Source organism: Protomyctophum parallelum (assembly GCF_964188405.1).
Source record: "Protomyctophum parallelum genome assembly, chromosome: 8".
In the NCBI taxonomy this organism is placed as follows: Eukaryota; Metazoa; Chordata; class Actinopteri; order Myctophiformes; family Myctophidae; genus Protomyctophum; species Protomyctophum parallelum.
The window spans coordinates 49,939,550-50,056,329 of record NC_139703.1 but is presented as its reverse complement, the minus strand read 5'-3'; the positions used below and the strand labels follow the sequence as shown (position 1 = coordinate 50,056,329).

Here is a 116,780-nt window from a genome sequence, read left to right as displayed (position 1 = left end):
CCGCTCTCTCTTTCATTTGTAATTTTTTTTCACTCGATGACATCACACTTCTAACAACACACAGGAATGTGTAGTGTCTCACCAGCCTGCTACAGACAGACAGGCTGGCCTGCTGCAGAAAGACAGGTACGACTTGCTTGAGAAAGACAGACAGGTAGGCCCGCTTCAGAATAACAGATAAACAGACAGGGAGGCATGGGTCAGGTCGCTCTGCACGGCTGATTCAACTAACAGAGTTATAGGCAGTCTGTCTGTCTGTCTGTCTGTCTGTCTGTCTGTCTGTCTGTCTGTCTGGGATATACAGCTGAGGTAGGCAGTAGAGAAGCTGAGGGAGACGGCGTACAGTATAGGAGAGAGAGACAGACAGACAGTAGGAAAGCTGAGAGGGAGACGTGTAGGAGAGAGTCAGTAGGAGAGAGAGACAGACAGACAGACAGTAGGAAAGCTGAGAGGGAGACGTGTAGGAGAGAGTCAGTAGAAGAGCTGATCCAGTAGGAAAGCTTACAGAGAGACAGTGCAGGGAGAGCCTATAGGGAGGCTCTAGTGGAATCTGACCCTAGAAGACCATCTCAGGGTTCATGTTGGTCACTGTAGCAAATATCTGAACACATGTTGCATCTTCGTGATAAACGTATTGACTTATTCAGAGACATCTAGACCTGTTGCCATCCATTTCCCAGGACAGTCTGACCGATCTAAACTTAAGTGGGGACTAACAAAGACACACAGTGTGTGTGTGTGTGTGTGTGTCGCTCGCGCGCGCACACACACACACACACACACACACACACACACACACACACACACACACACACACAAAACACTGCTGGTAAATCTCAAAATACCATGTTGAAATAAAAAATCACACCCGTGTGAAGTGAGTGGTGCCCCCGTGGGGTCTCCGGTAGTTCCAGACCCACAGGACCACAGCCAGGGTGCCGGCCCGGTTCAGGCGAGCTGCCCCACGTCCGAAACGGTAGAGAAATGAGAGAGTTACCATGTGGGGGTCTGGGGGGGTCCCCGGGGAGTCCCTGGGGGGGTCCCCGGGGAGTCCCCGGAATATCCTGACCCCCAGGAACGTGCCCAGGGATCCAGGCCGATTCCGGCGAGCCGCCCCACGTCCGAAACGGTTGAGAAATTACAGAGTTACCGTGTGGGGGTCCCTCTACTGTACTGTCACTGTACTGTAGTGGCACACCCGAAATCATCATACAGTGAGTATATACAGTTAATATGTGCGTGTGTGTTTGTGTGTGTGTTAGGTTGCACAGGTGGTGAAAAACAACCATGCTATTTCCGTGTTCATAACCAGCCACCCAGCCAGGCACCCAGAAGCTCCGTAAGGGAGTGGTTGCACCGCTCAAAAAAACACACAAAACTGTTTGCCTTATGAAGGCTCACTGTCTCCACCTGGTGACAGTAGCCTGTGAGTTACAAAAATCACAGGGGGGGGGGGGGGGGGGTACTTATATTTGTATAAGTACCCCCAGGTGCAGTAGTACATTCTGCTTATTTTTTGAATGTGTAAAGCACGTTGTAATGCAATTTTTAAAAGGTTCTATATAAATAAAGTTTTATTATAATAATAATTATACTGTACTCCTGTGCCATACTGTATGTATACTGTACTACAGCACTGCATAACGATACCAGTACAGTACCAAGTGCAGTGAGTAGCCTACACTGCCCTACAAAGCAAACTTATTTGTGTATCCCAAAGGTCAACTGTCTTTGTGATTTTAGGGGATAAACAATTACCTCAAGAACATAATTACAATTAGTGTAGGCCTAATATCACTTATTTGCAGATACATCATTTGGCTGATCAGTTGAAACACTTTTAAACCCACTATCTGCCATTTATTTCCGTAGTTACTGCAGAGGGGGCGACTGTGGCTCAGGAGGTAGAGCAGGTCGTCCAATGATCCATGGGTCGGTGGTTCGAATCCCGGCTCCTCCTGTCTACATGTCGAAGTGTCCTTGAGCAAGACTCTGAACCCCAAATTGCTCCCGATGTGCTGGTTGGTACCTTGCATGGCTTCCGCCGCAATCGGTGTATGAATGGGTGAATGTAATGCACAATCTATGTAAAGCGCCTTGGATAAAGCCTTGGATATAAATGCACCATTTACCATTTACCGTGGCTTTGTAGGGCAGTACACTTCTGTACAAATCTATTTTGTGTTCTTGTGAGAGAAGAGACTGTTCTAAACAGAACATGAGACAGGATTATGTTTAATATGGTTGGGGAATAACAGTTTTGCAGTGACTAACCAAGTAACCCAGTTATTGTCTGGATTATGAAGAGGGATTGTTCGTTCCGTTTCTGTATCATTACTGAATAACTCTTTATTAATGTTGAGAGCAGAGGTGGAAAAAGTATTCGAATATCCCAGTGAATTGAAATACCAGAGTAGAATAAATCTTATATTGAAAAATACAGGGTCATGAGCTTGTAGATCTGCAATTTTGTCTAAAGTTCTCCTCAGAATGGGGATGCTAGCTAGGTTCAAGTGGTTAATGTAAAAGAAAAATGTTCCTATCAGACAAAGATTTGGCAGCCCGCCTGTAGTAATGCAGTTACTATAGGGATACATTTTGTTGGAATTCTGGTCAGTGAGTAAAGCTCTAGGCTTCTATGTATCTTTGTACATTGTACATCACTTTTTACATTTATTAGTTTGATTATTTGTGTGTTATTTGTTTGGGTTGTCTGTAGTTATCGTATGTATGGTTTTAGTTAGAATTTGTCCAGTTTAACGTTGATGTTTGGTTGTTTGATGATTGTATGTTTGTAGAACCATTAACATAAAGTATTAATTGATTAATTCACTTACACACAGCTAGAAAAGGTGCTTCAAAGGTGCATCAACACTCAGGGCAGGTAGACATGCAGCCAGACAGCTCATCCAGAGAGGTGAAGATTAACCTTTTTGTAAGAGGATGAACATAAGTAAATACGTAGCGTGCAACAGGACGAACATAAACAACACAACCTCGACTGGATTTTCTTAAATAAATGTTTTATAGTTCACATTCAAAGTTGTCCAAGATGTCATATTATACTCCTTAAAAAAATATTCATCCATGCAACAACAATAAAGGAAAACAAAAAAAATGCTATTTGGGGTAGTAATAATAATAACAATTATAATATATTTATATAATATTTCTTTATTTCTACAAGATATATTCTTCTCACATCTATGGAGTGCTGGGTAATGACATCAACACAGATCAATCACACATCATCATCCCTTTGGAAAGACGAATGGTTTCTCACTGCAAAAAGATTAAAATAAAAAACAGCTCAGCACTCACTTTTATCTTATGTTGACACACATCGGAATATAGGCTACTGTATTTCCGATATTTTGTCTTCAGAAAACCTCCGTCTACCGGAAATAATAATGAGACGATGAAAAATGTAATAAATACTTTGAAGTTGGGCGCATACAGGTGTCGTTTATCAATCAGTGCAGTGAGACAGCAACATTTAAAATATGAAAATAGACTTGATAAGTCTGACAATGTGATGGAAATGGTAAAAAGATTTTCTTAAGTCTGTCACTTAGGCGTACACTTGATTATAGTGCTGTTTTCCCTTCTCCGATTGCCTGACGGTGGAGCTGAGGTTTTCTGATATGGACATTAATATCTTATATTTTTTTCACTAATGAAGCACATATCTTTTCTCTGAGTGAAATGCTATAAAAATAAATGTCTTGACTTGCCCAGGGAAATGGGAAACCTCCAACCATCAACACTGTAGCATTACACAAAATAAACCTATAAGCCACCACACACCCAGCTTCTCACTACTCCCATTATTCAACACACAGGAGCAGAAATCAACCATTTCGTCTCAGCACGCTCAGGAAACAGATGGACACACAAAGTGCACACAGACACACACAGTGGTCATGCTTCCACCACAGTGGCAAGCTGGCCTCCTCATGGCTGCCACCAACAAGTCTACAAACACCCAGGCTACTTCTTAACCCCTCTTTCACTTTGAATGAAAACCAGGAAATCAAGTATTTTGAATAGGAGACTTTCCCTGGTACATGGAGTGCCACACCTGGACAGGAGATGGCAGTGTAAACCACAAGTCTCTCTCTCTCTCTCTCATGCCAGTCACTGCCGGAGGCCCTGAGGCCAAATGGAACAGTGTGTGACACAATTACATGATGACACCCAAACTACATCCCGCTGTATGATTCCAGCTCTCTGCTCTCTACTCTCGGCAGTAACTTAACTTAATGATCTCCTGTCCCATCAAAAGCATTACCCGAAGTCCAAACCCTAGCCATGAATGTGACCTTTTAAAAAGAGAAGAGTGCCTTCAAGCTTTATTCTCTGTCCCTCCAAGTCCTTAGTTACACAACTGGACAATATCTTTTAATACTTAATGATAGATTATTACCAATATAAAAATCTAAACCCTCATACTCATGAGTGACCTATGGCTTTGAAAAAATATAAAAAGCAGCCATTTCCCATCGTTTCAGCCTATAATCCGTTCTGCTCTGCGTCTCTACAATACGGTCAACAGAAGTATGATAAGCTAACAAACATTTTGAAATGTAGTTCCTGTTTAACTGTTTTAACAGTTTTAGGGACAAAATGGTGCCTGTGAAGGTGCTCTTTTCTAATAAACATACAATAAAAATCTACAATTTCCTTGATAAACAAGAAATATGAAAAGTCTAAATGAAATACTTGCAGTGCTGTTGGAAGTAAACATAACTGCTAATGTCAACCGTTGAGCCAATGCATGTACAGTATGTTCATCAGTGGTTCTAAGGATTTGTTTGTTGTGGTTTTGCTGTATTTGTTGAATTAATTTAGCTTCACACAGGAGGTCAACAAAGACCTGGAAATTACACCTGCCAATAGTATATTTTGTACCTCAAATGAAACCCTCTTGAAATGTATCCATTAGCCACAGAAAGCATTTTTACACCTGGGTCAACAGCAGCTCTGGTCGTTGGTTGAAGGAGTTGTTAAAGCTTCATGTATGGATAAAAGGTACAAAAAATAAAATACAATCTAGGAAAATAAATCATTTGTCTTACATTGTATGCCTCAGAAAGGCAATGGGGGGGGGGGGGTTAAGAGACCTTACCTTCAAAAGGACCAAACAGAATAGAATATCAATATAAAATAATACAAAATAAAATAATAATAATAAGCATTTTATTTTGGCTTGAAGCCAGTAGGGGGAAAATCCCAAAGCAGAGTTTAGGGGATAGAGGGTGTTGTTTCTAGATGTATCCACTAGAGGGCCTCATGAAAGATCCTTCTAGAATCTAGAATCTAGACTGGTGTAGTCCAGTCCTGGAGGTCTGGTCTGGCAGTACACAGGTTTTCTTCACCAGGGTCATTTCTATTAAAGCCTAACGTTGAAGAACAGCTAGAGGTGGTCAACACTTTAATTAAACATCGACCCACTTTAATTAAATGAGTCACATTACAAAGACAAAACACTGTGGGGTGGGGGGGGGGATTCTGCCAACAGTTATGACCAAAAGAGACATCCACTACCATATAAAACCAGCAATCTACAGACAGATTGCTAAATAATAAGTCAATGATAATACTGTGTGTAGTATAGTGGATCATATAGATCCCCAAGTCCTAATTTGACACATTGGATGAAGAAGTTAAAGTAATGATTAAGCAAAATGTCCTCATAACTGTACATAGACCTGTACAGAGATGCACATAATAGCATTCTGGAAACAAGCTCTTTTAACCCATTCTGACCTGAGATCAGATTCATACGAGGTTTCCGCCGGACACACACTGGTCTGATGAACCCATTCTGACCTGAGATCAGATTAAAAAAATGTCAGTCGCTCTTCGATTTTTCAAAAATAGCAGACCTACAAGCTCGTATCGCGCCACTCGGTGGCGCGATATGAGCTTGTAGATCTGCTATTTTTAAATAGCTAAAGCATAACATGATGCTGACACCAAAATGGGTGCCCGGTCAGAATGGGTTAATTACTTCTGGCAGAATCTCCCGTCTCATGTCACCAGTTCACCACTGGACTTCAAGTCACTGACACAGAGCCAAAGGTTTGTCAACTCTGATGGACAACGTTACGTTGCTAGAGAACCTGCATTATTGTTGCTGCTTCGATCCCCCAAAATCCTCTTGTTGTCAGTCAGGAGTCGGACACATCTGATCATCTGTTGCGGAGATGTAGCTTGGCTCAGAATCAAAGTGTTGTCCTCTCTGGGTTTTTACTGTGCATTTCCAAGGGCAAAACCTGAGAAATACTGTCCTCCCGTCTGTCTGCTGGGGGAACGGACAAGAGGTGTGTATACCAGGTGGTGTGTGGACTAGGACCGGGATGTGTAGACCATGTGTTATAAAGACCAGCAAGGGATGATGAGGTCACTTTCTCCCCGTGTGTGTGTGTGTGTGTGTGTGTGTCTGTCAGGTGTATGAAGGTTTCTCAGGATTCATTTTGCGGTCATCCAAAAAGAGAACTTTAGCTATGTATGCCAGTGCTTGTGTGTCTTTGTGTGTGTGTGTGTGTGTGTGTGCGCGCTACATCATGTTCTCGTCTCTCAGCTCCTCCAGGATATGGATCAGACTCTCCAGTCCGAACACGTAGCCTTTGTCCAGTCCATGATGCACTGCTGTGTCGCCTCGGAAACCCTTGAAGGTGGAGTGGGCGAAGTCGATCATACGCACGTCCACCAGGGAGGGCTCTGAGAAGGGAGGAGGGGGGCGTGTGGTGGTGGAGGAGAGGGGAGGGTCACTGTGGTGAGGAGGGGCTGGTGATTGGTGGATACAGTCTGTCATGGTGGCGGGGGAGGAGTTCTGAGGGAGGTGCTGGGGGGGAGGCGACTGGGAGGTCATTGGTCCAGGTCTCTGCGTGGGGAATGTCCCCCTTTCGGACCCCAGTTCTAGCTCCCCTACTAATCCTGCCACGGTTCCTAACCCTGTTCCTAATCCCGCTTCTGCTCCTAGCCCCAACCCTGATATCTGCTCTATGCCAAACTCATCCTTCTCACAGCAACTAATCTGCTTTTTCTGGCAATCAGGAGCCAGCAGTGCCTTGGGCCAAGGGCCACGGGTTGTTTCCTTCTGTTGTTGATTTTTGGGCCAGGGGCCAATGTGTTTCTCTGTAGGGTCCTGTTGTAGATTTTGGGGCCTGGGGCCACCGTGTTTTTCTGTAGGGGTCTCCTGTTGACTTTTGGGACTAGGGCCACTGTGCATTTCTTTAGGGGCCTCTTGTTGATTTTTGGGCCTAGGGCCACTCTGCATTTCTTTAGGGGCCTCTTGTTGATTTTTGGGCCGGGGGCCACTGTCTGTTTCTATAGGGGCCGGTGGTGAAGTCTTCTGCCAGGCAGCGGGCTTCTCAGTGCTGGGAACCAAAGGGGCCTCAGGTTCCTACAGAATTAAAATCAAACAAATAAATTCTGTTAACAAATAAAAGTCAATACGTAAAAAGAACATTGTTTGTATCTGCAAATGCCTGCGATGATTTGTGGTGTGAGAACACGGTTTGAGAATACATTGGCAAACAGAAAAAGGCTACCGTTTACATACGGTAGTCTTTTTATATACCTATACAGCACTGATGAAGGTCCTATGACTGACATGTTTGCTGCTTTTTTGCACCTTTCAGAGCACTTTGAGCATGAAAAACATATTTTCTTAGTCTCTGTCTAAGAAGGAGCGTGTATTTTTCTGCCAGTTTTCCTCTACGTTTTTGAGACCACCACACCGGCTGTCAAGCCCTGAACAAAAAGGACAAAGAAAGGTGAAACAGTTTACACTGGATTTGAGGATCCTTTGCAAATACAATGATGATCTACTAACTGATTGGTGGTCCCTAACTGCCCTTTGCTTAACATTGTGTTCTTCACATTGTCTGTTATTTATCAAAAAGGAGTAAACAGATAATACTTGGATAATGATACGCGACACCGGTTCCAATAACACTGTCTGGTACCTACTTGGCAAGGCAAGCTTTGTTGTTGAAATCGCCTTGTTGTTGAAATGTGCTATACAAATAGTATAGCACATTTCAACAACAAGGCGATTCAAAGTGCTTTGCATCGAGTCATTAAGACATGCCCATTTAACACATTATAAAAAGGACATTTGAATAAAAGGTAGAATTGTATATAGCCTTAAAACAGGCCAGGGATAGAGGGTATGCTCGTGACATCGTCATCATCATACCTGGACGTTATGCGGGAATGCCTTTTAAGTGGCCTTGACAGCTCATACATCCAAATAGAAAAGTCCTATCTTATTGCATTAAACACATGACACAACATTAAACTGACTTTGCCACTCACTTTATGCATGCACATACCTTTCTCGCACAAATATTGAATATATGCATAAACGCCTGTCCTGGTTATCTGTTAAAAACAAACTCCATTGCAGTGTCCTCATGTTTGTTAGAAACACAATTTCTAATCAAACACCATATTACTTTTTCAAACAGTTATTAAAATCAAGTGACAGACATAATCATAACACCAGAATTGCCAGCCTCGGTCATTTATCACTCCCTGCTCCAAAAACGAACCTCCTTAAACAAACCGTTATGTATCGATCAATATCATTTTGGAACATGTTACCACCTCACATTAACATAACACAACATAAATTATCTTTCAAATATGCTTTAAAGGAATACTTGCTACAGCTGACCACATGACCATCCATAATGTTATTCTTATTATGTTGCATTTAATTTTATAGAAAAAATTGTAATTATGTATTTTCATGTATTTAACTTTGTTGAATGTATTTGTAATTACCGTATGTATTTTTTGTATGTATTTTATATGGACCCCAGGAAGATTAGCTGTCGCCACGGCATCAGCTAATGGGAATCCATTCAATAAACAATAAACAATACCCTCTATAGCAGTGGTTTTCAACCCTTTTCATATCAAGGCCCATTATTTATTCTGCATTTGAGCCACAGACCACCAATTGATGGCCTCACAGTCTCAAAACTTAGAAAATGTTGTTGTCGTTGGATAAGACTTTGTCCACAATTCCACGCTGTATTAATACTAATGGTACCATTAGGAGAGATAACAGGCAAACGTTGCTCAAAATAACAATTATTCTACATTCTCTAATTGTGTAGACTAAGTAGATTAAGCAATGCAGATGTTTAACAATGATTTAACTCTTGAGTGTAAAATGAAACCTGGTAAATACTGTATCTAATGGTCCATTTGGTTACCAACTCTCCATCATTTAGCTGGGAACACCTGGAACAACCTTGTAGTGGCTCCCACAACCCTCAAGGACCACTGGTGGTCACCGAACCACTGGTTGAACACCACTGGTCTAGTCTACACCACTGCATTATTGAATTATACACTGAATGAACATGGTCTTGCCATTGATCGCAAACCACAGCAATCAAAAGTGATCAATTGGTGCAGGTGCCAAACAAGAACAGAAGCACACAAACCCAGAACTGAACAACAATGCCAGCCATGCTGTAGATTCACAAACCATTGCCTAACTTGATTGCAGGTTTTAGATCATGATAGTACGTCTAATGAAACTCAAACTCAAATATAGTATAAACTGGCATAAAACAACCCAAGAAGAAACTACAAATGTACATTGTTTTTAACGATAGCCATCCCTAGATAAGACACATGACATCATCCATGGAGGTGATATAATATACAGTAAATCATTGCCTCCCCTTTTAGTTGTTGCTGAGGTATTTGCCAAGTACATTTTGCACATGACTGGAATTTGATCTCTGCATTTTATTATTAACTATTAGGAGCAGTGGGCTCTATTAATACAGCTCAGGAAGTAGTTGAGCATCAGAGTCTTACTCAAGGACAATTTGACAGTAAGCCTGGTGGTGGGGGGGGGGGGGGGGGGGGTCAAACCAAGGACCTTCCGATTTCCTACTAGCTCCTAAGCCAGTTACCAGCCAATAAACAATAGAAGGCTAGACACTAACTTGCGTTACAATATTGGCCTAGCTTACAGTATATTTATATATAAGAATTTAAGGAGGGAAGCCTCGGCTGTCACTACTGATTAGTTTAGTTATTAATTAATTCATTCATTAATTAGTCTCTAATTAATCCAGAGGTCCAAACCAAGGACCTCCTAAGCCAGATACCAGCCAATAAACGATAGAAGGCTAGACACTAACTTGCATTACAATATTAGCCTAGCTTATAGTATATGTATATATAAGAATTGAAGTTATGATACCTGGTACAATAAGGGTAACTGCCCTGCCTCTGTAATAGCAGTACATTGATAACTATCGGTATGTATTTGTGGAACTTTGGGCTTTCCTTGAATAATGTACTTTGTTTTCTTTTTGAATAATGAATAATAATTTGTTTTCTTGAATAATGTACTTTGTTTTCTTTTTGCATGCTGTAACGTTTGACTGCATTTCCCAGGGTGGTTAGGAGGGAAGCCTCGGCTGTCACTAATGATTAGTTTAGTTATTAATGAATTAGTCTCTAATTAATCCAGAGGCTATTCATCCTGTATTCATGTTATGTCGAGTATAGACGATGGATGAGTTTCCATTCCTAGTACAGTACCTACATTTAGTTGGATAAACAATCTTGCAATGTACATTGTTGCCGTTTGCAACTTTGTACATAATTTACCCAATACATTTTCTGTTCACTTCATTCTCCAGTAAAAGCTGATAGCTGCTTTGCAAAAATATGTTGAACGCTAAGAACAGCTACAACTGCATGTGAAATCTAGCCTTGTCAGATTTGTTTTTTCACCAATTGCCAAAGTTAGACCGTAAGACCATGCAGCAAGTCTGTATAGACTGTTTTGAATTGTGTTGAAATGTATAGAACAGATTTATTACGATCTTTCAAGCTTGAAGCAAATGGGACTCACAAAAAGCCAAGTGTCTCTTTCAGTCGGATGAGCGTGGTTTAGCAGGGTGTACTGTAGCAGTGCACGCTTCTGAACAATAAGGCAGTCTACATTATTTAGTTGACTAGAAAAACGTTTCAATGTATTGAAATAAAGTATGTTTTTACAACAAATGCATTCTTTTTGCATCACTTAACAAAGTCAAGTAAGGCCCTGAGCTGCCCCTGAGCGAGCCGCAAGGCGAGTGCTGGGCTGTGCAGCTGATGGCCTCATGCATCAAAGTCAAAGTCAAACGTGTCACACACACGTGTCACCGCAGTGAGATTCGTTCTCCGCATTTGACCAAATCTCTTTGAGCTGCAGCCGTGCCGCACTCGGGGAATGACTAGTGCGCCATTTGAGTTGTAACTTGTAACAGTCAATAGGGTTGGAATCTTTTATAATACATTTTGAAATGCAATTTATAGAATGTATTTTGGGTTCCGAAAACACATCTAGCATAGATTAGGTTAGCTTGACAAGACGAGGCAATGCGAGCTGGTGAGAATGCTACAGAGCCCCTAAATGGACATTAGTAGATTTTTTTAGTTTTTTAGGGGTAGGTTAATACTGAAAAGCCATTGGTTTATATTTTCAATTATTTTGTGTGAATAATTGCGGATTACGTGTTACACATGTGGTTATGCGTCTGTGTGTGTGCGCGAGTGTAATTGAAAGAAAGAGAGAGACAGAGAGAGAGATAGAAAGAAAGAGAGCGCATGCGATTACCTTACCTTTCCCTCATATATGATGAGCAGAGATGAAGAGTAGAAGCGGTACGATGCCTGTCTCTCCAGCACTTCCTTCAGGCTGCGGAGCTTGCTCAGGATAGGCTCAAAGAGGTCTCGCCTGAGGCCCGGGCCATTATGCAGGTACTGGTAGAGAGCCTGACGGAAGCCCTCGATGGAGAGACCACGGCCATAGTACTTGTTCCTGCACAGGTAGTGACCCGTGTCCATCTGGTACACCTGAACACACATGAGCACAATCAGGACCCCAATGCAAATGTGAAAATAATATTCCTGGCTCCGGAACTTCAGAAGGCAAAGCTCTCTGTCTACCGAGCAATCTTCGAAATGAGTTTTCTCAGACGGGTGGCTGGCATCTCCCTTAGAGATAGGGTAAGAAGTTCAGTCACGCGAGGGAGACTCAGAGTAGAGCCGCTGCTTCTTCGCCTGAAAAGGAGCCAGCTTAGGTGGTTCGGGCATCTGGTTAAGACCGATGCCTGAGTCTCGAGCGTCTCCCTAGGGAGGTCCTCGATGCACGTCCCACTGGGAGGAGACCCCGGGGCAGACCAAGGCGCAGATGGAGGGATTACATCGACTCACTGGCCGTGGAACGCCTCGGGATCCCCCAGGAGGAAGTTACTAATAAATGTTGCTCTGGAGAGGAATGTCTTGAGCTCTCTGGTGGAGCCGTTTCCCCCGCGACCCGACTACGGATAAACGGTTGAAGATGGATGGATGGATGGATATTCCTGGCACAATTAATTCGTAGTGCTACCTCTAATACCCATCTGACGAAATATTAATAATAATTGACCAATTGATACAATTAATAAAACCACCTAAATTCACAATTAGTAACTAATTATGAATATTATTACAGTGCTAGTAGTAGTAGTACTAGTAGTATTACCTGCATCCCACACACTCTAACCCCCAGAGTAGCTGAGGTACTCTGTTCACATTTCATCATCTGACGAGCTGCTTTCTCCTCGGAGGCGTCGTCACCGTGCTGCCTGGTTCCCATCTTTAAGTCCAGAATACAAGGGTACGAGAAGTGGTGGACAACGTTCTCCAACAGCAGGAATTCTGGGATAAAAACCTGGCTAAGGAATAGCAATGGCAACAGCAAAGATGGCTTGAACCCAAGTTTGTGAGATCGTCTGGCGCTTTCCTCTGTCTCTCTCCGTCACCGTGGCTGAGTTTCTTTCTACAGTACAAAACGTCACCTCTGATTTGTCTGTGTGTTTCCCAGGCAGGTGACTAAATTAAACACACTAATATCTCAATCAATTTGACACTCTCAGAGTTAAGTTAACATTAACATTTTAATTAACGTTTTTTACAGTGTACATACAAATCATCTGAATCAGTTTTATTGTTACTTCCATAATAAAAATCACACCCGTGTGAAGTGAAGTGATCTCTTATCATCGTACATCATCCATTCATTGTCAATGTGAATTTAGTCTTTGTGTATGACAAAAATAGACGATTTGCTTGTCTACATTATGATGTAAATTCTCCATTCATTGTCAATGGGAATTTAATATTTGTGTAAGACAAAAATCTACACTAGTATAGGTGAATATAGCAGGGGCTAGCGCCCCTCAAAAACAACAGACACATTAGAAAGAGAGCTGACAGCATTTAAATAAATAAAAAGCTGATGCATTCAAAGTGCAATAGAGATACAGTACTATTCAAAAGTGCTATTCGTCTCAAGATGTTGGTTTTGGGGTCAGTACATGGCGAGCGTTCCGATGGTTTGAAACGTCTCAGTTAAGGATACTGTAGAGTTTTCTGTCCTTGGACTCAGACCTCATGCGGCTGAGTTGTTGTTTGTGGCAGCGGAGACTCCAGGGGTTGTGAGTGATTCTCTCTGAACTCAGATCAGTGTTACCGTCCAACATCTGGAATGGGACCTCACAGTGGACCAGCATCTCCAACCTGGGACTCTTCAACTCACAAAGACTGGAGCAGAGTAGAGGGAATTAGTTTAACCGTTTCAGTTCGTAGGACGCATGAGGCCGTCATAAGGATCCCGAAATATTGGTGCCTACGACGTCTGTGGACGTCCTAGCGACGTCCCAGCGACGCGGGGCGAGATGAGAATATTCAGAATGTTTCTTTTTTTTTTTTTTTAGGCATTTCGCTTTTCGCTTTCCGTATGCTAACGCTCAGTGCAATAATTAGCTTGTCATTGACTCCCATGTTAGCGCGGCGGAAAGAATGTCTCGTATCTCCTAATCCAGGGCGCTCTCCGTGGTGATGAATGGATCGATATGCTGGCGCTTCATTTCTGCTCCTCGTCCGTCTCTCCCGCAAAATATGAACGTTTTTTGGAGCGTAAAAAAAATAATTAAGATGATCGAGGATGTGAGGTCTCTTTGTAAAGTCAACTTTTTTAGGAAAGTGTTTCTGGTTCATGGCTTTCAGAGTAAAAGCGATCAGACAACTCTGGCACCTCGGAGCTTCTATTTTGATGCACTTCCGGCAACTAAATGTGTTTTAATGATCATTTAGAAGAGAAAGGAGAATGAGAAGAGAGGAGAGGAGAGGAGAAAAGTGAGGCAATGGCAGAGCAGAATTAGTGCGATACCCACTCATTATCAAAGTAAATAATAAGAGGGCACTTCAATTTTAAAACCAACTAAAAGAAAGCAACCCAGACACGCTCCATAACCTACAGGGACGCCCCCTTAGTCAGCTGGTCTAGGGACTGTACAAACGCAAGCACAACTACTAGACAGAAAACCCATTGGTTTAGATACATCATCCAATAAAAAATGAAATATACTTCTTCATGAATTAATTTGTCAACATCTTTTAACCACGATACAATGTTTAAAGAAATTGTTCAGACACATATATGACGTACATTCTCCTTTCATTGTGAAGAGTTCAGGACAAAAAAAGCTGTACATAGGAGGGACTAGCGCCCCTCAAAAAAGTAAAGAAAAGCTACCTGACATACTGATAAGAGACAACCCCAAAACCAAAGCAAAATGTAATGCTATCTGGCCCTAAATAGAGAATATACATGGGCAGAACACCTGAGCACTGTGAACGACCCAAAACTAAGGAAAGCCATGATTAGGTACAGTGAACATAGCCCTGGAACATGACTGCCATGATGATTATCATGACAGTCATGCAGAAACTTAGCCCTGTTTTTTGCGCTCGCTGCATTTACAAGATTTCCGTATATATAAACATTCAGATTTCAAATATAAAGTACTCACAATTTGTCCCACGGGTGTTAGTTAGTAGCAGCGCCAGCGATTAGAATTGCTGCATCCCGCGTTGTTTAATAAAAAGCATTTTTATCCGAGCGCCCCGGCTACTTTTCTCAAACGGGGTTCGTTTGGGAAATCCACAGTTGCACACCGGGAGCGCACTCGCCCATTAGTCTGTATTGGCAGGGCGGTCAGCGTACCTATATCGAACACACCGAGTGCCACCCTCCTCCCGACCGATAGGGGCGCGTAGTTGAAAGCCAATGGCAAAATAACACCTCGGATAAAAATGCTTTTTATTAAACAACGCGGGATGCAGAAATTCTAATCGCTGGAGCTGCTACTAACTAACACCCGTGGGACAAATTGTGAGTACTTTATATTTTAAATCTGAATGTTTATATATACGGAAATCTTGTAAATGCAGCGAGCGCAAAAAACAGGGTGAAGTTTCTTCATGACTCTCGTATGAATACGAGAGTCATGAACCATGGCTACAGTGAACAGTACTCAGAATTTCAATAGCGAAAAGCCACCACAGACAGACCCCGCTCCCAAGGGAAGACCACTATGCATGTGCAGATATTTTGGGGATGACTCTTGGTGCTTTCATAATATATTTACACTCAAAGAACTCATTATTATATAATATGATATGATGACCTAAAAAGGCACGGAAGGCATTCATTGTTCAATTGACTCTGATGGAACAGTATGCTGAGTTAATAAACTTTACACCACATTACTGTAATGCAGCATTTATTATTTAAGCTATATCATGACATGAGGATAACCAAAATCCATAACCATGATCCATCTCACATCACTAAATCAATATTGTATATCACCCAGCTCTATGTGTGTGTGTGTGTGTGTCCCGGCGTTTTTAGTACCCTCACTAAAAACGCCGGGACAACGCTCCACACGTCCCAGACTCTTCTCCCTTCTGGCTCCAAAACTGTGGAATGCACTTCCCATTGCAGTCAGAACTGCAGCATCACTCCCAATCTTCCGCCGTAGTCTGAAAACCCACCTTTTCAGACTCCATCATGGCCCATAGCACTTACCCTATACCCCCTTAGATAGCATTTCTGTAGACTTAGATAGCATTTGATACAGACTTATAGCATGTTATGTAGACAGCACTATAATTGCATTGTATGTAGTCATAGCACGCCATAGTACATATGTATAGCATAGTAGTATAGATGTATAGTTTATATGTATAGCTTCATTATATAGATATTCCACTGTTACTTTCTTAGCTTACGCATGTTTCATGATAAATGCTTTTTATGTGATGTATTCCCATGCTTTTTTGTGTTCTTGCTTAATGTAAATCGCTCTGGATTAACCCATTCTGAACGGGAACCCATTTTGGTGTTAGCATCATGTTGTGCTTTAGCTATTGAAAAATAGCAGATCTACAAGCTCATAGCGCGCCACCGAGTGGCACGCTACGAGCTTGTAGGTCTGCTATTTTTTGAAAAATCGAAGAGCGACTGACATTTTTTTAGAATCTGATCTCAGGTCAGAATGGGTTAATCAGACCAGTGTGTGTCCGGTGGAAACCTCGTATGAAATCTGATCTCAGGTCAGAATGGATTAAGAGCGTCTGCTAAATGCCTAAATTGTAATTGTACATTGTGTGTGTGTGTGTGTGTGTGTGTGTGTGTGTGGGGGGGGGGGGGGCATGATTTCCGTGTACTTACTTCTCAGCCGAGTCGCTTTCATGCACCTCCCTCCTCTCTCCGCGCTCCTCCTTCTCTGAGGAAGAGCGGCGATGAAGGCTGCGCCGGGAATGCTTCCTCCTGGGCTGCTCTCTCTCTGGGGGCCAGTGGGGGTCTCTCTCCTCAGCATCAAACACTCCCTCCTCCACGTATGGATATGCCACCAGGTTGATATAACCGTCAGAATCTCCTTCAAAACACACCATCACTACACCTACAGGAGAGGAGAGGGGAGAGAGAGTGGAGAGGAAGATGAAAGGAGAGGAAGATGAAAGGAGAGGAGAAAGGGAGGGGAGAAAAAGAGAGAAAATATGTACAGTACAGGAACAAAACAGAAATTCAACTCAATAACCGAAAGACATATACATATATTTCTGAAATCAACTAACTTGAAGTTAAAGGGATTGTGACATTAAAAAAAAGGTTTTGGAATTGTTCTTGTTTTTTTTTAGGTTTTCTAATCTCAATTGCACCCAAAAAACATGAACTTTTAACATTCAGTCGATATTCTGTGATCTGGGGTTTTCTGGCTCAAACAGGTGCTCTGATTTGCCGGCAGTAAGTGACATCACTTACTGCAAATCCCATATATGTCAATGGGATTTGACAGAAGATGTCACTGTTTCACTGTGTTGCCTGTTTTCATTGTAGCTCAAAAGGCCCAAAAAACCCCAAAGAAAACTTCAGACCACTGAATGTTCAAAGTTCAGGTTTTTTGGGTGTAATTGAGGTCATAAAACCTAAAAGAAAAAAGAAAAAGAAATGAAAATGAATGTCATAAAACCTTTAAAGTGGTCTGCATTTCTATAGTGCCGCTATCCAAAGTGCTTTACAATGATGAACATACATTCAGCAGTCGGGGGGTTCAGTATCTTTGCTCAACAATATTTCGATGCAAAGCCAGGAGGGGTCTGGATCTGAGTGTGCTCGTCGTTGCAAGCAAGCCCACAAATAATTTATAAAGAATGGAGGTCCTAGAAATGTTGCATGCATGCATGGCTGGCTGAGGGAGTACCACAGAGAATAGAGACCTACCTTTGTACTCTGGCGTGAACTCCTTCATGTCCGGAGGCAGAGACTCATAAAACCTCTGTTCTCTGCTTATCATTGGTTTACACACCGTGTGGTCGTCATAGCGCATCATACTAGTATGACCGCCCACCTACGCACACGCACAAACGATACAAAATATAGATATACATCCATAAATATATATCCAAGTGATTGATATGTTGTATAGAAAAAAATCACACACGTGTGAACTGAGTGGTTCAATTCCCCCCCCCCCCCCCCCCCTCTCTCTCTCTCTCATTAGAGACACTACCCCTCTCACTGTTTCTGGCGCCCCCTACTGCTATTATTAAGTCACATACTCGTGCTTACACAGACACACACACAAACAGGTACGAGGACATTGCAAGCTGGTTGTAGGAGTGGTTGCACCACTCAAAAAAGGAAAGAAACAACCTTTGCTTTAACATTCTGTAACTATTGGCACCAAACCACCAGTTTTAATAAGCCCACAGTACGGTAGTTCATTGAGAAATGTTCTGTGTACAGTATACATGAAACAAAAACAACAAAATAGGGCTATTAATAAAGAAAACCCACATCCACCCTTCTCCAGTACCAACATGAAAAAGCACTGCTATGGCCCACAGCACAAAGTGAGCAGTTGACCCTCAGCCTAGTCAAAATTATAAAACACTGCTATGGCCCACAGCACAAAGTGAGCAGTTGACCCTCAGCCTAGTCAAAATGAAAGAAGGATGCACGTTTGGAGTCAACACAAGGCGAATACAAGAAGACTCACCCCGTTTCTGTTTTCCTCCAGGAATTTCCCCCAGTGAGGGGTGGGAGAGGCTGGCCAGCAGACGGCTGGATTTTGATTGTTTATAGGGTCAATATAAGTAATATAATATAGCCTTTCCACAGGAGTATCTTTTTATATTTTTCCAAAAAGAATACAAACAGCCAATAGCATATTACAAAGTTATCCCCCTCACTGGGGAAAATTCCGGGAGGAAAAACGGGCAAGCACCGGGGTGAGTCTTCTTGTTACCCACAAGGCAGCACATGGTCTGAAGAGCACTGGAGAGGTGGTGCACTCATCCATTTTTCATGCCAGATACCGGTTCCTCGAGTAGGTGAGTTTATTACTGAAAGACATGCACTGTGTATCTTTGGTTTCTGTTTGAAAGCTGTGAGCTTCTCTGTTGGCATAACTACTTAATTGGGACCAAACAAAGAAAAGAGGCATATCAGCCCGAAGTAAACATACATTCATAAACTAAGAACTTAATGTTAACCCATTCTGAACGGGAACCCATTTTGGTGTTAGCATCATGTTATGCTTTAGCTATTGAAAAATAGCAGATCTACAAGCTCATAGCGCGCCTACGAGCTTGTAGGTCTGCTATTTTTGAAAAATCGAAGAACGACTGACATAGAAACATGGCTTTTTCAGAAAACTGTCATTTTCAAACAGACATTTCTGATGTGATCAATCTGATCTCAGGTCAGAATGGGTTTTGAGGGACTCCATAACAACTCAAGCCATTTTCAGTTCTCTATTTTCCAGCACACACAATAAGTTCCTAACCTGGTGTACAAATGGCTCCAGAGACACGCCCCCGGCTCTTTGAGCCCCTCCCCCATGGCCTGGCCTGGCCCCTGACATCTTGGTTTCCATGGCGTTGGTGTGATGAGGGAGGCACATGGCTCCTGCAGCACGCACAGCACCTCCTGAGGAGGGAGGACAGGAGTTACAGTCAACAGGTGTGTGTGTGTGTGTGTGTGTGTGTGTCTGAGACAGAGACACATGCGCACACGCACGCACGCACACACACACATTCTTAAAGTGGGGTCTCAAGCACAATTCGTTAATATGGCATCAGAATCAGTTTAACCACTTTAAACCCATTTAATTCTTTTTAGATTTTGAATGTTTTTTGTTTTTTTTTTAATATATTTTTTATCCCACGATTTTGTAACCCATTTTTCACCCCTGTGTCAATCATCTAATGTAATCCTGGGCTCTACACACCCTCCACCAACCTAGGGAGAGCAACGGACTTAACTCATGCTTCCTTCATGCTTGAGTGTCCAAGTTGCTCCTTTACACCTGACAGGGGGGAGTTTCCCTGGTTGGACGTAGCGCGTGGAAGGAACACGTTATTCCAACCAGTTCCTTTCCCCTCCATCAGGCGCCCCGACTGGCCAGGGGGAGGCAGTTTAGAGACCAGGATTACTGCATGTTTTTGTGAGGGTACCTACCCTAGGGGACACGAGGAGAACATGCAAACTCCACACAGAAAGGCCCTTTCGCCAACCCCGCCTTCGGGTATGGGCACTGATGACGCGGAGGAGGAAACACGCCGCCAGCACCCACAGCGCCCCGAGCGGGAATCGAACCCAGGACCTTCTAGCTGTGAGGCGACAGCACTACCAACTGTGCCACCGTGCCCCCGATTTTGAATGTTTTTGAAACACAAATCTTGCATGGGGGGGTTACAGGCACAGAAATCACTTTAGATGGGTGTCCACAGGCAAATTACATATTTATATTTGGAAGTCCTTAAAATAAAAGGCATGAGCACCACTGCTGTAGACATGACAGACAGACAGACAGACAGACAGACAGACAGACAGACAGAACGTTACGGTACCCTGGCTGTGGGGGCGTGGCGTGGGAGAGGGGGGGTGCACGCTGGCCCCAGGTGGGGGTGGAGCCAGCCCGACACACACCTCACCCAGCCTCCTCCAATGGGAGCGCTCCAATCCACCTCTCGACAGCCCAGGAAACCAATCAGAATGTTGAAGAGGGGCGGGGGGGGGGGGGGTGAGGGGAGGGGACGAAGTCTCAGTCTGACAGGGTCACTCACAGCGTCCTGAGGCACAGAAATTTAAAAATACGTTTTATTTAATAATGCAATTAAATTGTCCTTATCCGTTTTGGGGTTTTGTAAGTACTAGAAGGTTATATTGGGCAGCTCCCACTGATCAACTGTAGACGATAATCAGTGCTGGACTCAAAGTACTTTTCAGGGGCAGCGGTGGCCGAACGGTTTGCGGAGCGGTCACTATAGTTCGTATCCCCGGACCGGCACGTTAAAATTACCACCGCTGAAGTGCCCTTGAGCAAGGCATTGAACCCCTACCATGAAATGTTCTATGAGCAGGGCCTGGCTGTAAACAAGTTCTTGAGCTTAGTCCAGTTACCCTGGGTAAATATGGTAACTTTGCTTTGCTTTGCTAACTTCAAAGTATAGATACTCCTGGTCAAATATTACTCTCAACTACAAGTGAAAGTTGTACTCGAGTTCAGTGGTGCCGTCAAGTTCATTCTTTGGGGGACGGGGGATGTCATGACTCACATTGTTGTGTATTTGCCCATCTGACAGCTTGATCGAGTTGAAACTAAGAGCAACTGCAGTTACTGCACGTAACGGGTGATTATCAGCGCCGATATCACCGAAATCGGTGCAAAAAAACTATTTGAGCTGATATTTTGGCCAATATTAGAAGATTCTTCCTCTATGAAACGAGGCATAAATTAGGCGTATGTGCTCCTCTCTGCAACTGGTGCTGTTGAATGGGAGTAGTCGACTGACATGATATAATATGTAATATACTGTTGTCAGTGTCACGGTGGGACATTTGTGCAGCTAGATTAGTTTGTAATTATTTATTTCCATTATGATTTTTGGGGGAACTGTTCTGTCATGTTTTACTCATAATCCAGTTTATAAGAAATGCTGCGAAGTGGGAGCTAATTATAATAATGTTGCATTTGATAGAACCAAACATTTGAGGGTATAGTATTTTCAGTTATTCATCTTTGCATTTTCAGTTCAATTTGAATAAATATTCTTAAATGCATTTAAAGAACGCCATGTGTGTGTTACTGTAAAGTTTGACAATTAAAAATAAATAAATGTATTAATTAATATCGGTTTTTAATATCGGCTATTGGTCTCTTTGATCACCACTAAAACCCTTGAAAAACCCATAGCAGTCGATCCCTAAACATAATGGAACAAGACACCCGGAAAATAGAGACAGAGTCAGAAATAGATAAAGAGTGACACTAATTAAAACGTTTATTACAATTATCACTCTGGAAAAACAATCTAGATGCATTGCCCGGCTGCATGAGCTTAAAATGGGCTCATGAGCTCAGCCTGATACACTGGCGTTGGGTTGGATAACCTTGGGCAAGGACCAATGGCATGCCAAGACAGGTATCTATATTTATCAATTGTAGACAGGTCAGCTGTGAGCTACTACTACTATTATTACAATAAACTAACCTTGATCAAATGACAGAGGTTGTCAGTGCAACTGCATGTAGGGGTTTTCTTTTTTTATCAGTTAACCCATTCTGACCTGAGATCAGATTCATACGAGGTTTCCACTGGACACACACTGGTTCTGATGAACCCATTCTGACCTGAGATCAGATTCATAACGAGGTTTCCACTGGACACACACTGGTCTGATGAACCCATTCTGACCTGAGATCAGATTCTAAAAATGTCAGTCGCTCTTCGATTTTTCAAAAATAGCAGACCTACAAGCTTGTAGCGCGCCACTCGGTGGCGCGCTACGAGCTTGTAGATCTGCTATTTTTCAATAGCTAAAGCATAACATGATGCTAACACCAAAATGGGTGCCCGTTCAGAATGGGTTAAAGAAGTTGAAAAGGCCATCCATGCTTTTATTTAATCACATTTACACTCATCCGAGGGTTAATTGGCATAATGACAAAAGAAAGGCATAAAATGTATCAATTGATCAAATCGAAAATAAATAAATTTAAATATTAATAACCTACAATTCTTCTCAGCAGGATGAGTTGCATCGAGGGTCTAAAAGCTTTGGAAGTCAATCAAAGCCAATCGTAATGGAATCCATGTATTTGTATGACTCATGCAAAATTGAGCAGTAACAAAACGTGTGTCGCTAAATGGTGGAAAATTGAGTCTGGCATAATGGTGTCATGTTTCTAGGAATCTAGGGGAAAACCTGTTAAGACAACTTCTAAGACCTGCGGTTCAAGAGTTATAAGCCAAATGTGAAGCGGACTTTTATAGTGCCACCATGAGGACAATTTGAAATATTTGGCATAGAGCAGGGGTCCTCAACTGGCGGACCTGCGGTCCACCTCTCTGTGGACCCTGGGCAAAAAAACCCCAAAAAAACAAGAAGCCATCTCCCGTCTCCAAAATGCTAAATTCAGCTGCTAGACTGTTTCACTTCTAAGAAACACAACCAGATTACACCCATCCTTGCCTCTCTAAAATTGGTTGCCTGTGAGTTTTAATTAGATTTCAAGATTTTACTGATGACGTCTGGGTGACGCAGTGTGGTACAGTACCTGACTGCCAGCACTGTGGAGTGCTGGCACTGGCAGTCGGGTTTTGATTCCTCCATAGTGCCTTCAGCTTGAACACATTTGGCCATGTGTGTGTGCGGTTGGGAAGCCGTTAGGTATGTGCATGACTGACCCAAATCATGTATTATTCTTAAGAGTGGAATATAAACTAAAGGTTTTAATAAAGAAGGCGCTGGAGCAACTCGGGTGATTGGAGCCTTGTACAATATAGAACAGGGTGGAAAGCAAAAAAACAACGTTTCAATGTCAGATCACATCTTTGTCATTTGGCTGGCTGACGAAGATGTAATCTGACATTGAATCAGCTGCTGTCCGTGGTGCTAGCCAAGGGCTGGTCACTGTTTGCCGGATGGGAGCTGACATAATCACTAGACCCCTTTTACAGACGTATCACAGACATGATATGTGTGTGTGTGTGTGTGTGTGTGTGTGTGTGTTAGGGCTGCAACTAACAATTATTTTCATAATCGATTCATCTGCCGATTATTTAACCTGACCTTAATTTCTGACCGGGCACCCATTTTGGTGTTAGCATCATGTTATGCTTTATCTATTGAAAAATAGCAGATCTACAAGCTCATAGCGCGCCACCGAGTGGCGCGCTACGAGCTTGTAGGTCTGCTATTTTTTTTAAAATCGAAGAACTGACATTTTTAGAATCTGATCTCAGGTCAGAATGGATTAATCAGACCAGTGTGTGTCCAGTGGAAACCTCGTATGAATCTGATCTCAGGTCAGAATGGGTTAAACGATTAATCGGATTATGACACTTATTTAGCTATGATTAGGCTGCTATTCAAATAAAAGACAAACTAAATTGAAATTAATTAAAGCAACTCATGGTGTCTTTAGGCTTATTCTGACTGCATACATGATTAAAGAATAGCTACACATGTGTCAGTCTAGAAGGAACAGTACTCTTCTGAACTCAAATACATGAGGTCATTTAAAAATAAATATTGTTCTTGTTCTTGATATTCTAATCGTTATGTGTCATATTTTGCTTTGCAGTCGCTACTGTAACTATCATCAGATTGTAAGGGAAGAGAGATGGCTCACTTCTCTTTTACTTTACTTACACTTAACACTGGAAAAACTATGGTTAAGTGCATGGAAATCACCTATGATAAATTGCAAAAGAAATTGTGATTAGTTGCCGATTCGATTAATCGATTACTAAATTAGTTGACAACTAATTGAATAATCGATTCGATTACGATGAATCGATGAATCGTTGCAGCCCTAGTGTGTGTGTGTGTTTTGTGAAAGGAGCACACCGGTCTTGAGCTCCACATTTTTATTTCATGGAGAAGAGGATACAACGTTTTTTCGACCCCTTCGGGTCTTCATCAGGAATCATTCCTGATGAAGACCCGACAGGGTCGAAACGTTGTATTCGTGCTTTGCGTGATTTCCTGCTGGATCCTATTTCTGTGTGTTTTTCACAGAGGCCAAGACAAGACAATCATGTTACACTACTGCTGCTGTTACTAGTACTACCACTACTACAATTGTTATTGCTAGTTGCTGCTACTGCTACACTCTACGAATATAATACAAGTACCCCCGATACACTGCATACATACAGTGTTGTATAGTATAGATTATACCAAGCTTTCTCACTTCTTCCATCCATCCGAATTATTTTTCATCTCTCCTTTCCTCTTCCCATGGACTCTCTGTAAGCTCCTCAAAGATGACTCATGTGATGTCACAGGCTGCTTTGTAAGTGTGCGTTGCTGAAGGCGGGCCACTAATATGAGTGTAGCGATGATGACATCATTAAACATTAGCCAGACCTTCCTCTCACATCCCTCTGCCGGTGTCGGGCCCATTGGTTTGGAATCAGTAGACATTGCTGGGCTGCTGGCTGTCCAAAATAATATATTTTTGCATTTATTTCAAATCAGTAGTGAAGTAAGTAATAAATCTCTCTAGTAATAAAGTAATAAATGTCTCTACTGTACATCCTGACCGTTTTCTGAAAAAGCTATGTTTCTATGTCAGTGGTTCAAGATACAAGACCTACAAGCTATTAGCGCGCCACTCGGTGGCGCGCTATGAGCTTGTAGATCTGCTATTTTTCAATAGCTAAAGCATAACATAATGCACCAAAAGGGGTTCCTGCCCAAAATGGGTTAGAATATATAGTCTAGAATATAGGTTGACCTTAGAAGCGATTTCCGACTCGTTCTCCTGTCGATTCTAAAATATAGAAATCGGAAAATCGTTAGTTTTTGTGATTGTAATTGCGTTTAATTGTCTAGTCAAGAATTTGAAATATATTTGATTTGTGCCAAGGTGCATTGTGCGCGATTCACTCGTTCAGTTTCCTCACGCCATATTACACAGCAAATATTTAATAGATTAGAATAATCTAAAATTCCCCATAATCAGTAACACGTAGATGATACTCGTGTCAACCAAATGTGGTTTTATTGAGGCAATTAAAGGCCAATCTGGGAACCCATTGACAAAAAAAAACACCTTCTGCTGTTTATTTTCTTTGAATTTGCCTCTGGGGGCAGGCCTCAATAGAATGTGCATAAGTATAATCTGTGAAGTATAAGTACCTATACATAACGCTGAGAATATCTCCTGTGGCGCGGAAGCCGTTAAGTATTTTTAATCTTTGTTTGACCGATTTGGTCGCTTTATTTCTTCTTGTTTGTTTACTGTTTATTGTACCGCCTCCCGGTGTGCGGTTGGCTTGTGCGGCTACGTTCCTGCCTCTGATCTGCTCTGTCATAGCTATAGCGCCACTAGCTAGCCAGATAGGCGGTACAATGAGGTGTCAATAAACAAGGAAGGAAGAGAAGAATCAAAGCGACCAAATCGGTCAAACAATACTTAACGGCTTCCGCGCCACAGGAGATATTCGCAGCGGCATGTATAGGTACTTATAGTTCACAGATTCAGAAGCCCTCAAAGGAAGAAAAGTCGTCAAAGAGCGCAGACAGGCCGTAAACACAGTGTTTATGTTTTATGTATGTCCGCGTACCAGGTGGCAGGATACTGCTGCAACAGGACCCCATGGTCTGTGTCGTCACAAATGTCAGAAACTTCAGTACCATTGGGTTCTGCTTGGAGGGCTAACCGTTTCGTAGAGAGGCTATACACTTGCGATACCAAATGAAAGATCGAACTTCATAGATTACACAGTAACTTAACTAAGGCAGCAACGTGTTGCCTTTCCATGGGCCCTAGTGTAAGGGAGATATCACTGGGCATAATGCGTAATGGATCTCTTAAAGGCAATGGCATGTGGACAGCGATTGGTTTAATTGTAAACTCCCAAACCACACCTATGCATAATGTAACGGGTATCGGAGGTGTTTTAAGGATTTAGGCTGTGGCACAAGATAGCCAATTTAACGGGGGAACGCCTCTTACACAATGCATAAAGTGCCCTTGATGCAAGACACCCTAGTCTTTCTACCAACGTGTCGGTCTGCCTTTCAGCTAACCTGCTTATGTCATTTCACCTGTCTGTCCTTCTACTAACATCTCTGTCTGTATTTCTGCTAACATGTCCGTCTACCTACAGTATGTCCAACATGAAGAGACCCAGATGCAGAACAGACCCCTCTCTTGTGCACGCACGCACGCACACGAGATGTGAGGATCTCAAAATAGAACCAGACATCAAAAATCAGAACACATGTTCTTTCCTGTCCTGTCCCATTTTATACTGTTCTATTCTGTCATATTTTTCTCTGTCTGGAGGTGGAGTTGAAACCCTCCACCTCCTCTCTGATGAGATATTGTTCATCCAGATTCCATGCTCTGCGCACCACAAATCAGGCTCCACAACCAAGCTTGAACCTAAACGAGGACTTGACTTGAGGTCTTGCACTCACTGTCAGAGACAGACAGAGAGAGAGAGAGAGAGACACGCACGCGAGTAGGGATGGGGACCGATAATATGTTTAGGTACAAATAATTCAATTTCGGTTCTGCCTATCGGTTCCTAGTGGAAAACGCTCAAAAGTATTGCTTCACTATAAGAGAGAACCCAAGCAAATGGCAAAGTGCAATACTTGTGGAAAGTTAATTAGCACTTAAACAGGTTGCACGTCTGGTTTGTCGAAACATTTAATGCAGCATGCATTAACATGAAAGACTGTACAGTGTTTGATGTGTTGTGGTCTCCGACCAATACACCCATGTCTCAGACACACACACCGATACTGATACCACTCGCCAGTCAACAACAGTACACCACCAGCAGCAAAAGTGCTATACTAGTAGCAACATTTAATAGCACCTCACCGGCAGCAGCAGTTTATGTTGGCGAAAACGTATGCCTGTGTAGTGAAGTCCTGACCACAAGGCGTCTGGGGTTTCTCTCACTGTGTGTGTGTGTGTGTGTGTGTGTGTGTCTCTCTCTCTCTCTCTCAGACAGGCTTTTATATTGGTTATTGTCAGTAGTAGTAAGAGAAGTAGCCTACACAACACTAATGCCTTGGTTAATACGGAAAATAAAAGGAAAACCTAGATCACTCACTTCACTGTATTATCCAGTGTTGAATAAAGGAGGGAATGTTACTCTATTCATTACATGTCTCAAATTGACTAAGGCTTAAAGGAATAAAGTAAAGCTTTTCATTAAATAAACATTTGACCTCTTATTTCAGTTATTTTTATACCATTTTGGTACTGAAATATAGGGAACCATTAGGAACTGGAATCGATAAGCAGAATCGGAATCGGACTCGAAAAAGACAGACTCACAGTTTGACATTATTGCTTCAGACCGGACAACTTTAGTTTTTTTCAACCAAGGTTCATGTTTTAGGTTGTTATTAGAGAAAGTAAAAGATGAGTGTTATTTTTTTTCTTTTGCTGCTTTCTTTCGTTTTAGGGATTTTTGCTGTTTTTGACAGAGGGGCGGGGGCATTCGAGCATGGGGCTAATTGTTTTACAAAATATTATGGCGATTTCTTTTTTTATTATTTACTATAGTCCTACTAGACCCCAGGAAATTACATCTGGCCACAGAAGATCACAGGATCTACTGAATGTGAAGGTAGCCTACTGGGGGGAAGCCACACTGCGTGTCATAGGCTCAATATGTCAGTTTGACACATTCAGTAGATCTCGTGATGTTTTGTGGCCAGATGGAATTTCCTGGGGTCTAGTAGGACTATAGTAAATAATTAAAAAATAAATCGCTATAAAATGTTGTAAAATAATACATATTTAGCCCCATGCTCGAATACCCTGTCAAAAACAGCTAAAATTGCTAAAACGAAAGAAAAAATATAACACTCATCTTTTAGTTTAGTTTTAACAACCTAAAACATGAACCTTGGTTGAAAAAAACTAAAGTTGTCCTCTAAGGATCACTTCACCCATTTTCAACCATATCTTCGTATAATTGCTTCTCACTAATGCTCATTATGAGATGGGACTATTTCCGTCTAGTCTACTCTGTGTCTCATTTGTGGGATATGGACAGTCCAGAAACATGCCTACCAAATTAATTAAACCATCCATGAGGATTCCAGCTAGAAACTACAGCCTCTCTCTTCCTGGAAATGTAATTTAGCATGCTGAAATAGAAGCCATGGTTTAATAAAAAAGGAAATGTTTGAAATCTTGTTTGAAATCACCAAACAAGATGTTATTGTTTGCAGATTATGTGACTAATAGGCGGTTTTGTGTCCACAGCCTACCTCCGAGACATAAAGTGAGTAGACAGACATTGTGCCATCTTATAATGAGCATCATATGAAAATAACTTGAAAATGGGTGAAGTGTTTGACTCATTACAATATATGAATCGAAAAACGTGTGTGTGTGTGTGTGTGTGCATGCATGCATGCGTGAACACAGAGAAGAGAAGTGGCGACTGGCGAGCGTGGTGTACGTTGAGGACAGCTAGGAAGTGTTGGTCAATGTCACAGCCAAGGTTGACTGGCTGCTCCGTGTTGTTGTATGAGGGTCTTTTCAATGAGAATGGCAGCTGCATGCAAGAGGGAGCCTCATGTAGTGTATACTTCTGAGAGAGGCAACATCTATAATCCACAGACTACCAGTGTCTTTCCGGGTGTGGCTGACCTGAAGCAGGCAGCCAATCAGCTTGGAGCTGCGAGCAGTGCTTACATCATTAATTAGCGCGAGGACAGACAGACAGAGCTAGCATTAACTCACCCATTCACACTGGCAAACAGATTAAACTGCTATTTCTAGATGCTAGTCCCTGTGTGTGTGTGTGTCAGGAGACAGGCCAAGGACTTTCAGTAAAGTCTAGTAGCTAAACAACAACAATGTGATAACTGTGTTTATTCTCATCCCTATTGGCTTACTGGTTCCTTCCTCGGGTTGAGTACAGAGTGACGTAGAGCAGGGGTTTTCAACAGGTGGTCCGTGGACCACTGGTGGTCCCTGGAAGTATTGCATGTGGTCCCTGACCATTCATTTAGTAATGTAGGATTCGTTGATTTTTTTTAAATGTCTCTCCACTAGTTGAGAAACAGTGAACTGAATGACCTGGTGACCTATGATGACCGTCCATGTAGTCATTTACTGACAAATTGGAGGTCAAGAAATTCAACAGAAAAAGGGAGTTATCATCTCAAGAGCGGGAAGTGCAGCGGACTGTCTGGTTGAGTCATTATTATTAGGAAATTATACTTAGTCAGTGGACAATTGGTTGAAAAACAGTGGAATGTATACACATGGGAGGCATAGCAAGTGTTACAAAAGCATTAATCTTAGCCCTTACCCCATATCCCCACCCAACACAACAGTGGTCCCCAGGTTGATTCTAAGTCAGGGTGGTGGTCCCTGGTTCACAATCAGTTGAAAACCCCTGACGTAGAGGGTGCGCTGTGACTGGCCAGTCGCTGTGATTGACAGCCTACACCTAAACCTAACCTTAACCTCAATAAAACTATACCTAAACCTAATCTTAACCTCAGTAAAACTATACCTAAACCTAACCTCAGTAAACTATACCTAAACCTAACCTCAGTAAACTATACCTAAACCTAACCTCAGTAAAACTAAACGCAGTGCCCAGGCCGTAGCGTAACGGTCTGGGCACCGGACTGGTAATCCAGTCGCAGTGTGCCGCGGGTTCGACTCCCGGACCCGACACGGCCTTTACTGCATGTCATCCCCCCATCTCTCTCCCGTTTCCTGTCAGCCTACTGTCTGTCCCTTCAAAAAAATCAATAAAAGGCGTAAGCCGCAAAAAAATATCTTAAAAAAAAAAAAAAAAAACTAAACGCAGTGGGTGGGGGCGTTTCCAAGAACCCGGAAGAACGACAGAATCCGCGGAAGATCCCCTCCTCGCTAGATAGTAAATAGGAAACTTAGAGTAGATAGAATGACTGGATCACTTTCACTAGATTCAAAGACACTGTATTATATAAAGTTTTGATTGATTGATTTATTAACAGTTTGCATTTAGAGACGTACGAATATACACAACTATATAGTCAAAACAGGAAATCATCATAGGAGGTAAAAAGGGGGGAAAAACATACAGTGAAGGAAGGGGAAAAGGGGTGGGTGGGGAATTCAGATTTTACGGGGACAGTTTTGAATTGCAGCCGTCCGTGGCATAGGAGCGAAATTAATTTAGTCCCTTGTTTGTTCCGAATCTGGGTTGCACATGGTTTGTTGAACTCCCTCTGGTGTTGTGGGTGTGGACTTCGTTGACATTAAAGTGAGCTACCACTGGGCAATTGAACCATATTTACTATTGACCAAGAATTAAATTTTGAAATATCTATCACATTTTTAAGTGTAAACTAAAATATATCACCACCAGAATCATCCAAAAAATAATAATTTACAAAAAAGGAAGGAAAGCTGCCAGACAGTAGGAAATCTTAGGAGAGAGAGAGAGAGAGAGAGAGAGAGAGAGAGAGAGAGAGACACAGACAGACAGACAGAGGGAAAACAGAGAGACGGTGTAGGAGAGACAGTGGAAAAGCTGAGGAGGCAGCGGTGAAGGAGAGATACGGCAGGAAAGCTGAGAAAGAGACTGAGACTGAGAAGGAAAGAATACTGTGGTGGGATCTAATCCCAGATAAAACCATCATGTGTGCTGTAGAACGCTGTGTGCTGCTCAGTGTTATTGAAATGAAGCAGAACTACAGAAATAAAGGCTACTGCTGACGCACACGAACACGTACACAAATAGGAGTGCGACACATGCAAACGAGTGCTCGTTTGCATGACTTGTGCAGATTTGCGTGGAGATGTACAGTACATAGTACATACCCTGGCCTACATCTCTATATAAACACTTTATTAGGAAAATAATATCTCGTCTTTAACCTGTCTTATACACAAGTCTGATTCAATGGAATTAAACACTGAAAACATTGAGCTCATTGCCGAATTGTGTCATTGAGGAAATGTAGAGATATGTAGCGGTATGCACACGACACACGTATTTCATATTTGATCATTTCAAGACAATGATTACAGCCCGACCGATGCCAGATTTTTGGATCCGATACCATTTTGGTGAGTCCTAGTCTAGACTAGACCACACACTTGGTTCACATCAGCTGTATGATTGCCGACGACATTGCTACCATAACCACTAACCAATGTCCTCAAAAGAGTTGAATAATGACTGACACATCGGCCAAACAAATTTATTGACTGGGGCATAATGAATACATTAGCCTAGCCCTCCAGACAGGTATACAGTAACATCTGTCTGATGGTGAACTAACAGAGGGGAGCTTTGCCAGCCAGCCAGAGCATAAAAGAAACCAGACTCACTTCTCTTGGTTTCCTGTCTGCTAAATATTTACAGCTGATTTTGGCTCTGCTAAAGCCACTTAGCCATAACACTGACTGCATTCACTGAGTGACTAGTATTCACTGCCTTTCAGTTAAATATTACAAATACAAACAAAATATGTATGTCATTGTCAATGCATGTCAATGATGTGAAAAAAAAACAAGTCATGTCAGATCGCACTCAGATCAGCCAACGCAGGGAAGCTGGAAGTACCCTCACTAAAAACGCCGGGACAACGCTCCACATGTCCCAAACTCTTCTCCCTTCTGGCTCCAAAACTGTGGAATGCACTTCCCATTGCAGTCAGAACTGCAGCATCACTCCCAATCTTCCGCCGTAGTCTGAAAACCCACCTTTTCAAACTCCATCATGGCCCATAGCACTTACCCCACCCCCTTAGATAGCATTTCTGTAGACTTAGATAGCATTTGATACAGACTTATAGCATGTTATGTAGACAGCACTATAATTGCATTGTATGTAGTCATAGCACGTCATAGTACATATGCATAGTATAGTTCCATTATATAGATATTCCACTGTTACTTTCTTAGCTTACGCATGTTTCATGATGAATGCTTTTTATGTGATGTATTCCCATGCTTTTTTTTTCTTGCTTAATGTAAGTCGCTCTGGATTAAGAGCGTCTGATAAATGCCTGAATTGTTTTTTTTAAATATGCCTGCCAACAGAAGTTCACTTTTCCAGATTAAGGGGGTTGTTCTTCCTTTGTGAGATCGCTTACCCCCATCAACATGTGATTCAAAATTGGATAATATTACAGCAATGCAAATGCAGCTGGCCTAATGGGACAGCAAAAGGATAATATACAGTCAAAATTTGATTTGCTCTGATTTATATTTATTTTTTACAGGCCAATATTGAAAGCCCATTGCAGAATGGCTTCAACCTTGTGTGGTCTACATTATAACATTTTTAGTGGCCTATTTGATCAATCTTTATTCACACAGCGATTAGCAGTTTGAGGTCTGGGATGTTGCATGTCAAGTTTTGTCAACAGGTTAATATTATGGAACAATTAGCTCTCTGCCCTCCTCAGCTATGAAATAAGTATAATATATTCATAGAAATAGAAATATTGACATCCTTTATATGCTTAACCGAAACAAACAAAACCAGCAAGACTTTATCACACTCAATCAAGCCACGTGGACCCAGACTAGAAGACTGGCTCAATGGATCATGCACAGACAGTGGTGGCTTGGCTGATATCCATGGAGCTGACATCCTGGCTAAAGAACGCACAGTACCTACAGTATGTCACCTGATTTATGTGTGTTGTTTTCACACTGGCTGGGTCTTTCTTCTCAGCTCTGTCTAACATCTATCGCCACGCTAAATCTCCATTACCTTCATTGTCTGGGTTATCTATCTATTCTAAGCCACTCTCACCGCGCTGTCCATTCTATTTCTCTATCTACACTCCTGCTTGGGTGTCTTCAAAATACATGTGGACTCAAGCAGATGCAAGTTTGCCATTGATTTCCTGTTGCTGTTGGGACTGGGTCAACTTCACACACCATGGTCAAGGTCCCATCCACACCAACGGTCACATGCTGATGATATCAACCCACATGCCTCGGTTCCCCCTGACACTCAAAACCTGGACTATCACCTTCAGCTGTCTCGCACCCTGTTCACTAGTACTAACAAGGTCCGTCAACGCAAGCATGTGGAAACTATTCTGGAGTTTAGTTCCTTGCCTACAGGGCAGCGTGCACAAGAAATAAGATGCTGATCGGTCCACTACTTTGCGATATATTAGAGGTTAGCTGCAGAGGGTTAATAAGTACAATAATGGTACCCAGCCTGTATAATCCAACTCACCAATAAGAGATAAATGTACTACACTAAAAGTAAAATCGCAATACCTGATTCATTATAGCATACAAACCCATAATGTTGCCATTATGGGTTTGGCTGATATTTGAAAATAATAATACATTTTATTCACGCACTAAAATGTTAATCTAGATTAGAACATCCTTTGAAGCTATTGACTATTGATGGTGAGAGCCGAGGTTCCATTTGTGTTATTCAGAGCAGAGGAAAGGTACTGGAAGCAGACAGCTGGCTGGATAGAGCAATAGAATGATTTACAGATAGCAAAGCATTAGCACAACAATGGTTTTCCTCACTGGTGAAAGAATACGATTCCAAAATCCTCCAAAATCCAACAAGACTCATCTGCAATTTGTAAACGCACTAGAATACTATGATATCCTTCAAGCTGGAAAGCATGATCCGACAGGAACATCCACAGCATTACAATAAAATCATCCAACAATAGGGAGTACAAGGATCACATCCTAGATCAGTATCATTACAATCTACACCGATCAGATCCTCTTCCTAGATAAGCAAAAGCAGAATTATTATAATTAATTAATGAAAAGTTAAAAACATTGTATTCCTGTGATCATCCAAAGATCATGGTATGGGGAAGTAACATGATCAGAGAAGAGGACTAGAAGGACAAGACAAGAGGGGTAGAAAGGACAAGAAAAGACAGACAGACAGCATTTTAAGTGGATAGAATAAATGAAAGCAATTAAAAACTAAAAAAAAACCTATGTGTGTGCGGTTGTGTGTGCCGTGCTCATTTATATAAATCATATAATAATAGTAATATGTAAACCCAGCAGTAGATTATTTCCACACACACTCACACACAAATTTAATCAACTTGCGACTGGGAGCGGCTCCTCCTAACATACATAAAATAGTATATTTTTCCTATTGAGTGAAAATCTATACTATTTCTAGGATAAATAAAATATTGAATGTGTTTTTCATTTCAGATTTTAGTTATAGAGGCCAGGGCAAATATAATGTTAAGGCATACAAGTCTTATTAGCCAGGGATCCTTTTAAGATTGTAATGCACTACGTACTATATTCTCTGTGTGTACGGTGCTACTTAAATTAAGTGGTTTATTAGGCTATTATAAACATGAGTGTGTGTCACGCACACGCGCACACACACACACACACACACACACACACACACACACACACACACACACACACACACACACACACAGACACACACACACACACGCACTTTTTGTTCTAGAACAGCTTCATAATAGCTGAGGCAGAGGCAACACTGAATCAACTGTGTCTAAAGCCAAACTAACAAATTCAACAGTTAGCAGAAACAAAAATGCAAGGATCTCCTCCTCTTCATCATCCCCACATTGAACAACATCATTCAAGAGAAGTGAGTCTGAATGATGTTTCATTAAACAATGTTGATTTAATCCAACTAGTCTCAATCAAACACTCTGAGACGCATCAGAAACTTCAGCAACTACTGTATGAAACTAGAAAGTCTCAGAGTCCAACCACTCACAAGACTATACTTTCACCCAGTGCCTCCGCTCCAATACGCAGCTATGTGTGTTACGACTCCCTATGTCTGTATCTGAGGTATAAAAGGATAGAGGGAGCGACCCAATTAAGCATTACACTTGTTTACAAGAGGGTCCACCATGTTCAATTCATCAAAGTAGCTACAGTAGCTCAGTGGCGTTTTGAAGCACCCGGAAGACCCACCCGCCAGTAGGTAGTGGCAGCTTCAACCTTGGATAGCCTTGGTCTGTATGTAGGGCTAAGCACGGAAAGCTGCAACACCGGTAACTCTGTCATTTCTCTACCGTTTAAGGCACGGGGTGGCTCACCGGACCCGGGCCAGCTCGCCAGACCCAGGCCGGCCCCCTGGGCGCATTCCTAGGGGTCTGGATGTTCCGGGGACCCCCACAAGGTAACTGTAATTTCTCGACCGTTTCGGACAGGGGGTGGCTTGCAATTACCAAGGATTCAGAGCGTCTGCTAAATGCCTAAATTGTAAATTGTAATAACCAGGCCGCCCCCCCTGGCCGTGTTCTTGGGGGTCTGGATGTTACAGTAACTATAACAATAAATGTTGCAAAAATAGTTGCACCGCTCACTTGACTTGATTGCACCGCTCACCGTGATTTTGTAACGGTAGAGGCCCCCAGGCCAGCAGTATCATACCCACTATGCATTATGAGCCAGAAACAAACAGAGATGGCCATTTTAACATCCCTAAGTTCAGGGATGTTAAAATGGTTGTGATTAGGCATTATATTAGAGAAGATTAAATGTAGGTATATATACATTTTTCTCACCCAATAATTAATTGTTGTTGTGACTTGGGGTCAGATCATGTTTGATCTGGTTTCATATGAATTTTAAAACTGTGGCAGAAAATGTGTATTTGGCTAAATATTGACACTTTTTTACCAGATTCAATGGGCTTATGGGCCTCATTCACTAAGGTCGTTTACGCCCTTTCTCTCGTCTGCTCGGAAGAGGCAGACTCACATGGGACTAAAGATTGCGCATGTCATTAGAATGCTTTTTTCTTCATGCAAAATCAAGTACAATAGTGCCAAACTTTGAATAAAACAGCCAGATCCGCACATGTCAAGGCTGTGCACATCCTTTCGTGAACCGCACGTCAGATTGTGCATAGGGAAAATACACGCCCCATTACATGCTTTGTTTTTACACACAATTTGCAGACCGCTTAGTGAACGAGGCTCAATGTATGTGCAATTCTGAAACAGGCAGTAAGCAGGACAATGAGCGCTCCACAAAATTCTAAAACACTTAGAAAGTCAGAAAGAAAAGAATCATGGCTGCACAGTGCACATAGTGAGTTCATTGTACACAATCAGATAGGACTTTTCTGTTTCATGAATGGGACTGTCAATGGAAGGAATTTCAACTTAGAAATGATGGATAACCATAGTTGCTTGCAGCTAAAGTGTGATACCTACAGTATGTATGGGCTCATTGGAGGATAAGTTTCATGTAAGTGCTGCTGTGAATGTTGTCTGTGAATCTCATGGAGAAGTGGAGGGATATTCTACAAAACACCAGAACAGATGCTAGACCAGATCTGAGACTAGCCCCTCTCGGAACCCTACATAAAGCTTTTCTGAAATTTTGATGAGTTTTATGTAGGGTCGCTGTTCATGACTATATTTCCGTATGGGAATTCTGGAACGCGGACATAAACATAGACATAAACAAGAGAAGAATCAAAGCGACCAAATCGGTCATGCAGCGGCATGTATGGGTACTTATACTTCACATATTCAGAAACCCGCACACACAAAAAAATCGTCAAAGAGCGCAGACAGGCGTTATCCATGTTGTTTATGTTTTATGTAGGTCCGTGTACCAGGTGGCAGGATACTGCTGGAACAGGACCCAATGCACTGGGTCTAACAAATGTCAGAAACTTCAGTAGCATTGGGTTCTGCTTGGAGGGCTAATCTGAGACCTAAGTCAAACAATTACATATTGGGTGAGCTATATAGTAGTACACAATACACATGTTTTGAGAGCAATAGGGATGTGCGTGCGACGTGCGTGTGTTTGTTTGTGTGTGTGTGTGTGGGGGGGGTAACACAGGTTTGATTAAACTATAATGAATAGCAAACAGTTAATCGAATTATTTCAAGCTACGCTACCTATCTCCCATGGCAACCAACTATAGCCACTTATTGCGTGACCGTCCCTTTGGGTGATAGGGTCTGGGCTCTGGCACGTTAGCTGTCTGTCGCTAGCTTCTTGACCTTAGCCTGGCAGCTATAGCAGCTTAGCTCATGTTAACCAAATCTCTGACCACCAAGCTATAACTGTCTGCCTTCCCCGAAACTTGAAGTATATATATGTGACTGTCATGCGTTGGCTGTAAAAAAAAAAAGACAATTCCCACCACGTCTTCTATACTGCACATATTTTAACTTGTGAAGTAGGGTGCTGCTAGCATACGTTATCGCGGCATCTTCCCATTTAGTTAGCATAGCCGAGGTAATGTTAGCCAACATAGCTGCCGTGTTACGCAGTCGTGAATAACAACAACAATATAATACGCGGTGTTATGGCACCTGTCAGCTGTCATGGGATGTACAGTGAAAGGGCATGCCAATACTGAGAATATACATCATAACATTGACAAGGCTGACGTAAATAAGTAGAAGCAGTGGCTTTACAGCAGCGCAGCAATATTATGAATAAAAGTGAACTGTCAAAATAAACTCACCCGTTCATCAGCAGACCGTATAATCCGGTCACTTTATGATTTATATCGGTGTTTTGTTATTGTCACAGTGACGCCAATCCTCATAAAGGGCCGAATAACATCCCAGTAGAGCCGCTAACGTTACACAGCCAGCGCGGTACAGTGTGCGTAATGGAATAGAATTTGGTGAGGCTAAACTATCCTGGCTAATGTTAGCTGCTATAGTTGGCTTTTCCAATTTGTTTGTGTGTTGTGATACATTGTCGCCACCTAGAGGCTTACACGCGCGCGCGCGTGTGTGTGTGGGTGTGTGTGTGTGTGTGTGTGTGTGTGTGTGTGTGTGTGTGTGTGTGTGTGTGTGTGTGTGTGTGTGCGTGCGTGCGTTTCACCTGTATTTATTTTGTCAAATACATTGAAATAAATAAACAAACAGTAAATGTTTTTAATGTCAACATTCGCAAAATGCAATGGTTAAGTCCAAGCCATGGTAATGATGACGCAGCATTGAGCATTGTATTAAAGTGAGCCGTTTGGCCCGTTTCTGTTGTGTCTGACATCACATGCCCATTTATGGAGATCCCCAACGTCAGCGCAAGTTGCTGTTGTAACCAGGCAACGTTTTCTGTTGCGTGTATGATGACGTCAGACGAAGCTGAGAGAGAGAGAGAGAGAGAGAGAGAGAGAGATAGAGAGGCCTCTGTAAAATCTGAATCCCCCACCCCCCCCCCCCCCCCACCCCCATTTCCCCTCACTGTATAATGTATCTTTTCCCTTTTTTGCTTCCTATATAATGAATTCCTGTTCTGTTCTTTAGCTACATAGAAATGTCTATTTGTATGTCTCTAAATGTTTGTATGTCTCTAAATGTTTTGATGAATTGAACAATGTGGACCCTGTTGTAAACAAGTGTAATGCTTAATTGGGTCGTCCACTCACAGTTAACAGTCTTTGTATTGAGTTTGTGCTTAAAATGTACTGTAAATTCTACAAACTGTTAATAAATATTTCAATCAATCAATCAAAAGAGAGAGAGAGAGAGAGAGAGAGAGAGAGAGAGAGAGAGAGAGATGGAGGAGTGGGAGAGGGAGGACCGGCCGGGTACCAAACCTGACCGATATGCCCATATATGGAAATTTCTGTATAGGCTACAGTCCTTGTCCATGCATGGATAATTGCTGATGGCGCTGCATCAATGCCCATGTGGCATGTCCCCATTTTGTGGCCATATGGAACTGAATAATGTATTTGCGCTTGATGACGTGATGATGACGACAAATTGAGTTAGAAAGCACACTCCATATTTGGGCGTAGCTGCATTGGGAACTCCTTATATGGTTATGGCTGAGTCAGGCATGGGCGTACAACGTGGTCCGCTGGTCGGCCAATTTTTATATTAAGAATAAGATATAATTATATGTATCAAAGACGTATAAGGTTTTCTAGGTACCCAAAAAATAAATCAGCGATTACAATTCCCTATAAAACAGTATTTTTTAATGTTCTTTGGGGTGTCAGGTGTCAGAAATTCTGTTTTGTCATTCATATAAATGTACGCCATTAAAATGTAATTTAGTGTAATGTTAAGCGTTTATATAAAATTAAATAAGATTATATGCGTGTTTTGTTTTACAATCATGACAAGGTTGTATATCAAATGCTTTAATACTGCTTAGACTTTGTTTCTGACAGGAAAACTATTTTATTTTGATTAGGCCTATACCACAGGCACATATTTCATGTGTCATTCCGTACATTCCAGTACATCGCACACATATTTTTTACCTTTGAGATGCTTTTGTCCTAAAAAACAAAATTTAATGTATTATTATTTATGGCCTTACACTGAATGACACATACAGCCCATAAAATACTGAGTGTGTGTACACGCACACACACACACACACACACACACACACACACACACACACACAAGCGTTGTGATTGGTCATATGGAGCCGGATTTTCAACCAGTCAGTGAAGTCGTTATTGCTCGTTGTCACTGTCAGCAACCGACATACACAGTATTGTAGTTGACAGATAAAATGCCTTTCTTCTAATAGCGCTCCGTTTGCTTGCCAATTTGAGGTTTTTAAATTCACGTTTAGTCAAACACCAATGAGTATTAACTGCAAACATGAACCTTGGGTAAGTCTGTCTTTCTATTTATTTTAAAACAGCGATATAGCCCAGCTAACGTATTAGGCCATCCGCTGTGGGGAATTAGCATGTTTCGGCAGCGTTTACAGTTTGAAAACATACAGCATAGTTAATGTTATAAACAATACTCAAATAAAAAGCAGATATGCAGCCGCGTTAGAGCAGCACGATCTTCAATTTGTAGGTTAGCGCCGTACGTACGTACTGCGTGGCGTAGCCACATTTAGATCTAACCGCTATGCCCATAAAATACTGACTTTAATATTATGGTCATGTCATGTGCTCATGAGGACCGACCCACTTCAAACTCGGCGCGCGCATCGGCGAGGACGGTTATAATGTTATAATACCTTTATGTTATAGCATGGCCCTGTTTGATTGATTGATTGAAATATTTATTAACAGTTTGCAGAATTACAGTACATTTCAAGCACAAACTCAATACAAAGACTGTTAACTGTGAGTGGACGACCCAATTAAGCATTACACTTGTTTACAACAGGGTCCACATTGTTCAATTCATCAAAACATTTAGAGACATACAAATAGACATTTCTATGTAGCTAAAGAACAGAACAGGAATTCATCATATAGGAAGCAAAAAGGGAAAAGATACATATACAGTGAGGGGAAAAGGGGGGGGGGGGATTCAGATTTTACAGAGGCCAGTTTCGAATTGCAGCCATCCGTAGGTGCCCTTTGAGAGCGGTTTTGAAGGAGTCAAGGGATTCACATGTCTTAATGACTGTTGGTAGGGCGTTCCACATTTTGGTGGCATAGGAGCGAAAATAATTTAGTCCCTTGTTTGTGCCAAATCTGGGTTGTACATGGTTTGTTGCACTCCCTCTGGTGTTGTGGGTGTGGACTTCGTTTACATTAAGGAAGTATTATATATGTTTGATCGTGTCTCTCTGCAAGTCTGCAACCATGCATATATATGTTCCAGTATAGCCATAATCGTTCAGCTTAATATTTCTTAGTGGAAAAGTTCCACTATGAAATATTAAGTACAATTTGACTGATGTTTATCACAGAGGACTACTGACTACTGGACGACTGGCAGAACAGAATCCATTCAGACTGTAAACAAGACAATACATAATATGATAGACTCACTCAGTCACATTTAAAGTCTGACTTATCCCCTCTGTTTTTTAACACAGAGATGGTTTACTGTTTGAACTTGAGAATGGAAAACCCAGACTAATTCTACTCAACCATGGTAAGACAGTAAAGACACTTCCAACTTTGTTATGTTTGTGCTATACTTACCGGTAACCAAAAGGTGAATGTCTTTGTTTCATGTTACAAACAGAAAATATTGTTTTTGACTGCTGGGTAAAACAACTATGATTAGTATTTAATATTTATTTATCCTTTTTACCCTTTTATTTATTTATTTATTTATTACCACCATTGTATAGTCTAAATTAATCGCATACATTCATCGAACAACAATAGTTATAATAATAATACTAATTGAAATAATGTAAAATATCATCACTGTTGTTGAACGTGATCCCATTCATTTGAATGGGGCACTGTTAACTGTTTATGTTCTACTGCAGGAGCTGAGAAGAAGCCGGCTAAGGTAGGACTAGCTGATTTATGGCACTGCTCTGTTGCCACTAACTATTCGTATCAGTGTGTTCTCATATCAGTGTGTTGTGTTCTTATCTATTTGTTCGGATATCTGTGTGTCTGTCAGCTGTCTATCACGTCATGGAAAACTCCCGTTGGTCAGAGAAGCAGACAAGCGTCTCGTCTGGAGGAGGAGCTGGAGAGGGAGGAGGTGACTGGCAAACACAGGGAGGCCAGGAGGAGGACAAGATTCACAGCAGCAGGTACCCAAGTCCCCAGAACCTCTGGCCAACATTGAAGCCGCCAAACTCTACTGTCCAAAGCTGGAACTGCTGGCGGGTACGGGTGTTTTTGCCATCCGCACCCGGGTAAACCCTGCGCAGCGAGTAAACCCTGCGCAGCTTGAGTAGCAAGTAAACCCTGCGCAGCTTGAGTAGCGAGTAAACCCTGCGCAGCTGGAGTAGCGAGTAAACCCTGCGCAGCTTGAGTAGCGAGTAAACCCTGCGCAGCTGGAGTAGCGAGTAAACCCTGCGCAGCTTGAGTAGCGAGTAAACCCTGCGCAGCTGGAGTAGCGAGTAAACCCTGCGCAGCTTGAGTAGCGAGTAAACCCTGCGCAGCTGGAGTAGCAAGTAAACCCTGCGCAGCTTGAGTAGCGAGTAAACCCTGCGCAGCTTGAGTAGCAAGTAAACCCTGCGCAGCTGGAGTAGCGAGTAAACCCTGCGCAGCTGGAGTAGCGAGTAAACCCTGCGCAGCTTGAGTAGCGAGTAAACCCTGCGCAGCTGGAGTAGCGAGTAAACCCTGCGCAGCTGGAGTAGCGAGTAAACCCTGCGCAGCTGGAGTTTAACACGGATCGCTCGTTAGCAATTCTGCATTTTGGACACCAAATGTCGGAAAAATGCGGAGGTAGAGCGTTCTTCCGGGTCCTTCAAACGCCACTGAGCAACTTCCATTGAAATGGAACAGGGGGGAGGGGATGTCCTGTCTCTAGTCTAGCTTACTGTATATATAACTCTATGCAGGTACCTCTTCCACCTCCTCTACCCACGATGCAACAGGAAGGAGTGGAACGAAGCCACTGACATCACGCAACACTCCAAGAACCAATCACCGTGCAGTGGGAGGGGCTGACGTTGCACCCAGGGTAAGATTCTTCTGTTTATGTATTATTTCAAGAATTATTTAATACAATAATAATTGTAAACATATTTATTTAATTAAATTGCTTGCTGGTGGCCGGTATGTAGTTTAGGTTCAACACTTTAAATAAAACCTCACTATCGTGTCGGATGTGTGTAGGTCATGTCTTCGCTTGCTTTCAAGAATAGAAGATGATTTTACAATTTTAAGGTGCTAGGAAATAAAATTGCAACCATCTCGCCAAGATCCCGCCCTTAGGTGATTGGTTGATGAATGAATGAAGTCAATACCGCCCCCATCTGGCGGAGTCAGGTTAAGGTTTCATTGTGTTTAGTGCTTCCTTAAGTTCTGTCACAACAAGCAAAATACTAAGGTACTGCACTTTGAACCAGGTGGTCACCAAGCTTTCGGACGCTAATTGTGTGTTGTGTGTGTGTGTGTGTATGTGTGTGTGTGTGTGTGTGTGTGTGTGTGTGTGTGTGTGTGTGTGTGTGTGTGTGTCCGTGTGTGTGTGCGCGTGCATGTAGATTTCAGACAACGGGTCCAAAAACATGCCCTCTAGCATCACCAATTGTAAAACAGGACTACCAACCAATGAGGTCACGGCGGGCCTTAATCACATTCGGCTGAACTCCCTGGCCAATGGGGTAGCAGGATTGAAGGAAGGTGTGGTGTATCTGACCAATCAGCAGCTGCAGCAGCTTATCAGCTCCATTCACAACTCAGCCTCCGCCAATCAGAGTTCAGAAGAGGAACAACATTGGCAGGGTCAGCTGAATAGGAGGATGGGGGAAAATAACTGGTTAAAAAAATAACATCATAGAGAAGCACATTCATCAAGAATAGACATTTGTCTGTTACCACCATATGTTACCATGGAGGGGCTCACTAATGAATTCTTGTCTGAAAGTATTCATTTGTGAAATTGCATTTGAAAATCAATCTGAAAACCACAATAAAATGTATTTATTTATAATCTCCAGAACACTTGACTCAGTCATACACAGACGTGATGGTGCCATGCTAAACATCACCTCTGATTGCATTTGAAAATCAATCTGAAAACCACAATAAAATGTATTTATTTATAATCTCCAGAACACAGACGTGATGGTGCCATGCTAAACATCACCTCTGTGTTCCTTTTGGTCTGGCTAGGGTGTGACTCCACAGTGAAGGAGGCAGCTGGAGAAGTTGAAGGAGAGAGGAGCCCTGATTGTAGAACGGGCATATCAGAGGAGAAGGAGAACAAGTGAGGAGAATTAATACATGTTTCTGATAGACATGAACAAGCTACAAATATATATAATAACTGTGCGCGTGTTTCAAACAGTGTATTGATCTGGTTGGGAGACAGAGAAACTGAGAGCAGAGTTTCTCAGAATGACAAGAAAACTCTGTGGAGGAGGGAACTAGGTACAGTATACACACACACACACACACACACTCACACACACACACACACACACACACACACACACACACACACACACACACACACACACACACACACACACACACACTCACTATACATAAAATGCTAAATCAAGTTTGTGTGTGCACTGTAGATGAGCAGGTAGCTGTGAAGCAGAACAGAGTAGCAGCAGAGAGACAGGTATGATGTTACTAATCTCACCACCAACACCGATTATCATATTATCGACCTATCATCACAAACACATTAAAAATACATGAATACCTTACAATGCAATCAATGGCATTTCTCTCTTCTTTAATAATGGGTGTGTCTCAACAGGATGGCGATGGTGCATTGTCAGTCCAGTGCTCTGCCAGAGAGTTGCCTGCTGTCTTCAAATCAAACTTCAGACGGAGAGTAAGACATATAGTATACGCACGCACATACATGCAGTACAGAGAGTACATACAGAAGTACAAATGTGTGTACACACACACACACACACACACACACACACTAGGGCTGCACGATATGGACAAAAATTCATATCACGATATATATGGCAGATATCTCGATATCGATACAATATAATATATATCACGATATATAGGGCAGATATCTCGATATCGATACGATACGATATATCGTGCAGCAACATATTTTCTTAATGGCCGTGGCTAGCGATTCAGGGCTGGAGCCAGGCTACAACAGGACAGAGGGACAAACGGAGTGATGGTTTATTTTCAGAGGGGCACATGCTAAAACAGAGGGCTGGCTTTAGAAGTGGACGATATATCGATATGTCGACGATATATCTATATCGCGATACCGTTGCCTTTTTGCGATACTGATATTGTGCATGTTCATACCTCGATACCGATACGATAACGATATATTGTGCAGCCCTAACACACACACACACACACACACACACACACAGTCACACACACACACACACACAGTGCCACTGACTGACATATCAATGTGTTGTGTAGGAGGACTATGCAGAAGAGTGTGTTAAAGGAGAAGAGAAGAGAGGAGAGGAGAGGAGGAGGTGGCTGGAGCAGTTGGACAGACAGAAAATGGAGAACACTATGAGGAGGAGGCAGGAGAAAGACCTCCTCAGCCAGGTACAGTAGAAACTAGAAAGACATGTCTGTGCAGTGTTTCTTGGGCAATACACAAGAAACACTGCACAGTGCTGGAAAAGTAACTAAGGTCTCTTGCCATGCGGGACCACAATGTTAAAGTTTCACTATGTTCCGTCTCTCCAGACAGAAGACTATGAGCATTGGGCCATGCACTTTGACTCCCTGCACAACAGGAGAACTCCTGTTCCTCCACCTACCTCCACCTTACCCCCAACCACCCTGCCCACGGCCCCAGGTAGAGGTACAGAGGTGGGCAGGGTCCCCTCCACCAGTCTGTCCCTGGTTTGGGACAACCAGAGCAGCTGTGGTGGAGCAGAGAGTTTCGGCAGAGCCAGTGTTGATACTGCTGCTGGAGGATACATCAACCGGTAGGCAGAGGACAGATGGACGGATGAGTGGATAGACAGACTCCATCGTATGACAGTGTTGTGTAAAAACAGATCTACAAGTGCAATGTGTCGCAATGGGTTGTGAGCTTGTAGATCTGCTATTGTTTTTAAACGATGCCCATAATTGGGAGGCCACAAGAGCTTTTAACTAAACATTAACATGAATTGACATACAAGGTTTCCGCCTGACCGCGACAATATGCTATATATTGTATTTCACCTTTTATTTGACCAGGAATAGTCCTAGCATTAAAACCCATTCTGAACGGGAACCCGTTTTGGTGTTAGCATCATGTTATGCTTTAGCTATTGAAAAATAGCAGATCTACAAGCTCATAGCGCGCCACTGAGTGGCGCGCTACGATCTGACATTTTTAGAATCTGATCTCAGGTCAGAATGGGTTAATCAGACCAGTGTGTCTCCAGTGGAAACCTCGTATGAATCTGATCTCAGGTCAGAATGGGTTCATCAGACCAGTGTGTGTCCAGTGGGAAACCTCGTATGAATCTGATCTCAGGTCAGAATGGGTTAAGAATTACAAGGGAGTCCTGGCCAAAACAACAGCGCACAGACTTTCAATTGTATTGTTTGTTTACATTATTTTTACATTAGACTGATGTGTGTGTGTGCGTGCACATGGGTTTGTGTGTTCCAGTCACGTTCGGACCATGACTGCCCTGCTTGACCCTGCTCAGATAGAGGAGAGAGAGCGGAGGAGAATTAAACAACTGGAACTGCAGGTGAGAGGAGTGTGTCACCGTGGTCCATTTCATTATCTCCTCAGTTGAGAATTGCACCACTAGCTGGAACAGCAGAACATTCAAAAAGGATTTGTTTGTTTTCTCAGTCTTTTTCTCTTTATTCCTGTCTGTCTGTCCGTCCCTCTCTCCCCATCACCAGAGGGCGATCGAGGCTCAGGTGGAAGAGCGTCGTCAACGGAGGGAGAGAGAGGAGCAGATGAGGAGAGAGGAGGAGCAGATGGAGGAGAGGAGAGTGGAGGAGGAGAGGAGACAACTACAGAGACAATATGAGTTAAATACACTGAGAGAGAGACAGAAGGAGGTACACACACACACACACACACACACAATAGTGTGATCAATTGGTCAACCTGCTGTGGACTGACAGTTTTGAGCATTTAGGCTGCAACACAAACTAAGTCTAAACAAACGTGTGTGTGTGTGTGTGTGTGTGTGTGTACGTATGGTACAGGAGAAGCAGTTTCTCCGCCAGCAGCTGTTATATGAGAGTGTCCAGAGTGCCCAGCAGGAGGCGCTGCACTTGAAACAGAAACAGAGGCTCATAGAACTCACCAGGAGAGGTCATGATGTTGGCAGACTGCTGGAGTCTATAGCACACAATGGTATATAGTTGTATTTATTTTAACCTTTATTTGAAATTACATTCATCTCTGAATTCAATATAAGAGCTAGAACAGTGGCGAGAGAGGCAGCTAGCAGACCCACGCCATCTGCTTTGGAAACTAATCATATGACTGTCCCCTAGAGTGTATTAATGTGTGCCGGTATTTGTTATATATATTTTTATTACCGGTATTAGGTAATGAGGTGGAGGAATGTTTGGAGGTCGCAGCAGGTGCAGAGAAGACTGCCGAGGAAGAGAAGACTATTGTCTTTCCATGCAGAGACATCTCTGTCCAAACCGGTTAGTACTACTACTTTTCTAAATGTGTACCGTTACCTTGTTATCTTGTGTACGAGTACATCAGAGTAAAACCTATTTTATTGTGGTTCATCAGACATTGTAGCAGCAATAATGAATAAACTAAAACATTGTGTATATGTAGACGTGACTCCCCCAGAGTGTCTCCAGACAGCTCCTTGTCCTCTTCTCTCTCCTCCTCCTCCTCCTCCTGGAAGGAGAAATGACAAGCAGAACCCCAGGCTGCCTGGAGTGGAGAGAGGCGTAGAGAGGGAAGGAGGAGAAAAGAAAGGTGAAAGGAGAGGAGGAGAAAAGACAGCTGGAGACCTCTATGAGCGCTTTGCCAGAACAGACAATAGCAGTAAGAGAGTAAAGAGGAGACCAGATTGGAACGTCAACAGGTACGTAGTACGTGTACTGTACGTACACACACACACACACACACACACACACACTCTCCATTCCTCTCATCATCTCTATTCTCGTCTCCTCATTCCCTTATCCCTCTCCTGGCAGGCCGAGTGAGAGTTTCGTTCCTGCATCAGAGCGTTACCCACCCTCCCTCCAGAGGAGCAGACAGGAGGCACGGCTGAGGAGACAGGCAGACCTCCTGGCTCTGCAGCAGAGGAGCTGTCCGTCTAGGACTGATAATCTTAACCCTGGTCCGACTCCTAACTCTATCCTGGGTCCCAGCTCTAACCCGGGTCCGACTCCTAACTCTATCCTGGGTCCTCCCAGCTCTCCACCAGTTCCTGCTGTTAGACATGGACAGAAGATACACCCACACAGTGAGGGCTCCTGCCTACACCCGGACCTGTCCACCACCCCACCCTCCCAGCTGGACTTTGTTCCCTACGTCCGAACTGATGAGGTTTACCAACTACATACCCCACACACAGGTTAATACTAAACACAAACCCATACAGTAACACACACAACACAGAGGTTTAACCACTTGAACCTAGAAATAGCAGATCTAGACTATAGAGCGTCGCAGTCCCTCCCCCTTTCAGAACGACGAGTGGCCCAGGAAATGAATCCCAATGCATTTTTCCCATAGGCATTTCAAAACGTATTTATTTAAAGACCTTTTAAGCATTTAAGCGTCATACGACGCCAACTCTTGTTGTGACAAATCATAACACACACAATATTTTGGACCAAACAAAGAAGAAAAACAACAACAAAAAAAGTGTTGTAACCTGCCGTTTTTTTCTACTTTCTAATTCTTTGTTTGGCCCGAAAATGTTTGTGTGTTGTCATGTCATGACACGAAGGGGGAGGGACTGCGACGCTCTCTATAAGCTTGTAGATAGGTTGTTTCAGGCAAAGAAGTGGTCAAAGTATAGAGTCTGGAGGGTTTGAGTGGTTTCTATAATACAATACATACATGCTGTGTATGTGAGTGAGTATTGGGTTTACACATATAACAAAGTTCTCTTCTCTCCACAGATCCCCTCCAGATGAGTTCTCCCACGTATCTCCCCACTGCTCCTCATCCTCGCACTGAGAGAGGCAGACCTCCTCTGCTCCACAACAAATCTACAAATGCACAAACACACAGACAGCAGGAGATCCTCAGAGGACTGGCTCAGCTCAGACAGGTAACACACACACACACACACACACGACTGGCAAGCCTTTTTAATCCATTCTGTACGGAAACCCATTTTGGTGTTAGCATTATGTTATGCTTTAGCTATTGAAAAATAGCAGATCTACAAGCTCATATCGCGCCACCGAGTGGCGCGATACGAGCTTGTAGGTCTGCTATTTTTGAAAAATCGAAGAACGACTGACATTTTTTTAATCTGATCTCAGGTCAGAATGGGTTAATCAGACCAGTGTGTGTCCAGTGGAAAACCTCGTATGAATCTGATCTCAGGTCAGAATGGGTTAAGTCATTAGATGGTGGTCCAGAACATGAAGTCGAATTAAAAGATCATTGTAACAATGTCAGAACTATATAGTAGGCATTAGTGACTAGTCCCTTTGGTAGAGAATATCACTTTAAGGAGAAACAAAATGCTGAAGAACTGGGCTATAGAAACAGTCACATGTGCTTCACACGCAGTATCACAAGCATTAGCCCCATATGTTCCCTCTCCCTACGCTCGATCATTCTGTAGCTCCGAGATGAGTTGTTATGGTTGAATTAGTGTAAACCCTTCACGTCCCCTTCACGTTTGGATTAATCGTGGCGTCAGGGTAAGAAACTTACATAGCGGAAACTTGCGCCGTTTCTGAAACGCGGTGGGAGGGGCCCAGTGTGTGACCTCATCTCGGAGCTACAGAATGAGCGTAGGGAGAGGGAACATTATGGGGCTACACAAGCATCTGCTGGGAGCATCCCACTGCGGTGCATTGATGCCGCTGAAGCGTGTTCAGTCAAACGTGTCTCTTGACGCGTATGAAATGCATTTGTGACCGTTCCTGTGAGGAGGAGAGAGAGAGAGCAAACGATTAACTGACCAGCCCTCGGTTTGTGTTTGCCCGTGAACATTTTAGACAGACTGGCAGGGATGTGTGATTTTGGGAGTGCTCGGCAGACGCATGATTTTGGGAACCCTATACAGCGGACTCCAAACCGCGACGCCAACCTCATGCAGCATGTATATTTAAGTTGTAGGCTTGTGTTATTAACCCATTCTGACCTGAGATCAGATTCATACGAGGTTTCCACTGGACACACACTGGTCTGATTAAAACACTCGTCGGTTATAGGTTGATATTATAGGACCTATAATACAAGTAAGACGCGCAAACGCGGGAAGCGAACGCAGCTCGTGTGTGTGTGTGCTACAGCTGCGCCCTCTGGTGGCGGGCGGGTGGTGTCACAGCGGGACAGACAGACACACACACAGACATGATCTGCAGGGTCTCATAGTAAGTGCTCAGTGCGTTCGCAATCACTGCGTTCGCAATCAACCTAGGTTATACCACCCAAGCAGTTTATAATCTAATGGAAACTGTAGTTTCCAACTTTCCATTGCTTCTCTGCTGGTGTAATAGCATCCATTTGCCAACTGTTACTGATGCTTATTGCGAACGCAGTGAGCCACTTACTATGACAGCAAGGGCTAAATGTCTGTGTGTGTGTGTGTGTGTGTGTGTCACGCTGTTACACCACCCGCCCGCCACCAGAGGGCGCAGCTGTAGCACACACACACACACACACACAGGGCGCAGCTGTAACACACACACACACACACACACACAACCACACACACACGAGCTGCGTTCGCTTCACGCGTTTGCGCGTCTTACTTGTGCTTAGTCAGTTATACTGTAGGGTTATTTTTTTATCCCACGATTTTGTAACCCATTTTTCCACCCGGTGTCAATTATCTAATGTAATCCTGGGCTCTACACTTCCTCTGCCAACTCGGGGAGAGCAAGGGACTGACCTCACACTTGAGGCGTGGAGTCCAAGCCGCTTCTTTTCACCTGTGGAGTGGGTTAATATATAGGTCATAGCAAAAGAGTTTATAAATTGATGGAGTCTTCATTGTTTCTATGCTGACAAGATTGAATGTGACATGAACGCTCTAGGTTTTGGTCTTAAAGTATGCTACTTTCCAAAATGTACACCATGACAACCTTACTCTAATATGTTGCGTAAGGTTGTAACGAGTGTCTGAAAGGCATCTTATTTTACTACATGGGCCTAGTAATATTATTTTTTTATCACAGCTGGTCTGACAGTCGTAAACATTCAGCAAGCCCCCCTTTCAACAGCCAATGCTGTTATTCAGCCAATGGAAGTGGTCGGTTGGGACTCCAGGGAGCGTTTGCCAACCGCTCCCGTAGGTTCCCAAATCACGCAGCAGTGACATACTAACTAGATGCACCCCCCGAACCCACCTCACCCCTGCCCACTTTGACAGGCTGGGATGGCTTAGGGTCAACGACAGAGTACAGCATCTTGCAATGGGTCTGGTCCACAAGATTCGATACACCACCAAGATACCCATGTACCTGTCTAAATACTTCCTTAATGTAAACGAAGTCCACACCCACAACACCAGAGGGAGTGCAACAAACCATGTACAACCCAGATTCGGCACAAACAAGGGACTAAATTATTTTCGCTCCTATGCCACCAAAATGTGGAACGCCCTACCAACAGTCATTAAGACATGTCAATCCCTTGAATCCTTCAAAACCGCTCTCAAAGGGCACCTACGGATGGCTGCAATTCGAAACTGGCCTCTGTAAAATCTGAATCCCCCCCCCCCATTTTCCCTCACTGTATATTGTATCTTTTCCCATTTTTGCTTCCCATATGATGAATTCCTGTTCTGTTCTTTAGCTACATAGAAATGTCTGTTTGTATGTCTTTGATGAATTGAACAATGTGGACCCTGTTGTAAACAAGTGTAATGCTTAATTGGGTCGTCCACTCACAGTTGACAGTCTTTGTATTGAGTTTGTGCTTAAAATGTACTGTAAATTCTACAAACTGTTAATAAATATTTCAATCAATCAATCAATGCATGGTTAACATGGTTGCTGGCTTTTTCCTGTCCGTCTGTTAGGGTCTCCTTCAAAAGCAGCGGGAGTTGGAGTCATCTCTAAATCCCCATGACAACCATCTCAGCTTCCCCTCCGAGGATGACAATGGACATGGCACCCATAACCTGTAGATGCTGCATCACTGAGCACACCTTGTGTTGGTTCAAATGAGCTGACAGCACTTTAACTGTGGCTTGTGTGAATTCAGTATGTTAAAACCACTTTGTATTTAAATGACTACAGGCTTATAAACTGAGACGACAAAGTAAAAACTGCTGATTTAAGCTGTCATTTTGGTGTGAGTGTGAATAATAAAAGTACTTTTGTTTTTATAACAATCTGACTTTTCAATTCGTTATGTAAAATACATTAAGTGATGGTCAAAGAGGTTGAGAAACTCCAGAGGAAATCATGCTAATTTTCAGCATGTACATTGTTTTAATACAAACGACAGTAAGATGGTATAAAAATAAGAATTAAAAAAAAATGTTACTGGCCACCCACACATACCTCTTCTCTGGGGGGGGTCCTTTAGTACAAAAACATACAATAGAGCCCTGGGTAGGCTGTGTCTTTTTATGTTTAAAAAAATAACAGAGAAAACAATCATAAAACACAAACACTAAGAACTCAAACTTTGAATTGTTAACTCTTTTTTTTTTCATGCATTTCTTCTTTCTGTTAGGTGTTCTGTTTCACAGAGGACATGTTTGCCAAGTCCTATAATGGAAATATTGTCTCAGGTAAAACATTCAGCAAGATGCTGGACAATTTCCTGCTGAACGATTTCAAGTTTTTAGTCTGTGCTTCAGAAAGTGCTTCAGGAAAATTAAACTATATACAAATCAGCGCTCCAATTAACTTAAGGTTGTAACCCAGATCGACCATATATACACAGCAGCCATTTTGATCTTCTGTCATACCTGGGGGCTTGCAACTCGTCTCATTGCCACTCCTGCCTCTGAATAAGGAGACGTGGGGGTGATTTCAACTAAATCCGCTGGTGCTGGTTTGGGATCAGTTTGCCACCGGCACAAAAGCCTCCATGTCCAATCACAGTTATGTAAATAAAGTCATAGTTATGTTTCAACATAACAAATAAAATGTGAACAGCTGAATTAGAATGGTGGTTGACGGTAAAGGATTAAAAGATAAAATAATGCGGATTATCAGGTGACGGTAGCGATCCACGTTAGTGTTGACTGGTTTTTAATTTGACGGATATGGTGGTTACTGTTAGTGAGAGGTATCGGGGAGGAAAGGCCCCTTGGCGTCTGTGAGGTACCCCGGTATCCATTTTGAGTGAGCCCCTACATTCCGTTAAATCCACCCCTGGGCCATCCTCTGAACCTGCTGTTGCCCTGAATAGCGGGGTTGGAGGGGCCCCTCACTTGGACACCCCACAAGAAAGGATGCCTAAAGGACACGGGCCCTGGGCCCAGCAGGGCCCCTCCGAAGCCGGCCCCCAGTAGAGGGTTGTGTTGGTGGAAGGCACCGGGGCCAAGGAGTCCAGGGCCGGGCTGGAGGTGTCGACTTTGCTGCTGCAGTTGGTTCTGGTGATGTACGATCTGCTGTTGGAGCTGCTGGAGTCGCGGCAGAGGCGGACGGGGGACAGCAGCCATGGCGGCAGTCCTCGTCACGCCTGTGTTATTATTCACCACGTTGCCGGGAGTGGTTACCGCGGTAACACCGCTGGTCACGGCTGCTGTGTTGTTCCCGTTGCCGGGAGCCGTTACCGTGTTGTCCGCGTTAACAGGAGCTGACGCCACATTGGCGACACTCCGTGTTACGGTAGTGTTCTTCATGTTGCCGGGAGCTGTTACCGAGTTGACAATCTTGGGTACAACTGCTGCTGTGTTGTCCACCGTGGTGACACAGCCCGTTACTGTGTTGTCCACGTTGCCAGGAGCTGCTGCTGCCACATTGGTGACACTCCTTGTTACGGCTGTATTGTTCACGTGGCCAGGAGGCGGTACCCTGGTGGCTATGCTGGGTATTGCTGCAGTGTTGTTCACCCGGCCAGGAGGCGGTACCCTGGTGGCAATGCTGGGTACTCCTCCTGTGTTGTCCACGTTGCCAGGAACTGCTGCCACTAGTCCTCCTATTGGCCGGTCATCGCTAGGATCAGAGAAAAAACAACAACAAAGAAGTCAGACTGTTGGGATGAAAACAAGGAGACAGACCGCTAAGATCAGAACAACCCATAATGTAGAGGAGAATGTCATGGACTACATATTCAGTAACATCCTGGGGTATACACAAAACAAAGCAGGCGTTCGTAAACAAAGTGAGAGACTGCACACTTATGATGCAAGTGCACATGTCATGCATCACCCAGACGTTTGTGATTTACATAATGCCTGATGTCTGAGGTGGGTGAGTCCTCGGGTAGCTTAACCCATCTGACCTGAGATCAGATTCATACGAGGTTTCCACTGGACACACACTGGTCTGATTGACCCATTCTGACCCGAGATCAGATTCTAAAAAATGTCAGTCGTTCTTCGATTTTTCAAAAATAGCAGACCTACAAGCTCGTAGCGCGCCACTCGGTGGCGCGCTATGAGCTTGTAGATCTGCTCTTTTTCAATAGCTAAAGCATAACATGATGCTAACACCAAAATGGGTTCCCGTTCAGAATGGGTTAAATTAATTAATGATGCTCAGTGACATCATAGAAGGTAGGTTTGCTTCCCTGCCCAAATCCCCGTTTTTGAGGGGCACCAGCTTTGTGTGTAGGCGTGTTTGAGCATGGAATGTGATGATTTGATTGGCTAATGTATGATGATAAGAACTTCACTTCAGTGTGATTTCTTTTCTACAGGCAGATGTTCGAGTGAATTTCACCCGGGTTTAGTGTTGGGGGTAAAAAAAAATCCAATACTCCCACAATGGGCTTTTCCTTTTTCACTGGACCATTTCTCACATGTCCCAGTTATTCACAGTTCACAGCTCAATTGAGCAGTGCACACCACTCCTTTTAAATGGCTATGTGTGTCCCTGTGTCAGTCTGTCCCTATGTAGCCTCGAAACCCAGACTTTTATATTTCCAGGGAGAGAATAAAAAGTCCACTTCAATTTGAGTAGCGCAAACGTCGATGATTTATGATCGTCTGCACCTTTGTTAAATTTACACACACACACACACGTACACACACACACACACACACGACACTACGCTCATGTATCATGTCGCGCAGCTGCGCGACATGATACATGAGCCCCCCTATGATAAGACCCACCATGCTATCTACTTTTAGTTTTTTTTATGTTGAAATATTAAGAGTAACTCAAATTGCCATGTATTGCTGTACTTTAATATATTTTGATGAGAACGATTCTTTATGGAATATATTACATCGGGTAAAATATAACCGGGTTTAGTGATGGTGTGACAAAAGTTGGGTTTAGTGTTCTAGGGTTAACACAAGTCGACTCCCCTCAGAAGTCGAAAAAAGGATAAAGTATATAATTATTTTTGCTCTATGTGTGCATGTGTATCGAATTGAAACTGTAGGAATGGTTATTGTCACGGACCTGGCTTTGTCTCCCCCAGCAGGGTTAGTGTAGCTACTGCTGGCATGCCCTCCATCTCTGTTGCCAGTGGCTAAACCCGCAGCATCCGAGTGGCTATTGGGAACTGTGGCAACAGCATCTACGTTTTGAGTGGCCATGTTTTTACTTTGAACGGTTGAGCTGTCCTGAGAGCCACATAGTGACATGTCACTGTCACTAAACATGGTCTCGCTGTCCGACAGCTTTCCAGGCTTCTCTTTCACCTGTTCTGTCCCTGCTTTCCCAACAGCTCCGGTCTGTGAAAGCTGTACTCCTACAGCCTCCTTCTGCTTCTGTGCCGCCTGCTCAGAGTCAAGGGTCTCTGTGGTCTTGCTGTGGGTGACTTGGATTTGTGTACTGGAGCCGCTACGTGCAACATGGCTTTGTTCAACCTGTCCTCCCACAGGGGAGGAGCTATTAGAGTCAAGGGGGAAGCTGCTGTGGGGACGGACGCCAAACTCCACCCGCGGCGTCTCCTGCTGCTCCTCTCTACGCACCCGGCGTTCCTCCCTGAACACTGAGATAGCCAATCGCAGAGCTTCGAAATCTGTGTCCAATGGAAGCAGGGGTATTAGTTCATCAGAGGACGTGGCAGAGGAGGGAGGGTGAGAGGACGCAGAGCCAGGCGCACTTTGTCTGGGAGTCGGCTGGTCAGAGACGGAGGGAGGGAGGGGGTGAGGAGGAAGAGGGTGATTGTCTGTGCAGGAAGATGAGGAAGATGTGGAGATATCGCGGGAGGGAGGAGAGAGGTCAGAACCCAAGGCAGAGTCCTCAGTGCTCGGCTGACTACTGCCCACACCTGGTGAACACAACACACAAATCTGTGAGTCTATATACAGACATTTATAATAACATGGACAACAACACCCATAGCCATTTAAGATCGCTTACACATACAGTAATTAAGCAACATATCACACTCAAGGTTGTGCCGTTATAACTGTATATCAGCACAGCCGGGATTTGGTTGTAGAAATGAGTGCCCAAAGGGTCAACATATTATGCCTTTGTTGATCATTTTGTCATTTATTCAGGTTTGCCAAATTCGTTCCTTCAGGAGTCAGACTCCAATCAATAAAAATGTTGCTAAGCAATATATATATATATATATATAAACTTATTTTTAAGACAAAGTTAGTAATAGGTTAAAAATACGTTAGTAGTCCTATGATGATTATATTGTTTTGTATTAGTGAAGTTAATTGTGACTATGATGCTTTAATGTTATTGTTGTACAGAGTTTCTTTTTCGTTGGGCGTGCGTCATCGTACCAAAACCTAACGTTCTCATGGAAGACAGTTGACTGGCCCTTAAATAGGCTACCCGCTGCTATAGGCCTATTATTGTTATATATCATTGACCTAAATGGTGTTATATCATTATCAACAATGATAGTATGATGTCCTCCTCCGTGTCATCAGTGCCCATACCCGAAGGCGGGGTTGGCGAAAGGGCCTTTCTGTGTGCAGTTTGCATGTTCTCCCCGTGTCCCCTAGGGTAGGTATACCCTCACAAAAAACATGCAGTAATCCTGGTCTCTAAACTGCCTCCCCCTGGCCAGCCGGGGCGCCTGATGGAGGGGAAAGGAAATGGTTGGAATAACGTGTTCCTTCCACGCGCTACGTCCAACCAGGGAAACTCCCCCCTGTCAGGTGTAAAGGAGCAACTTGGACACTCAGGCATGAAGGAAGCATGAGTTCAAGTCCGTTGCTCTCCCCTTGTCCCCCATATATGGGGACTAGGTTGGTGGAGGGTGTGTAGAGCTCAGGATCACATTAGATGATTGACACAGGGGTGAAAAATGGGTTACAAAATCGTGGGATAAAAAAAAAAATATATATATATAAAAAGAAATTATAGTATGATTTATTAAAAAAAGGGTTAGGCTTATATCTTTTTCATAAATTGCTTTGGACATGTGGAAAACTTTGTTAAACATGCAGAGTGACACATTAGGCCTATAGGTAATACTTTACCTGGATAACATCATCTTTTCGTTTTGACATGAAATAATAATCCTGTAGCGTCACCGTGTAGCGTTTGGTTTCATTAGCACGATCGTGACAAAATGGCCTACAGCTGCTGCTGCCCGCAGAGCACACATGAACGGTAAAGATACCAAGGATTGGACAGTGCTACGCAACATGGAAGTAACACTGACTCCAAGCCGTTTATGAATCACAGTCAGTGAACAGACGAGTCAACTTTTCACCGCCGTTTGGTGTGTGTCCCCGTCGTCCTTCCGCCCCACAATCAGAAGCGTTTTCAAAGAGATGAGTAGGATACAAAGGAAGCCTGAAAGACAAGCATTTGCATTCCAACGGGTGATTGAGTGTCGCGCTCTACGCGCATTGCGCAACGGCCATCAGGTCTGATGTTTGTCCTCTCTCTTTTCTCAGTGTTTTCAAATGGATTTTTATACGACGTGAAAACGTGGCATTCCCCTCTCGCGGTCCAGTGGCACGTGTCCCGGTACCGGTGGTTGGGAACCTCTGGCGTAAAGGACCATTTGACGTAGATTTACGTCAATGGCGGTAGACCGCTGAATTAAGAGGTTTGCTCACTGTCCGCCAGGTATATTCTGGTTGCTGTGACTGCCACATTGCATTGTTGGACATCTATGACAGCGAAGGACCCTTCTTCCCTTTGACCTCTCCTGTCCCTGCCCTCCTAACTGCTCGTGCCTGGAAAAGCTGTACTCTTCCTGCAGCCTCCCTCTGCTTCTGTCCCGCCTGCTCAGATTCGCAGTTGTTCGTGTTACACGACAGACGTACATATACACACACAAAGGGGGGGGGGGGGGGGGGGGAAACTCCAGCGTTATTGTACTAATAATTATGTCAGCCTCAATCCTAAAACACAACCTCGTCTGGGTGCATTTGGTTAGACCTCAAACCCTCACCCTAACCCTAACCTCCCACGGGGCAGCACACCTAAACCTAATCTTAACCCTCTCCCAACTCTTAACACACCCCTCACCAACCTTAATCCAGTCGTTTATGTATGTATTGTATTGTGTTTTTGTATGGACGTAGTGTTGGGTGCTTGCACATAAGCACACATGGCATCAACGCATGGTGTTGTGTGCAGGCACACTACACTTTGTCCTTTTTATCATTCATTTTTTTAAGAGCCTGCCCGGGGACTACAGATGAAATGTAGCTTTGGTTAACTCTGGCCCATTTACATTGATGTGAAAACTGACATGTTGATTAATGAGCTTTGTCCCTGTCAAATAAATAAATTACCGGTAAGTCCCCGGATTGCATCTTTAAAATGAAAAACTGTAAGTGATACTGTCCTATAATTCTATATTATTCATCCAGCTCTCACCTTTGAGATCCAAGAGGTCATCTGGAATTGCCTGTGACTTGCTGCCATGATAACCGACCACGTTGTTGAAGTTGTGTGTGATGTCATTGATATTGGCAACAATGATGCCACTGCTGGAGAAGTTGGGGAACATCTCAAAACGACGTTCTGGGAGGGAAAAGGTAAGATATCATCATCATCATCATCATACTATAATTCTAACAATGTCTGAGTGTGTGTGTGTGTGTGTGTGTGTGTGTGTGTGAGTGTGTCACTGTGACTGCCGTAACTCCTCAATGCCTGCACCAATCACTCCCACTTTTCACACAGGCATGGAGAGCGTAATGAAGCCCTTTTTTCGATTTGACACATTAATGATTATGAATGAATTTATTAGTCAATTACAAACGCACCTGGCCGCAGTACCCCCCACGGCCACAAGGGGGGGGGGGCAAATATCTCACAACGGGTAAGGGCTAGTACTATAAATTCAAAGAATCTCTGAGTGTATCTGTGCGTCATCATTCTGACATCATAGTACTGACATAGATTAGCCTCCAAGTACTCCTATCATTAATGGGGTTTTGCACTAAGAAGAGCTTTATCTCTATAAATGTGTAGTTGGAGAATGTCTCGAAATGGTGTTTTGAAGGATAAATAAATACCATAAACTGTTGTTAAATCAACAGGTACTTTAAAAAGGAAATGAGATGATATCTGATAAAGCTCATGAATAAGAACTGGAATAGATTTGATTTGAGAGTATAGTCATAACTATACATTCTAAGATGCACCTTGTGATAAGGACAACATTAATACGAATAAGAACATGTAAACTAAACAGACAAATTGATAAGGTAAATGTATAAATGTAAAAAGTATAAACAGATAAAAAGTTCAAATTGGTCAAGTGTAAATACAGTATAAACAGGGTGTTCAAATAGATCAGGTGTACGTACAAACTGATAACATTTTCAACAAGTGTAAGTACAACATCAAATATATTTTTAATTTATTTTAACCCATTCTGACCGGGCACCCATTTTGGTGTCGGCATCATGTTATGCTTTATCTATTGAAAAATAGCAGATCTACAAGCTCATATCGCGCCACCGAGTGGCGCGATACGAGCTTGTAGGTCTGCTATTTTTTGAAAAATCGAAGAATCTGATCTCAGGTCAGAATGAGTTAATCAGACCAGTGTGTGTCCAGTGGAAAACTTGTATGAATCTGATCTCAGGTCAGAAAGGGTTAAATAAATAATAAAAATCGTGACCCATGAAAATGTGTCCGTGACCCACAGTGTCGCCACAGTGGGTTAGAAGTAGAACACTGCCACGTCTAATTTGCTGTTTTAAAAACAGCAAATTTTGCTAAAAGGACTTTGTAACTCTGATAAACAAATCTAATTCAACAGGTGTAAATGAGAAACGAAATACACTGTTATGTCCTTGTATACTGTACAATATTATGCTGTGTATGTGTGCGTACTGTACCTGTTAAGAATATAACATGACGGTGACTTGTGTATCTGGCCTGTAGCTCTATCAGACAGTCCAGCTCAGGTGATTTGCTGCTTGTCCGGTCACAGTGATGATAGGGGAGGATCTCCAGAATCAGGCGCTTCTGATAGTTTGTCAGCACTTCCAACAGGCTTTTAGCTTCACGCTTAAATCTGTTAAGACACAAAGACATGCATCGTTGATGTTGCCCATTTAAAAAAATGGTGAGACAGTAACTACTACATACGAAATATTGCAGTAATAGTTAAAGGTTTTATGACATTCATTTTCATTTTTATTTTATGTTTTATGACCTCAATTACACCCAAAAAACTTGAACTTTGAACATTCAGTGGATTTTCTGTGGTCTGAAGTTTTCTTTGGGGTTTTTTGGGCCTTTTGAGCTACAATGAAAACAGGCAACACAGTGAAACAGTGACATCTGCTGGCAAATCCCATTGACATATATGGGATTTGCAGTAAGTGATGTCACTTACTGCCGGCAAATCAGAGCACCTGTTTGAGCCAGAAAACCCCAGATCACAGAAAATCTACTGAATGTTAAAAGTTCATGTTTTTGGGTGCAATTGAGATTAGAAAACCTAAAAAAACCAAGAACAATTCCAAAACATTTTTTTTAATGTCACAATCCCTTTAAGTTAGAAGCAGTACTGTAGTTATAGTAGTAGGATTTATAGAAGTGGGAGTAGACAAAAGTAGCAAGTCTAGCAACAATAGTATATTAGTTATAATGGTGGTTAAAAAAGAAATACCTAGCTTGTTCCTTAAGTTTTTTCATTGTTTTAAAGTGCACTCTCCATCTCCACAGACACTCTGGTGAACTCTTCTGTTCCAGGAACATCAACAGGGCTGCCAGACGCTCTGCACAACAAACACATACCGTTCTCAGAGACACAGGAGAGTCTCATGTTTATGGTTTAATCACTCACTCACACACACACACACACACACACACACACACACACACACACACACACACACACACACACACACACACACACACACACACACACACACACACACACACACACACACACACACACACACACACACACACACACACACACACACGCACACACACACACAGTCTCCTCACCATGTGTGATGAAATCTGGGTTGAGGACAAACTCATCTGAGACAATGCAGCCTCCGGAGACAAACAGCTCATTGGGGCTGTTGTTCCTGAGGTCATCCACAGTGTCAACGCCATAAAACACTACAGAGGGCCGCTGCTTCAAACGCATCAGACCTGGAATCTTAACACACAGATAAGATACACATCGAGTCAGTAAGGAAACCATTCAGTCGGTGAGCAAACAGCAAGTCTGTTAGTGAACCAGTAGCATCAGTCAGTTAAGTTCATAACCGGTACCTTGTGTATGTGTTTTTCTATATCTTTGTTCTGTATTATGATCAGCAGTCTGTCTTCGGTGCTTTCATTTTCCATGAAGGTGATAGGACTCTGCTCTGTATGTCCCTGCTTCAACAGATGATCCTACAACACATTGTTATCATGATTAGCATCGGTTCTCTATGCCAGTGGTTCCCAAACTTTTTCATGTCAAGGACCCCCAAATTGACACTAATTAGGCCGCGGAACCCCATTTGAAAAGATATGCCAGGGACCCCCCATACTCCATTTTTATGGCCCTAGCAGAGATTCTCAACCCGTTTAATTTCAAGGACCCCCAGTTTGACATGCATTAGTCTACGGACCCCCATTTAATGGCATTTCTATCTCTGGGACCCCCAATTTATATTGTCAAATAAATGTTAATTTAACCAAATTCCAGTTACAGACCCATATGGTCAATTTGGTTCAAAACTATATTTTAGCTGGGGACCCCCTGAAACTAGGATCCAACAGGAAGCACGCACATCTCCAGAAATTCTACAGGTGCTGGTCAAAAAATATACATACAATGAAAAGGAAGGGATGTCCGCACACTGTTTCTCTGCTCCCAGGAAATATTTATTGGTACAACGTTTCGACCCTTGTGGGTCTTCGTCAGGTACGAAACGTTGTTCCAATAACAATTTCCTGGGAGCAGAGAAACAGTGTGTGGACCCCCTGGAACTCCCTCAAGGATCCCTGGGGGTCCCCGGGAAACCCCACTTTGGGAACCACTGCTCTATGCATTAAAGCCGCATACCATGGTTTATGACGGTTATTATGAATACCTTGATGTGGTCGTAGTGCATGTCATACTCTTCAGTACTGTGGATGTAGAACTGGACAGAGTTCTTTTTCACATCTTTAATAATCTCCTCCAGGCTGCTGAACACCTCTGGCTGTAGTTGGCTGATCAGGGATCTGATGTCGGGGGGAGCCGGACCCTGACCTAGGCCAATCAGAGACACCGACCCTGGGACAGAATTCACATCCCCCGGCAGGCTTCCTCCCGGAGGAAGCTATTGTCATGATAAAAGAACAGTTAATCTCCTGTATTCAAGTGTGCGTCTCTCTGTTTGTGAATGTATTGTGTCTGATGGTATGTACTGTGTCTGGGTTTATGCAGTGCGTTTTTCAAGGTTGTGTATATATAGTCAGAGAATATTATCAGAACAAATTCCTTACCAATACATTTCTTCACCAATGTGTTTTTAAAAGTGTCTAGTAACACATCTCACAAACACTGAAATACTGTTTCCATTTTGTTGCACAATCGTCGTCGTGTATTGGCTGCCGCTGCATGCTTGCCTCTCTTAAATTTAATTGGTTAATGGCCGGTATTTACCGTCTAATGGAAAACCTGACAAGCACACATACATGAGATATACAACATTTTTGAAGTCCTGCAGACGATCTTAATGGCCGTCATATATATATATATATATATACACACACACACACACACACACACACACACACACACACACACACACACACACACACACAAAAGGAGAACACTCAAAGAAGTACAATACCTTGTGAAGACTGTCATTATCGGACATCCTGACATCACCAGCATTGCAGCTCTGCTCGGTTAGTCTCGACAAACTCATGTCCTCATGTCCAAATGTCCTGCTGTTGTCTATATCCTTGTGTTGTTGTGGTAGCGAGTGAGCGGAGGTAGGTATTCGGTGGTGAGGTCCAGATAAAATAGACCCTTCCACACTTTTAGTGGAAGAATCGTAGGCAGCCGAAGAGACAGCGGTGCTTGAGAGAGGAAGAGAGGGTGAGAGGTCCCCGTTGTAAAGTTCTGTTCTGTTATTTTGCTGTTGTGAGTGCGGCCTTTTGGCTAGTGAAGGGTATTCCCCGACTGACGCGACAGTAACTGCGGTAGAACCGGTACAGTTAGTGGTATTAGCTTCAGGACTGGATACGTTAGCCGTAGCCGCCCTGATGCCGGCCACAAAGACACTGACACTGCTTGCCAAAGTATCACTAGCGTCAGCATTAGTGCCGACGTTAGCTTGGTGGCTTGGCCACCTGGGCTCCAAGTCCTGGACTACGCCATTCATGCTATCCCGTAGTGAGCTAACGAAGGGCTGGACAGGGATGCCAGGGATTTTGCTGCTGTAGAAGGTAACATACTGAGAAAACGGCGCTATCGTCAGATGTGTCTGAGCCAGCCTGGCATGTTTGTGTAGCTGTAGCGGTGGGAACTGTTGCATAGAGGGATAGTTTGTGCTCTCCTCCTGCAGGAGGTGCTGTATATCAGAGGAGAAGTTCCCCATGAGATCCTCTATGATGCAGTCAACGTCTCGGGGACGAGGAGCAGCAGGAGTAGGAGAGGATGGAGGAGAGTCATCCGACACTTCTATCACGTCTCCTCCTCCTCGCTCCTCATCCGACACTTCTATCACTTCTCCGCCCCCTTGCCCCTCCTCTTCAACCATATGCACCTCCGCCTCCGCCTCCCTCGCCTCCGTGTCTTTCTTTTCCTCTCGATTGCTTTCTTCTGCCTCTACTGCCTCATTCTTCTCCAATTGTACTCCTCCCTCCGCCTCCTCCGTCCCTCCTGCAGCCTCGTGTTGCTCCAGGGTGGGTGGAGGTGACGGGGTTCGACTCCGCTTCTCTGGAGTTGGATGAATGGATGGAGGAGCAGATGGAGGGATGGATGGAGGAGCAGATGGATGAATGGATGGAGGAGCAGATGGAGGGATGGATGCAGGCGCAGATGGAGGGATAGATATCTCCCCACGGCTCTCCTTTGTCGCTTCTGCAGGGGGGACAGATTGTTAGTTGTAATGTCACTGTTATCGATGGAATTCTGCAGCCAGGCACGAAATATTATGAGTTGGCAATTTTATATGTTCTTGGTGGGGGTGGCTGGGTTGGTGCACTGTTTTCACGTGCAAATTACTTGGTCAGGCTACATATGTACACATAATTATGGGCCATTATTGCCGTTTTAATTGTCAAGTTGTGCCGTCTCAAGATGTGGGTGGTACTGGCCTTGCTATATTTGTTAAAATAAAAGGTCTGCACAGGCAGCTGCTGCTCTGAAAAAGTGAGATAATTCACTGACAGGGGGTTTAACCACCGATACAGAAACGGAGGTGATTCATCACCCTTGCATGTACCCTATCATGCACCCCAGCATGCAAAGCTTGCATGCACTGCTTTGACCAGGAGTCAGGCAATGCCATATCTGACAGCAGAGCACAAGAACGGGTATGTAATATAACTTGTGATCTTTGTTCCGTGGTAGCTACACATCCCGAATGGCTGTAGCCATTCTGGAAGGGGAGTCATTCTTTGGAAAATGTATCAAATATTTACATTTATCATGAATGCCTTTTATGTTGCCAACTGTGAACGAACTTTACAGTTCAAGTTACTGTAGGTGCAATTGCTCATTCTAAAATGCCTGTGGTTAAATATTTGAGGTTTCTAATCACCTTGCAGCAGGTGGAGCAGCTTGATGGCAACCTGAGGGCTTTCACTCCTCAGGTCAATGTCCGTCAAACCCTCCGAGCCAATCACAGACAACAAAGAGCTCAGGGGGGAGGGGTCTGGGTTGTTCTCTGGTACAAGGAGAGCGGGAAAGAGAAGAGAGCTGCTGTTAAAGAGTTTCACAAGTGATTTCAGACATACAGTACTATAGGCTATATGACACGGTATCAAACTAGAAAAGGGCGCTCTGTGGAGTGAATAATTCCACCAGGCTGGGTAACCTATAGCCAAGTCTGTGTAAGTCATGCATTGCAGTTCAACATAAGGCTCTCCCCTCTCTAGGTCCAGGAAACATATTAAAGGAAGGAAAAGGGAAAAATTCCTGTCCCTCGGATTAGATTAGTGAATTGGCCACTTAATGGCCTGGAGGTCTGCCAGAGTGGGATCCTGTGGGGAGACACCCAGGTACTGTGCCAATAGTAACGGCATGATAAGTTGTTTGATCCGTCATTTTTCATGGCCACAACAGACATGCTCAGATGCGCTGCTCATCCTACAAATGGTCTGGAATCCTTTTATTTTATAAAAGTTATTGACAAGAAGCATTGTTAACAGAGATATAATTTACAAAACACAAATGTCCTAACTTTTTATGTTTATGTACATATATATGGACTCCTCACAAAAGGTTTGGAAACTTAACTGTGGTAGATTATTTCTCCCCTTTAATAATACCAATTTGTATTGTATTTTCTATCAATTCTATCATTAGTCACCTTTACAACAAAGTATAACTTCTAAGGATTGTGCAATCACGGAATGAGTAACACACCTAGAACGTATGGGTAGAATTTGCCAAAATACCCCATTGTGCTTCTGTTGGTAATCTCTCGTTTTCAGCGACCTGCCACACGCACGCACGCATTATGTCAGTCACAGACAGGTGTGTGACTGACATCCGAGCATTGGGTCGTGGAACTTTGTTGCACTTGTGAATGCGTCTCCAAGCAACAACACTGCAACCATGGAAAGATGTCATGTTTGTCCCTTGAGGATAAGGCCTGTGCAACAGGGGAAGTGAAGCTGGCGATATACTGTGTATCACCAGCTTCAGTGTGTGTGTTAGTTCAATGTCACGAATTTAACATCTGGGATTTGATTGGCCAAGCTTTGCGTGATGTAAGTGCTCTCATCAGCACCGTTAGGTTTACTAGGCCGTGTAACAGCTTGAACATCTAGTATTAGGCATGTAACCATTCACTCAACCTCACAACACGGTTCCAATCAAGACACTGGGTTCACGATACGATTTATTTCACAATTGTTCAACACTCAACAGTGATACTTTTTTCAGCAGATTTTGATTTAGCAATTTAGCATTATGAATAACACAGTCTTTAAACTGTGAATAACACACCATTTAGTTTGTACTTACTTACCGGTAGTCCTATTTAGTCTTCTAAAATGGTTTAGTCTTAGTCTAGTCTTAGTCGACAAAATATCAAAATCTTAGTCTTTTAGTCTTAGTCTTAATGCAATGTTAGTTTTGCCAGAAAATATTTAGTCTTAGTGTTAGTCTTTTGAATAACACACCATTTGGTCTTAGTCCTATTTAGTCTTCTGAAATGGTTTAGTCTTAGTAGACCAATATAAAAAATATTAGTCTTTTAGTCTTCGGCAACAAAATGAACACTGTTTCTCAATGGTGGTCCCTCTTGGTGGGCATCACGGTGGCTTGGCCATGGGTCTGGAAACGGGCGGGCCACATTACGGTCCATGTCGAGGTCCAGGCTGCCAGCGGCGTCCTGGAAGACTTCGTCATCGAACTCCGGCAGGCTGTAGAGTAGAAGGCCTTCACCCTCTTGAGACGGCTCCTCTTGATGTAGTGGACTGGGACATCACAGCACACAAAGAGCAGCAGACCGGGGCATTCAATGCCTCACGGGCGTGCTGAACTCCGAGGCAGTAGACACAGACTTCGTGTGCCCGGTATTCCCTGATGAAGGCTTAACCGCCGAAACGTTGGATATTCCTGTCTTACCTGCTGTCCTAATAAATATTGGTACTCTGGCTATTGGTGTGTGCGGCCACCTTCTTGTCTATTCAAGATCTCCTCTACAGTTTTCTCCCGTGTGCCGGCACCGCCACAAGGACTTTGGCGTGCGTAGAGCCTCTTTGTACACAGGCTGTAGAAGGCCTTCACCCTCTCGAGACGGCTCCTCTTGATGTAGTGGGACATCACAGCACACGAAGAGCAGCAGACCTGGGCATTCAATGCCTCACAGGCGTGCTGAACGCCGAGGCAGTAGACACAGACTTCGTGTTTGTCCATGCCCAATATGGTTTTCCTGCATAAAGCCACCGAACAGGTCTCCTGTGGCATCAAAACCGCTCCTCTACGAAGGGCGTACGAAGGGCGGCGGACTCCTTCCTCGGGGTAGCCATGCTAACTGGGTGTCGCCATGGGTCTGAAAATGGGGGGGCCACGTTACGTTCGGCGTCCTGGAAGACGTTGTCATCAAACTCTGGCAGGCTGTAGAAGGCCTTCACCCTCCTAAGACGCCTCCTCTTGATGTAGTGGGACATCACAGCACACAAAGAGCAGCGGACCTGGGCATTCAATGCCTCGCGGGCGTGCTGAACGCCGAGGCAGTAGACACAGACTTTGTGTCTGTCCATGCCCGACATGAGGTTCCTGCAGACACAGGTCTTCTGTGGCATCAAAAGCGCTCCTCTACGACGGCGACGGGCGGCGGACTCCTTCCTCGGGGTAGCCATGCTAACTGGGCGCGATGAAAACACACGAGCAGAAGCAAAGGCTAGGTGGTTAGCTTAGGAGAATAGGAGTAGGAGAGTTTAAACGCTGAACTAGCTGGTCTCGGGGCGTTGATGTCCGCACAAGTGCACAAAGCTAGTCTTAAGTGTATTTTCACAGGTGCAATCCTGTGAAATTGTCGCGCACGTGGTCGTTTCATGCACACGCCTGCGTGCGACTAGACCTAGATTGTGGCGAGCAGACCTGGAGCTGATCCAGGCAACAACGCCTACTCCCCGTCTGAAAGGACTTATGCTCTTTTCAATATATGAAATTAAATAATGCCTTTTGATTCATGAGGTACATGCATTAACTGTAAAGTACGCATTAAGTATTAATTACAAATTACGTCTTTCTTTGTAAAATAATAATATAAGTCTTAAAATGAAATAAATGATTTTTTTAAACATATATACTATTATCGCCCTAGACGGAGGTGTCCGCCCTATCAATTTGGCCGTCTGTTCAGTGATTGACAACAGAACGCAGGCAGACATTACAGAGGCCCTGAAGGGACAAAATAGTCAGCGGTGAACAGGAAAGAGTACCGCACACACACACACACACACACACACACACACACACACACACACACACACACACACACACACACACACACACACACACACACACACACACACACACACACACACACACACACACACACACACACACACACACACACACACACACACACACACACACACACACACACACACACACACACACACAATGGACAAATACCAATTTCTCGATTTCTCCCATCAGCTGCGGGTAAGTAGGGCGGATCCTTGACATCAGGCCCTAAAATACAGGAATGAATAATGTGGGGGGGATTAACATCAAACAAGGTACAGTAGGAAAGAGAGCTCATTGATGATGTGCCATTTCAGATAAATTTACATTTTTGAGCTCTACTGTAGATTAGAACGCGACTCTACGATGATCCCAATATTTCTCGTTCCTGGGTCACATACTGAAGGATGGAACAGGATACAGTCCAACCGAATTACGGGTAAAAAAAAAAGCGATTTCTACTCTTTGCCTCTGGACCACTATATAATTGCTTCATACATTTTATTTCCCAATGTTTGTCTCAAAGAATTTCTAGTTGCATGTATTCTGCATCGATTGTGTCTCGTATAGAGCACCGAAGTCCTGACGTAACTCGCTCATCCCGACGATTCCCCTGGTTCGCGGAAGTAATTTCTCTATGGAGAATAACATGGGGTGATCTTAATGTCGTCTACTATAAGCGTTGTGGTCCAAAAATAAACAAGCTGTCTCGGCTATTGCTATCTCGGTTATTGTCAGGGAGGTGTCTCTGTATCGTTTGCAACAGTCAGTCACTCATATATGATACAGTCTGCTTCTAGCGAAAATCTAACTAATTCAGTAGCAGTAACATTAGCGTTTTCTCTCAGTCAGTTGATTCTTCATATCCATATGAGTGAAGCGGCCGGGGTGACATGTTTATTTTTCAAACACAGTTCTTATATGAAGCAATCTAAAAATCCTCCTATGGCGATTTCAATGAAACTAAAAAAATACATGAACCTGGGGACTGACGCCCTCTACTGAAAGTGACGTCAGACTTCGGTGCTCTATACTCTCGTACTTATAGTACTGCATAATACTGTGTAAATTACTACAGTACAGAGGTAATTGTACTAGTGGTAAAGTACTGTGTAGACTAGAAGGAAAGGAAAGAGGAAGGCTGATGAGAACAATATTCTACATTACCTGCAGACTCCCTGGAGACCGAGGGGGTTAACCGCTGCTCATTAGCTGGGCGGGGCTCCTCGTTAGAGGGTCCGATTTCGCTAGGGGCGGCGACGCTAGCGGGCTCGTTAGGCGGCGGCGGTGAGGGTGTGGGAGAGGGTGCGGGGCTGGGCTCAGGGGATGGAGTGGGTCTGGCTGTTGGTGGCGCCGAGACCACGTTGGCTGTCGCCATGGCAACAACATGGTGGCAGCGTGGGTCCTGGGGGAGTTGGCTCTGAATGCGGTGATACGCGTTCACACCTGGCAACATACAGGACAAGGACAACATACTTGGAATTTAAAACCCATTCTGACCTGAGATCACATTCTAAAAATGTCTTCTACATCCTGACAGTTTTCCATTCTTACCTGAGATCAGATTCTAAAAATGTCTTCTACATCCTGACAGTTTTCCATTCTGACCTGAGATCAGATTCTAAAAATGTCTTCTACATCCTGACAGTTTTCCATTCTGACCTGAGATCACATTCTAAAAATGTCTTCTACAACCTGACAGTTTTCCATTCTGACCTGAGATCAGATTCTAAAAATGTCTTCTACATCCTGACAGTTTTCCATTCTGACCTGAGATCAGATTCCAAAAAATGTCTTCTACGTCAGTCGTTCTTCGATTTTTCAAAAATAGCAGACCTACAAGCTCGTAGCGCGCCACTCGGTGGCGCGCTATGAGCTTGTAGATCTGCTATTTTTCAATAGCTAAAGCATACCATAATGCTAACACCAAAATGGGTTCCCGCCCCAAAATGGGTTAACCCATTTTGACCTGAGATCAGATTCTAAAAATGTCTTCTACATCCTGACAGTTTTCAGTTTTCAGTCGTTTTCAAAAATAGCATTATTATTATTATTATTATTTCAACAGCAAGGCAATTAAAACGTGTTGGTAGACACTAGACAGACAGGCACAGGTAATCAAAGATAAACAGACAGACCTGTTATGGGGATTAGAACCCATGGGATCTCTGGTTGTTCATCAACCTCTCTTCCTCGCAGGCCAGACTCTCCACAGTGGGAGCCAGGACTGAACCCTTCCTCCAAACTACTGACACTGCCTCGTGTCTGTTCCTACAAAGACACACACACACACACACACACACACACACACACACACACACACACACACACACACACACACACACACACACACACACACACACACACACACACACACACACACACACACACACACACACACACACACACACACACACACACACAGATCAGATGTATCGATCAGATGAGATGTACCGGCATTCATTTCACTAGTTCAAACCTATCCAGGACTGAGACAACCCCAGAACTCCCACACATACCTGTATGAAAACTAAAGGGTGTAGTGCAGGGGTCCTCAACTAGAAATGATGAAGGTCCACAAATATGTTTTTGAATAAGACCGAGGTCTGGTCCCATGCGCGGCGTCCATCGGAGAGCGGGGCTCTATGCCCGTTTAGTATGGTCAAGCCAAGCTTATACAAATCAGATCCCCTTCCACCCAACCAATAATGGGGTGCAGACAGAGTGCAGGCCCGGAGTGGAACTCCAAATCAGTCCGGGAAGCCACACTGCGCGCGCGCAGTCACATGAGAAATGTCACATGAGAAATGTACCATCTGATGATATTTATATTATTAACTTCTTCCCTCCATTAACATAAGACACACAATGTAGTTGTGCTGCAGCAACACTGCCTGAATTGAATTGAAATTGACTGTGGCTGGCCTGGCCTGAGCTTAGGAGAGATTTTTCTTTTTTGCTGGCCTGACCTGACCTGACCTTTTTTTTTTTTTTTTTTTCTACGGTCCGCAGAGAGGTGGACCGCGGTCCGGTCGTGGACCGCGGTCCGCCAGTTGAGTACCCCTGTAGTGATTTGTAGTGATCCCCATTGAATTACCCTCTGTATTTGAGCCAGCAGTTTGCTGCTCAAGGTGAGTGCACAGGGGAACAATTAGGGGCCCAGAGCCTTGCTCAGGGCCCCCACGACACAGCCTGGAGAAGCTGGGGTTCAAACTGGAGACCTTCTAATTCCCCAACGGCTACTAGTCTGTACCTCCTGAGGCTTCACGGCTCCTTTTTCTAATTGTTTTCAACAGGTTTGAAGCATTTTGCTCCCTGCTTATGCTCTCATGTGTAATAATAATAACATAGGTCAGTTAATTAGATTTCTTTAATTATTACTGTACAATTGCAATCAAATGTGAGATCAAACTAGATTCAGGCTCAATTAAAGGGGCGAGTCAAGAAGCGGTTTGCTTCTTGTCCCCATATATGGGGACTAGGTTGGTGGAGGGTGTGTAGAGCCCAGGATCACATTAGATGATTGACACAGGGGTGAAAAATGGGTTACAAAATCGTGGGATAAAAAAAAATATATATATAAATAAATAAAAAAAGCTGTTTGTAGTGGGACTGATGAGCACTGTGAGCAGGCATCAGCTGGATGAAAATTACAAGGGTTCAAGGTGTTCTTTGTTGTTACCTTGTGTACAGGTCAGGTGCATGATACAAATATGTTTTGTTTGGCACCTCAAACATTGTAAGAGGCAAAGGTCTACAGTATACACAATATAGACTGATTGCACACACACACACACACACACACACACACACACACACACACACACACACACACACACACACACACACACACACACACACACACACACACACACACACACACACACACACACACACACACACACACACACACACACACACACACACACACACACACAATTAATGGGAAAAATAGGGATGTATTCGAGTCCATCTAAAGCCAGTCCAAGTCAAGACCAAGACCGAGGGGGAGTGAGACAAGAGTCAAGGTCTGTATTAAAGGGATTGTGACATTAAAAAAAAGGTTTTGGAATTGTTCTTGTTTTTTTGTAGGTTTTCTATTCTCAATTGCACCCAAAAAACATGAACTTTTAACATTCAGTAGATTTTCTGTGATCTGGGGTTTTCTGGCTCAAACAGGTGCTCTGATTTGCCGGCAGTAAGTGACATCACTTACTGCAAATCCCATATATGTCAATGGGATTTGCCAGCAGATGTCACTGTTTCACTGTGTTGCCTGTTTTCATTGTAGCTCAAAAGGCCCAAAAACCCCAAAGAAAACTTCAGACCACAGAAAATCCACTGAATGTTCAAAGTTCAGGTTTTTTGGGTGTAATTGAGGTCATAAAACCTAAAAGAAAAAAGAAAAATAAATGAAAATGAATGTCATAAAACCTTTAAGGACCCAGTCAGATGGGGTAAGGAGGGGGACGAAAGTGAGCAAATTAAGTGTTAATGTAGATTTGCGGGTTCTGTGAATCGTCAGTTGTACCTCCAGCCTAAACTCCTCACCTGGCTTTTCACAGTAACTGTGGAAACTGGGAAAACCTGGTTTCTATTTAATGTTCAGTCCAAGGTGGATTTTATTTCTATAATTGCAGATTCGTAGTAAAGTCCAGGGTCTCAGGGCCTGGTTGTGGCGGGTCTGCATAACTGCATACTACACTAAAACAAATGTGCACTTCTGTTACAGGTATAAAGTTATGGAATTCACAAAACCAGGAGTTGAAGAGTTGTACAACAGTGTTTCAGTTTAAGAAAGTGTTTAAAAGGGAAAAAATTATAAAATATGAACTAGAAGGTTAGATATAAGTGTTATTTTGTTCCCTCAGCGTTGTTTTGTTTTTGTCTGTTCTCTTGTTGAGCTCTTTCTGTTCTTTTGTCTTTGTTGTTCCTTTTTTTAGGGTTAGGGTTAGATGTTTTATTTTTTTTATTGATAGGGGCAGGTATAAATAAGATTTATCTTCTTCCTGCTCCTTTTCTTTTCTGATGTGGAATATGTAAAAAAATAAGTAAAATGAATATAATCATGTAAAACCATGACTGAAATGAAATAAATAAATATGAAATGAAATGAAATATGATGATAATAATAAAGTACTCTGAAAACGCGTACAACAGGTACTGCATAACGGGGCAGCATCCCAGTTCAATAAACCACAACACTGTTACATGTCACACTTTTTTGTATTTGTAATATGGTAGTAGACCGTTTTGGTACCAGGTGGTTTTGAAAGATCTGGTTTTATTGAGGAAGTGGTTATGGTTACCTCCAGCTCTTCTTGTGTCCTCAGGTCGAGGTCACAGTTGGTGGGCAGTTGCAGCCTGGTGGCCAGCCGGTCAAACGTCCAGGGCTCACTCTCCTCCTCTCCTCCTTGCTCCTCTGGAGGGCTGGGATTGGCTTGGTTGAGGCCTGCTGCTGGACATGAACACACAGAGCAGGATCCATTATTTATCATCAAGCATCTCAGAATCACTCCAAGGATTCACACAATTTGTGCACTTTGCAGTCCATTACTGAGGTGCACATGATGCCCCCCATTCACATGAACAGTCCATTACTGAGGTGCACATGATGCCCCCATTCACATGAACAGTCCATTACTGAGGTGCACATGCCCCCCATTCACATGAACAGTCCATTACTGAGGTGCACATGATGCCCCCCATTCACATGAACAGTCCATTACTGAGGTGCACATGATGCCCCCCATTCACATGAACAGTCCATTACTGAGGTGCACATGATGCCCCCCATTCACATGAACAGTCCATTACTGAGGTGCACATGATGCCCCCATTCACATGAACAGTCCATTACTGAGGTGCACATGATGCCCCCCATTCACATGAACAGTCCATTACTGAGGTGCACATGATGCCCCCATTCACATGAACAGTCCATTACTGAGGTGCACATGATGCCCCCAATTCACATGAACAGTCCATTACTGAGGTGCACATGATGCCCCCCATTCACATGAACAGTCCATTACTGAGGTGCACATGATGTCCCCATTCACATGAACAGTCCATTACTGAGGTGCACATGTCCCCCCATTCACATGAACAGTCCATTACTGAGGTGCACATGATGCCCCCCATTCACATGAACAGTCCATTACTGAGGTGCACATGATGCCCCCATTCACATGAACAGTCCATTACTGAGGTGCACATGATGCCCCCATTCACATGAACAGTCCATTACTGAGGTGCACATGATGTCCCCATTCACATGAACAGTCCATTACTGAGGTGCACATGATGCCCCCCATTCACATGAACAGTCCATTACTGAGGTGCACATGATGTCCCCATTCACATGAACAGTCCATTACTGAGGTGCACATGCCCCCCATTCACATGAACAGTCCATTACTGAGGTGCACATGTCCCCCCATTCACATGAACAGTCCATTACTGAGGAGCACATGATGCCCCCATTCACATGAACAGTCCATTACTGAGGTGCACATGTCCCCCCATTCACATGAACAGTCCATTACTGAGGTGCACATGATGCCCCCCATTCACATGAACAGTCCATTACTGAGGTGCACATGATGCCCCCATTCACATGAACAGTCCATTACTGAGGTGCACATGATGCCCCCCATTCACATGAACAGTCCATTACTGAGGTGCACATGCCCCCATTCACATGAACAGTCCATTACTGAGGTGCACATGATGCCCCCAATTCACATGAACAGTCCATTACTGAGGTGCACATGATGCCCCCCATTCACATGAACAGTCCATTACTGAGGTGCACATGATGTCCCCATTCACATGAACAGTCCATTACTGAGGTGCACATGCCCCCCATTCACATGAACAGTCCATTACTGAGGTGCACATGATGCCCCCCATTCACATGAACAGTCCATTACTGAGGTGCACATGATGTCCCCATTCACATGAACAGTCCATTACTGAGGTGCACATGATGTCCCCATTCACATGAACAGTCCATTACTGAGGTGCACATGATGCCCCCATTCACATGAACAGTCCATTACTGAGGTGCACATGCCCCCCATTCACATGAACAGTCCATTACTGAGGAGCACATGCCCCCCATTCACATGAACAGTCCATTACTGAGGTGCACATGATGCCCCCCATTCACATGAACAGTCCATTACTGAGGTGCACATGCCCCCCATTCACATGAACAGTCCATTACTGAGGAGCACATGCCCCCCATTCACATGAACAGTCCATTACTGAGGTGCACATGCCCCCCATTCACATGAACAGTCCATTACTGAGGTGCACATGCCCCCCATTCACATGAACAGTCCATTACTGAGGTGCACATGATGCCCCCCATTCACATGAACAGTCCATTACTGAGGTGCACATGATGCCCCCCATTCACATGAACAGTCCATTACTGAGGTGCACATGATGTCCCCATTCACATGAACAGTCCATTACTGAGGTGCACATGATGCCCCCATTCACATGAACAGTCCATTACTGAGGTGCACATGATGCCCCCCATTCACATGAACAGTCCATTACTGAGGTGCACATGATGCCCCCCATTCACATGAACAGTCCATTACTGAGGTGCACATGATGCCCCCCATTCACATGAACAGTCCATTACTGAGGTGCACATGATGCCCCCCATTCACATGAACAGTCCATTACTGAGGTGCACATGCCCCCCATTCACATGAACAGTCCATTACTGAGGTGCACATGATGCCCCCATTCACATGAACAGTCCATTACTGAGGTGCACATGATGCCCCCCATTCACATGAACAGTCCATTACTGAGGTGCACATGTCCCCCATTCACATGAACAGTCCATTACTGAGGTGCACATGATGCCCCCATTCACATGAACAGTCCATTACTGAGGTGCACATGATGCCCCCATTCACATGAACAGTCCATTACTGAGGTGCACATGATGCCCCCCATTCACATGAACAGTCCATTACTGAGGTGCACATGATGCCCCCATTCACATGAACAGTCCATTACTGAGGTGCACATGCCCATACGAGGTTTCCACTGGACACACACTGGTTTGATTAACCCATTCTGACCTGAGATCAGATTCTAAAAATGTCAGTCGTTCTTTGATTTTTCAAAAATAGCAGACCTACAAGCTCATAGCGCGCCACTCGGTGGCGCGCTATGAGCTTGTAGATCTGCTATTTTTCAATAGCTAAAGCATAACATGATGCCGACACCAAAATGGGTTCCCGTTCAGAATGGGTTAAAACCCATTCTGACCTGAGATCAGATTCTAAAAATGTTCTTCTACATCCTGACAGTTTTCTGAAAAAGCTATGTTTCTATGTCAGTCGTTCTTCGATCTTTCAAAAATAGCAGACCTACAAGCTCGTATCGCGCCACTCGGTGGTGCGCTATGAGCTTGTAGATCTGCTATTTTTCAATAGCTAAAGCATAACATGATGCTATAACACCAAAAGGGGTTCCCGCCCCAAAATGGGTTTTAAGGTGGCTCAGCTAGCCTCTAGTCTAGCGGCTGCATATTGCCTCCGATCAAATTATTCATTGTCGACCGAGGACGACCTAGTGATTCAGATCAAACACATCCTGTAACAAAATTGGCTTAAGGGAGGACGGGGCTGGCCAGCGGACCTTTGATGTTTGTAATAACTTTGTATTGATAATAAAAGCACATTCTCTATTTCAGCCCCGATCAGAGTCCCATACATTGCCTTCATTATAAAATAAAGTGTGGAAAAAAAGATGGTGTATTGTAGGTACTTCTGTGGCCTACAGGCAGGCAGCACTCTACGATGTCAATCTGACTATTACTACTACTACTACTACTACTACTACTAGGATGTATAGATTGCCACTAATAACTGTTGATAAATTGTACATATTTATTCATATTATTCATTATAGACCGTTACTCATTTGTAGAATCATTTTGTATATATACATACTGTGGGGTCTCGCTAGCGACACCCCACGTTGCCAGGGCAACCAGACACGCTGTCAGACAGAAGACGCCTCGGGGCAGCTATAGGCCCGCCCTCGGCCTCGTAGTAGGGCATGTCTACGTGCCAAACCTCCTCCTCCTCCGCCAGATTGAGACGATGGAACGACCACACCCAAATCACCAATCGGCCACACCCGCAGTATAAGAGGAAAGTCCGGTTCTGAGTCTGGCAGCGGCTGCTTCACACACACACGCTCACGGAGGCACGCACAGCGAATACCGTCGGGGGGGGGGGGGGGGGGGGGGTAAGAAGACACACTCACTTCCTCCGCCACCCATTCATATACGTGTATATTCCTGCATTTGTGTTGACTGTCACTCTCCTCTCACCCCAGGCTCTTAGGAACGCTCCAGGAAACGTCAGAGCGACGGAGACAATCGGACTGTATGATTAGAAATAAGGGAACAGGAGTCCCATTTCCCCGCATCTCGCTGCGGGAGGAAGGCAGCCCCCGCCACAGCGACGGTGACGCGGAACTCTCATCTAACAAGGTCGGAAAGAAACCCGTTATCCTTAATATTATATTGAGCACTGTCTGGCATACAGTTTCGCTCATTTGAGTTGCCGAGAACGGCCGAAGATTTATGCTCTATCGGAGCTGAACCCCCCCCCCGCTATCGGGAGAGAAGACCCGCTACAGATAAAGATAAAGACTGATGACGTCACCCGAAGCAAGGGAACCCCGTCCCGTCATATGGTATTAAACAGAACCCTCCAGTGAGGAGCGTGCTACAACCGACTGTATAACCTGAATAGAAATCTGATGCTCTGTTCTCATCCTCCCTCAGCCTGTGGAACAGACATTGGGCTGTATTTTGCGTGTCTTAAGTACCAGGTCTTATTCCCTAACTTGAGCTATTCTGAGTGGCCAAAGAGCATTGATCACGCCTCCAGGTCTTTAGTTTACTCAAGTTAGGGAATAAGACCTGGTACTTAAGACACGCAAAATACAGCCCATTGTGTGGAATATAATTTGTCCCCGAAACCTACGTGGGGTTTCTCTTCCTGCCTGTATTATTATTATTGTTGGTGAAATAAAACCTGTTGAAACTGCTGCAATCCCCCGTCCCGCTGGTTGGTCATTGGTCACAATACATATATTGTATTCATTGTTAATAAACTGTTGAAATGTTTCACATGTTTTCCACCCTTGCTAACACTGCTATGATAACCCATTTTCCCTCATGGAACAATAAAATAATACTACAATAAAGTGTCTTAACCTGCCTGTCCACCCGTCTGGCCTGCTATCCTGTCTCCAGTGTGTCTCACCTGGCATTCTTTCTTGTCCTCCTCGTAAGTATTTTGAAGTTCTCTCCGTCACCTCTTCCTCTTTCTTCCTCTTCTTCCCCATCTCTCCCTCTCCTTTCTTCTTCTGGTGGGACATCATTGTATCCATTAACTTCTTGTAAATAATTTCCTGAAAAACACACACACACACACACACACACACACACACACACACACACACACACACACACACACACACACACACACACACACACACACACACACACACACACACACACACACACACACACACACACACACACACACACGGTCAGATACAGTCAGATACTAATATTTGTACTACTACTGTTACCTACAATTCGTTATTATACCATTTAATCATGTCATACTGAAAAAGCAACACTTTCATAGTGATTTGTTTTTTTGCATTAACGAATTAGTTGGGTCGGCTTTATGTTTTGTCGTTCCAGTACAATATATAAGCTTACAAAAGATTTGTGATTATAAGCTGTTCTGTATCGGTCACATTTTAACCCATTCTGACCTGAGATCAGATTCATACGAGGTTTCCACTGGACACACACTGGTCTGATGAACCCATTCTGACCTGAGATCAGATTCTAAAAATGTCAGTCGTTCTTCGATTTTTCAAAAAGCTATGTTTCTGACCTGAGATCAGATTCTAAAAAGCTGTTTTTATGTCAGTGGTTCTTTGATTTTTTTTAAATAGCAGACCTACAAGCTCGTATCTCGCCACTCGGTGGCGCGCTATGAGCTTGTAGATCTGCTATTTTTCAATAGCTAAAGCATAACATGATGCTGACACCAAAATGGGTTCCCGTTCAGAATGGGTTAAGCACTCTTAGTTATTGATGGGTTTTATTTTGTGATGTTATCCTTGGCCTGACTGCTGTGGTGTTTCTGGCAGCAGATCAAGGCCCTAGTCAGTGTATCTGATATTGTAATTCTGTATCACTATGTAAACAAGATTCCAACGCATGTCAAAAAATAAATACAATGTGAATTCACCACCTTTCATTTTGCCAGCCGAGAGGAAAGAACAGCAGCAGAGACTCACGTAAACTCTCACTAACCAGCGGAGACAACCCCACATTGCTGGAACATTTTTAACCCATTCTGACCTGAGATCAGATTCTAAAAGTGTCTTCTACACGCTGACAGTTTTCTGAAAAAGCTATGTTTCTGACCTGAGATCAGATTCTAAAAAGCTGTTTCTATGTCAGTGGTTCTTCGATTTTTTCAAAAATAGCAGACCTACAAGCTTGTAAGCGCGCCACTCGGTGGCTCGCTACGAGCTTGTAGATCTGCTATTTTTCAATAGCTAAAGCATAGCATAATGCCAACACCAAAATGGGTTCCCGCCCCAAAATGGGTTAAAGATGGCTGAAACTGTACAATGCACTATTCCTTCTGATAAATAATCTTACCATTACCTTTTGAGAGTTTGTCGTCTGGTCCTGCATCCTCTCCTCTTCCGCTCCTCCTCCATTACTCCTCTCTCTCTCTTTCTGTTCTAACTCTGCCCTCTCCTCCGCCAGCCTGCCGCCCAGCCTGGCTGCGTTCATCCTCTTCCTCTCCTGCTCCAGGTAGTCAGAGCCCAGGTTTGTGACCAGGAGGTTCCTGGCGCGGGCCACGGAGAGCAGGTAGAGGGTGGGGCCGTACAGGTAGTTGCGCAGGTATCCCTCCATGTTGGCCTTGTGGTGTTTGGGAGCCGGGAAGAGTTTTCCTCTGTCGTCCAGCTTGGCGTCGTACTCGCCCATCGGGTAGATGCGGGTCTGCTCGTTTTCATGGCACACATTAGTAGGCAGAAATTAAAAGCTATTCATGAATATTACTGTATATTAATTAACCCATTCTGACCTGAGATCAGATTCTATAAAAAAATGTCTTCTACATCCTGACAGTTTTCTGAAAAAGCTATGTTTCTATGTCAGTTTTGATTTTTCAAAAATAGCAGAGCTACAAGCTCATAGCGCGCCACTCGGTGGCGCGCTACGAGCTTGTAGATCTGCTATTTTTCAATAGCTAAAGCACAACATGATGCTAACACCAAAATGGGTTCCCGCCCCCCCAAAATGGGTTAATTAACTACTACTACTACAATGGTTGTTATCGTTGTTAATCTACCACTGTGTCAACCATTATCAGGGTTATTACTTATGAAATGATTTCTTACCAATCCGTCTTTGAGTCCAGAGAGGTAGTCCGTGGCATGTTTCACAACCCCACCAGAGAGGTCACTGGGGGGGTTGGCCCGGGCCTTCACCAGGGCATGATGTAATGCTGGCAGGAAGGTAGACAACCTACCGATCACAGACGCAGTCTCAGGGGCATCATGGGAGGAAGTATAGGGAGACACTACCGGAAGTCACAATTTAATTCAGTTTATTCACAGATATTAGTAAGTAACCATCATATTTATTTCAATTGTCAGACACGCTCTTTGGGGAAATGTAATTAACCCATTCTGATCGGGAACCCATTTTGGTGTTATGCTTTAGCTATTATGCTTTAGCTATTTAAAAATAGCAGATCTACAAGCTCATAGCGCGCCACCGAGTGGCGCGCTACGAGCTTGTAGGTCTGCTATTTTTGAAAAATCGAAGAACGACTGACATTTTTTAGAATCTGATCTCAGGTCAGAATGGGTTCATCAGACCAGTGTGTGTCCAGTGGAAACCTCGTATGAATCTGATCTCAGGTCAGAATGGGTTAATACATTAGTTGGTATGAACAACACCATACTCTACTGATGGTTTATGTGTCATTAGGGGTCTGCACAGTAAACGTAGTAAAGTCATCTGTGGTATATTAACTAGATTCTGCAGTGTGTGTACGTTATAACGTTGGTGCTGCTCACCAGATCTGCCCACATCTCTGGACTCTGGGAAAATGAACAAAGCCTGCAGAGCTCTCTTCCATCTGTCTCCTCTCTCTGGAAGTACAGCATAGTACATGATTTATCATTATTATATTATTATAGCCATAATTATGTTACAAACGCGGACACACATTAAACTATGGGAGGCAGGAGACTACATGGTAAAATCCTCAGTGTAAATATATAAGTATTCTTGCCTCTCTGCAAATACTTGATGGGCAATAGAATGGATGGATGACACATGAAAGATACAGTCCTGTGTGGGGATGTCTTACCAGTAGGTGTGGCCATCTGTTCACTAGACAGCAGGAAGAGGAGTCCTCGGTCCTTCAGCGTCTCCACCAGGACCTGCAGACATACTTAAGTCTCGCACTGCCAGATTGTTGCCTCTCACAATTATCAAATGCTTCCATCATACAATCTGGAGCAACGGATAAATATAAAGGCGGAAGTGGAGCCTTTCTCCCCACTTCCGTTTCGGCACAACTTTATCCAAAGGAATTACAAAAATAAGCTCTAAAGATAATTGAAAATATATTAACATATTTATATATTCTGATCTGATCTCAGGTCAGAATGGGTTAGTCTCTGTACCCACCAAGTTGTGTTTCTCCAACTGCTGCAGCAGCCTGCTTAGGTCATTGCCTGACTTGCTTCTCTCTGACTTGCTTCTCTCATCTTCTGTCATCTCCAGAAGACTGCAGAACATGTCATTCTTCACAACTACAAACATACACACACACACACACACACACACACACACACACACACACACACACACACACACACACACACACACACACACACACACAAGCGCCATTTACCATTATACAAACAGACATTTTAATACGTTCTATTATTGGTTGTGTCAGTGCTTCGTCATTTTGACCTGACAGCCATGGCTGCTTAGAGAGGGACCATGGACCATAGTTATGTGTGACCTCATGGCTATCTGGTGGGACTACCTTTACCGTTATTAATGATAGTTTGACCTCACCTTCATGGCTGCCAGCATATAGTTTCCAGCAGAACAGGGCAGGGGGGAGGAGCTTGGACACATGGTCAAAAGACATCAAGCAACCAATTTCCAACATCTCTGGTCTGAAAACAAATATCGGCCTTCTTTGTTAAAAGCTGTTTGCATCATATAGAACTTCAACATGGGATTAATGACTCAAGGAGGACACACTACCATAAATGCAAAGCACAGTTTTTACATAGGCCCCCCCTGATGCTCCACCAGAGTTTATGTCAGACAAAGGTGTCAGTCAACCATTATTACACACAGGCTTATTCTATTCTAGTGTATTCTGGCCTTTTCTGCCTTTATTGATAGGATGAAAGTAGACTGACAGGAAATGGGAAGACACGCGGCAAAGGCCGTCGGGATCGGGAGTCGAACCCGCGGCACGCCGCCAGGCTGGCTCGGCCGCCTAGGTGCCCAGACGGTTGAGCTAACCGTCTGGGCCTACTCTAGTGCATTCTACTATAAAGTAGTAGTAGGAAGAACTACACAGAGACCGCTGTCATAAAAAAACTCTGAACATTATAAAAGACACTTCCCACCCCGTTCACTCACTGTTTGAACTGTTGCCATCAGGCAGACGGTACAGAGTGATCAAGTCCAAGACCAACAGATTCAGTAACAGCTTCTATCCCACAGCGGTAGTTGCACTCAATGCTGCTAAAAGATGATCTGTTGCTGCGACACTTTTTAGTTTCTCTGCTATCTTAAGTACAATAAGGGTTTGTTGTGCGATAACAGCTGAAATTACATGTTTGTGCATTAGTGCTGCTGGGGTTGTGCAATAACAAGAAGTCATGTGTGTTTTTGTTTTAGCTTGTACAGTATGTTGTTTTGTGATATGATGCACTGATTGGTTGGCACTTTTAATTTCGTTGTACACGTTGCAATGACAAATAAAGATCTATCTATCTATCTATGTAATGTGTAATGGTCAGTGCTTACAGTTTGCATGGAAGGACAGGAGGAGAGAAAGATTGCAGGGACACGTGGTACAAACACCTCTCATCTTTCACCAGGTCTCCACTCCATACGACATACTGGACACGCTCTGAGGTAAACAGACAAGGAGGAAGACAAGACCGGCAGGCAGGCAGACAGACAGACAGACAGACAGACAGACAGACAGACAGACAGACAGACAGACAGACAGACAGACAGACAGACAGACAGACAGACAGACAGACAGGCAGGCAGACGGACAAGAAAGACCGGAAAATCAGATCAGTCCCAAATCACTGAGCTATACCAAAGCAACAGAAGCATAACCTGTCGGATAACAAATCATTGTCTTACCATTACTTCCTTTAGGAGGGCAGGCTGGTGTTTGGCTGTCCATCCTGCCAAGCAAACACAATACTGAGTGGAATAGTCAACATTGGATTAATAAATGTACTCATAGTACATTTATAACAGTTTAATGAGGTCAGATCAACATATGGAATGTCAGAACAGGTCAGCTCCATATATGGAGATCTAAGGGTGGCAGTGTCTTCCGTGTACAGGTATGGCCGGGCCGTAATTAACATCGACCAGGAAGGATGGGTGGGGTGAGGGTTAGGTAAAGTTTTAGTTTTTAACAAAACAGTTTTTCATTTCAGACAAACGTGTGCGTGTGTTTGTGCATACCTGGAGGTAGCTAGTGGTTTGCTAGGTAGTGGGTCTTTTCCTTTGAAGTGGAACGCTAGGACAGCATAGGGACACACCTGGCGAGGTCTGGTGATCAACTCATCAAACGAATACTCATAGAAATATAGCTGAAGGAAGACAAAAGAGCAAAACACAGGTCTGATGTCTGTAAAGCAAATGTGTGTAACAAGTGTACAGTATGTAACGTCAAGATTTTGGTGATGGGTAAACTGGTCATTCACGTCAGAACATCAATTTAGTGAATGGTGTGGTGTGGGGCCTTTGGGCACATCTTATGGTATCTTGGTTGGATTTAACCCATTCTGACCGGGCACCCATTTTGGTGTCAGCATCATGTTATGCTTTAGCTATTTAAAAATAGCAGATCTACAAGCTCATATCGCGCCACCGAGTGGCGCGATACGAGCTTGTAGGTCTGCTATTTTTGAAAAATCGAAGAGCGACTGTGACATTTTTAGAATCTGATCTCAGGTCAGAATGGGTTCATCAGACCCAGTGTTTGTCCGGCGGAAACCTCGTATGAATCTGATCTCAGGTCAGAATGGGTTAAGTACTCCACACAACAAATCATGACAGTAACCTCTGTGCTATGCAATGTTTCACCCACCCTATAAACCCTTATATATTCACATTGCTCTGAACTAACACAATGCAACTTAATACGATACGTCAGTGTTTGGGATTGACAAGCGTATTTACGTAATAATGAGAGCGAATGCTGAACTGTAAAGTGCATAATTACAGGTAAACACTTGACTTATATTCTGGTAAAACTGTTGCTTAGTCGCAGAGTGCCTGATTATTGTGCACGTCAAAAAAGGTCTATATCATATGGATCATGTAAACAGGACCTATCCAATTAACCCTCCATCCCAATAACATCGGCGATCTCACAGGGTGCCCATTCGATGATCTGTGTATCTGGAGGAGGTGGAGGAGAGGAGGTGAGGGAGGAGAAGAGCTGAAGGAGGAGAGGAGGTGAGGGAGAAGACGAGGTGAAGGAGGAGATTAGGTGAAGGAGAGGAGGTGGAGGAGAGGAGGTGAAGGAGAAGACGAGGTGAAGGAGAAGACGAGGTGAAGGAGAAGATGAGGTGAAGGAGAGGAGGTGAAGGAGAAGACGAGGTGAAGGAGGAGAGGAGGTGAGGGAGGAGAGGAGAGGAGGAGAAGAGCTGAAGGAGGTACCTGTGAGAGTTCGTAAGCTCTGTAGGATGTGAGTGAGGTGACCTTGGAGGCGTTCTTGGAGATGTGACAGTCAAACTTTGGCGTCGGGTCTAGAAGGTTCTTAGACATGTTGTCATACATACTCTTCACTTTACCCTGCAACGACACAAATAAAACGCTATAAGTGTGTGTGTGTGTGTGTGTGTGTGTGTGTGTGTGTGTGTGTGTGTGTGTGTGTGTGTGAGAGATGTGTGAGAAAAATACATATTTCAAGGGTTATATGTAACACTATAACAGAGGCCAAGGACAAACTAATTTGGTATAAATTAAACACTTGCAACATTGTCTCTTTTAGAGTGGAGAGGGGAAAAAACGCTAACAATATAAATATCCAGTAGGAAATTACACCTGTTATGCAGTAACTGTGATTTTGGATGCAGACTTCTAAAAAACAGTGCATTCTATTTCTCATTACATGATAAATTAGGCCTACTGATGCACATATTAGTTCAAACTAATTAAATATATAGCATTTATTTTTTACTTAACAACTTGTTTGCTTTCATTTGTTCTACAGGTAGACCCTTTTGAAAGATTCCCTGGAAAGATTACAAAAGCGTTTGTCAGATTTTTGAATTGTGTTACCTTCATGACTTTACAGATGAATTGTGTTACCTTCATGACTTTACAGATGAATTGTGTTACCTTCATGACTTTACAGATGAATTGTGTTACCTTCATGACTTTACAGATGAATTGTGTTACCTTCATGACTTTACAGATGAATTGTGTTACCTTCATGACTTTACAGATGAATTGTGTTACCTTCATGACTTTACAGATGACAATTTCTCCTGTAGTTCCAGGAATGAAGGCGTTTATCTGCAGCAAATCTGAATACTTCGACAGATATACACCTAGAACACACACACACCACACACCACACACCACACACCCACACACCCACACACCCACACACCACACACCCACACACACACACACACACACACACACACACACACACAATTGAGTAACTGAATCAGGGCTACTAAACCAGGATGAAGAAATGGTGAATAGCTCAAATACTAGTGATGCACCGAATATTCGGCCGCAGAAAATATTCGTCAGAAAATAGCAAAAAAATGCATTTTCGGCCTATTCGGTTTCGGCCCAAATAGGCAGAAAATATATCACAGAATAGTGTATGCAATGAATGCATTCAAAAGAGCTGAATAAATGTTTTATGGACCCATAATAGTGATTATTATTTAAGTTAAGTTTTGCCATAACCATTTATTTTCAGGTAGCTTTAAGGTACGGCTATGACAGCAATGGTAGGAAAAAAGATGTATAATATTCGGATATTCGGTTTTCGGCCAACTGTTTCCTATATTCGGTATTCGGTTTCGGCCAAGAATTTCAATTTTGGTGCATCCCTATCAAATACCCTATTAATTACTGACCAATCAGATAATATATCAAGGCCTCCGACTGACAGAAAGTAGTAATAATAATAATAATCAACTGCCCCCGAGTCGCAAATTCTCGCAAGGCAATGGGCGCCTGTAACCTTACCCAGGAGCTGGTCTCGTGGGTAAACAGAGCCATCTGTGACTGCTTTAAACGACGCCCTCCTTTGCCATCCACACCAGACTGACAAACCCCACTCGGTAGAACACGTTGAATCACACGATCACACTTTAATTGATTCAAAATAATATAACATAGGGCAAGCTGAAATGAGCTCATCCATTATGGTAATAATGATGTTTTTTTTGTTTTTTTTTAAGATATTTTTTTGCGGCTTACGCCTTTATTGATTTTTTAAGGGATAGAAAGTAGGCTGACAGGAAACGGGAGAGAGATGGGGGATGACATGCGGTAAAGGCCGTGTCGGGTCCGGGAGTCGAACCCGCGGCACACCGCGACTGGATCACCAGTCCGGTGCCCAGACCGTTACGCTACGGCCTGGGCCAATAATGATGTTTTTACGAAAAAACAATTTCACATGGTCTTTAAACTGCCATCACCCAGGCTTATGAAAAATGATGCCATAGAATGAGTGGGGTGCACACGCAGATCCGACACACCAAAGGTCCGAAGCGTGGGGACATGTGATGCGATGGTCCCGTGCTTGCGGTTATGGTTAGGTTAGGGATTGAGGTTTTCGGATCAATAGTATGTCGGAACTAAAGCCTGTACCGCGAATTAGTCTGAATTGTGAATTTGATCTCATTTGAGAATGATTTTGAATTAAGTTAAATTAAGTTTCATGGCATAAAATACTTTATATTAAAAAAAGAAGATATTCAATACGATATACCGGTATATTATTATATACAAATATTTTTATCTTTTGTCTCTTTAGCCTTTATTGATAGATATACAGTAGTTGTGACAGGATATAGGGAGAGAGAGATGGGGGGGGGGGGGGGTGACACACAGCAAAGGTCGTCGGGATCAGGACTCGAACCCGCAACAGACGCTATGCCAGCCTCCGGGCCATATACTGTATGTGTTTTTAAGGAATAATCAAATGTCATTTTTGGCCGATTTTGACAGCCCTAATAATATACAGCATGAGTTATATGAGTATTATGTTCTAAGAATGTTTTATGTTTATGCTAAAAACTTAAATTGTAATATAACTGTAGTGTTCATACCTTTACTGGGGTTTCCCAGGGCTATGATCCAGCTGTAACCCACCGTCAGGCCACTCTCACAGACCTCCTTCGACTACAGACACACACAATAAATGTAAGAGAGGAGAAATATAAAAGTAACAGAAATATTCAAAGTGTGCGTATGTACTGTAGTAGATATAAAAGTATATTAGATAGGTCATGATGACCTAGTTCTGTGTTCACAGCTGTCTGCCTTTCAGGGGGAGACCATGATCGATATCATGACCAATGCAGCTTAGACGCCAGTTAAAAACATTCACTTTAAAAGAATATATATTCAAAGATTTGCTCCACATTTTTACGATTTTTCAAAAATAGCAGACCTACAAGCTCATATCGTGTCACTCGGTGGCGCGCTATGAGCTTGTATATCTGCTATTTTTCAATACCTAAATCATAACATAATGTTTGAAACACCAAAAGGGGTTCCCGCCCAAAATGGGTTAACAAGAGTGTCAAGGCACCTCATGGATCAATTAATACCACTAGCACAGAGATGAAAAGGAAATATCTGAAATTAATAAATGACATGTATTAATGCGTCGTATGTGTGTAGGTGTTACCTTTTCAAAGTCACCCGTCAGTAGGAAACAGTACATGTCTTCCAGTTCTTTGTCTGTTCTGCTGTCTGCCTTCAACTCTTTCCTCTTCTCCACATACTGACACAGACAAAGAATAATGCTTATTGCTCATGTCATGCATGTGTGTGTGCGTGCCTGTGTGCATGTGTACTGAATGATCTCTACAAGTGGTTGCGACATCGCAAACTCATTTCGGCATTCTGCTGTTTCCTCATTCATTCAGCCCAGCTTCATGTTAATTTTGTCAGACAGACTTTAGATCTACGGATGCTTCAAAGGGTCAAAAAATTTGGACAGCACGAACATACAGAGAGATATATACAGACAGAGACAGACAGACAGACAGACAGACAGACAGACAGACAGACAGACAGACAGACAGACAGACAGACAGACAGACAGACAGACAGACAGACAGACAGACAGACAGACAGACATATACAGACAGAGACAGACAGAGACAGACAGACAGACACAGAGACAGAGACACAGAGACAGAGACAGAGACAGAGAGACAGAGACAGAGACAGAGACAGAGACAGAGACAGAGAGACAGAGAGACAGAGAGACAGAGACAGAGACAGAGACAGAGACAGAGACAGAGACAGAGACAGAGACAGAGACAGAGACAGAGAGACAGAGAGACAGAGACAGAGAGACAGAGACAGAGACAGAGACAGAGACAGAGACAGAGACAGAGACAGAGACAGAGACAGAGACAGAGACAGATAGAGCTTACCTCTGTTTCCAGCTTTTGGTTGTGTACTAGGCGTGGTCTGGAGTATACAAATGTACCAGTGGAGGCTGTGTCTCTGTAGCTGGATGACAGGATGTTCAACATATCCTCATATTCCCTGGACTCACTAGATACATACTGGAACAACTCTGTAGATAGAAAGACAGACAGTTATTATATATACACACACTTCAACAGAGTATGAGTTTGTGGGCTCGATTAGAATCCGACAAGAGTCTCCTTTCCCCCAACTATTCACCCCTAACCACTGCCGCAGCTGTTGCCAGTTGCCAGTTGCCACCTTGTCTGCTTTATTCTAGTTTCACAGTGAATTGAATTCTGTGCAACTATCGGGAGTCCGGACACTGCCATGGTCATCACCATCCCTACAACAACTGCGGCCGGACAAAGCGGCCTACCATAGTATCAAGGGCCAAACCACCAGGTTTATGAACAGCTACCATCAGACTGTTGAACAAGGCATGATCATGGCCTGTTATCAGGCTGGCCTTGGACTTATTTTCCTAGTGTAGATGAATCTTTTTGCACTAATGTTTATGTTATGAACAGTATAACGGTATAACAGTATAACGGTGTGTGCATGTCCCAAGCACACACCGTTTTACAATTGTAAACCTGTGCTATGATAATATAGATATTGTTGTTTTGTGACAATCACAAAAAGTTTGGTTTTATATTGTTTTTATCGTTGATTAGTCACCTTTACAATAAGGTACAGCTTGTAAGGACCAGGCATTCGTGGAATGAACAACACACATGTGGGTAGCATTTAACTATGGAATCGAGCATTTCCCGTCAGTGTGTCGGGAACCAGTGGTGTGTCGGGCACCATAATGTGCCCAGGTCTCGTGACATCATGTGACATCATCAGGGATGGAGATGTAAAAACCCTTAACTGCGACCTGCGACAGAATTCATTCCATGTTGATCTGACCCCCCCATGCCAAAGCACCAGCGCTCGCCCAGCAGTCTGCCGTCAACGAGGCGGGAGCGTGCACGCTTCAGGCATCTTACTGGTATTAATGGAAATAATCGACCAAAGTTACGTTTCATAACTTGTGAGGAGTTCAGTTGAATCATCGTGTTGGACAGCAGAATTAGATTCTACTTTGGCAAATGATGCTACGATAACCATATACAGCCCTAGATGACATGACAGCATCATGCAAGGGTCAATAAATTGGTGGCAATAACCCCCTTTCACAAGAGCCTGCTATTTTGACAGGTAAAAGCAGCTGAAATTAATATGAATTGTGGGTATTGCGGCTGTATCTAGGGCTGTTCAAAAAGCTGAGAGGAGCTTATCATCACTATATCGATAGAGGTATTAGGTCAGACATATTAGGATATTTACCAAAACAAAAAGTCAAGATCAACAGCATTGGTGCGGCGCGCTCACGCACATCATAAAGTCACAATGACTCTTTTTAGAGACATAATAATACAACAGCTCAAGGTAAAAGCCATTCCCCATAACAAAGTCCAGCTCGCCCACACACTAACTTCAAACTTACCGGCAGTTATATAGCTTAATTGTGTTTTAAGTCAAGCCAAGCCATTGACAACCCCATTTGACTCTTTCTTGTTATAAGGTTATTACAACAATGTTCCCATTTTAACATTATATGGCTTGTTCAAATGGTGTTAAATTAATAACAACAATCTGGCATGATAAGGAACATACCAATCCCAGTGTCCCACACACTTTTACAGCACTAAAATATGACAGCAGCAGCTGAGAAACCATGATCCCACTTTTACCATTTAACTTTGATTGATTGATTGAAATATTTATTAACAGTTTGTAGAATTACAGTATACATTTCAAGCACAAACTCAATACAAAGACTGTCAACTGTGAGTGGACGACCCAATTAAGCATTACACTTGTTTACAACAGGGTCCACCATGTTCAATTCATCAAAACAACTCTCACTACTTGGGTGTGTTAAAATCTTGGGTGTTAAAATCACACATCCGTGTTGTTGTAACCTCCTCCTCGCCGACATAAAACAACAACGTCCTCCTCACCTATCTTCTCTTTGTTCTTCCTCGGGATCTGAAACTTCAGCGGCTCCATGGGCATGTGCCGCTGGTGGACCAACTTAGTGGCGGAGGGGGGGCGCCTCTGCCCGACCCCCACCCCGCCGGGTGGCTTCGCTCTGTCCGCGGAGGAGGGGGAGACGACTGCCGGGCATTCCTGCTCCGAGACCTCGCCATCTTTTTGCTCGGTGCTGGACAGCCGAGCTCCAGGCCTCTTCGTCGGTCTCCGGTGGGCACCGCCGCCGTCCATCGCTGAGTTTATCCCCCCTCCCTCCCTCCCCCTCCTCCCCCCCGCCCCGACCGACCGACCTGGTCCGAGTTATACCGGATCTATTTCACCTTTTCAAAACAGTCACTTTGTGATCGTTTCGTGGCTGTATTCGTCTGTGGTTACCCGTAACGCTGTGCATGAGAACGGCATGCATGCAAGTCGCATGAACACACCTTCCCCCGAACTGTCAAACAGAAGATTAAATAATGCCCTGTGGCCTAAATCTAACAACTACCTAATACTTCTACACTCGCCCGCCGACTTAAATTATTCATATATTCCAGATCCTTAGTCGCTGGTTGAGTGGGTTTGCGTTAGAACCGTACTGTAAAAAAGGCTCTATATATGTAAACACGCCAGGACCGCGAAATGCTGCTTCTCCTCTTACTACGGAGACTCCGCGAATCCAAAATACCAAAGGATTTACGCAGAAAGTGGTTCCTTGTCGAAATGTGTTACTCTACGGCTACACCGATATTAGTGACCTATGGAATTCAGTCTCAGCTACTGTTTTTCTGATGTTTATTGTTTTAAGGATCCCCATTAGCTTTTGCCTTGACAAAAGCTAGTCTTCCTACAGGGGTCCGACACAGACAAACATTTAACATTTAACAAAGGCAATACTTAAAGGCAATTGTTTACAAACACCAACTCAAAATAAAACATAGTAAAATAAAATATAAAATAAAAAACATAGGATAAATTATAAACATAAAAAAACGTATGCATTTTTCCCAGGGTTACAACATTGATTGATTGATTGATTGATTGACAGATTGGAGAATTACAGTACATTTTCAAGCACAACTCAAAACAAAACTGTTAACTGTGGACGACACCATAAAGCATTACACTTGTTTACAATAGGGCCCACCATGTTCAATTCATCATAACAATTAGACGTACAAATATACTCTATATAGCAAAACAAAAAATCATCATAGAGGTAAAAAAGGAAAGAAACAAATAACATACATATACTGTACAGTGAGGGGGAAAGGGGTGGGTGTGGGATTCAGGTTTTATGGGGGCCAGTGCCAGTCCGTATAGTGCCCTTTGAGAGCGATTTTGAAGGAGTCAAGGGATTCGCATGTCTTAATGACTGTTGGTAGGGCGTTCCACATTTAGTCCCTTGTTTGTGCCGAATCTGGGTTGCACATGGTTAGTTAGTTGAGCTCCCTCTGGTGTTATGGGTGTGGACTTGTTGACATTAAGGAAGTATGGTAGGTACATGGGTATCTTTACTATCTTGGTGGTGTATCGAATCTTGTGGACCAGACCCATTGCAAGATGCTGTACTGTCGTCAACCCTAAGCCATTCCAGCCTGTCAAAGTGGGCAGGGGTGAGGTGGGTTCGAGGAGTGAGGCCAAGTAGTAGCATGACCAGTTTGTTTTGGGAAGTCTGGAGCCTTTTAAGGGCCTTTGAGGTGCTGTGGCACCAAGAGGTGCATGCATAGGTAGAAACCTTGTACTAGCTGGGCTCCTGTTAAGGTCTTCAAGGTGTTTTTGTTGACCATTGAGGAGATCCTGTATAGGAATATTGTTCTTTACTTACAGCCTATAGCCCAACTTTGGGCATAGGCCACGAACAAGAGCTCTCCAGACATCACGGTCCTGGGCCATCTTCTCCAACTGTCCCCATGTGTGGCCAGATCTCTTCACATCTGCATCCAGGTCACGGCGCCAGGTGTTTCGTTTCTTTGGTTGACCTTTTTTATTACGTTGGTGGCCATTTTATCACCGGAAAGATTTGCCTCCAGGATGGAACCTAGGTAGGTAATTTTACTAATTTCTAATTTCATCTTTTCGTGTGATAATATTGTCACCCACTCTAATCAAGAAGACATCAGCCTTGCTGAGATTACTATTTGAACCAAAAAGAATGGATTCAGTTTTTCCCAGATGTAAAGATAGTTTGTTATCAGCGAGCCAGGTGCAGATTCTACCGAGTTCAGAGCTGAGGGCCTTTTCAACCTGCAGCTTGTTCCTGTCCCAGACCAGCAGTGCTGAGTCATCTGCGAACAGGAACAAGTTGCAGTCACAAGCTGCGCAAACAAGCAGCGAAATGATGGTGGGATGTGTTCAACAGGGAGTTGTGCTTCAACAATACAATTAAGATAATAAAAAGTATTATTAGTAGTATTAGTAGTATTAGTATTATTATTAACCAGTATTAGTACTATCATTACTATTAGTAGGAAAATTATTGCAAATAAAATAATGAAGTAAAAATGTTATAGGCTATAGATAGGCTACTATTATATAAGTAGGCCTATGATAGAAATAAAGCTATAAATGTAGTGGAAGAATGCAGGTAGGCTACACGCCTACACCTCTTATCAAATCACCAATAATGAAAGCAAAACAATATTAAATCACACAACATATCAAACCCATCTGACTTTTTTTAATCTGAAGGACACATTTGTCCAAGTCATTATAGGGTTATACTTTTTGTAGTATCATCTGAAATGATCACACATGAAATAGGAGAAAAGTTCACCCTGTTACAAGACATTCATAATCTCAATTAGTGTTTTGTATATAACCATAATAGATCAGATGTTGCTTTGCCATGTTAGATTGGACCAGAAGATGAATGTAAAACTCTTTATTGTCACATTGCAGGTTTAGTCTATAGCTTCAGCAAAAACGGTTTGATCCCAAGCTCAGATTCTTGAAAAATATAGACCCATTTGTCAAATATAATAAGGCGGGCCTATTATGCGTAATAGTAAAAGGCAAAGCAAAGCAATGATAGAGCAAAGCAATGATAGAGCAATGCTATTGAGTCAAAGTAGATAAAGTAATATTATACATTCAAAATGTGGCCTTGGCATTTTGAAGGTAGGCCAAATAATAGTAGCCCAGCAATCTAAGACCACACAACTGGTGGTCTGGTACAAGTGTCACAATTAACACAGCACCTGGTATCAGGTATGGGGGCATTGTGTTTTGGACCCAAAAGCAGAACTGAAGACTGAAGAATCAGAAGAACAGAAAAAGCATCAAGGTGGCAGGCAGGTGTTGGGCTGAGAAGGGGGGGGGGGACAACTCAGAGCCAACTGCTGAGCTTGATGACGAGTAGTTGAACCATAGGGAGTTGAACCACAGGTGTACCAAGGCTGGGACCGAGGCTACAGGTGCGGTGCCGTGTCATTAGTCAGAAGGTTCATTGTTCCGAAATTACTATCCCTATCTCTAACCTTAACCTAACCGCAAGCACGGGAGCAGTGCATGTTCGGACTAACGGGACTTCGGATCTATGGGTAGTTCCCACAGGTGCAGGCAGCTCTACATCATTGGTAATTGGAACACCACCACGCCCAGGCAGACACACACACACGCCCACACACAAGACAAACCAGAAACCTAAGCCTTCAGGTGATGCCCTTAGAGTATATATGGGTTTACCACACAGACACATAATGGGGAAGGGAGAACAGCAGAACACACTATTCACCTTATTCTTGGCCCTTCTCCAGCAGGGCAGCAGTGCAGAACCATTGCCCTTATCTTATCCTATAAGGATTGTCACGGGTTGGGAAGTGAAGTCTGTTTTTTACTGACCGTTCCTTAAGCCCCGGTCTAGAGCAATAACTAAATAATACATACACAGCCAAGCCAACCACAGTACTTGCACGCTCTGCTTGCACAAGTAACAAGACATACCCTGAGTGTCATCTCTACAGACAGCATCTAACACACTGCCAATGACAGCTCTTAACCGGGAACCCCTTTTGGTGTTTTAGACATTATGTTATAATTTAGCTATTGAAAATAGCAGATCTACAAGCTCATAGCGTGCCACCGAGTGGCGCGATACGAGCTTGTAAGTCTGCTATTTTAGAAAAATCATCTTTGTGAGCTTGTAGAATGTCATTTAGGTATTTATTTAGCTGTCTGATAAATGCCTAAATTGTAAATTGTTTGTGAAATTGTGATAAAATGAATAAAAAATACTTTATGGAAGTATACCTCATTAATTAAATACACATTCAAACATATGATCGATCACAACTTAACAACATTAAACTTATAATATTGTGTGCCATTTTATTCATAGAACTAAGCATCATATGTTATGGAAATCTAACACTTTTATACCGAAGCTGTGGGTGAAATACCGGTATGTAAATTATACAAAGTCAAGAGTGGGGAAATGAATGGAACAAAAGCAAATTGACATTAACAACACATCCCGCTAATATGGAACATTGCTAGCAGATTTATGACTTTCAGAGCATGTGGTAAGAATAACCCTCATACAATTAAATCTGTCAAGCAGCAGCTCCTTGTTCACTGGCTGAGATTATTTCATTCTTGTTTTATTTCAACTGAGTTTTAGTGAAATCAAATCAGTAAAGCAAGTCAGTCACATGACAGTTATCAATGTCCTTATATTTCACCTACAGTATAAATCTATACGTTTGCATTTCAGGTTAATTACATCACATTAAATTTAGCAGAGCAGACAGAAGAACAGAGAGAAATACAGATGGACTGAGGTAGTCATGTAGTCATGAGGGGCAGAGGCGGACATTGACAGACACAGTAAATAACCATCTCCAGAAGGCATTAGAAAAATATTATTATTAACTATTTTATTCAACATTTATCTTATTTTGTTCATTTATCTTATTTTCTTGGCGTTGCCATTGACTTCACGGGGAGACAGAACGTCCATGATGAGCTGTGCAGTCTTCCGGGGTCTCTCCAAGACGACAGAGTGACCGCAGTTGTCCAAAAGTGTCACCTGACATTCAGGATGGATCTCCTGCAACACAGATGCTCCTGAAACATCAACTACCTGTGGATGTGGGGCAGATAAAACCGTTAGAAATGTATTTTCTGCTGTCAGACTATTTCATGTAATGTACTTGTGTCTTATTGACTTCTGTGTAGATAATTGTCTCAGTAAAACACATTCCTTGTAATAAATGAGACATTTTCTTTCCTGGTAAAAGAAGGAATACCATACACACACTATCCTCGGAAATTGACTTATCTTCAGCTACAGTCGAAGCCTACTGGTCATAATATTCAAGCAACACTAAATGCAACAAGATTAACCTATAGGTTCCCAACCTGACTGATGTAGTGTATTATTTGGTGGTATTAATTGCTGAATATGAATTGGGCGTATGAACCGGGTTTAACTGAGAAGCACTTTTATAGAATTATTTCCTCCCAAGATCATTTTATATACCAGCTCAGTGGCCTCATCGGTAGAGTGCCTATAAATCACGATTTCCGGGATTAAACCCTAGTTGCGAACGCAGTGAGCCACTTACTATGACAGCAGGGGCTGAGTGTCTGTGTGTGTGTGTGTCACGCTGTGTGGTGTCACGCTGTTACACCACCGGCCCGCCACCAGAGGGCGCAGCTGTGGCACGCACGCACGCACGCACACACACACACACACACACACACACAGGGCGCAGCTGTAGCACACACACACACAACCACACACACACGAGCTGCGTTCGCTTCACGCGTTTGCGCGTCTTACTTGTTAGTATGAACCTCATTCTCACAAAGAACAATAGGCTTGCTGAATAAACAGAACCAGAACAGGAAACCCAGGACTACAGTTCTGCAGAGCCTACTACAGTATATGGATCTGTTTGGGGATTGAACAAATGCTTTGTTACCTGATCGTGTCTCCCCCAGATAACCTGGAGGGGTGCTGTGATCAGGTGCAGGTTGTCCTGGAGAGAATGACGAGACTTTTCTCCTACAATCTCCATGAATACTGACCGCCCCATGCAGACAAACACACAGAAGAACACACGAGCATGTAACCATGCACACAAACACAGAGAAGAACACACAAGCACACACACCACACACACACACACACACACACACACACACACACACACACACACACACACACACACACACACACACACCTCGTTTTAAGTTGAATACAACTCAACATTTCATTAGCAATTATTTTCCCTACAACAGCAACAGTCTGCATCCTGATAGTGAGTGTGTGCAGTATTATAAGTAGTAGTAGTAGTCATAGTAGTTAAAGAACAAGAAGTACACTCACATTCTCTGTAAAAGTCATTGTTTGGGATCCGCACATCAATGAGTCCCTGTAGAATCTGTAGAAGGAAACAGCAACATAATGTTATCGCGCTGCTCTCTGAAAAAGTACTAGGAGTAGTAGCAGTGAGGTGGTGGTAGTTATAGTACTAGTGGTAGTACTGTACTGTACCTGTTGAGGGATTTTGAAGCGTACATAACAGCAGAGTTTCAGCATGTCTTCCATCTCTTGTGTTGTGGATGGGATCAGAGGAATATCTTCTACATTCTGACTTTTCTCTAACTCCATCAGTCTCTTCACAAACTCACTCTCTGTGGGGTACACCAACCCTGGGGCCAAATACAAGAAAGCAGCTATTCATTATATTTAAAGAAATACATGGCTCCTCCCCATCCCAGTTCAAAGCAAAAAAAGTACAAGTACAATCTCTCTTGTTCTTGATTGATTGATGCAGGTGAGTAAATACAGGTGAGCTGCCTGCTGGGATATTACTGTACCTGCAGGACAGATGAGGGTGACTCCTGATAGTTGAGCGGAGAAGCGGGCGGCGTACACCCCCGCTACATTGCCCCCCATGGACGTACCGACCAGGTGGAATGGACGTCTGTTTAGACGGATGCTCTGTACAAACTACAGACACACACACGTGTCTTCAATTTACTCTGCAATCGATTTAATTGATTATGAACAATAATAAATAATACATTTAATCTTAAAATTAGCTTAAGGGAGGACAGGCAAGTCGTCACGCTCATGTCACTATGACTCAGCCAATACCATATATGGAGTTCCCAATGCAGCTACGCCCAAATATGGAGTGCGTTGTCTAACCTCAATGTGTCGTCTTGGCATCAGACGCAAACAAATCAATCCATAAATGGGCATAAATGGGGGCATGCTCAAATGGCCCATATACTGATAACATCAGCGATCTCCTTTATGGGCATAAAACTAAAAGGGGCAGACACTGATGGATACAGATATCTCCATATGGGCATATTGTTCGGATCGTCAGTGTGAGGGCCGAATAGTGGCCCAAATATAATTAAATTATGATTATAATTATCGATTTATAATAAATCCATATTTTGGGCACAACATTATAGGCAATATGTGAAATAAATGTTCAAAAACAGTGAAAATGGCAGATCTACAAGTTCACAACGCATCAAGATGCACTGCCCTGTGAGCTTGTAGATCGGTTATTTTCACTGTTTTTGCACGACACCATTGTGCTATGAAGTATAAAGTAATGCTTAAATGGTTTATCAATTTATCCTGATTTATACCCTAGCCATTACTAATAATGCAATATTACACACATACACGCTAAACCAGACCACCACACACATGTGACATGGGTGTCATGTGCATCCTGTGTATCTGTGTGTGACATGCTTGTATCATCTGTGTGTTGAGTTTGTGCATCCATTCTAGACAGTGTGTCTACTCAGCTGTCATTGCTGGCTGCTCCGTGCTATTCTATTATTCTTGCAGAGTTAAATAGTTTCCAAGAAATGCTAATAGAAAGCTTGAATTTGGGCAAAGTGAAAAACTGGCTTCGTAACGGTGTGAATAATGCTAATGGTCAATGTTGTGTGCAAGTTGAGATTAAATGCGCAAGCCAGTGAGGTGAAAAATGCGGAACAGAGCGTGTGGCTTTCCTTAATTACATGTAGGATAATAATAATAATATTTATAACAACAACAATAATAATAATACACACACACACACACACACACACCTGATGTATGCGTTTGACTTGTCCCTCTATGCAGTAATCTTCAGCATTTGTCCTGCTGGTCCCGTCATGTCCAGGCATGTCCACACACACAACATGCTGGCTCCTCGGTAGGTACTGTACACAAAAGCACATTAAAATCATTAGTGCTCCCAAGCCATATTACAGTATCAGTCAGGACCATAGACTCACCTCACATCTCCCACTGCAACTTAATGTTGACAGATGCTGTGCATGTTATTTAGATATGGGTATGCACGTTGCTTGCATTATTATTTTTATATTTTATTAGGAAAGTATGTTATTTATGCTTGTTGTTGGCATTTCATATACTGTATAGTTGCCATATCTGCTTATTGCCTATTCATAGTTTGGATTTTCGGTGGTGAGGTGACCACCGCTTCACCAAAAACTACAACATGACGTCACTCAGCCGCGGTGAAGAGAAAACCACTGCTCTCCCCAGCCCTCCTGTTTTTTCCTCACCAACGAAAACGGTGGTAACAGAGACTCGCTCCGGGCAATGTGATTGGTCTAGAAGCTGTTATGTTGTTGTACTTTTTCTTTTGGGATTGTTTTCATGGACCTGGTTGCTTACTTCGCTCACACAATCTGGTCCTGGCAACCCTGGAGTTGAGCTCCCGACGTAAAAACAAACTCCCAAAACAGAGCAGCGAATAGGCCTTAAGTGACTTTGGGCTTGTTTTCTTCAAAGTTGCTTGTAAATATTGGTTGGTATTTGCAGGTTTTTGGGCTCGTTAAATGTAGTTGCTTATTTGGGTTTGTTTCTTAATGTGATTCTCAAACAGCCCCATCAAAAATATATTGTGTTTGAAAAGCTAGCTAGGTATCCTAGTTTCTTTGAAGCACCACATTGTTCTCTTTGCACAGGATTCTAATGTTGCACTTAGTTCTCAAGTCGGTCTGGATAAGAGCAATTGCTAAATGGTTAAACTGTAAAGTTGTTATGGTGCATGGTCGTCTGTGCATGAATCATGATACCTTGACCAAATGAAGCCACATGTCTTTGTTTGCTGAGAAGCCGTGTAGAAGCAGAAGTGATGGTGTGGTGCCCCCCGGCCTTCCACGGTGTGAATAACAGAATCTGTACTTCCGACAATAAGCATAGTCTACTTTCAGACCCAGCCTTCGCCTCCAATACCTACAACAGAGAGGAGTGGAGAGGAGAGAAGAGGAGCATTACGTTGGTTCTGGATTTCTCACTTCCTTCTATTGTTTGTCAACACCTAAATTGGCTGACTGTAATGTTGCTGATCTACAAAATGAATGAGATGTGTTGCTAATGTAATGAAACCATCAGGAGGCGCTGTGAGTCCTCATAGGCAGGTCAAAGTCAACTACATCATGACTCAGCAACACACAACCCTGTGTGTGTGTGTGTGTGTGTGTGTGTGTGTGTGTGTGTGTGTGTGTGTGTGTGTGTGTGTGTGTGTGTGTGTGTGTGTGTGTGTGTGTGTGTGTGTGTACGTGCATGTTGCCTTGCGGTGTGTAAACTTGGGTGCGTGTCTGATGGAGCTATCCATCAGAGGAGAGGCCTATTTTACTGTCTAATCAAAGTCCACTTCCACATAACTCTGCATGAGTATGAGTGTGACACACAGGACATGTGTCCTAGCTGGTCAGGGGACAGTTTGAGTAGGGGACTAGGGGTCATAGTGGTTATTTAACATCACAGGACATGTGTCCTAGCTGGTCAGGGGACAGTTTGACTAGGGGACTAGGGGTCATAGTGGTTATTTAACATCAACTGAGCGCAAACTAGCTGAGCTGTGAGGGAGATGGCCTGTGTAGGAGAGGCAGAGTGTGGACAGCTGAGAGGGATACAGTAATTGTTTAGTGTGTATTACCAGTTATAAACCTTGATGAGGACAGCAGGCCAGAACATAAAGGATGCCACGAAACCCAGGATGGGGAGCGCAAGGGTGCCTCCCGCTAGCATTAACATTTTAGCCACATCCAAGTCCATCACTCCAGTCTCCTTTAAGAAAAACACAGTGAATAAAAGAAATAGATAATAATTAGTAGTAGTAAATGCATAATACAAACAATTAACTTAATAATTAAGAATAAAGAAAACAAATGCAGACAATAGCAGACAGGACAAACCAAAACTTCAAATCTATTGACTTTACAACGTTACTTTACAAATCGCACAGGTATTTAACAGGAAAATGTGTCCGATAAAGCACCAATATCCCTATGTACGTTTTCTTTTTACATATTTATTGCCATTTCTTTGAACCATCTCCCTACTCAGAGTAGAACCACTGCTCCTTCGCCTGGAAAGGAGCCAGCTTAGGTGGTTCGGGCATCTGGTTAGGATGCCTCTCGGGCGTCTCCCTAGGGAGGTCCTCGATGCACGTCCCACTGGGAGGAGACCCCGGGGCAGACCAAGGCACAGTTGGAGGAAACACATCGACTCACTGGCCTTGGAACGTCTCGGGATCCCCCAGGAGGAAGTCACTAATGTTGCTCTGGAGAGGGAAGTCTGGAACACTCTGGTGGAGCTGTTGCCCCCGCGACCCGACTACGGATAAGCGGTTGAAGATGGATGGATCTCCCTACAGATAGTCCTTCCACTGTGGGAATTTATTTATTCTTTGTGCATGCGTGCTCTCTCAGCTTTCACTTTAACTGACGGAGAAGGGGGTTAATAAGTTTGTTCCCCATAATTATATTACATTGCAGTAATCTGATCAGCCAGTCACAGCAGCACATTTTACCACAGGAAAGTCCAGTTTACACCTCTGCTAAGAGGATTTTAAACCCCCATTGGGAAATCAATCATCAATTAATAATAATCAATTCATCAAGACATTTAATGACATACAAATATACAATACTATGCAAAAACATCATATGAATGGTTAGAAATCCAAAAGAAAAATATGCAGCTTTTTGTTTTTGACTATTCTGAGTACAGTTAATTCCTACTTAGGTTCATGGTCATGTGGCAGTGTGGCACCATTTCAATACCTCATGCCAGCCATTCACTCTCCATTTCAGTGATGGTCTACAGCACAAAGTGATCAGAAAACAGAAAATACTCCTGACTGGGCCATATAACAGCACAACTCGTCTCCAACTGCAGTTATGCAGCGAATATGAGCTCGGAGATTCGTCAGTTTCCCAGGCTAGCATCCGCATCTGCATCTCCTTTGAGGCTCAGCTGGCTCCCCTGTTTGTTTTATAAATGTCCCCTCACACGCACGCACGCACTGACGCACGCACACCACAGTAACAGCGGCTTTGGCAGGACACAGAAACACTTACCTGTCTCTCTCGTGTGTCGTCTTTCCTTCGGTTTCTGCCGGCAGGGACCAGGGTACGTCAGTCAAACTCCCGGCCGTGTTCCGTGTAAAGATGTCTCTTACATACAGTAACAGTAGCCCACATCCCACTGACTGTAACCGCACGGTGAGTCGACGTGTTACACCAAAACTGGACTATCTATTGAATTGTGTAACTGTTACTGTCACACGTCTGTGTTTAGTAACTCCTACACACTACACAGGTGGATGGCAGCTGGGCAAAGAACCCAAACATGAACAATACATTTAAATAAATGCACACCTGTCTGTGTGTACACACACACACACAGGTCATGGCTGATCCACCAGGGCTAGACTTCACAGTTCAAAAGGAGCCACAGCGACCTCTGAAGTCACGAAATTCGATAGTTCACTGATTTGGTTGTACAGCTGTTTACAACGTCAATGACGAAAACCCTTTGATCGGTTTTAAAGGGAAGGGGGGCCAATTGTACTGTATTGTTAAGGGAAGGGGGGCCAATTGTACTGTAGTGGAGTCATAGTTAGTAGAGCATATATAATAGCCTATATGCACTAATATGCTGGTACACCGTGGACGGCACAGGTGGATGTTATATACAGTCAGACTGAAAGAGCAATCGTCAGTTATGATTATGAATAAATAATTGGCCATGACAAAATACTAGATCAGATCACAATCACATTAAGCGGGCAGCACTATTAACGTATTGGTTGCTGCTGAAAAATGTCACTTAGTTGTAGTTGTAACCTTTAGTAGTAGAATGTGACACACTGACAGTCTACAGAGCAAGGCGAAATTGAATGCATTTGAACATGCAGGGTATGCCAGCCATGCACACTGACACTGCATGTTCAAATCATATACAATTGATTATTTCCAACCACGACCATGGTTTTATTTATTTTTTACTTTTAGGAAGAATCGCAAATGTAATGCTGCGGTGAAGATTTATAGGCGCCCACTTGGCAGCGTCTAGTGAGCTAATCTAGTGAGCTAATTTAAGACTTCCGGTGGACGATCTCTTCAAAATAAGAGTACCCTCTAGAGTATTGAAAAAAAGTTTAATTTGCACATTAAAACTACAAATTAAGCATTTAAATGATGCTATATGATGCTATAAGACACACATTATGTTTCTGTGTAAGAATAAGTAATTAAATCCTTATAATAATAATAATAAAGTTATCTAAATGGATAAATGCTATTCACTGGAGTGCATGGACTTTATAAAGTGGACACTGGACAAAAGACGGCTCCGCAAGGCAACTATCTGGACATACCCACGCGTTCGGGGAGATGTCCTATACCACACCCCACTCTCCGCTAAGCGGGAGAGGTGTAAAATTCACAGTAGCAGACCTTCTACTGGGGTCAAGGCTGACAAAAAGTACCGTTTCCGGACCCAGAATGGACACTGGACAAAAGACGGCTCCGCGAGGCAACTATCTGGACATACCCACGCGTTCGGGGAGATGTCCTGTACCACACCCCACTCTCCGCTAAGCGGGAGAGGTGTAAAATTCACAGCAGCAGACCTTCTACTGTGGTCAACGCTGAAAAAAGTACCGTTTCCGGACCCAGAATGGACACTGGACAAAGAGGCCTCCGCGAGGCAACTATCTGGACATACCCACACGTTCGGGGAGATGTCCTCTACCACACCACACTCTCCGCTAAGCGGGAGAGGTGTAAAATTCACAGCAGCAGACCTTCTACTGGGGTCAATGCTGACAAAAAGTACCGTTTCCGGACCCAGAATGGACACTGGACAAAGAGGCCTCCGCGAGGCAACTATCTGGACATACCCACACGTTCGGGGAGATGTCCTCTACCACACCACACTCTCCGCTAAGCGGGAGAGGTGTAAAATTCACAGCAGCAGACCTTCTACTGGGGTCAAGGCTGACAAAAAGTACCGTTTCCGGACCCAGAATGGACACTGGACAAAAGACGGCTCCGCGAGGCAACTATCTGGACATACCCACGCGTTCGGGGAGATGTCCTGTACCACACCCCACTCTCCGCTAAGCGGGAGAGGTGTAAAATTCACAGCAGCAGACCTTCTACTGGGGTCAATGCTGACAAAAAGTACCGTTTCCGGACCCAGAATGGACACTGGACAAAGAGGCCTCCGCGAGGCAACTATCTGGACATACCCACACGTTCGGGGAGATGTCCTCTACCACACCACACTCTCCGCTAAGCGGGAGAGGTGTAAAATTCACAGTAGCAGACCTTCTACTGGGGTCAAGGCTGACAAAAAGTACCGTTTCCGGACCCAGAATGGACACTGGACAAAAGACGGCTCCGCGAGGCAACTATCTGGACATACCCACGCGTTCGGGGAGATGTCCTGTACCACACCCCACTCTCCGCTAAGCGGGAGAGGTGTAAAATTCACAGCAGCAGACCTTCTACTGTGGTCAACGCTGAAAAAAGTACCGTTTCCGGACCCAGAATGGACACTGGACAAAGAGGCCTCCGCGAGGCAACTATCTGGACATACCCACACGTTCGGGGAGATGTCCTCTACCACACCACACTCTCCGCTAAGCGGGAGAGGTGTAAAATTCACAGCAGCAGACCTTCTACTGGGGTCAATGCTGACAAAAAGTACCGTTTCCGGACCCAGAATGGACACTGGACAAAGAGGCCTCCGCGAGGCAACTATCTGGACATACCCACACGTTCGGGGAGATGTCCTCTACCACACCACACTCTCCGCTAAGCGGGAGAGGTGTAAAATTCACAGCAGCAGACCTTCTACTGGGGTCAAGGCTGACAAAAAGTACCGTTTCCGGACCCAGAATGGACACTGGACAAAAGACGGCTCCGCGAGGCAACTATCTGGACATACCCACGCGTTCGGGGAGATGTCCTGTACCACACCCCACTCTCCGCTAAGCGGGAGAGGTGTAAAATTCACAGCAGCAGACCTTCTACTGGGGTCAATGCTGACAAAAAGTACCGTTTCCGGACCCAGAATGGACACTGGACAAAGAGGCCTCCGCGAGGCAACTATCTGGACATACCCACACGTTCGGGGAGATGTCCTCTACCACACCACACTCTCCGCTAAGCGGGAGAGGTGTAAAATTCACAGCAGCAGACCTTCTACTGGGGTCAAGGCTGACAAAAAGTACCGTTTCCGGACCCAGAATGGACACTGGACAAAAGACGGCTCCGCGAGGCAACTATCTGGACATACCCACGCGTTCGGGGAGATGTCCTGTACCACACCCCACTCTCCGCTAAGTGGGAGAGGTGTAAAATTCACGGCAGCAGACCTTCTACTGAGGTCAACGCTCAAAAAAGTGCTGTGCCTTGGGGCATTGACAATTATTTAATTAACGAATTAAATAACCTTATTTTATTCTGAAGGCAACCGGATGTCTTAAATTAGCTAGCTCTCAGACAGGAAGTTCTAAATTAGCTCATAAGACGGAGCCAAATATCTGTCTGAGAGTGGAGCCTGCCTGGCAAATGACATGGGGGGTCCTTTTTGTGGGCTTGGCCGAAAGTGGGCGTTACCAAAAGGTGGGCGTGGCCATGGCCGCCAGAAGTCTGTCAGATTTTGACAGCTTCAAATTAGTGTTAAACATAATATAACCCAATTGACTCCAGTCCTCTCTGTTTAATATATCTATAATGAAACTATATAAACTATGCATATACCATGAAGTGCTATGACTACTAGCTCTGGTCCATAGCTCTAATGCGTTTCATTTAGAGCTATGTTACTCTAAACTTCCCCGCTCGCATGAATGCAGACCAGCCTCTACTCTTTGGCGTAAATAAAAAGAACGTTTTTGTACACATAAAAACAAAGGCGAGTTGTGTCATTAGAAAGCCTACTTTGGTAATTGGTTCTAGTTCTAGTGAACAGAAATAATAAATAAATAGACTTGGTAACCTAACTGTAGGGAGTGCAAACACATTAAAGAACCTGGGGGTTATCATCTATGAAAAGGCAACACAATGAGCAGAAAATAAAAATGAACCATGTAAATACAACAAATTGAGCAGAGCACTGCAGGGAGTTGAACCCCATTCCGGTAAACCAGAAGTACCACAACCAGTGCCTTGGTTTTTGTTTTGTTTTACGAGGTCCATTCGTTGAAATGTAAATTTTGCATTGCAACGGTAAAGTAATTTCACAATTGACATTGTAGGCAATAATTAATAACGGTATGGCACCAGGCCAAAGCCATGGGGATAGAGTATGTTTTGCACTCTGAGTGAGTGTGTGTGTGTGTGTGTGTCCGTCAGTTTGTTAACAGCTAATCTCCAGCACCATTAACCCGGTCGATGCCAAATTTTGCACACACACTCCCTGGATGCCAACGATGAACCTCTGTCCCAAATTTTCCAGAACGGCCTGTATAGCACCACACATCTTTGTATGCCCTCCGAGACTATGGACTATAGCCTTTCGCTTTTCCGCGATTTAACCTTTTTTCAAATCGTGAACAATGATGAAGAATCGCGCACTATAGCATGCCACTTAATGACCTTGGGGTCATCAAGGTCATTGATATTGATCAATAACCTTGAGCAGTATAAATGACCTTCAATAAGACTAGTAAATGACCTTGACCAGTATAAATGACCTTGACAAGTACAAATGACCTTGACCAGTATAAATGACCGTGACCAGTATATGACTGACCAGTATAAATTACCTTCATGAGACTAGTAAATGACCTTGACCAGTATAAATGACCTTTAGAAGACTAGTAAATGATCTTCACCAGTATAAATGACCTTTAGAAGACTAGTAAATGATCTTCACCAGTATAAATGACCTTGACCAGTATGCGGTCCGTGACCATGGACTATAGCCTTTTGCTTTTCCTTGATTTTCACCTTTAAAAAATCCTCAACAATGATGAAGAATCGCACACTATAGCGCGCCGCTCAATGACCTGAGACCATGGACCAATGAATGAAATACAACACATTGAGCAGGGCACTGCAGGGAGTTGAACCCCGTTCCGGTAAACCAGAAGTCCGACACCAGTGCCTTAGTTTTTGTGTTGTTGTTCATTTAAAGGTCCAGGTGTGCATACGCATGTGCCCCTGTGTGTGTAGGTGCATGTGTGCATGTGTGTGCACGCTTCAATGACCACTGTTGGACCCAATGGCGATCAAGGACCTCAGGGAGCCACCCATAATTCACAACGGTCACAGCGAACTCTGTTGCATCACAACTGGTGGCCAACAGTCGTAACCAACACCGCCACGACCCACAGGAGAATACCATCGCACAGTGGTATCAGACCAACCACAATCAGCCAGCCCTCAAACCAAACCCTTCGACCTAGAAGAACTCAAAACTGCAATGGGAAAGTTGAAACCCGGAAAAGCAGCAGGGATTGATGACATACTGGCAGAAATTATACAGCACCTGGAACCTAACGCAAAGACCTGGCTCGTGGGGATGCTGAACACATGCATGGCACAGAAAACCATCCCTTCTGTCTGGAGAAAAGCCAAAGTGGTTGCAATCCCCAAACCTGGCAAAGACCCATCATCCTCAAAGAGCTACCGACCCATTTCCCTCCTCTGCATCACCTACAAGAGAGGCTGCTACTCCAACGCCTCATACCACTCATAGACACCAAGCTGACTAAAGACCAAGCTGGTTTCCGTCCCGTCCTGTGCTGGACAGAGCTCAACCTCACCCAACACATTGAGGATGGGTTTGAGGGAAAACAAATAACTGGAGCAGCAACTGGAGGGCGAAGCAAGCACGCAGGCAGCTTGTGCCTGCCTGCGTGCCTGCCTGCCTTCCTCATGTGGAAGCTGCATAGTTGAGTTTGTGTGTGTGTTTCTTTTTCTGTCTTTCTTTCTTAGGACGAAGATCAAGGTAGACGCCGTTGGAAGGCTCAACACAAGCCGATGCCCCTAGAGATCCATCCCAAAGCTTCCCTCAGGGAGTCCAGCAAGCCAGCTAGCCAGCAAGCCCGCCCAGTCAGCCAACGCAGCCAGCCAGCTCCGCCAGTCAGCCAGTGTAGAAAGTCAGGCTGCCAAGCCAGCGCACATCAGCCCTTGCAGTCAACCATTGTAGCCATACCAGCCTTGCTCAGTCAGCTCAGCCAGGCCTCTCTCGAGGCCTGGCTCTCTGTCTGCCTGGCCCGGTCTGCCCCGCCCTGCCTTGCAGCAACAGAACCAGCCTTGCTGGCAAGCCAGCCAGCTCAGAATACGAGCTCAGCAAGCCAGCGCAGCTGGCAAGCACGCAGTTAGTCTAAACCAGTTTCAGACTGGCAGGCCAAGGCAGACAGACAGGAAGACCGAGGCGCCTAGGCAGGCAGACAGGCCAGGAAGGCAACAAAGTGCAGGCAGGGGGACTGTCCGGCCTAAGGCTGCGCTGCAAGGGTTGGAGCCTGGCCAGCTCCTGCTGGTCTAGACTGAGTGGCTGTGGCTGCACAGTAAGGCTGCGGTAACCTAGTCTGGGCTTGCTGCTGCACTGGCTTGCTCAGCTCGCATTCTGAGCTGGCTGGCTTTCCAGAAAGGCTGGTTCTGTTGCTGCAAGGCAGGGCAGGGCAGACCGGGCCAGGCAGACAGAGAGCCAGGCCTCAAGAGAGGCCTGGCTGAGCTGACTGAGCAAGGCTGGTATGGCTGCAATGGCTGACTGCAAGGGCTGATATGCTCTGGCTTGGCAGCCTGACTTTCTACACTGGCTGACTGGCGGAGCTGACTGGCTGCGTTGGCTGACTGGGCAGGCTTGCTGGCTAGCTGGCTTGCTGGGCTCCCTGAGGGAAGCTTTGGGATGGATCTCTAGGGGCATCGGCTAGTGTTGAGCCTTCCTATGGCGTCTACCTTGATCTCCGTCCTAAGAAAGAAAGACAGAAAAAGAAAGACACACAAACCCAACTATGCAGCTTCCACCTGAGGAACCGAGACGCGAGAAAAGAACTGAGCGTCACTTGGGATGGTCACAAACTCTCCAACCATACCCACCCCATGTATCTTGGAGTTACACTGGACAGGACACTCTTCTTCAAAAAAACACCTGGAGAACACAAAAGCCACGGTCAACACCCACAATAACATCCTGTGAAAACTAGTGAACTCCCAAGTGGGGCGCAGACCCACAAACAATCCGTGCAACTGCCATGGCCCTGTCTTTCTCTACAGCAGAGTATTCCTGCTCAAGCTGGAGCCGATCACGTCACACCAAATTGGTCGACACAGCCCTAAATGACACCTGTGGCATCATCATAGGATGCATCAAGACAACACCTGACCCTGTCCCAACACCTGTTTACATTCGAGGGTCGCCGGTCCTCTCGAACGGAACAGTTTAACGTCATGCCCAGGACGAAAAGATATAGAGAACACCAACATGACAAATAACAGCAGGAAGGCATGGGCCACAATCCACCGTCTTGGCAAAGACCACACCACCCATAATTCACAACGGTCACAGCAAACTCTATTGCATCACAACTGGTGTAGTTATTGGATGGAGCCCGCACACCACAAAAAAAAAGAAAAACAACATACTATAGTATGCCCTCCGTGACCATGGACTTTAGCCTTTCGCTTTTCTGCAATTTAACCTTTTTTCAAATCCTCAACAATGATGAAGAATCGCGCACTATAGCGTGCCACTTAATGACCTTGACCAATATCAATGACCTTGAGCAGTATAAATTACCTTCAATAAGACTAGTAAATGACCTTGACCAGTATAAATGACCTTGACAAGTACAAATGACCTTGACCAGTATAAATGACCTTCACCAGTAGATATGACCGTGACCAGTATATGACTGTGACCAGTATAAATTACCTTCATGAGACTAGTAATTGACCTTGACCAGTATAAATGACCTTTAGAAGACTAGTAAATGATCTTCACCAGTATAAATGACCTTTAGAAGACTAGTAAATGATCTTCACCAGTATAAATGACCTTGACCAGTATGCGGTCCGTGACCATGGACTATAGCCTTTTGCTTTTCCTTGATTTTCACCTTTAAAAAATCCTCAACAATGATGAAGAATCGCACACTATAGCGCGCCGCTCAATGACCTGAGACCATGGACCAATGAATGAAATACAACACATTGAGCAGGGCACTGCAGGGAGTTGAACCCCGTTCCGGTAAACCAGAAGTCCGACACCAGTGCCTTAGTTTTTGTGTTGTTGTTCATTTAAAGGTCCAGGTGTGCATACGCATGTGCCCCTGTGTGTGTAGGTGCATGTGTGCATGTGTGTGCACGCTTCAATGACCACTGTTGGACCCAATGGCGATCAAGGACCTCAGGGAGCCACCCATAATTCACAACGGTCACAGCGAACTCTGTTGCATCACAACTGGTGGCCAACAGTCGTAACCAACACCGCCACGACCCACAGGAGAATACCATCGCACAGTGGTATCAGACCAACCACAATCAGCCAGCCCTCAAACCAAACCCTTCGACCTAGAATAACTCAAAACTGCAATGGGAAAGTTGAAACCCGGAAAAGCAGCAGGGATTGATGACATACTGGCAGAAATTATACAGCACCTGGAACCTAACGCAAAGACCTGGCTCGTGGGGATGCTGAACACATGCATGGCACAGAAAACCATCCCTTCTGTCTGGAGAAAAGCCAAAGTGGTTGCAATCCCCAAACCTGGCAAAGACCCATCATCCTCAAAGAGCTACCGACCCATTTCCCTCCTCTGCATCACCTACAAGAGAGGCTGCTACTCCAACGCCTCATACCACTCATAGACACCAAGCTGACTAAAGACCAAGCTGGTTTCCGTCCCGTCCTGTGCTGGACAGAGCTCAACCTCACCCAACACATTGAGGATGGGTTTGAGGGAAAACAAATAACTGGAGCAGCAACTGGAGGGCGAAGCAAGCACGCAGGCAGCTTGTGCCTGCCTGCGTGCCTGCCTGCCTTCCTCATGTGGAAGCTGCATAGTTGAGTTTGTGTGTGTGTTTCTTTTTCTGTCTTTCTTTCTTAGGACGAAGATCAAGGTAGACGCCGTTGGAAGGCTCAACACAAGCCGATGCCCCTAGAGATCCATCCCAAAGCTTCCCTCAGGGAGTCCAGCAAGCCAGCTAGCCAGCAAGCCCGCCCAGTCAGCCAACGCAGCCAGCCAGCTCCGCCAGTCAGCCAGTGTAGAAAGTCAGGCTGCCAAGCCAGCGCACATCAGCCCTTGCAGTCAACCATTGTAGCCATACCAGCCTTGCTCAGTCAGCTCAGCCAGGCCTCTCTCGAGGCCTGGCTCTCTGTCTGCCTGGCCCGGTCTGCCCCGCCCTGCCTTGCAGCAACAGAACCAGCCTTGCTGGCAAGCCAGCCAGCTCAGAATACGAGCTCAGCAAGCCAGCGCAGCTGGCAAGCACGCAGTTAGTCTAAACCAGTTTCAGACTGGCAGGCCAAGGCAGACAGACAGGAAGACCGAGGCGCCTAGGCAGGCAGACAGGCCAGGAAGGCAACAAAGTGCAGGCAGGGGGACTGTCCGGCCTAAGGCTGCGCTGCAAGGGTTGGAGCCTGGCCAGCTCCTGCTGGTCTAGACTGAGTGGCTGTGGCTGCACAGTAAGGCTGCGGTAACCTAGTCTGGGCTTGCTGCTGCACTGGCTTGCTCAGCTCGCATTCTGAGCTGGCTGGCTTTCCAGAAAGGCTGGTTCTGTTGCTGCAAGGCAGGGCAGGGCAGACCGGGCCAGGCAGACAGAGAGCCAGGCCTCAAGAGAGGCCTGGCTGAGCTGACTGAGCAAGGCTGGTATGGCTGCAATGGCTGACTGCAAGGGCTGATATGCTCTGGCTTGGCAGCCTGACTTTCTACACTGGCTGACTGGCGGAGCTGACTGGCTGCGTTGGCTGACTGGGCAGGCTTGCTGGCTAGCTGGCTTGCTGGGCTCCCTGAGGGAAGCTTTGGGATGGATCTCTAGGGGCATCGGCTAGTGTTGAGCCTTCCTATGGCGTCTACCTTGATCTCCGTCCTAAGAAAGAAAGACAGAAAAAGAAAGACACACAAACCCAACTATGCAGCTTCCACCTGAGGAACCGAGACGCGAGAAAAGAACTGAGCGTCACTTGGGATGGTCACAAACTCTCCAACCATACCCACCCCATGTATCTTGGAGTTACACTGGACAGGACACTCTTCTTCAAAAAAACACCTGGAGAACACAAAAGCCACGGTCAACACCCACAATAACATCCTGTGAAAACTAGTGAACTCCCAAGTGGGGCGCAGACCCACAAACAATCCGTGCAACTGCCATGGCCCTGTCTTTCTCTACAGCAGAGTATTCCTGCTCAAGCTGGAGCCGATCACGTCACACCAAATTGGTCGACACAGCCCTAAATGACACCTGTGGCATCATCATAGGATGCATCAAGACAACACCTGACCCTGTCCCAACACCTGTTTACATTCGAGGGTCGCCGGTCCTCTCGAACGGAACAGTTTAACGTCATGCCCAGGACGAAAAGATATAGAGAACACCAACATGACAAATAACAGCAGGAAGGCATGGGCCACAATCCACCGTCTTGGCAAAGACCACACCACCCATAATTCACAACGGTCACAGCAAACTCTATTGCATCACAACTGGTGTAGTTATTGGATGGAGCCCGCACACCACAAAAAAAAAGAAAAACAACATACTATAGTATGCCCTCCGTGACCATGGACTTTAGCCTTTCGCTTTTCTGCAATTTAACCTTTTTTCAAATCCTCAACAATGATGAAGAATCGCGCACTATAGCGTGCCACTTAATGACCTTGACCAATATCAATGACCTTGAGCAGTATAAATTACCTTCAATAAGACTAGTAAATGACCTTGACCAGTATAAATGACCTTGACAAGTACAAATGACCTTGACCAGTATAAATGACCTTCACCAGTAGATATGACCGTGACCAGTATATGACTGTGACCAGTATAAATTACCTTCATGAGACTAGTAATTGACCTTGACCAGTATAAATGACCTTTAGAAGACTAGTAAATGATCTTCACCAGTATAAATGACCTTTAGAAGACTAGTAAATGATCTTCACCAGTATAAATGACCTTGACCAGTATGCGGTCCGTGACCATGGACTATAGCCTTTTGCTTTTCCTTGATTTTCACCTTTAAAAAATCCTCAACAATGATGAAGAATCGCACACTATAGCGCGCCGCTCAATGACCTGAGACCATGGACCAATGAATGAAATACAACACATTGAGCAGGGCACTGCAGGGAGTTGAACCCCGTTCCGGTAAACCAGAAGTCCGACACCAGTGCCTTAGTTTTTGTGTTGTTGTTCATTTAAAGGTCCAGGTGTGCATACGCATGTGCCCCTGTGTGTGTAGGTGCATGTGTGCATGTGTGTGCACGCTTCAATGACCACTGTTGGACCCAATGGCGATCAAGGACCTCAGGGAGCCACCCATAATTCACAACGGTCACAGCGAACTCTGTTGCATCACAACTGGTGGCCAACAGTCGTAACCAACACCGCCACGACCCACAGGAGAATACCATCGCACAGTGGTATCAGACCAACCACAATCAGCCAGCCCTCAAACCAAACCCTTCGACCTAGAAGAACTCAAAACTGCAATGGGAAAGTTGAAACCCGGAAAAGCAGCAGGGATTGATGACATACTGGCAGAAATTATACAGCACCTGGAACCTAACGCAAAGACCTGGCTCGTGGGGATGCTGAACACATGCATGGCACAGAAAACCATCCCTTCTGTCTGGAGAAAAGCCAAAGTGGTTGCAATCCCCAAACCTGGCAAAGACCCATCATCCTCAAAGAGCTACCGACCCATTTCCCTCCTCTGCATCACCTACAAGAGAGGCTGCTACTCCAACGCCTCATACCACTCATAGACACCAAGCTGACTAAAGACCAAGCTGGTTTCCGTCCCGTCCTGTGCTGGACAGAGCTCAACCTCACCCAACACATTGAGGATGGGTTTGAGGGAAAACAAATAACTGGAGCAGCAACTGGAGGGCGAAGCAAGCACGCAGGCAGCTTGTGCCTGCCTGCGTGCCTGCCTGCCTTCCTCATGTGGAAGCTGCATAGTTGAGTTTGTGTGTGTGTTTCTTTTTCTGTCTTTCTTTCTTAGGACGAAGATCAAGGTAGACGCCGTTGGAAGGCTCAACACAAGCCGATGCCCCTAGAGATCCATCCCAAAGCTTCCCTCAGGGAGTCCAGCAAGCCAGCTAGCCAGCAAGCCCGCCCAGTCAGCCAACGCAGCCAGCCAGCTCCGCCAGTCAGCCAGTGTAGAAAGTCAGGCTGCCAAGCCAGCGCACATCAGCCCTTGCAGTCAACCATTGTAGCCATACCAGCCTTGCTCAGTCAGCTCAGCCAGGCCTCTCTCGAGGCCTGGCTCTCTGTCTGCCTGGCCCGGTCTGCCCCGCCCTGCCTTGCAGCAACAGAACCAGCCTTGCTGGCAAGCCAGCCAGCTCAGAATACGAGCTCAGCAAGCCAGCGCAGCTGGCAAGCACGCAGTTAGTCTAAACCAGTTTCAGACTGGCAGGCCAAGGCAGACAGACAGGAAGACCGAGGCGCCTAGGCAGGCAGACAGGCCAGGAAGGCAACAAAGTGCAGGCAGGGGGACTGTCCGGCCTAAGGCTGCGCTGCAAGGGTTGGAGCCTGGCCAGCTCCTGCTGGTCTAGACTGAGTGGCTGTGGCTGCACAGTAAGGCTGCGGTAACCTAGTCTGGGCTTGCTGCTGCACTGGCTTGCTCAGCTCGCATTCTGAGCTGGCTGGCTTTCCAGAAAGGCTGGTTCTGTTGCTGCAAGGCAGGGCAGGGCAGACCGGGCCAGGCAGACAGAGAGCCAGGCCTCAAGAGAGGCCTGGCTGAGCTGACTGAGCAAGGCTGGTATGGCTGCAATGGCTGACTGCAAGGGCTGATATGCTCTGGCTTGGCAGCCTGACTTTCTACACTGGCTGACTGGCGGAGCTGACTGGCTGCGTTGGCTGACTGGGCAGGCTTGCTGGCTAGCTGGCTTGCTGGGCTCCCTGAGGGAAGCTTTGGGATGGATCTCTAGGGGCATCGGCTAGTGTTGAGCCTTCCTATGGCGTCTACCTTGATCTCCGTCCTAAGAAAGAAAGACAGAAAAAGAAAGACACACAAACCCAACTATGCAGCTTCCACCTGAGGAACCGAGACGCGAGAAAAGAACTGAGCGTCACTTGGGATGGTCACAAACTCTCCAACCATACCCACCCCATGTATCTTGGAGTTACACTGGACAGGACACTCTTCTTCAAAAAAACACCTGGAGAACACAAAAGCCACGGTCAACACCCACAATAACATCCTGTGAAAACTAGTGAACTCCCAAGTGGGGCGCAGACCCACAAACAATCCGTGCAACTGCCATGGCCCTGTCTTTCTCTACAGCAGAGTATTCCTGCTCAAGCTGGAGCCGATCACGTCACACCAAATTGGTCGACACAGCCCTAAATGACACCTGTGGCATCATCATAGGATGCATCAAGACAACACCTGACCCTGTCCCAACACCTGTTTACATTCGAGGGTCGCCGGTCCTCTCGAACGGAACAGTTTAACGTCATGCCCAGGACGAAAAGATATAGAGAACACCAACATGACAAATAACAGCAGGAAGGCATGGGCCACAATCCACCGTCTTGGCAAAGACCACACCACCCATAATTCACAACGGTCACAGCAAACTCTATTGCATCACAACTGGTGTAGTTATTGGATGGAGCCCGCACACCACAAAAAAAAAGAAAAACAACATACTATAGTATGCCCTCCGTGACCATGGACTTTAGCCTTTCGCTTTTCTGCAATTTAAC

The 116,780-nt window shown here is 44.1% G+C and overlaps 4 protein-coding genes across 12 annotated transcripts; 1 reads left to right on the top strand and 3 right to left on the bottom strand.

The window, feature by feature from the left end:
- Positions 1-3,013: 3,013 nt before the first annotated feature.
- ip6k1 (inositol hexakisphosphate kinase 1) lies at positions 3,014-38,087 on the bottom strand. Of its 2 annotated transcripts, XR_014569682.1 has the most exons (10): positions 37,888-38,087; positions 20,284-20,505; positions 19,218-19,360; positions 17,651-17,777; positions 16,598-16,829; positions 13,439-13,620; positions 12,560-12,735; positions 11,656-11,889; positions 6,014-7,411; positions 3,014-5,764 (listed from the first exon to the last, which is right to left on the bottom strand). XR_014569682.1 is itself a non-coding variant. In XM_083772098.1 (9 exons), exons 3-9 carry the CDS (start codon positions 19,332-19,334, stop codon positions 6,563-6,565), a joined length of 1,917 nt encoding a protein of 638 aa, XP_083628224.1. In that variant the 5' UTR covers positions 19,335-19,360; positions 20,284-20,505; positions 37,888-38,087; the 3' UTR covers positions 5,940-6,562. The 2 variants fall into 2 exon arrangements, 1 of the variants encoding a protein (XP_083628224.1); XM_083772098.1 differs by lacking the exon at positions 3,014-5,764 and having other exon boundaries at positions 5,940-7,411.
- Positions 38,088-39,869: 1,782 nt separating this feature from the next.
- ccdc66 (coiled-coil domain containing 66) lies at positions 39,870-52,007 on the top strand (the record flags this gene model as incomplete). Its single annotated transcript, XM_083771189.1, has 20 exons — positions 39,870-40,011; positions 41,187-41,245; positions 41,592-41,614; positions 41,732-41,867; positions 42,624-42,745; positions 43,269-43,509; positions 43,900-43,993; positions 44,075-44,157; positions 44,310-44,356; positions 44,498-44,575; positions 45,154-45,288; positions 45,433-45,677; positions 46,355-46,439; positions 46,600-46,761; positions 46,912-47,062; positions 47,260-47,364; positions 47,507-47,762; positions 47,878-48,260; positions 48,814-48,965; positions 51,900-52,007. Exons 1-20 carry the CDS (start codon positions 40,001-40,003, stop codon positions 52,005-52,007), a joined length of 2,676 nt encoding a protein of 891 aa, XP_083627315.1. The 5' UTR covers positions 39,870-40,000.
- Positions 52,008-52,419: 412 nt separating this feature from the next.
- Positions 52,420-91,722, bottom strand: tasora (transcription activation suppressor a). 8 transcript variants are annotated; one of them, XM_083772363.1, is made up of 30 exons: positions 91,586-91,722; positions 89,537-89,682; positions 88,780-88,875; positions 88,196-88,268; positions 86,358-86,449; positions 85,554-85,688; positions 84,351-84,478; positions 84,018-84,061; positions 83,667-83,772; positions 82,695-82,798; positions 82,296-82,420; positions 81,973-82,045; positions 81,677-81,751; positions 80,993-81,174; positions 80,250-80,591; positions 78,817-78,964; positions 73,810-73,958; positions 70,639-70,771; positions 69,668-69,946; positions 68,669-68,728; positions 65,115-65,240; positions 63,195-64,432; positions 62,448-62,678; positions 61,639-61,761; positions 61,363-61,522; positions 61,019-61,127; positions 60,240-60,418; positions 58,765-58,911; positions 55,414-56,230; positions 52,420-53,994 (listed from the first exon to the last, which is right to left on the bottom strand). In XM_083772363.1, the coding sequence occupies exons 1-30, from the start codon at positions 91,638-91,640 to the stop codon at positions 53,187-53,189; spliced, it is 6,483 nt and encodes a 2,160-aa protein (XP_083628489.1). In that variant the 5' UTR covers positions 91,641-91,722; the 3' UTR covers positions 52,420-53,186. The 8 variants fall into 8 exon arrangements, with proteins under 8 accessions (XP_083628489.1, XP_083628486.1, XP_083628487.1 ...); XM_083772360.1 differs by having other exon boundaries at positions 65,115-65,256; positions 68,670-68,728; XM_083772361.1 differs by having other exon boundaries at positions 65,115-65,256; positions 68,670-68,728; positions 73,810-73,955.
- Positions 91,723-95,961: 4,239 nt separating this feature from the next.
- LOC310863869 (monoacylglycerol lipase abhd6-A-like) lies at positions 95,962-103,078 on the bottom strand. The gene is made up of 9 exons (XM_083772382.1): positions 102,963-103,078; positions 101,537-101,667; positions 100,671-100,830; positions 99,672-99,785; positions 98,424-98,556; positions 98,098-98,255; positions 97,930-97,984; positions 97,523-97,623; positions 95,962-96,678 (listed from the first exon to the last, which is right to left on the bottom strand). The coding sequence occupies exons 2-9, from the start codon at positions 101,653-101,655 to the stop codon at positions 96,502-96,504; spliced, it is 1,017 nt and encodes a 338-aa protein (XP_083628508.1). The 5' UTR covers positions 101,656-101,667; positions 102,963-103,078; the 3' UTR covers positions 95,962-96,501.
- Positions 103,079-116,780: the final 13,702 nt, after the last annotated feature.

What these genes read in the sequence shown, in the direction of transcription:
- ip6k1 (XM_083772098.1), bottom strand. Translation starts at nt 19,334, where the DNA reads ATGTGCCTCCCTCATCACACCAACGCCATGGAAACCAAGATGTCAGGG. An exon ending in TTAGAGTGTGTGGGATGCAG is followed by an intron (nt 11,890 to 12,559) that starts GTAATACTACTA and finishes ATGTGTGTTCAG; the next exon opens with GTGTACCAGATGGACACGGG. An exon ending in TCATCATATATGAGGGAAAG is followed by an intron (nt 7,412 to 11,655) that starts GTAAGGTAATCG and finishes TTAATTCTGTAG; the next exon opens with GAACCTGAGGCCCCTTTGGT.
- LOC310863869 (XM_083772382.1), bottom strand. Translation starts at nt 101,655, where the DNA reads ATGGACTTGGATGTGGCTAAAATGTTAATGCTAGCGGGAGGCACCCTT. An exon ending in GCTTCAAAATCCCTCAACAG is followed by an intron (nt 97,985 to 98,097) that starts GTACAGTACAGT and finishes TTCCTTCTACAG; the next exon opens with ATTCTACAGGGACTCATTGA. An exon ending in CAATGACTTTTACAGAGAAT is followed by an intron (nt 97,624 to 97,929) that starts GTGAGTGTACTT and finishes TGGGGCGGTCAG; the next exon opens with TATTCATGGAGATTGTAGGA.
- tasora (XM_083772360.1), bottom strand. Translation starts at nt 91,640, where the DNA reads ATGCCCATGGAGCCGCTGAAGTTTCAGATCCCGAGGAAGAACAAAGAG. An exon ending in AAACTTAAGGAACAAGCTAG is followed by an intron (nt 60,419 to 61,018) that starts GTATTTCTTTTT and finishes GTGTCTTAACAG; the next exon opens with ATTTAAGCGTGAAGCTAAAA. An exon ending in TCATGTTATATTCTTAACAG is followed by an intron (nt 58,912 to 60,239) that starts GTACAGTACGCA and finishes TTTCCCTCCCAG; the next exon opens with AACGTCGTTTTGAGATGTTC.